At 37.9% G+C, this 119,653-nt stretch overlaps 5 protein-coding genes across 15 annotated transcripts; 2 read left to right on the top strand and 3 right to left on the bottom strand.

The window, feature by feature from the left end:
• Positions 1–11,763: 11,763 nt before the first annotated feature.
• On the bottom strand, positions 11,764–53,872 carry LOC117428167 (aryl hydrocarbon receptor nuclear translocator 2). Of its 4 annotated transcripts, none has more exons than XM_058995335.1 (20): positions 53,606–53,872; positions 50,605–50,719; positions 47,452–47,499; positions 45,794–45,838; positions 44,179–44,392; positions 43,488–43,701; positions 32,234–32,336; positions 31,191–31,256; positions 30,818–30,903; positions 26,022–26,098; positions 25,178–25,312; positions 25,024–25,098; positions 22,826–22,977; positions 18,339–18,414; positions 18,012–18,135; positions 17,361–17,463; positions 16,771–16,909; positions 16,504–16,669; positions 13,303–13,439; positions 11,764–13,086 (listed from the first exon to the last, which is right to left on the bottom strand). In XM_058995335.1, exons 1-20 carry the CDS (start codon positions 53,634–53,636, stop codon positions 12,988–12,990), a joined length of 2,205 nt encoding a protein of 734 aa, XP_058851318.1. In that variant the 5' UTR covers positions 53,637–53,872; the 3' UTR covers positions 11,764–12,987. The 4 variants fall into 4 exon arrangements, with proteins under 4 accessions (XP_058851318.1, XP_058851319.1, XP_058851320.1 ...); XM_058995336.1 differs by having other exon boundaries at positions 17,361–17,460; XM_058995337.1 differs by lacking the exon at positions 45,794–45,838.
• Positions 53,642–72,196, top strand: LOC117429154 (cortexin domain-containing 1 protein-like). Of its 3 annotated transcripts, none has more exons than XM_058995339.1 (2): positions 53,642–53,708; positions 69,859–72,196. In XM_058995339.1, the coding sequence occupies exon 2, from the start codon at positions 69,919–69,921 to the stop codon at positions 70,096–70,098; it is 180 nt and encodes a 59-aa protein (XP_058851322.1). In that variant the 5' UTR covers positions 53,642–53,708; positions 69,859–69,918; the 3' UTR covers positions 70,099–72,196. The 3 variants fall into 3 exon arrangements, with proteins under 3 accessions (XP_058851322.1, XP_058851323.1, XP_033904268.1); XM_058995340.1 differs by lacking the exon at positions 53,642–53,708 and adding an exon at positions 53,929–53,983; XM_034048377.3 differs by lacking the exon at positions 53,642–53,708 and adding an exon at positions 59,137–59,685.
• Positions 72,197–76,173: 3,977 nt separating this feature from the next.
• Positions 76,174–86,567, bottom strand: LOC117429856 (fumarylacetoacetase-like). The gene is made up of 14 exons (XM_034917249.2): positions 86,373–86,567; positions 85,573–85,683; positions 84,570–84,691; positions 84,333–84,382; positions 83,229–83,319; positions 82,684–82,781; positions 82,523–82,575; positions 82,242–82,341; positions 79,584–79,714; positions 78,720–78,795; positions 78,171–78,217; positions 77,730–77,831; positions 77,311–77,428; positions 76,174–76,751 (listed from the first exon to the last, which is right to left on the bottom strand). Exons 1-14 carry the CDS (start codon positions 86,538–86,540, stop codon positions 76,678–76,680), a joined length of 1,341 nt encoding a protein of 446 aa, XP_034773140.2. The 5' UTR covers positions 86,541–86,567; the 3' UTR covers positions 76,174–76,677.
• Positions 86,568–88,369: 1,802 nt separating this feature from the next.
• Positions 88,370–107,614, bottom strand: LOC117428157 (AN1-type zinc finger protein 6-like). Of its 6 annotated transcripts, none has more exons than XM_034046866.3 (6): positions 107,559–107,614; positions 93,319–93,485; positions 93,030–93,144; positions 91,990–92,093; positions 90,371–90,487; positions 88,370–90,178 (listed from the first exon to the last, which is right to left on the bottom strand). In XM_034046866.3, the coding sequence occupies exons 2-6, from the start codon at positions 93,467–93,469 to the stop codon at positions 90,030–90,032; spliced, it is 636 nt and encodes a 211-aa protein (XP_033902757.3). In that variant the 5' UTR covers positions 93,470–93,485; positions 107,559–107,614; the 3' UTR covers positions 88,370–90,029. The 6 variants fall into 6 exon arrangements, with proteins under 6 accessions (XP_033902757.3, XP_058851317.1, XP_033902758.3 ...); XM_058995334.1 differs by lacking the exon at positions 107,559–107,614 and adding an exon at positions 107,306–107,327; XM_034046867.3 differs by lacking the exon at positions 107,559–107,614 and adding an exon at positions 107,201–107,222.
• LOC117428158 (5-formyltetrahydrofolate cyclo-ligase-like) lies at positions 106,694–119,410 on the top strand. Its single transcript, XM_034046868.3, has 3 exons — positions 106,694–107,044; positions 108,250–108,511; positions 118,605–119,410. The coding sequence occupies exons 1-3, from the start codon at positions 106,934–106,936 to the stop codon at positions 118,826–118,828; spliced, it is 597 nt and encodes a 198-aa protein (XP_033902759.1). The 5' UTR covers positions 106,694–106,933; the 3' UTR covers positions 118,829–119,410.
• The last annotated feature ends 243 nt before the right edge of the window (positions 119,411–119,653 follow it).

Genomic DNA, 119,653 nt, shown 5'->3' with positions numbered 1-119,653 from the left:
CAAAAATAATTTATTTTAATTATTTAATATATATACAAATTATTATACAAATTATTTCCATTATTCTTTTAGCTTTCCTCTTCACATATTTTTTTAGAAAACAAAAAAAATCTCAACGCGTTTTGACAGCGTCTTTATCATGAGTAGACTTAATTTGATTAATTAATACGAACCTGAAAAATAGTGTGTAATTGTAAAACATGCCAGTCTCCGAATAATCCCTCTGATTCATGAGTAAAAAACATGTTTTGTGAGTGTCTTGATTATCCAATATAATACAGTACTGGATAATAATGTTTTTAATTAACAACTTAAAATAACAGTCTGTCATTTAAAAATCGACTTGTTTTGTCGACTGGTGTAAAAAGCTTGCATGACCACTGGGGACTTCTTCTATTATTAGGATCCAAAATGCAATTTATTTTCAATGCAACTTTAAATCCCATCTTTACAGGAGGGATGACCCTTTTAACTTTCAAACCCCTTTTGTGCAGCAAACATTTCTACAGCCGATCCCTTTATTTCAACTTGTGTTTGTCTTTGTTTGTTGATTTGTCTTATTTCTTTATTTTATCTGAAAAGCCCAAGATGATAAAAAGGCTATTCCATGTTTAATAGAGAGTGTGAGAGGTTTTCTTCTGTTTTTGTCTTATGTTGTAACTAATGCCAAGTGTAGCATTCCTTCCAGACTTAACTCACTTCATGTTGATCCCACACATTACACAGTAATATTTTAGCACATTCTCACCGGCATGCTTCCAAAATATGCCCTAAACCACATTTAACATAAGCAGCCTTCCACTTTTATGCCAAAAGTTGCTCCATCAAATTAAGGAGAAATTAGTTGTTTCCTGTTCAGAGGATGAATTATAACAATGATCAGCAGCATTGATTTACTTCTGTATTTGCATTTCATAGGAAAATGGATCTAATTAGTCTTGACTCTTCAATATACATAAATCAGTCTGTTTCTGGGTGGTGGCGGTTCTATCTTTCCCTTTCCACAAACTTTATTCAAAGCAAATACATAAAAAAAAAACAAGTCTAAGCATTGCCACTTGAGCCAATAACTCACAATCTTTGGATGCAGATTCTGAATAAAAATGAAAGCAATTTTATTTGAAAATAGTTTTAAGGGACTGCTTATCATCAAACATCATATTAGGAAACACACAACACAGGGTTTACTGTGGTTTGAAACTACAAACAATAAAAAATAAAATACAACTCACTTATTTCTCTTGATTATGTTAATATTACATCATAGGAGACACAATGAATGGAAGGGAGTTGAACAGCTGCTGGAAGAATTCAATAGCCCTTGATGAGAAATGAAGTGTCATCTTTCATATAACAAAAATAAATGAACCGCATCATTATGCACCAAGTTGTTCATGATTAGGTTATTCCAGAGAAAATGATTTCAATCACTTTCAGGTTGTATCATGTACTGTTTTCACCTGATTTCACTAACTTCTGTTCTCTGACTGTTGTGGTTTATTGTTCAATGGTCTATTGTATGTACAGGAGGTCAAGCAGGTTCATTTAAATTGCTCAAGATATGCTCGCCTCCAGTGCAAATTCCTGTGCAGTTAATATAGTGGGAACCACAAAGGAAACTAAACAGGGGAAATGAAAACCTGCAGCTGTTTTTTTTTTCGGTGGGAAAATATACATTTTTCCTATCGAGTGTCTTGTTTTTGTAAAGAAATTAAGTATGAGGGAGAACATTGTTATGGGGTTGGAACAAGAAAAACTTCTATCACCACATGTGTTATAAAGCTGACAAAATATATATGGGGACTATAGACTTTTGGAGGAGAAGCCAATGCCCGTATTTATTTGTTTCCTTCTTGTTTAAAATGCAGGTTTGTGTCCTGGCTGTGCGATTTCACAGTGCGATCGGAGGGACGTCCACTGACCTTCAGTCTCATGATCTGTTTTGGGGATTTCTCCAGCGAGGGAAAATTAATTGGGGTACATTACCAATAGAGAACAACAAGAGTAAAATAACTGGGCACTCTAACTTAGGGCTTTTTAAACTAGAAAAAAAAAACACCGGATATGACTTGAGAGAGCATGGCAGTATGTTTAAAAAAATGACAATGCATTCTCTTCATTAGAATGCCGGAATCACTTTACGGCTCCCTTGCCAGCATTTAGCGATACATAAAGAGCTGGTTATTCATTATTGCTCATGTTTACAGGATTATTCTGATCCTGTTTCTAAAGTCTTACGTTTCTTTGAACTATGCATGTGTAACCACAATACGTGTTATTGAGATCAGGTAGGTCCACAACACTAACTAACACAAGCATTGGCAAAGCTTGTGTGTAGGGTCTTTGTTGTTTGTCTGAATCATGTGATTTGTCATAGGGCTTTCCTAGTGGCCATGCTTGGAATTCTTTTTATACACTGACTTGGCTCCGTGGTTGTAGAATGGTATATTAGGAATGTTATACATTAGAGATTCCTGCTAGTTCTACAGTCATACAGTATCCATATAAACAATAGTCCACCCTCATTTCTCATTCTGTGTTGTGTCTATCCTGATGGACAAATGAAGAGCATTTCTGTGGGGTTATATTTCAGCTGTATTGCTCTCTGAATAGTGCACTTGTTTTATTGCTGCTACTTCTGCAAGTATGGGTTTGGACACCAGGCACCATTCAATCACGTTTTTGTATGCCTCTGATAATTTATGGGTTTGATTATTGTTACATTTTGTTTACAGTGAAAATGTAGTTAGCATTCCTTATTCTTAGCATCATTATTGTGATACTGACAATAATAATGCTAATAATGTAACTGTTTGTGCAAGTGGGCGTTATGAACCTATTAAGACTGCACAGTGTAGCCGTTCAGTTTCCTCAAGGGAGCCGAGTACAATAAATACACCCCCCTCATCTATGAATATTACAGATCTCTAACTTGTAATGTTTGGTATGTTACTTAAAACTTTGTTAACTATTGTGGGTTTGTGGTTGAAGTTAAATTTGCTGTGTTCTACATTCCAGAGGCTGCGAGAAGAACTGGAAAAGCAGTAGTGTTTCCTCACCTTGAATATGGGGTCCTGCTTTAAAGCAATAAAGCTACTAAAAAGTTTCCTGCTAAAACGTGACAGGCTATATTAGAATTCTTGGCTGACAGCCCAAGGTGTATTGCAGCATGCTGTGTGCGTTGAAATGGCTTTTGCTTACATAGCTAACCTGAAGTAGCTGCACTGTGCTGTACTGCTGTTTTGTGATAAATGAGCCCAGGGTTCTGCCCCCGCATACTGTAATGAGTTAGTCATTTCTTTGGAAATTGATTAAAGCCTTAGGGGTGTCAGAGCAAGGAGAGAGGCTTCCTAACATTTGAACCAGCATGGGGATCGGACAGTTATGCTTTGCTTTTGCAAACAAACTGGATCCCAAGGCTAGCAACCGGGGGTAACCATTCTGAAGTTTAAAAGAGCAGGAAGCAGAAGCCTCAGTAATTAAATATACATATGTGCGTGTATTATGTTATTTCACACAATGTTCAACCCTGTCTACATTCTTTTTTTTTAATAAAGAATAATCAAATACTTGGACCTGTTCACCATGTGTCCTGAAGAGCTGATAGCGCAGTAAGGCTTGCCTCAGGTATTTCAAACAAATACATGGCAATGGAGAGTGCTTTCTGTTTATTTGACCAATGTTCAAGTGAATAAAGAGTATCCTAGGATAAGAATAAAAGACATTATAATCAGCATGGCTTTTAAATGAAAACACTTTTGTTGTCTGAAAAACAAAATCACTATAACATAATAAAACTTAAACAATCTTGTGGGGTTTTGCCATACATTGAGTCTAAATATTGAAAGTTAAAAAGAAAACAGCACAGAGGTATGAAAATATTTGACTTATCAGCTGTAAAACGAAAGTATACCAGTAATAAAATATTTACAGAGAATTCAAAAACAGCAAAAGCTCTATATCTATCTGTGGTCCAGTGGTTAAAGAAAAGGGCTTGTAACCAGGAGATCCCCGGTTCAAATCCCACCTCAGCCACTGACTCATTATGTGACCCTGAGCAAGTCGCTTAACCTCCTTCTGCTCCGTCTTTCGGGTGAGACGTAATTGTAAGTTACTCTGCAGGCGATGCATAGTTCACACACCCATGTCTCTAAGATGCCTTGGATAAAGGTGTCTGCTAAATAAACAAATAATAATGAGAGTTGGGATCCAACAGGATAATCATCAACCACTAGAAATACTTAATGAAGAAAAAACAGAACTTTATTAATCATGTTCATCCCAGGAGGTTCTGAGGTACTTTTAAAGTGTTCTCTTTGTTTCCTGGTAGCATTTTTGCCACGGCAGTGGGGTACATTCCACAAACTGTGATGTCATCAGTGGGCTGTCCATCTGTGTTGAAATGTTTAGCAACAGGAGATGTGATGGTGTAAGCCCTAAAGCTTCTTAAATGTTCAACAAAAGCTAAACATCTCTGTTTCTCCAATAAAATAGAAACTGTATTTTCTATTTAATAAAATATATACTGAGAGCAAAGCAGGATAGATAAGACATTCTAATAAAGTCACAGCAGAACTAAAATGAGTACACATTCATCAGAATAATCCACGCTTAATCCCTGGATGATAAATTAGTGAGCACATTTGTGCTACTCAACACCAGTTACATCAGTTAGTATCGTTCATTGCTTGTTGAGTGAACACATTAACATGACTATTTTGTAAGCTAATGTTGTACATATGCTGTTTTAAAATATAAACACAGATTACACAATATGTCAGTGTGCCGCCCACTTACCAGGGTTATTTTAGAAACAGGAGACTAAATTATGTTTTCCCTGGGAAAATAAATATGCTTTTGCGTCAGTGCAAAGTTTTCACTTTTTTTTCCCTAAAGTAAAAACATTCTTTTAATGTTACAAAACTAGGAAGGAAGAAACTAATTAGTTCCAAACAAGGGACCTTAAATGAACAGTATGGGGTTGCTTATATTTTCTGGTACCAGTTGTTTTTCTTCTTTCAGAAAGTGGGCTTCCTTATAAAGAGACACAGTCAGAAAGACAAACATTGTCTAGGACAAAGAAGAAACATAACTTGTAAAAAAAAAAAAAAAAAAAGCACCTTATTTTATAGACTTCCCCAGTACATATCCTGTACCCTGAATGCAGTTATTTCACTGGTAATTTTCATTTTTCATAAATACGAAACCTCTTTCCCTGTGCTGGTGGCAGTGGTGCAGTATTTGCACTTGGAAGCTGACTGCACCTGTGAAGCACTCTGGAAGCTCCTTTAGATTGCAGTATTATTCAACCATAATGGTTGTAACTGGAGTGTATTGTATATTTGAGCTATTTTGTTTTAACTTTGTATGGCGCTCTGGGATGCCATGGTGTGAAGGGCGCTATATAAAAATACATTTGTATTGTATAGTAATTTGTATTAAAAACAGTAAGGATCACCATTTGTAAATTCAGCCATGCAGAGACTGCTCCTCCATATATGTATGGTAAAGCTTTCAATCAAACAATAGCTACTCTATTTTTCTGACACCTAGTGGCCTGTACAGTCTCTGGCTTGGTACACATGATATTGGAGTTGTCTTAGTCATGGGACATAGTCTTACCATACCTAAATAGATATTTTTATTATAATATAAAACATGAATAACCCAGTTATTATTCAGCAGTACTCTCTACCTGCGTCAATTGAAATCCCACCTTGGGTCTGTCTAGCAGTAATCTGACTGCTTTAAGCTCTCTATGCTTTTTATTAACTCGCCACTGTAGCACGGGAGCTCTGGGATAGACAGTTTCAACTGGAGCAAAAAAGACATTGACAATCAAATACAACTTTCTCACATTTTCAGAGGGGATGAAAATGATAATCAAATTATTGTCAGTACCAAACAGACTCTGGAATTCCTGGCACCGGCTACAAACTCGGATACATGCTTGTCATAGTTTTAGCAGAATAAATCTTTAAAGTGTGAAGTGTAAAGATACTGGTAACTATATAGCCTACAATCTATGTTTTAATATTTGCATTTTAGGTCAAATGACATTTAAGACATTTTGAAGCAGCACTGCTGAGCAGAAGGACAGCAAAAGGTTAAAACTGTATTGTCAGCCCAGTGTTATTACAATAGAGTGGCTTCCTATTTCTCAGATTCTCACAGAAGTCAGTGCATCATCTCTTACCTCAAATGAGACATTTCCTTTAGCTGACCTTTCTCCCCATGGGTCAGTAACTGATGTCACTGAATCAAGTATCCGGCTGTTCCATTGTGTGCAAGTCAGAAATTGTCCTGGAAGTCCTTTTATTACCATTTTCATTATTCCTTTCCTTAACGCAGCAGAACAATTCTAAGGTCATTTACCAGAAGCAATAAAAGAAGGATTTGCGTAGATGGGGAAATAAAAAAAAAACATGGGTCTCTACTCTCCTCATTACCTTGGAGCTAACAGTCACAAACCCTGGAATTCTGTGGGCACTGGTTTTACAAGGTTGATAAAACAAGCAAGCAGAGCAGGGGTAATGAAATAGTGGGCTAAGGAAGCTACACCACAGGCGTAGGCTGCTGATATTTGAAAAACACAAAGCACTTGACTTGTGGGCTTCGGTAAATGGTGTTACAACTCTAAACGTGGCAAGAAACACATCCTTGCTGTTATCCAAAAATAATAATGACGTCTCTTGAAAATATTAAAAGCTTTTTTGATTTAATTACTCTGTGCCTGCAGTTATTCACGCACAAACGCATTTCGTTAGCATTTCCAAGTGAATTGTCTCTATCAGTTTGACGGAATCATGGCAGAGATTTTAGTAGAGGCATGCATCAAAACCACACGCGTGCCTTTTACATGGAGAGGCAGAAGCCAAACAGAGACACGGCAGAAAGGTTGCTTAGAGTACAACACTCCAATGATCCAGAGTACAGATGCTGACAGCTGTGACCTTAGCTTAGTAAAGTGGTTTAAGGCAGTAGAAAGTGATAATTGATTATTCCGGTCAGGTGCCCATTCCCTTAACCTTTAACCACAGCCAAATAACCTCCTGACACCTCCATGCAAAACGGGCCACTGTGCTTGAGGGGGCACTTGAACCAGATGTTTGCTCCCATCTTTACTATAATTTACCAAACCAACAGCTAGTTTCACAGACCGCAATTAGCACTAATCTACATTAGGTAGTCCTAGATTAGTGCTAATCTGGGTCTGTGAAACCAGCCGTTAAAGTAAAAATCAGTTAATATCAGTGACTATACAGCAGGTACAGTTTTTATTGTTGTTGCATTGTGGCATTTCACTGCATCAGCCCGTTCCAAACACGTGCAACACATTTACTTTAAACTTGCTAATGTTGTTCTATCTTTGAGTTGCATAAATACCTGTGGTATAAATAAGCTATTACACAATAATCCAAGTACACCCCTCCAGCCATGTAAGCATTGTTGTAGAGTAAGACGATGTTAGAAGTATCCACATGTTCCACACAGACACATCGGTAGTCTTCAAGTGCTTCTGAGAACACGCACAGGATCTGAAGGATCTCAAAACCGCTTGGAAAGACAAACAGCTGTGTATCCCCTAACAAACTGCTGGACAGCCTCGTTCATTGTTTGCAGTGGTTACGTGATGCTTACACTGCAGTTCTGCTGAAAATGTACTAAAGACCCTATACATGCTAGGATTACGATGTTGAATGTTTGATGCTTCATTCTCCTGCTTTACAAAGAAATGGTGATTCCGCCTTTCAATGAAGAACACATTTGATTATTTTTATGAGCTTTGCTTCAGATGAGTGCAAGAACTGGGGACTGACCCACCAACTTTAATTCCACATGTAGTTGTCTAACAGAAATTAATTTTTAGTCACTACTTTTGGTGGATTTGATGTTTAATGCCAGGCTAACTAAATAACATTTGATGAATTCAATCAGTGATTGAATCTATAGTTATTCCACACAGTCGTCAAAGTATATTTATAATTGGGCTGGGCACGAATCGCTGTCAGTGCCAAGAAGGTATTCTTTTAAGGAAAGTTCCTTTAGATGGAGCATTTATAATGGGAAAAATCTGTTGTTCCCTTAGGAGGTGTTCCTATACATGGAGACTACTGTATTTGGCTATTCTGAAAATTACTTTAGTCATTTATTAAGTCCACATGCTCAGGGTCATCCTAGTTCTGGAGAACATTACTGTTGTGGAAGACAAAGGCTGCACAAAAGAACAGTAAGCTGTTCAGACTCTATGTTGCTTTGGCAGTTAAGTAAAAACAAAACAAACTGATATGTACAGAACTTGGAAATATAAAGAAATGTTCCTGGAAGTCTCATTAACTTTGGGACATTTTCATTCCATACTTGTGTGCGTCTGCATTCCAACAATACTGTAGTCTAATCACTTAAATATGTTATTCTCAGGCAAGACACTTTTCTTGTCAGTGAGATGTGAGGACTTGGTGGCATACAATAGCAAAGGTTTTGCCAGAAGGTCAAATTTGTTCTACAAGAAAAACAGAACTCTGCTCTTTTGCCAGGGTTTCAGAGATGCTGTATTTAAGAAGTTTTTGATGGTTACAGTAAAGCAATCACTTCTTTGGGCTTCAGTCCAATCTGACCTTTATTTAAAGGATGGGCTTAGGGGTCAATTTTATCCAGCTAGGAACTACCCCACTGTGGTAAGTTGCAGCTGGATATTTCTAGAGCATTTTACCAGCGTACCAGTGTGAGTAATAATGAGCGTCATTATAACCAACCAAATGGCAAAGTGGTTAGAAACAGAGCCTTCGGCCTGGCAAGAAATTATTGAATCAATTTCTGTCCAGGGATGACCCTAACCCAGATGTACTTAACAAAGGCCTGGAGATAGGCTGGCTGCATGTCCAAAGGATGGAATCCATTCGCTTGATTACAAAACAAATGATTGTGGCACGCCATATTTATTTTCCAGCCCCCAAATCCTAGTCTTGCTTTAAGATATCACATTATACATTATTTCAAATTATACAGACTCTATTCATACATACCCATACACCACGAAGGATCACTCAGTATGCTCTATTCATACATACCCACACACCACGAAGGATCACTCAGTATGCTCTATTCATACATACCCACACACCACGAAGGATCACTCAGTATGCTCTATTCATACATACCCACACACCACGAAGAATCACTCAGTATGCTCTATTCATACATACCCATACACCACGAAGGATCACTCAGTATGCTCTATTCATACATACCCATATACCACGAAGCATCACTCAGTATGCTCTATTCATACATACCCATACACCACGAAGGATCACTCAGTATGCTCTATTCATACATACCCATATACCACGAAGCATCACTCAGTATGCTCTATTCATACATACCCATACACCACGAAGGATCACTCAGTATGCTCTATTCATACATACCCATACACCACGAAGGATCACTCAGTATGCTCTATTCATACATACCCATACACCACGAAGAATCACTCAGTATGCTCTATTCATACATACCCATACACCACGAAGGATCACTCAGTATGCTCTATTCATACATACCCATACACCACGAAGGATCACTCAGTATGCTCTATTCATACATACCCATACACCACGAAGCATCACTCAGTATGCTCTATTCATACATACCCATACACCACGAAGGATCACTCAGTATGCTCTATTCATACATACCCATACACCACGAAGCATCACTCAGTATGCTCTATTCATACATACCCATACACCACGAAGGATCACTCAGTATGCTCTATTCATACATACCCATACACCACGAAGAATCACTCAGTATGCTCTATTCATACATACCCATACACCACGAAGGATCACTCAGTATGCTCTATTCATACATACCCATACACCACGAAGGATCACTCAGTATGCTCTATTCATACATACCCATACACCACGAAGGATCACTCAGTATGCTCTATTCATACATACCCATACACCACGAAGCATCACTCAGTATGCTCTATTCATACATACCCATACACCACGAAGGATCACTCAGTATGCTCTATTCATACATACCCATACACCACGAAGAATCACTCAGTATGCTCTATTCATACATACCCACACACCACGAAGGATCACTCAGTATGCTCTATTCATACATACCCACACACCACGAAGGATCACTCAGTATGCTCTATTCATACATACCCACACACCACGAAGCATCACTCAGTATGCTCTATTCATACATACCCATACACCACGAAGGATCACTCAGTATGCTCTATTCATACATACCCATATACCACGAAGCATCACTCAGTATGCTCTATTCATACATACCCACACACCACGAAGGATCACTCAGTATGCTCTATTCATACATACCCATATACCACGAAGAATCACTCAGTATGCTCTATTCATACATACCCACACACCACGAAGCATCACTCAGTATGCTCTATTCATACATACCCATATACCACGAAGCATCACTCAGTATGCTCTATTCATACATACCCATGTACCACGAAGGATCACTCAGTATGCTCTATTTATACATGCCCTGTATAGGCTCTGCATGTGCTTAATGAAACTGAAAATGATCTTAATCATTATTTCCCGATATCAGGAATCCCCTTGTCTGATGGGTACAGTGATGTACTGATACAAAGTGGGATCATTAATGTCTTATACAGTTGGTAGTTTAAAAGGCCAATTATACTTATACTTTTTCTTTTTAACAGGTTTAACCCAACAGCACTCACTATAACACACACCATAATTAACCCACACAGGGGATGCCCACAGACAGGGATACTGTGAGTGGTCATTTCTGTTTTACAACTGCAGATTAAAAGCAAGCTGTGCATCTTATTAACACATAGTAAAAAACAGCCAAGTTGGTATCATAAAATAGTTGTACTTTCATTCAACAAGAACAGTTAACAAAAGCCCAGATCTCTTCGTAGATTGACAGTGTCCTCATAAATCTAGTAACTAAATGTTCCAAAACATACCTAATTTTTATATCCTTTCTGTAATGGCAAGGACATCTGACTCTGTACCAAAAAGAAGTTGACTGACGTCTGCAACAGTAGCAGCTGGACCTCAATTGACATAAAATGGGCACATTGTCAGTCACTGTCCAGTGAGAGGCTCATGGGAACCTGAACTCAGCATGTTCTACATCCACCCTCTGTTTCCTGCTGGAAGCTGCAGTGTCGCTTGAACTGCCCAATCTGCCCTGCCCTAGCAAATGATAATATTAATAACAATGACTAATCATTTTCCTGTGTGTTCTTCTGTATAATTACACAGCATGGGTTCCTATAATATCGGTATTTCTTTCCAGTGGTATGAGCTTTAAGAGTGATAACCAATAGTATTAAAATTATTATTATTATTATTTATTTTTTTTCTTAGCAGACGCCCTTATCCAGGGCGACTTACAATCGTAAGCAAATACATTTCAAGTGTTACAATACAAGTAATACTCTTATTAGTGCAAGACAACTGGGCCAGATGTATCTTCTTTACACCAAAATGCTATTTGATCAATTTTTTGTTTGAGTAAAAAAAAAAAAAAAAACCTTTCACTAAACAGAAGTATTTTGTTTTTTACAATTGTGCAAATTGTGTTTGATGTAAAAAAAACTTGAACCCCCCCCCCCCCCCACTCACCCACCCCCCCTTTAACATTTTGAGGGGAACATTTTTTAAATGACCCAGTCATGAATCAGAAACACTTTATAATTAGAAATGAAACGTGTTACATTATGTACTGTTTAACCATTTGAACTTGACACATTTAACACAATAAGTATTTATTGACATAAGCACATTTGTTTATAAAGTTACACAAAAATACTGAATCACGTTACACTTTTACAATTCTAGACTCACTTGAAATATCAAATAACTAAAGATTAATAGTTAAATATTTACTCACATAGCACACTATTATATATATTATAGCTGCATGAAATGTATAGCAGTATATTAATAATAAAGACGTTGCATTATTTACAAAAGAAAAGAAAATTCCTACTAAATTTACTGATCGGTGTAAAACAAAGTGATCTCTCTTTCACACATTGTTACCTGTTATGCACACTTTCAAAGTACATCACTTGAGCTAGAAGTTATTGTACAAGCCATTCTCAGCATTTTCAATAAAAGCATAACAAAAACAGGACTGCAGCAAGAATTCTGCAACAGCCTAAATTACATGGGAATAAATTTTCAAAATATTGTGACTTCTACAAGTTTCATTCACTTGTATTAACATTATACAATTCCTCATCAGTCTGATATGTATGCAAAACTATGCATTATTATTATTATTTTTATTATTATTATTATTATTATTATTATTATTATTATTATTATTATTTATTTAATTTATTTTTTTTCAGGAATATTAAGTGAATGGGGATTTCTACATTGGTTCATTTTATGCAACTCATTACGGTAATACCTTCACACCGATGATATGTTAATGTAACACTGGTTCGCATCAATGCACATGTGCATTTTCTAAACAAACCATAGCAATTAAAGTAAGACAGACTGGCCTATTTGCTCAGAATACAAGTAAAATGAACTCTCAGTGACTCAGTTTCACTGAAACAAAAGGAAACCACACTATCAGTACCACTTCCTCCTGTAATTAAGATTAACTCAGTTGGGGTCTCTAACTCTAGTTATTAAAGAAATGTACTTAGATTTTTTTTCTCTCTTTCTTGTAATATTCTGATTTTCATCCTCAAGAGTGATATATGCTGTATATCTAGGCGTTCTCAAAATAAGCATGGATTAAATGATGCAACAGCAAACTCCTCCTTTGTTTCTGTTGCAAAGTCCCACACCTGTTACAGAGTACAATTAATGCATTTAGACAGTCTCAGTGTGCTGTAGGCCTTGAAGGTACTTAATGCTCAGAATGAATCAAACCAAGTTGGGAAAGGTCAAAGTTAGATTTCGTTCTCTCCATTTACTCAGAAAAAGGTGGAAACATGCCCAGGTCAGCAAAATCTTCAATGTTGTAATTGCCCGTACCCTGTGTGGGATCCCCAGGCATAGGCAACATATCCTGCAAAATACAATGCAATGATTTCAGATTAAACAGGAGATCAACTGCTCACAATTACAGGAAGTGCCAAAAAGGGAACTGTCAACTCCACTCTTGCCAAAGCCCCAAAATTCCAACCTCTGTGTACGGTATTTTCAGTTTCTGTTTGACGTACAGAAGACAGGCTGCGGAATCACAATGGTTTCATGGGTTCTGGTACGTTGGCTGGGTCCTTACCTGGAAGACCTCAGTCTGGCTTGGCTGCTGGTGTGCGTGCTGCTCACTGCCCTGCTGGTTGTGGTGCTGGCTCTGCCACTGAGACCACACCTCAGACGGTCTGCCTTGAAACTGCCCTCCACTCTGTCCACCTTCAGCTGGGAAAAGATTAAAGGGTCATGAAGCCCAAATACACAGTGCAGCACAAGAACATCCACTGGCAGTGTGCAGAACATTTCCAGTCTTAACTTTTCCCTTTAGCCAGATCACATCAGCAGGGCAGGGTTTGTTAAATTTACTTCACTTTCATGAAATATTTATTAGTACATGTTTCAGCCTACGCAACAGAACATCATGCTCACAAATGAATGTGAATGATGGTGCCTTTACTTCAAAGAGGTGAAGTAAAACACCTACACACAAAATAACAAGTTTTTTATTCACAAGAAGAAAAAAAAACACAAATTAAGCTGAACAGCATACTGGTGGATATTCCATCTTATCAATGATTTACAACAGAAAACATTCCAGCTCCAGCAACCTTTAAATCATTCCTCTGCTTTGCAGAGGTGGGGAGTTGAATACACTTAATAGCACAATATTATTGGCATAATGATTTATTACTTGTGCAGAGGTGGATTTTAACATTGCAAAGTATGTTAAAGTAAATCATGGTTTGATTAAAAATTATTACGTCAAAACCTCCACAAATACAGCAATTCCAACTTTATATGAATGGCAGCCGGTATTTCCATAGAAATCATAACTCCAGTAGTTATTAATATTAACACATATCCTGTGTAAAGCACACACCCTGCGTATAATGCACATGGCTGGGCAGCCTTGGGCAACACCCTTTGTATAACATGCAACTCCTGTATAACATTGTAAAATACTGTCTCCTGGTGTCAGTGAGTTGCCCACCACCCTCCCACAAACATGTATAATGCACATTATAATAGTATAATGCACACTGCTTGTATAGCTTCCAAAACACCATGGTACACAATATAGAATACTGATACCTACTGCACACCATATATACAACAAGCAACCTGCATATGCATAACACACAGTTATCACAATATCTGTATAAGGATGAATATTATTATACAATTACAACATTACAGCAAGTGGTTTAAAGATGTACTCATTTTGCATTCATTTCATGATTTTCAAGGGGAGTTTGAATTGAGCCAGGTTTCAACCAGATGAAGGGCGGGAGTCGGTGTGGAGGTAATGTAGTGGCACAAAGATAACAGAAACCTGCACAGCTGCTGCCAGTCCTTTTATAGGTCAGTAATGCCAGACGGAATTAAACACATCACATGTAACAATAAGCACACGACACACTTGCTTTTTAATGGCTCTCTGTAAAGCAATTCAAAAGCAATAACTATGTCAAATTGTTTAAAACAGTGTGTTTTGAAAGCGTGAAGACGCTGACAGATGTTCTGGTTCCATACTCAATCACGCGAGACAAGTATTCTGGTTCATGTCAAATCAGACATTTTATATATATATTAAGCAATACTCCATAATTCAGTTGAACCCGATTCAAAACCACACTGATCTGTTACATTCTTTAAAAGAATTTGCTTTGAATGGGATGAGCTACGGTGTTTCAAAAACAGGTGACAACTCTTTCAACATTTGCCAGCTTAAGGCTAAGTACACAAGCCATTACTTGAAACCTTATTTAACATTATCATTTTTAGGTCAAATAAAACTTTTTTTTTGGGTTCACAACCAGATGAGCCTCATCCATCATATGTCTACTCCTACATCTGAACCGCAGATGTTTTCAATCCCACAAAGCTGACGGGTCATAAAACGCTTGTGATTTATCACTTTGTAAACTTCAAAACATACTTGTGCTAGCTGATGGTAAATGAAACAGCATCTTTCTGTGGAGCCCGTGTGAAAATGCAAAGGTGTCGGCTCACCGCACGCTTTGGAATCGTTCTCTACACTCACACTGCTGCTTCATGGGACCAACGCAGTTATAATGAAGGAATCATGTGCATTTACACTCTCAGCACGAAGTGACTCTACCGAAAGACTTGCCATACAATAATGAATGACATAGTTCAAAATATACATGTTAGTATGTCAGATACGCTCACTGCTCTGCGGTCTTCTTTCCTGTACCTCTAGAGGGGTTTGCAGTTCTGAGTGGAGTTATCTTTCCTGGGCTTGTAAACATGCCTTTAAAATATCTTCAAACAAGAGTCCAGATTTCAATGTGACATAAAAGTTAAACAGACAAACGGGGCCATCATGTCTTTCCTTTTGCAAGCTGTAATGTCAGAGCTTTTTTACTGGCACTGAACAACTGAAATAGTTCTGGGAATACCCTAGATTTCACATGCAGTTTCGGTACTTTTTCTCCACTTTATATGCTCTATAGACAATTATTAGCTACCTTACAGTAAGTTACACTGCTGTGAGAAAGCAGTTCCGATCCTTGCATCTATGCAATTTTACAGCATATTACACAGTTCACAGTGAAGTCAATACAGTTAGTATCAGTTTGCAGGGGATTTCACACTGTATGGTGTGCAACACAGGAATAAGAAAACCTGACCCCTGGTGGACAGTCAGTATAAAGCACGCCTGTGTCCACTTTTAAATGAATGAAGACACATGAACCCTTAGCTCACGAGTCACTGACTTCAGTCTCCCCTTGCTGTGCAGAAACAGCAGGGCCACAACATTATAACACAAAAGGAGCACTTCAGTGCAGATTATTACATACAGAGGTTGAATGCAACATTCAGCATTTCATTTTTTAATAGCTTTAATTTTGAGTGAGAGCCAGATTTTCTTTTTTTGTTTTTTGCCAGAATATATATATATATATATATATATATATATATAACTGTTAGTGCTGGGACAAATATTCAAACAAATATTTTTTGACATGTATTCGAATACAACAATCAGATGTTAGTATTCACTACAAAATGACAAAAATACCTTGCACTTATTTAGTGTCTCACCAGAATTTGCAGTTTCAAAAAATGGGAAATGAAAAAAAGAGCTCTGTGTGATATGTGAGATTAATATATATGAAAAAAAAAACACAGAATACGATTTGTTGAGACTTTTGTTTCAAGGGGGCCCTAAATCACAGCAGACTAGTAGTAATAAATATTTCGCAACAGGAGAACAGAAAACCGATCAGAAAGCACGGCTGACGGTGATGACTGCGTGACTTACCGAAAGCAGCGCTGCGATTAGCTAGGCTCGAGTAGGCATTCCCGCTTGGGGAGGAGGTGGTGGGGCTGGACAAGGGGCTGTAAGAAGAGGGGTCTGCTGGGTAGCTGTGACTCGATCCAATGCCAAACGGAGATGACTGAGCCTTCCCGGACTGTGACGGGATTTGCTGGAAAAAAATGAATTGTACAACTCGAATTCTACCAGGATAGATACAGATATATCATATATTTTGTTTATTTATTTATTTATTTATTTTTTTTTTTTTACCTGTCCAGAAAAAGGAGGGCGATTCCCAGTCCAGGGAACCTGAGCTGGGTTCAGCTGTCGAGAAATCTGTGCCAAGTTCTGTCCAGCTGAAGATGCTGATTGAATATCATTGACTCCTGGTACATGTATTACAGAGGAACTGAAAGATATTACAGTATCTATTAACAATCCTCCAGGACCTTTTTTTTTTTTTTTTTTAAGAGACCATTTTCTTGTTTACACTGTGTAGTATTTTAATTTCCAGCCTAGACTGCATAGTCACATGAACTGTACAGTTTCATTAATGTGTTTTTTCTGTATGAAATACACATAATAATTATGAAATAATTTATTTTTATTGCTTAAGAATATTGTAAAAAAATCACAGTATTGGGCCAATTTCACAATTTCCGCGCAGCCCATGAAATCACGACTTACACAGGGTCTTAGAAATGAAGCAAGAAAAATCCTCCCACATTCTGTGTTCAGTTAAAACTTGCCTAAAAACTATTTCCTATTTATTTTTACATCCTGATTAGGGTAGACTTGGCAAGGGTGTTAGATTCACACATGTGGAGAACAAACGATACTTCAAACTCAAACCCGCATACCTGAAACTCTTCCCCGAGTGACCTGGCTGGAATGGGCTGCCTTGAGAATAAAGCTGCTGGGTCCCTCCAGCTGCAGACGAAGCCATCATTTTTTTGTCAGCTGCTGAAATAAATTGCATTTTTAATGAAACACACACCCCCTCTGTGAAGGTGCTTTTAATAATAAAAAAAGACAGACTCATCTGTTAAACAAAATGGAAAACTTTTATTGGTTATTAACTTGATTATATATTTAGTCTATTCACTGGAGCGAGAAAAACAAAGTATACTGAATAGAAACTGCTTCAACCTGTTACATAACCTGTACCATTAGTAAATGTGTAAACTGCAAACTATTTCACCACAGAGATTGAAGGAATGAGAATAGAGATCTCCAAATGTTATCCCTGATAAGGCTCTCTGAATACTAACCAGACCCAAGAATTACTTGCCAGTTGACCTGCATACATTTGTTGCTTTTCGCTTCTACACTAACTTTGAAAATCTCAGCTACAGTAAACAGCAGCAATATCTGCCTCCCTCTGTTTCTTCTTAGTAGTCAGCTGACTGATTGCAAAACAGATCTGCATTTTGGCATTAGAAAACACAATGCACTCCCCACAGCTGTTTTGTAGCCAACCGAGTTATATAAAAATAGTAAGTTTAACTTACTAGTTGCAATCCCGGTGTACATATCAGCAAAGCGAGGGTCCCTTTCCTGGGTGAACATGCTCTCTGCCTTGTCGATTGGTTTGCCTGCTTCATGGACACCAGCAGTAACATTAGGAACAGGCACCTGTTGCAATTAGTAAGGAAGCATGAGATGCTTTTGATAGGAGCATATCAAAGGTGATTGGTGTGGTTTAACCTTGACTGCTTTACCACTACGCAGTGGAATCTGATGCCACCGACAGCCGCGGAGACAGATGATTTTTTAAGAGGCCGATGAGAGAGATCATTTAAAGCTAGTTTTTACAGTTGAAGCTGTCAAAGTATTACCTGAGACAGGTCATATGATGGGAGACCATCTCTTTGATGAACTTCAAGCTCTGCTTGCTGCTGTTGCTGAAGCTGCCTAAAAACAAAGGGCATGGCATAAGATTGATTTAGAAAAAAAATAATAATAAAAAAAATAAAAAAAAATGGTAATGGCAACAGTGTTAGTGAAAAAAAAATAAAAAAAAATGACAATGTCCTAATTTATAGTCCCGTCTTGGATAACAGATTGAATACGGAATATTGCAGCCACGTGACCAAATATATCTTTTTGCACTATCTTTAAAACATAATATCCAGGTTGTTTTGTTCTAAACCTTTGCTTTATGCAGGCAGCGTGCTAGCTTTAAGGAACACTAAAACATGCCCAGTTCATGCCAGGCTCCCACATTTTTGTACATTGCGTGTTTTAAGAGAGACACATTGTGCCTTTGGTAAGAAGCACACACTGACCCCAGACCAACACTGCCTTAGCCCCTGTTCCCACTATTCCCAGAGCAGTGTTTTGTAAGTCATTATGTATTTCTTCAGCAACAGAAGTACCTCTTACTGACTCTTGTGCTCACATTAAAGAAAGTTCATTTTCATCAGCCTCTCAAAGAGACACGATTCTTTAATTAACAGACATAAACACCCCACAGGGCTTCCGTACAGCAATATATCTGATGGAAACTGATTGTCTCAAAACACAAAAGGCAAGTGGCAACGATAGAAAAGTTCCTGTGAAAATGTTAGACTGTATTGGTAACAATAATAACCAGACCTCTGCTTAGCACGTTCCTGCCACATCCTATAAAAATAAGTCTGTCAAATGACCAAGGTAAGTAACTATAATCAATCCAACCTACCAGCTCACAAGGACCACTTCAAAGAAAACTGTCACATCAAATAAAACAATTTGAACAGCAGCAATTACTCCAAAGCCCCATTCATGTCAAACGCTCACTAAAAATCTCCCAAACATACACAGAACCTATTACGCAGCCAAACCCAATGACAGGAACAAGTGCAGACAGGGTCACCCAGAACTGCTAGGAACGATATGAATGAAAACGAATGTTACCCAAGGTTTCCAAGGCCAATTGGATTACAATTTGCACTCAAACAAGGAATTCAAATTTCAAACCAAATCCAAATCTTCCTACTGAATCAAGCAGTAGGATTCCTTAAAATGCACCGGCAGGTTTTCCAGATCCGGCACAATTATATAAACTCAGAATGGCTATTTTAATATACCCCCTACCCTGTCAGCCAAGTCAATTACACCATTCAGGTGTAGTTCCTTCAGTACCCCTTTCACTGCTCCCCTTAGTTTAGATGAACATTATAGAGCTGTACTTTTCTCCATGTTGAGAGTCTTCAATGCGTTATTGCCTGGAAAGAGATAATCACTTTCAGCTGAAGTCATCAATGATTAGAGAGGCTGTGAAAATGGAACTGAAGCACCATAAGGTAGCAAATGCAAAAAAAGTGTTCAAAACCATTAAAGCCAAACAATTCATCATTACAGCTTGAAATGAGCTCAAAACAACTGAAACCGTGCAACAGATGCAGAAGGTTTATGAGGTTTCATAGTTGGAACATTACTGATATTTGAAAAAGGACACAAGTTCACAGCAGATTACACCATTGATCAAATTTGTATTTTGCTTTTGTCATGTTCAACAAAAAATGTTTTTATAGTGCTTCACTGATCCAAGTAAGAGGTTTTGTGTATTTTTTTATAGTCAAATACTAGCAGTCATGCAGAACTTGCTGCATTTAGTCTGAACAACTGATTAAACCAAGGTTTATACTACTGTATCTACAGCACACAGCCCGAGTGAATGCTCAGTTAAGAGCATCACAGTTCTTGCTCCTCAAGAAGCAATGCTAATTAGTTTAGTTTTTGTTTTTAAAGAAAGTTTTTGAAGTCCTCTTCTTGTCTATTTTAGTAATTGGTAGCAATTTTTGAGTTTTTCATTATTACAGTGTCAGTGCTTGAAATGACAACACAGGTAAATAGGGTGTACAATGGAATCAATAAAGCCTTTGGAAAGGTCAAAGACAAAACTGTTTGAGTGCCGTTACAGAACACCACATCACCACACAGCTGTGCTTGGTATTCATTACAACAGCATGTTACTATCTGCTTTTAGGACTAGTGAAAATAACAGTACCATGTAACCATTGTTCGATACACAGGTGCATAATCAGCATCAGCATAATCTACAATCCTGTGCTCTATATCACTGCTGCGCATACTTTTTATATGCTGCCCCCCCTCCCCTTACTTAGCATACATTTTGTTGCAACTTTTTTTAAACTTGGCGAGTCAACAATTACCTAACAGATACATCTGAAAAACATTATCGTTCAGCAATTAAATCTGAAAAAAATAAAACCTGGGTTTTCACTAAATAAATAATTATTTTGCCAGCTAAATCTGAAGCTCAATGAGCCCCCCGCCCACTGAAGCATTTGATTTGGCGTTGTGTGCTGCAGAGTTGCTCTTACACTCTGAGAGCCAATGTCTCCGCTTCCTCTGCATACTACAATGCCAAAAAAATTTACAGTTTTCAAAACTTTGAAGAATATGTTTAACATTTATGTATTACACACTGGGGCAGCAGTGTGGAGTAGTGGTTAGGGCTCTGGACTCTTGACCGGAGGGTCGTGGGTTCAATCCCAGGTGGGGGACACTGCTGCTATACCCTTGAGCAAGGTACTTCACCTAGATTGCTCCCGTAAAAACCCAACTGTATAAATGGGTAATTGTATGTAAAAATACTGTGATATCTTGTAACAATTGTAAGCCGCCTTGGATAAGGGCGTCTGCTAAGAAATAAATAATAATAATAATAATAATAATAATAATAATAATATCAGAACTTTTTTTTGTTAAATCGAGGAAAAAATACACGATTAACATTAAATTCAGGAAAAAACACTGTTAAAAACAGCTTTCAATGCAGTTTCATTGACACTTGCCACTTCAAACATAATTTCCCCCGGTTCTACAAGCCCTAGAGTGGTTGTCAATGGCTCATTTGAAAGGTAATAATTAGCTGTTCATATTTTATAAAAATGTTATTCCAGAGTCCTACAATATTTCTAACTAGCATGCAGTAAAACTGTTCAACAAAAAACTACTTTGCTATAGCAAACACCACACTGTAAACCAAATGAAACCTCCAGAACCGATCTGGACTTTGCCTTCCCTGATTGTTGTGCTGGTACTGTTTACACTGGTGTTCCACATGAAACAGGGTGCAAGTACCCATTGGTTTCTGAATTTCTAACATTGTAGAACTACCCTTGGACCTGTACAGATTATCAAGTCTCCACAGTAATACCCCATTCAAATGCATTTATTGTTTTAGGTGTTCATGATTTATTTATCCATTTTGAAATGTTCCTCCATGAAGCAATCCATCAAATCCGGAAAGGATCAGACAGCAGCTCCTGTGTGCGTGGAACACAGTGAACTGGTCATATCAGGAGGGTGTACCCAAGGGCAAGTTGTTTTTTAAACAAACCCACTTCAGAATTCAAAAAAGCTTTGTCAGCATCAATACATCAGAAAAAAAATACAGGAAGGAAATATCTATAATGTTTTGAAGGACTTCATTTTCACTGAATGAACTTTTGGCTTGACTTATTTTCCAAACAGAATCATCATTAGGAAGTTACCTCCCTCGTAGAGAACTTTCAAGACTCCATGACTAAGAGCAACAAAACCTGCTACTGCCCCATGCTGTCTCTGAGCCAGTACTTGCTGCTGTGTTCCAACTGAGGAATGCTGACATTGCAAAAACACCTGTGTTGAAATGTTATGCTGAAAGTAAACAGGTCATTTCAAGCCCCACTGTTCTTACTATTGGTTTCCAGGCACCGAAAGGACCTAAGTAAACTGAATACAGGAGAATCGAAGTCTAAAAAAAACACGTAGTCCTGCCAAGTATATATATGTTAAATACATACAAATATTATTTAACATTTTTTAACACCTTTAGAAATAAACTGAGCTTCTGACCAGTTTTAAAAGCAATCACCACAGAACCTGACTGGTATTAATTATATTACAATTTAAACAATGCTATTCCCAGCTTACTTTATAACTATGACTGTTAACCATAGAAAATTAGTAAAAGCAAAAATAAGGGTTCCTTTTTTTAAATGTGAATATTTACTCTGCCAGTCTCAGCAGTAAGCTACATGTTTCTGTGCTGAGGGATGCACAACATTATCATATAGATACATATATATAACAACTGGTGAGCAATTTTTTCAATGGACTCATCCAGTTGACATTATACAAAATACTGCATGGGGTAGGTAGTGTGTGCTAAATGATAACTGAATGCCCGCCCTTGGGGTGGGATGCTTGGATAAACAGTTTATGTAGCATCCCACCCCTCGGTTGGGCATTACATTCTCATATCACACTCTACCCCTATATATTCACTGTCTGATGGATTTTGAAATGGAGAAACATGGGAAACACGTACTTGACATTGGTGTTGGTGCATATGATGTATTCGATCTCATCCGAGTACGGGTTCTGAAAGGTGAAGCTGCTCGTCCTGATCAGCATCCACTCACGATTCTTTGTGCGGAAACGATACATCACAGAGAGCACCTGGCCTTTCAGTTTAACAACCTAGAAAGAAATCATCAATACACAGGGACAGCTTCAACTTACTACTGGGGTACCTGTGCAAAGCATTCAACTGCAGTGGCCAGAGACTATATTATATATAGAGTGACTATGCATATACTCCTTGGTGACATGCAACTACACATTACTGTACCGCAACCAATGAGAAGGAATACTTTGAAGAGGGTTACCAATGTTAACATCTATAACTTGGAATAATCAACAGACAGAATGTCATCATGCAGCAAGAGATCCTTCTAATTGTTGTTGTCCCCCCACACCACTGAGTATCATTATTTGTGCAGGGTGTACATGTGAAAGATTTAATTGCGATTTAAAACTAGACTGTGGTACTTAAAGCTATTCTTTCAGTGGGGCCTCTGTTCATTTCTGACGTCTGCTCAAGTGGAGAGGGCAGCAGCAGTCTGCAACACCTTGTCAATTTTTTTTTGATGTGAACATTCTTGTCATAGCATTCACGCCACTGTTAATTAAGTACAAACATCTAGATTTTCTGCTACACTAAATCAGACAAAAGTATTACTTGTTAAAAAGAAGAAAAAAAAAATCAAGTGATTTATTTTTATTTAAAATAAAGATGACTGACTCTGGGTCATAGCCTAAAATGTGCATAGATGCTAAACTAACTATTTATTTTTCTTTAATACTGGTTTGCTAATCGAAGGCTTGACATCCTTGTGTCAACAGTGTTGACCACCACACCCAGTAGCTAAACAAAAAAAAAAAGAAAAGAAAAAATGAGGACACGTTTACAAAGAAGAGCTTCCTATTAGGTATCTATAGACTCTGCTCTGGAAGCAGAGATACAGCTTGGTTTGTTATTCTTGGCCCAAAATGGGAATCATTCCCATCCGGCTTTCACTTTCTATCAACTAAATGTATCTTTCAAAGGAAGCAAAGCCCTTCCACGATGGGCAATAGCAAGAAAACACAGGGCCAGTTACTTCAATGCTTCTCCCTTCCTTCAAGCCCCGACCTGATAACAGCTAAGGAGGTGAAAGATGTTCTAGAAAGATGGTCATCATCCCTGTTATGTAATGAGGATACAGATCACTTTATTTCAAGCTGCTTTTTTTTTTTAAATCAGTGGTTCTATTCAGTGCAATGAGCTTTAAAAAAAAAAAAAAAACACAGAGGAATTTTCATTTTTATTAAGAAGCATTGCAGTTCATGTTTGGAAATGGAAAGGGGTTTGCATAAATATGTATTAATATTAGTCAGGTCTTGCACAATGTTATTGCACGTAGCTGATGAATAAAACATGGTCAAGTTGCCAATTGTTTTATTTAAATCTTAAAAGTGGTTTGGCTACCACTGACAATATGCCTCCAAAAATACACAAGTTCAATCACATATTATGTTGTTGTTTGTCTGTTTGTGCCAGGGTACGAATTGGTTTACAAAATAATTTGATTGCACTTAAAGTCAAAATAAACAAATCAATTTATTGTCAGTGATATAAGCATGCCTCTCTGGAAATGAGGAATTCCAGGAAGTACTGGGCTTCGCGTGGCACGACCATGTGGTCCTTTTCACTGGGAATGGGATGAATATGTGGCCCCAGAGAGATAGAAAATTGAGAATTTATTTTTTTCATTTTGGAGTTAGGAAATTATAATATTTTCCTAATAGAACAGTTTAAATTATGTTCTTTGGAAATATTAATTTTTATTTAAAAAAAAATAAGACACTAAAATTGGCTGCGACTGTCACAGAATACAATGTGGCAGGGATATAACAGCTATTTTCAATAGGTAGAGAAAGCTGCCATTGCTGATTTTGAATTGCATTCACCAGAGTGGATTTCATAGTACTGATGGTTTTATTTTGCTTTGAATAAACTAATGTTCTATTAATCAATAACACTGGGTTTGCTTTGGCTTTAAACCGCACATTAATATACAGATAACAATAATTTCAAAATCCAATGAAGTTTATTTTACTTCTGGTTAATTATTGGGCAACTTTCCTGCAAATGTTATTGTTCAAATGAATGTATCTTCATGTAAAACAATGGTACATGTGTACCTGTTGAAAGCTCTCCCTTAGATGGCTCTGATCTTCAGGATGGCAGAACTCCAATATGTCCTTTCCCAGCAGATCCTTGAGAAAGCAATCACAATATATTAATAAGTCAAATAAACAACAAAACTAAATCCTTAACTGGGTTTAACAAGCTAACCTGTGGTTGGTAGCCAATAACGTTGATGCAGCGCGGATCCACAAAAGTGATAATTCCATCCGAGCTGTGTCGAGAAAGGAACTCTGTAGGAACCGTCAACCCATTCATATCCATGGACACCGGGGAGCTGGTTACCTTCAAGCAAGACAACACACAGAAATATTAGGGCGAGATCACGAGTTCAAGAGAGAGTCTGGGCTACAGAAAGAGTGAGAATCGCAGAGGAACACTGGTGCGGGCTAGAGAACGAGTGACAAACGCTGAGGAACACTGGTGCGGGCTAGAGAAAGAGTGACAAACGCTGAGGAACACTGGTGCGGGCTAGAGAAAGAGTGAGAAACGCTGAGGAACACTGGTGCGGGCTAGAGAAAGAGTGAGAATCGCAGAGGAACACTGGTGCGGGCTAAAGAAAGAGTGAGAAACGCTGAGGAACACTGGTGCGGGCTAGAGAAAGAGTGAGAAACGCTGAGGAACACTGGTGCGGGCTAGAAAAAGAGTGAGAAACACTGAGGAACACTGGTGCGGGCTAGAGAAAGAGTGAGAATCGCAGAGGAACACTGGTGCGGGCTAGAGAAAGAGTGAGAAACACTGAAGAACACTGGTGCGGGCTAGAGAAAGAGTGAGGAACGCTGAGGAACAATGCACAACAAGTACATTCTCTTCTGACCATCAAGAGGGAACTACCCCCGTTTTTTTTTAATTTTTTTTTTATTAAATCTAATAATTAATACAAATAATGAATACAACCAGACCCTCCCCTGCTCTCATTTAATTAGCAAGCAGAATGTATTTCTACAGTACTGCCCCAATCGGTTCATCCCATGGGGAGCGAGCAGATGCATACCTGAAGTCTTCCAATTGCAACAAGGCAATATTTGCTGGTCTGTCCTGCTTCTGTATCTTCATCAGGAATGGTCATGCCTGAAAACAAGACGCAATGATCCAGAAGATCAGCATACTGCAGATTTACCAGCATAGACAATCTACTGAACTTCAATTACTAAGGTTATAAGCGGCAGGTAAAAAAGTTGGGGCACAATATTTACCCTTCAAAATATTAATGCTAATGAACAATTATGAAACACACAATTCATCACTAGAATATAAATATCAACGCAATTATAATGCAACAATAAAACATTTCCTATTTTTGTACTGGAATCTATTAAACAAAACGACCTGCCTAAATACAGCACAGACTGACAGACGCTACAGAATCAGCCTCACTAATTTAGCTTTTTTTTTTTCTTTAAAAAAAGGGAGACTGACAAGGTCCACTGACCTTTTCTATATTAAAACATTTTAAACACAAATTAACACGTCTCCGCTCTGGCTGCAGGGGAGACTTGTCTTTACAATTACAATAACATTTTTATTAGCACCCAGAGGTGACAATACCTCTTCCTGTCTAAAAAATAAAAAACAAAGATGATGAATCACTTCTTTGAAGATGCAGCGCATGTTTTACACAAGTCATAAAGGCTGATCTAACAACAAAGGTCTGAAAACCAGTGTAAAATGTGATCAGTCATGTAAACAGGGAAATAAAACCTTCCAAGCTGTCTGTGTGTTTCTGTTTACAGGAGAAGACTTTATTACCTTACAAGCTTACTGTAGAAATTTCCTGAGCTGCCCAAACCACCCTTATTTATCTGATTTATATCGAGATCTACTTTAAATTATCTCTCTCACAAAAAAGTTTTACCAAGATTACAGACTGTGTAATTTTCAATGTGTGTATAATGTACAATATGTATAACATATTACTTATGTGTTAATAGAACTGCTGTAAATGTCCCCGAAACATAAATAGAATGTGTTTTATTGAATAAACTCCCTGGTGTTCCACACATTGTTACAGACAGAAACTCACATGCATGGTTATATGTTAGATTTGTATAGCTATATATTCACAATTTAAATAGGGGATGTATTTAGGTAAACTGACCCTAATATACACAACCGTGGGTTCACTGTTCAGTATTTAAGAATATGAGCTCTCTTTTACCGTTAAATCTCAAATCACGCTATGCACAGTGGTTGCACATCATTTAGGTTTGGGTAACATTTGAAATGACATTACATTTTGCCCAGTTACCTGATGGGTAAATGAATGTATGCATTGCAGAGATGGAAATTCAAAAACAGCAAGAAATTCAAAAAAGACAAAGACATTCTGCGTGTGGTTTCTCTTGCTGCCCTGCAGCCAGTGGGTCAGGCGGCAAAGAAGTGTTGTGTTTTTTTTTTATTTTTTTTTATTGTAAATTCACAGCTGAAATAAGTGGACAGTTCTGATGAAAGACAAGTCAGTAGTTCAAGTTGTGATAACTACGGGTACCACCCTGAACAGGAAGGAAGGGAGCATCTTCTTGTTTCTCCAAACTATTAGATACACTGTATTATATTATTACACGCCAGCACTGCCTGATCTATAGAAACATTACCATAGCAGAAACAGCAGGAGCATGTTGTATGCATATACTGTTAGGGCATGTCACCACATACCTGTGTCTCGGGTCCTGTTCCAATGGAAAAAGGTGTGCACTATTCAGAAGCAATTTTCAGAATGCATCCGAATGATGCTCAACAACTCATATTATTCACAAGTACACCCGGAAATGAAATGCTGGTGTTCATCGGTGGTTATAAACATCGGGAAGTTAAACAGCAGTAAATACACCCGGCATTTAAGCAAAGAACAAAAAAGGGTCATTCAAAGTCGGGCCTACTTTACAGGAATTCAAAATTATTTTGTTTTAACTAATCCTGTTTTTTTTATGATTGATTGCTCAGATATTGTTTGTGATCCTATAGACAAAACTGACCTGTCTAGGCTTGCTGTGCTAGGCTTGCTCTCAGCTCCAATTTCTGCATTTTTTTGTTTGTTTATACAAGCACCTGATTGTGAAGTGTCTTGACAACAGCCTTATCCTAAAGAATGTGTTTTGCAATTATTCCTAAGAAGAAGAAGAATGTATTGTATTCAGCATACATAATAGCCAACATGGCTTCTAAATTAAGCTCAGTGTGCCACAGCAGGACTGCCGCAAAACAGCTGGTAAATGCTGAAATCGTATTATTTTCTTTGTACTGGTACTTTTTTTTAAAAATTAAAACAGAAATGTTAGCACATCATTTGCCCCTGGGCAGTGTCTAATTGCTTGTAATGAGCCCACTATTTCAGCTGTAACAGCTCCATTACCTTGTGATATATTTCTTGAGTTTATTACTTTCTGGGGGAAAAAAAATAAATAAAAAAGACAGCACAGGCTCTGTGATAATGTGCAGAATCAACTTTCTATGTTATAAAGTTAATTTATTTTATTACAAGTCTATTTAAGCCTTAATACCCAACACAGCTGGCATTACCTGCAAGAAAATGACATACTATTTCAGGGAAGGCACAGAGTGTAATGGTTTTATCTACGTGTACAGTTATACATACCTGAGCTTCTTACCCAAACACCATGGCTAATTAAGCACTTAGGGCTATAAAATTCACCTTGATGTATTGGTTATTGCAGCCAAGAACAATAATTGCAGAGCAAGCCTAGACACACCAGTTTTGTCTATAGGATCATCAACAATATCTGAGCAATCAATCATAAAAAAACAGGGTTAAAACAAAATAATTTTGAATTCCTGTAAAAGTAGGCCTAACCTTGAATGACCCTTTTTGTTCTTTGCTTGTTAAATTCTGTCCATTTACAGTTTTCCTAGTTAAAGTCAATGTTTCTATCATTTCACACTAAAATATGAAATACACCATCTCATTTCATAGAATCTAGAGTTAAAAATGCTTGTCAAAACATTTCAACTATAACCTTTGAATATTATTAATAATTGTATTATGTAGCTTTAGTATTGTATTATTTTGTACCTGTTCCAAGACCATATAAGATTGTCATAAGAAAAAGGACTGCACAGCCACCACTCACAAGGAAAATACTGCCTATGTAATTAATCAACAAGAGTCACAGGAGCTATTAAGATTATTTCAACACAATTCCATTCTTTGGTGATTTACAATAAAAACCATTATGTTCACATTTCATGTGAAGGATTCCCAGTAAGTTTCATATGAGTTAACTTAATAAACAACACAGGATTAAAAAAAAAAAAAAAAAAACACACACAACATTGTACATAAAAAAGACCATTTATTTTCAAACCTAAAAAGTAAAAGCAAAAAGCCCTTCATCTTGTGATTCATTTTAACACTCATTCATAAATGAGACCACTATCTTTGTGGGAAGAAAATGGTCCTTTTCCTAGTCCTCAACATTAAGATACACCAATAAAGCATTCAATTTGCCTGCATGCCATCTGTTCCACAATTTTGTTAGTACAGCACTTGAAGAAAGTGACTTTTATCAACATCTAAACAATACCCTATCAGCCCCCCGTCAATGAAACAGACTTCCTTATAGTGGATAACACCAAGCTAGCTGGAACAACTGCTTCCCTGTTCACACGTTCACCACTTACTGTCCAACATGTTTACAGAACATCAAGCTCTAAAAACGAAATCATGAAACAGGAATTCACAGAAGGAACAGATCAGAACGATTGCATGCAAACAGTCTCTTCACCACAGCGAAAACATTAAGCAAGAGGTCTACACATTGCACAAACATTCAAAATCCTTTGTATTTGGAAAACACAATTAAGAAAAGCATGCTAATTTGCAGTGCATTCCTATAAAAAGCACCAAACGTACAAAAGACCTCCGACAAAACTACTTGTAGATGAGGACCACACTTACAATCCAAAAATAGGAGGCTTTTAGTTGTCAGGCTGACAAGAAAGACAAGTCATATAAATATACACATACACAGGTCAGGTCTGGATCATACAGCTATCATCTTGCCAAACTGTAAACTTATGAATTACCTGCTCAACTAAAACGGATCCCTGCTGACATACATGTACTGTTTCTGATGCATCTACAAGTCTATTTTAAGAATACAAGATAACCAGCAAGGGGCATTATAGCCTCTGCTCCCAGGGTAAACCTTCTGAATTAATGCACTGTGAATGTGCATTCTGCGGCTCCTGTCACGTCAAATACCTGTATGGTTAACCTTGCAATTCTGCCGCTGTTCGGTGTTCTGTGCCTACCTTGTATCACTATATTAAAAAAAGAAACTGTTAACTGTTCATTTTCATTAATACTTAAATAAAATGACACAGTCAAAATCCCTTTCTTTTTATTTGTATGTCTGAAGACCTTATGATTGGGTGTTCAAAGTTATGGATAGTGGATTATTATCCCTAACATTTCATAAATTGACTTTATTGCAAAGAATGAATTAAGAGTCCATTAAATTGGAAACAAGTTACAGCATGCAATAATTTAACTTTAAAAAGGGAAAAAAAGAAGAGATGCCTCTAGCTATGATAGTCTTCTATGCCCTGGCCATTTCATATCTGCTTGAGCCAATATTCCATCGCCATCCCAAACCCTCAATGAACAGTCGGCTAGAATGTTTCTCTTTGGAAGTTGCACCAAATGAAATCTCTGATCTTGAAAGCCAGCGTACTCAAAATAAAATCAAAACATGCTTTTGTCCAACAGCATGTTTTTTAAGGTCCTCAAAACGGGCTACAAAATAGTGAATATGAAACCATTGTAACTACCTGCTGGTGGCCATGCTTTGATGTATCCTGTACAATGGACAACTGAATACTGTGGTTCTCCCTCTTTTGAAGGTCCTAAGCCATTTCTGTAAAGAGCACATGGATAAAAAAAATGATTCACCTTGTTTCATGACATAATGCATTTCACAAGAAATCACAATGGAATCATCCTTATGCTAATTCTATTTATTTATTTTACTTTCAGTGTAAGACACTGCAATAAAAAGACAGTCCTTTCGTAAAGTTTCTTCGTGCTGAGAGAGTATTTTAAATTAGTATTAAGGTTCACATTACAATAACATGCAAATCAGTTTGCCAGATGTGCAAAATAGAGGAACTACTGTAGGGAGGAATGAATTACAATAAATCGTACCTGTATCTCTTCCTCATATTGGACAGTCGATTCAAGGAGATGTGATCTAAAGGCGCACTGCCGCACCTAAACAAAACCAGTTATGATTGTTTATTGCTGATATAACATTCAGAAGCAGTAGCATTGCTATCACTCAAACTTTATCGCATTGGCCGGAGGGACCCTGAAGGTACATCAGCCACACGTATCCCTTGCCAACAGGTATCTATTAATTTAACAGTCTCTCCCAGTATATACAGTATTTTTTTTTTAACATTTCTTTTTTTTCAGTTATTTTGTTCCAAATTGCTACTGTCCTATAAATAGAAAACACCAGGAGGTGTACAAGTTGCTTCAGCACCAGTCATGATTAGCTTTACCAAACATGTCTGCCAAACAGATGGTTAAAAGAAATCTGGACTACAGTAAATAGCATTCTAATTTGATTACAGATCTACTAGTGTTTTCTGAAAGTAATGTCTTTAAATCACGAATCGCATGTCAAACTTTAAACCCATCTTTGAAAAATAAAACCAAGTGCAATGATCTCAGCAGATAAATCTCAATAAACAAAGACAAAAGAAAATGCTGTTCAAACAGTAACATCATTTCAGGGTGGATTTCAGCCAACTACAGTTACATGGTTTTTTTTATGCTTTCTCCCTCTCTCTATTTCCCCCCCAAAAGTGTTGAAAGGAAACAATGGGCAGCCATGCTTCTTTCCCTTATTTATGAAGACATCTGTCATAACAAAGTAAAGCTATTGGGCGAGGTGGATCAAAAAGACAACGAGCAGCATTCCAGCAATGAAAGCTGAACCTCACGCGATTAATGTTTGCACATGCAATCAGCGACTCATACTCAGGTAAATACAGTGGAGCAGTGGGTGGCGATAGACGCTGCTAACAAGCCAGTCTGTTAAAAATCGAAAATGAAAAGCAAGCAAACAACGTGTCAAGTGGGAGGCTGCAGCAGCACAGAAGATACTGTGTAACGTCCCATCGAGGAGGCTGAAGGTGAATCCTGAGAGATGGGTCCCCAGAACATACATGACATGCCTTTACCTCAATCTACAGATAAAGGAACGCCTTGACCCCATGCACATTCTCATAGAGGACTGCTGGCCTTCTTTCTTGACTGTACCCGTCTTCAGGTCCAGAATGCGTCCTGATGAGAAATGAAAGAGGACAATATATAAAAATCATATATTCGGATAAGTCAATCGTATTCGCTACAAATACCTTGCACTTATTTACCGTCTCACCAGAATTTGCGCAACAGTTTAAAAAAATGGCAAATGAAAAAGAGCTCTGTGTGATTATATATATATATATATATATTATATATATATATATATATATATATATATATATATATATATATATATATATATATATATATATATATATATATTTGTATATATATATATATATATATATATATATATATATATATATATATATATATATATATATATATATAAAACACAGAATTAACACAGCAGCTCTTGAGCCTCTATTTAAAAGTTTTAGAGAGCAAACAGATTATGTGCGCACACGCATAGTGATCTCTATGGAAGGTCACCTGGGACAAAAATGCATTGTGCTGCTTTAAAGCGAGCCAGAAAAAAGCAATCACGTCATTCTGAAATGCCTCGCTTAAACAATACCCAACTTCCTGAAAATGTTGAGTAGTGATTTTTATATAGACTGTATATCTTCTATATATTTTGTTGTGACTTTGTTATGTGGAATGTAATAAATGAGAACCAAAACGATGAGTTTTTTTTCCCCCTTCACTTTACAACGCCATTTTCAATTTTGTTTTATTTGGAGTGTTTAAAGTTACATTTCAGTTTTTGTTTGCTTGTTCACTACAAAAAGGCACAAGTAAACCGCATGTTATCACTTTATGAAAACATGTCAATGGCCACTGTTTACTGTGAAGAAACCGCATTGGCAAGAAATGAAAAAATAAAACTAAAAAAATACATTGTCAACTTTATGTACTATTTATTTCGGGAATAAACAAAAAAACTTTTAACTTGAACTGCTATTTGGCATTGTTTGTTTTGTAGTTAATTCACTGGGGTAAAGTAAGTTCTACACAATGTATTCTTTACTCCTGGGATATTTTTCTATTTTAACGTGTTACATATTGTAAGGTCTTGCTGTAAATAAAGGCACACACATAGGGGCCATGGCCACGCCCCCTGTCTCTGATGCTATGCTGTTTCTCCCTGCGTTCAGAGCAATATACAGACGTGCTATTTTATCATGTATACTTGCATGTCTTTGGTATGTCATAGAATAAAGCAAAGAAGCTGTGAAAAGAGATGAATTATTGCTTATTCTACAAAGATATTCTAAAATGGCCTGGACACATTTGTTGGTACCCCTTAGAAAAGATAATAAATAATTGGATTATAGTGATATTTCAAACTAATTAGTTTCTTTAATTAGTATCACACATTTCTCCAATCTTGTAATCAGTCATTCAGCCTATTTAAATGGAGAAAAGTAGTCACTGTGCTGTTTGGTATCATTGTGTGCACCACACTGAACATGGACCAGAGAAAGCAAAGGAGAGAGTTGTCTGAGGAGATCAGAAAGAAAATAATAGACAAGCATGGTAAAGGTAAAGGCTACAAGACCATCTCCAAGCAGCTTGATGTTCCTGTGACAACAGTTGCAAATATTATTAAGATGTTTAAGGTCCATGGAACTGTAGCCAACCTCCCTGGGCACAGCCGCAAGAGGAAAATCGACCCCAGATTGCACAGAAGGATAGTGCGAATGGTAGAAAAAGAACCAAGGATAACTGCCAAAGAGATACCAGCTGAACTCCAAGGTGAAGGTACGTCAGTTTCTGATCGCACCATCCGTCGCTTTTTGAGCGAAAGTGGGCTCCATGGAAGAAGACCCAGGAGGACTCCACTTTTGACAGAAAAACATAAAAAAGCCAGACTGGAATTTGCTAAAATGCATATTGACAAGCCACAATCCTTCTGGGAGAATGTCCTTTGGACAGATGAGTCAAAACTGGAGCTTTTTGGCAAGTCACATCAGCTCTATGTTCACAGATGAAAAAATTAAGCTTTCAAAGAAAAGAACACCATACCTACAGTGAAACATGGAGGAGGCTCAGTTATGTTTTGGGGCTGTTTTGCGGCGCCTGGCACAGGGTGCCTTGAATCTGTGCAGGGCACAATGAAATCTCAAGACTATCAAGGCATTCTGGAGCGAAACGTACTGCCCAGTGTCAGAAAGCTCTGTCTCAGTCGCAAGTCATGGGTCCTCCAACAGGATAATGACCCAAAACACACAACTAAAAGCACCCAAGAATGGATAAGAACAAAACATTGGACTATTCTGAAGTGGCCTTCTATGAGTCCTGATCTGAATCCTATCAAACATCTATGGAAAGAGCTGAAACTTGCAGTCTGGAGAAGGCACCCATCAAACCTGAGACAGCTGGAGCAGTTTGCTCAGGAAGAGTGGGCCAAACTACCTGTTAACAGGTGCAGAAGTCTCATTGAGAGCTACAGAAAACGTTTGATTGCAGTGATCGCCTCTAAAGGTTGTGCAACAAAATATTAGGTTAGCGGTCCCATCATTTTTGTCCATGCCATTTTCATTTGTTTTATTATTTACAATATTATGTTGAATAAAAAATCCAAAGCAAAGTCTGATTTCTATTAAATATGGAATAAACAATGGTGGATGCCAATTACTTTTGTCAGTTTCAAGTTATTTCAGAGAAAATTGTGCATCTTCGTTTTTTGTGGAGGGGTAACAACAAATTTGAGCACGTCTGTAATGGCTTTTATTACTTTTTGAAAAACAAATTCATATTTAAATTATGAGCTAATATCCGAACATGAAAATCCTGTGTTCGTCCCAGGACTAATATATATATATATATATATATATATATATATATATATATATATATAATCTCAATATCAATTTAAATTGCAAAGCCATGAGGCTATTCTTAGGTGATGACAGAATATACCACGGAAAACAAAAAAGTCATTCTGTTTAAAGATTACACAAGAAGATGGAATGAGCTGCATAACATTAGAATGATATCAGTCCATTGGGTACATCACACTCTGTTGGCGCAGAACATATTTTTACCATCACAACTCTTGCACCATTGTGTGAGAACCTCAAACAAATGAATGCATTAAATTAACTACGACGTAAAAGATGAATTCATTGATACCCAGTTTATATAAATTTACTTTCTTTAATATAATGGAATTCCACCAATAACTTGAAATAGCCTTTATTAAACAAAGATGTTCTAAATAAACAGGATCACATCTCATCATCAAGATAAACACCAAACACATACTTTATAGATTTGTTGATCAAAATGCTGCCAGATGTTTAAACAGAATTGTACTTATTTTTATCAGAGAAAATTCCAACAATGACATAACTTTCCACTGGAATGCATCTTAAATTTCTGTCCTTTTTTTTTTTTTTTTTTTTTTAAATACCTTCGACATGTGGAATCTATTCTTTTCTTAATCAAAAACTATTTATTAACTATAGGTTGATCGGAGTCAAACATGTACTAAATGCTATTTGTAGGCCATGAGAAATGCTTTAATATTCTGTATTTCAATGACATATAGCCATATACAGATTTGAAGCATTATGACACTTTTTACCATTTTACATTTATTAATATACATTTTTGTAAATAATGATGCAATACAAAGATGTTTATATAAATCATATCATAGGTACTGCCTTAATTATATACCATACTTAAGCATGTACAGTGGACTACACCGTGACCACATCAGCACATCAAGACTACAAGTACATATTATTATTATTATTATTATTATTATTATTATTATTATTTATTTATTAGCAGGCACCCTTATCCAGGGCAATTTACAATTGTTACAAGATATCACATTATTTTTACATACAACTACCCATTTATACAGTTGGGTTTTTACTGGAGCAATCTAGGTACCTTGCTCAAGGGTACAACAGCAGGGATTGAACCCACAACCCTCCGGTCAAAACTCCAGAGCCCTAACCACTACTCCACACTACTTAAGAACATAAGAAAGTTTACAAACAAGAGGAAGCCATTCAGCCCATCTTGCTCGTTTGGTTGTTAGTAGCTTACTGATCCCAGAATCTCATCAAGCAGCTTCTTGAAGGATCCCAGGGTGTCAGCTTCAACAACATTACTGGGGAGTTGGTTCCAGATTCCCACGATTCTCTGTGTAAATAGCTTCCCCTCATTGTCTAGATGAAGACATTTCTGAGTCAACAAACTCCTGGGTCTTTTTCATAGATTCCTTCTTCAATTTCAGTATCTCCCATATGGTATTTATAATGCACATCTTTATGTGCAGTACCTTACACTTTTCTCTACTAAAGGTCATTAGTTCAGAATTAAAGGAAACACTATTTTCTTAACCACTCTCTTGCTGTACACCAAGATCATCCTAAAAAAGACAATACAAAAACAGAAAGGCACTGTATCTTCTTCCAATTCAGATTTTCTGGCAGCACTTTTGACTTCTCAGAACACAGATTGTTCAGCCAGAATTATTCAGACAGGCGTTATCAGTGATAAGATGGACTAATTATACTTCTGTGGCTCAACAAGCACACAATAACGTTCTTAACCAAGAATTCAAAAGCCCTTCTGTTACAACACATGTATCTGTCGGTCCAAAGGGTGAAGAAACACGAGGCTGAGCAGGAGTCCCTGCACATCATGAGTAACAAACTGTTTCTGGCTTATTGTTAAAGATAGAAATTACAATCAACCTAAAAACCGTAGAACATAATTGGCTCCGACATTCACACTTGGACAAGTTAAATAGTGTGTGCCAGAATAAGATATACATGAATAAAATACATCTACAATGGATGCGTAAAACACAGAAGAAACGATACACTGTGTTGTTGTAAACACCTTGAACAGCACACCTTTAGCAGCACCCTGGTTGTTACACTGAAGCACAGGTTCAAGTAAATAAACCAGTTATTTTTCCGAGTGATTTTTGTCCAATCCTGTACATGGAAAACAGTCATATACTGCAGGTCTATTTATGTGTTATTTTTTATTCTTGCTACACTATGCGACTTGTTAAGACAAAACACTTGTCTGGATCAACAATCATGAGCAAAATATATTAAATAGTTTAGGCATGTCATGCCTGTCTGCAAAACAAATTAAAAGGCCATCAAACTATTTCTTCAAAAATACTAACAAAACAATTCACTACACGATCATGGTTTCAAGGAAATTATTTATTCATGAAAACTTTTTTCCCCAGCAGAGTTCACATGAGGTAAGCACCAAACCATTTTCTTAAACAAAACACCTCCGGGCAAAAAGGGAACAAAATGCCAAAATAAATTTCCAAAACCACAACAATGTTTGAAACCATTTGTGCAGGCATGGTGTTCTGTGCTCAGCTTTGAACAAGAACAACAAAAGACACAACAGGGATAGATTTCCTATCCAGGTACTGACCCAACCTTCATTAGGTTCTGAGATCTGATGAGATCAACAGTTATGCATGAGAGCGGAGGCAGGCAGGCCGGCCATGTGTTATAGGTTATACACAGTACTAACCATGACTTTAGCCAGGAAACTAAATCTCACTGAGGCAACATTAACTTTTACAATAACACTCCTACAGAAGCTACGTCATCAACTGGTTACATTGTACCCACTCACTGTATAAAACACTTTACAAATACAACGGAAGTTTAAACGAACATAATTTAAATTCCACTCGTCAGCCAAGGCCATTTCTCAATAACAGAATAATTTAGCATAGACTTGAATTCACTCACTACAAACAAACTCCCCAATATACAATTCTTATGTGATAAATCCCATGCCCAGGGGGGCTAAATAACTAATTATTCTAGATTTGAAGGTTAACTTCTTTGAGGTTGCAGAAAAAAAATCTCGCTCCTTCACTATTAAAAACAGAAAACCAGCAGAATAAACCCACTGAGAAGCGGCCTTCACTGTGTTGTAGAGCCCCCCCCCCCCCCCCCGGTCAATAGGTAAAGAGTTTGAAATCAGCTGAATGGATTAGTCTGGGACAGCATTTCTGTACAAGAACGGAGTAGAGCTCCTGTCAATTAGGTTTTGTAGTCTCCCCTTACCTGGTCTGTCAAAAGGAGGATTTGAAACAGTTTAAGGAGAGACTACCAATACAAGGTGCTTCTGCCTTTATGTACAGTAAAGGCAGATTTACAGAAAAACAACCACCCACCTCTGCCCTATCTTTTGTAGTGTCGTTATGTCACAATGGCTGCATGCTTCTGCAGGAGCATCAGCCTCAGGTCAGTGTCTTTTTATAACAAAACAGACCTGTTGAAAACATGATGCATTTTTAGCTGCCAGGTCAGAACGTTAAGGTTTGAAGGCAAATCACACTCAGGTGGTTTGTGAAGGGGCTGTGACACACCATCTCAAGGATTAGGGCTAGACAGATTTTGGACGGCACCAAAATTTTCCTTTTGGACCTTGACTTTTGAAAGCCAGCTCAAAGCAAAACAAAATATTATCCATACTAGATCTTTCTTGAGGACAAAGTTCCACAGAAAAACAGACAAGATGCATCACAACCTGCCTGGCTTTCTACCATTCTTTATTAACACTGCAAACCAAGCACTGCAGGTACAAGAGTCCACTCTGTCACTCTTTGGGGCACACCACACACATACCACTGAACACAGCTCACTACCTTTCCAGAAATCAGCATGAATGGGAACAATCCCAGAGCTGCTATATTTTCCATGTGTGTGAATAATTGTTCACTACAAGATGAGTAGCAGTTTCCTTTGTTTAGAGCACACTGGTTATTTTTCATTGTTTTAATGTCAAATGTATTACTTAAGAGTGCTGCGATTCCTTCTGCGCTCATCATAGTCTCCTCTGAAAGCTGTAAATGCACAGCATGAAAGGTTTGCTTTGGAAACACATGATCAAGAAGCCTGCAAAGCCTCAGCAGGATGCAGCAGGAAGAAAAATACACAACAGCACAACAAGAGCGATGTGGAAAAACCAAGCGTGAATACTTTTCAAATCATAAATTTTATGAAAACAAAAGGAAACGGATGAACATTAGTGAACGAGAGATCAAGCAGATGACAGTAAGTGATGCTGATCCAAGTAAAATTCAGCCTTCGAAAGGAAAGATTAAGTCTCAAAGTATTAATATGCTTGGCGAGTGTGTTATCCCATGTCTGTGTTCCACATGTGAAATTATATAGAAGGACTGCACCACAAAACAAGAAACTTGTTTTACCGAAAAAAAAAAAAAATGCCCATCACACTATAGCCCAGATTTTACTCCAGTATAGAGAATATCACCTAAGTGTTTAAAAAACAAAAACAAGGTTCATTTAAAAAGAAACAGAAAAGAAACAAATTACCTGGTTTAATTTCAAAGAAAATATTTTGATGCAGACCATGAACTGCCACAGATACAAACACAGAAGCCTGACTTGTGTAAGAATGCACTGCCTGCATTTCTATGAGCACAATAGGACAGGTATTTCCTAGACATGTTTTTCAGATGGGTAAGTCCTCACATGCATGCCTGAATTAAAGGGACAACCTGTTCACACACAGAGGACACTGTTATTAAAAGAATAACACATTAATACAAACATAACCAAGCCTACGGTCTGCAAGTCAGGGCTGAACAGGGATAGTCCATATTCACTGCAAAAGCCTGGATTTCACATGGCAACTATTTGGAGAGAGAGATTACCAAAATGAAATGTACTTTTCCAAGCGCTTGTCTTCCTCAATAAACAGCGTTGTGTTAAGAGGGTATACTCAGCGGCCCTGTTATTTAATAGTACATCAGTATTATATAATAGTACATACGGTTGTTTTTTTTTTTCTATTTACATAAAATAACAGAGATAGACAAGCAAAATATCAAATCTGTAAGCCTAGATGAACAAAAAAAAAAAAAAAAAACATTTAAATGGCTTGCAAAGTTGAGGATGACAGGCTATAATGCCAAAGCAGCAGCCGTGTGGCCTCAATGATTCATGTGTGCTTACTGTTAGCAAACAATAATGACACATACAAGAAATATTTCACAACAAATTAGCAAATGTACAAACAACTCCATTTCTAAAAGAAAAGTACAACCAAGTAAAGATTACCCGCAGTAACTTTAAGAAGATAATTCTGTATTTTAAAGTTTAGATTCCGACTCCTCTCAACATATTGAATTGGGGTCCGATCCCTCTGAATCTCAATGAAATGTCATGGTTGATGTCCACAGTATTAACTACAGTGTCTTAGTTAATAGAGACACAGAAATCTATCCCAGAACTTACTCTGTGCTTCACTAGACTGTCTAAAATAAAAATGTATAACAGTTTAACTTCATCTTCATCGTATGACAGAGTTTCAATATGATATTGCAAAGTCTCGCGGTTCAAAAAAGTAAACTGACAAAAATATTCAAATATATGCATATTCAAATACATGTATATTCAAATACAAGTATTTTTTTTTCCAAGGTAGTTTTTTTGATCTGCAGCTTATTAAAAAGATGAAAGGCTTAAAAACAGAGAGACGCATGTTTTCATCCCACGTAACACGTGCCTCCTTAATTGTACCCTCAGTAATAAATAAAAGCAGCTTTTAATTGTAGCAGATATGATGTCAGGACCCATACACCCCTAGGGGTTTGTGTTTCTATCATCAACACCACAGGGAGTATTAGAGTATTATACAGCGCACGCACTTCGACGGCTTAATAAACCACAGCTGACAGAACCAGAACGCTGTCCGAGCAATTATTTAAAAATATATTTCATGGTTTTTTTTTTTGGTCCGGATTTAACAAAAAACGTATTTTCTCCAACAGAAAACATAACTTGCAACTTCAAAGCAAACTGCTGTAGGCTAATATCCTATTATGCAGTGCACGGTACCAACCAAATACATTACACACGCATTGTAATGATGAATCATTAACTGTATTAATGCTGATACCTTTACAAGAGCTTGGGTATTTAGCAAGTGCAAGAACAGATATGTTTGGGTATGTCTGGCTTGTGTGCAGATGAAAAGGCCAATGGATTACTGCCCATAAAGAAGCAACTACACAAATTAGGCAGGAGAGAACATCAATATTGTTTTAATGACAGTTTGTCATCGCTATTTTAATAGAGGATTTTAGATATCACACATGTATAAATATTTGAACAGGACCATATTCAAGTACTGTAGCATAGATTAAATTGTAATAAAGTCATTGTGTTTTTTGTTTGTTAATTTCCTGATTTCCATTGCAATAGTTATATGGCACACTGGAAAAATACCAAGAGTCAATCTGTGTGACTCAACCACGGTATTATACCAGGCAAACAAGCTCATATTTTATTAGTTTTGCCGTTAAGTTTGACCCGATTTTAAGTGGTCAATTTACATCAAGGGTCTACTTTAAGGTTCTAAATACCAACTTTATTCAAATCATAAACATAATATTTCTTCAGACACAGTATAATATGATAATATTTTTGGGATATTAAATAAAAAGTAAATGTTTCTTTTAGCATAATATACAATTATAATTAAAAATGTTTCAACTATAGGTCCCTCAGCCTGGGAAAGAATACAGTCAAAGCACCTGTCATTGAAATAGGTTTCTTTTTAGTATTACCACATATGGCACTATGGAGTGTTTCATAGTTATGGAAGAAGATTCCTTCAAATTTAAGACGCACTTTTTAAACCATTTTTGTCTTCTCAAAAATATCCTGCGTCTTAAATCTAAGTACAGTACAGTGATTGGTGTATTAAAAATCGCCAACAAAAGACGTGACTACCTGAGTACACAAACAGCAAAGTGACTAACTGCAGAGAAAAGACGAGCCAAAACGTTACTGCCCGATCTTGAATCATCCATAACATACAGGCAGCCATTTTCAATGGAGCGTCATTAGCTTCCTGAGGAATTCGAAGAGGTTTTTACCATTTCAGCGTTTCTAACAAACAGTACCAGCTTGGACAGATCGGAAATGCTGATCAGACCCTCATATTTTTCAACATGTCAAGTAATACCACAGTTCACAAATTGAGAGAAAAACAGGTGTGAGTAATCATGACTGGAAATGAGAAGCAGCTCATAGCTGTAATGCTCTGTGTGATAGCAGACGGCCGCAAACTGCCTCCATATGCGTAATTGAGGTTGTATCTTTGCAAATGCAGATTTATTTGAGGTTTTATTTTTTCCTCAAATTGAGGGCGGTAAATTTGGGCTGCGTCTTAAATTCGATGGCGTCTTAGATTTGAAGGATTACGGTAGTTACATTTTTTAAATAAAACTTAATTTAACATTGTATTTGCTGGAAATACTACACCTGAGTGGTAGTTAAAAGCTGCACACAACCCAAAATGTACTTCTATACCATTATTTGTAAAAGATGTAAATAAATGGCAATATTTTCCTCGGTATCTAAGCAATCATACACTTCTATGACATGGAGCATAACATCTGTCAGACAGCATTATGCTACAACTCATCACAGTTTTCAAATAGTTCAGCACACTCGTAATTAGCGCAAACATCTTCCTTGAATATTATTTAAATGCTCATTTTGTTGCTAACATTTTCCTTTTCATTTGAGTTTAAATAACACTCCAGGGACATTACAGGGATACAGTGAACTCTAAACAAGAATCTACCCTGACATAAATAGCAAGAATACAGACAAGCTGATGAATTGGACAAATTGGGTTGATTAGTCCTAAGGGTGTAAAACAATTGATGAATACTTTGGGGAATGTGGCTCCTAAGAGCACACAATGAGTAATAGAATTGTTGACTAATGAGGAATTTGTTATTCTTAATAAATGTCACATATAGCACTGTGTTTCTGTTTTGCCCTGAAGCTTATTAACTACCGTTATACATATTTCTTTTTTATGACAGCATTTCCATTATAATTTTTTTTTTTTTTTTAAACTTTCAAAACAGGTTTTTAACAGCCAGGCAGTTTTCTTGGTCTAATGTTCAAGTTTAGAGCTCCACCTTGTGGCTGTAAGAGTAAACTGTCCCATCTACAACAGTAAAACCAATCTAGAATTAAACCTAAAAATGGACAGCTTATTTACAAAAGCAGAATACGGTATATAGAGAAGGTTATTAACTTCCTTTACCCCTATTTTGTTTACAACAACTAAAGCAAAAAAATCAATGCAGCAAAAAAATAATGCATCAAAGGGCTGGCAACAAAATGAAACAGCTGTGAGGGACAGTGCATGTTCCTGTACCTGTCATTGAGCTTTCGGACGTGCTCAGCTGCTCTCTCAGTTTATCCACGTCGTCTGGATGTACCTGCTCATACAGAGTGCTCCCGAACCACTCTGACTGCGGGTGATTGAGGACCGGAGTAACCGAGTCCGAAACGTAAATCACCCTACCGGTCTCCGCGGCAACGACAAAGAGAAACCCATCCGCTGCCTCCAGAATCAGATGCTTGAGTTCCTTAAATAAAAAATAAAAAAAACACCTTAAAATCCCAGCGTTACCAGCAGGTCCAATTTCTTCCCAATATTACACCTGGAATCATTTAAAAAAACGCAAAGATTCGATCTGGGGTTTGATTTTCAGGTATGTAGACAGCGGACACACACGGAAACTCTACAGCAGGACTGACCAAAACTGCAAATCAGGCTATACAGATACTTTTCATATTAGACACATAAACGGCTCCCTGTAGACCACACTCCCACACATCTCTGATATAACTGGCATCTATGGTCCTATGTTAATCATTAGCTTAAAACAGCGTAGGACCATGTAATTCCAAGAAAGGGCTATGAATGAAGACACTAGCACTTTGAAAGTGTCAATTAATGCAACACAGTTGTTTTACTGTTTTTTTTTTTGCCAGGTTTACTTTAAGGATGTTAGTAATCTTATCTTACAATATCTAGAATGAAGGCCTGCACGGTAACCAACCTGCTCTGTTAGAAATGAAGGTTTATAAGCTCCATCAGTAGACTTGTTCCCCGTCCCTCTCATGGATTTCATGTGAGACACGGCCATTCGCAGGATGGTAAGTTTATCTGGCTTCCGTGCCAGTGCACTGCAGGTAGGCACCATATCAGACAGCTCTGTGATATACTGTGTCATCTTATTACGACGACGTCTTTCAATTTCACTGTGATTTTCTCTGGAATTAAAAAAAAAAAAAAAAAACATGACTATATTAGCATACAGGCAATGACATTAAATCTCAGCTTATAAAGGCTCCAGACAGGGGAGTAAGTCATCTCTGCCAACTTCCTACCTAAAACAGAAAAAAACTGCCTTTTCTTAAATCTAATTATGTGGCTTATATTTAATTTTAAAATGCTTAAGACAGCCATATCCCTCATCTGAAACAGAAGAGCCAACGTTTTGCTGGACAGAGCCTCCCCTTTCAGAGGACACATTACACACTACGACAGTCACCTGTCCTACAGTTTTGCAGGATGCAAAAAGTCTGACCAACAAAGGCAGCCCAGGGCACTGCAACAGATGCAGACCAACACATAGGAGGGGGATGCCAGATAATGTTGCACATGCACAAGAATTTTCAGACTGAAGAGAATGTATTACAAATTCAAGATTCTAAAGTCCTGTAAGAGGGCGTCATGGTTAATGACTCGAAACCGGATTGACTGAGGCGATCTGTGAGGCTTATACTGAACCTTAGAGTCTTCCCCTTTAACCATTAATGTCAAACATTATGAAAAGATGTTTTGGCTTTTCTTTCCCAGTATCACATAAAGGCATACATCCCCTGCAGTACAGACAGAATCCACAAGGCCAACGCTGGATTTACCTGGACGAAAAAGGCTGCCTTGCCATGTTGAGACAGAGCTAAGTCTAAACAGGTACATTGTTTTTAAATTAGGTTTTTAATGAGCCTTTTTTGGAGACATAATGTTGCTACCTGTGTCCATGGCAGCACAGCATGTCTTCCAGTGAGTTCAGATGGGCTGGACCTCACTGAAAACCTGTGATTGGTAGAAACACTGGGAGAAAAAAACACTCTGTCTCCCAATATGCTACATGTGCATTCTCCTGCTGCGAATCAATTACGTTTTATCCAAAGTGTAACATTCTATCACTTGACTTTATGCTCTGGACAATACCTGGTCCCCTGGTAGTGTATTTGTATTACTACTTTAGATAACTGAAACAACTTTACAAAAGTATACCTGCAGGTTGATGACTGGTTTTCTAACTGCTAAATACCCAAGCTCTTGTATTTATTACTATCACAACACAGACAGGGAGTAGGGACAATCAAGGCACATCTTCCAGTTCTACAAGCACCAAAATATGTATTTGCACTTACCTTGACAGTATTATTTTTGTGTTACTTTTTCTAGAATTCAGACATGGGGTCGATTTTTTTTGTTTGCATTTCTTTCTTTCCTTTTCCTTTTTGAATACCTAGCCACTTTTCTGCAGTGCAGTGATCCTCTTCTAACCAGGAAACGAAAATTACCGACCCTCAAAGATGGTAGGCAAGAGCATATGTAATGTGGGCAACCCCTCTTTAACATGTACAGATTGGTCCTACCTTGCAAATCTTTCCTTATCACCAGGGACTTGATCATCATCATACCTATAAACAAAGAGAAGAGTCAATACAGACGTCCTCGCAGAACAAAAAATAAAATGCAAAGCAAAGCACTGTGGCAAGCATTTACACTGCAGCAGACACGGGCACAAAATGCATCTGCAGAGACACACAAGTTGTGCTTTATTGTAAACATTTACAATTGTTAAAAGCAATTAACTTGCACCGAGAGCATGCAGGCTTAGCATTCTGTACCTTTGTTTTTAGCAGTATATTTATATTTAAATAAGCGTTAGGCATTTTTAATTCTACCAAGCATGCATTTTATCGTACACACACATTTTTTCATTCTGCTGAATTTACAACAAGCTGTTATTTGTACAGCTCATTGCTAACTTGTATTGAAACATACTTTGAGTCGTTTTAATGGTGAAGTGGTCTTTGTATATAGCCTACTAAATGCACATTATAAATTAGACTGTATATTTAGATAAGCATTCTATTTGTCCAATAACTTATCTATTATATTAATGGTGGATAATTAACAGAAAAAAGCCAACAATGGAAAAGAGCAAAAAATTATTTAAAGTGGCTGTATAATTGCAAATAAGAGCTAGAATGGAGTGTTTAAAACATGGCCTTCTTCCCTACATCACTAAACATCATGAGTTCAAATCTCAGCTCTGGCCGTCAGGCTGGAGACCAAATTTAACCCAGGTGTCTTGATTCCAGAGACCATAAAATACACTGGAGTGGGGGGTGGAGGTGGGGGGGGTGCTTTCACCGGTGATAGTTTAGTGTTGCCCTCTGAGGGGAGGAAAACAATAACAAGTTATCACAGATGCTAAACTGTTCAGCTCACTGCATATGGGAGCAAGAACTGGCTAAATACTGCCAACCAAAGGTAAAAGATGTCAAAGATAAGGTACATGGCCACATACTGTATGCTAAGCGTTTGCTGCAGTAAACAGTTTGCAAACTAGTAAGGAATACTGCGAGTGCCCATAGGAAAAACATGACTGTTTATTTCTAGTTTGGACTAGAACATTTGACAAACTACAGCAGAATCTTAGTAAACCTGACCTGCAGCCTCTATTTTCAGAGTTCCATCTCTCTATCAGATGTCACTGCTGATCCCACACATACAGGGCTATATACGCAATGAATATTACTTAAGGTATATATGGTGTATGAAAACAAAAGAAATCAAATGACAAAAGGGGATACAGAGTCTTTAAACATGAATACCTACTGGTAGATAAAAGAAACAAAATGAGTAATGACGCATGTGCACAATTTAAATGATACAAAAAGGTTACCTAGTAAAATATGCACCACTACTAAACATAAGACAGCAGACATTCTGATGAGAAACTGTATAAAAGACATCATTAAAAAAGCAAACCAAAATGGTAAAAAAATAAGTACAATGGGACTTCTGGAATATCTCTATCCTTATACAGTGGACTGTACTATATATAAGTATGGTATAGCGTTCACTCAAGTTACAAGTACTCAGTAGGCATTTTATGTGTAGTGCAAATGTGCAAAGAAAGGTATTTTCTATGTGGTATGTATCTAGCATTCATGACTTACAGTCACTGAAAACTAAACATGCCTTCATTTTTTCTAAAAATGAAAACTGCATTTTCTCTCACCTTGAAAATTTGCTTGGTCCTTCTCCATCTTCATCCTCAAAGTCCATTCTGCCAAAGATAACAGATGAAGACCAGATTACAAGCGACACAGCGGAACAGCGTCTGGATATATGCTGCAGCTGTTTTCCTGTTTGTGTTTCTAAACACAGTATAGTGTGCAGAGATGGAAAGAAGACTGCTATTGCACTGCAGTTTCATCCATGTCAGGTTTTACTATGAGCTTGATTAGCCACAGTGTACAGGTAACCACCTCAGGTGTGTTATTAAAGGTATAGTAAAACCAGGAATGGACAATGCAATGGGAGTCTTAATTACATCCCTGGTGTGGCGAAGACAATCACAATGACTGCTTGGAATGAGGTGGTGAGCATAATGCTCTTCCAATGTAGTGTGTGGGATTCAAGTATTACCCCGGCTTCTTTTTTATTATTATTATTTATTTCTTAGCAGACGCCCTTATCCAGGGCGACTTACAATTGTTACAAGATATCACATTATTTTTACATACAATTACCCATTTATACAGTTGGGTTTTTACTGGAGCAATCTAGGTAAAGTACCTTGCTCAAGGGTACAGCAGCAGTGTCCCCCCACCAGGGATTGAACCCACGACCCTCCAGTCCACAGCCCAGAGCCCTAACCACTACTAAACTACTATACAAAACTAGAACATCCCAAGACACTAAGCATCACTTCATCGCTTCCAGCTAATCCTTTTTTATTTTTACCCATGTGTTCTGTACCCAATCACCCAATTAAAATGTTGCCTTAATGCTGGAACAGAAGTAGGTTATCAAGCTACTGAACTCTGGCAGTTTGGACTCAGCCAGTAAATCTCCACCTGGGCTTGTCAAGCTCTGTAGCACGAGGAGGTGTGAACTAAACCAAGCTACTTCCATTGGCACCTCCAGACATAACCAGGATTCAAACACGCAAGCCTCTGCTCATGTCACTCACTCTGCACTCATGCTGTGCCTCTACTGAGGACCTCGGCACACAGATGATATTTCTGGAACTTTGTATGCAAGCCAAAGGTACATTAAATATCTTTATAAAAAACATAAAAAAACCTGCATGAATAGACATTCATCCTTCATCCAGTCAATCCTTTCCTTAGACGGCAGCACAAACATTCTAGCTGGCATCTACTAAACAAGTCACTTTTTATTATAAGCGACTTAAATTGATGATTGTTTCAGGAAGCATCTTTAAAAACAAAAACATTTTGTGCAGGATCCATATTTATCTAAACTTTAGCACTTGAGAATATGTTCTTCTGCACACCTGTAAAGGACTGTACATGAATATGCATGTAGCATTGTACATGAATATGCATGTGGCACTGTACATGAATATGCATTTAGCACTGTACATGAATATGCATGTAGCGCTGTACATGAATATGCATTTAGCACTGTACATGAATATGCATGTAGCACTGTACATGAATATGCATATAGCGCTGTACATGAATATGCATGTAGCACTGTACATGAATATGCATGTGGCACTGTACATGAATATGCATTTAGCACTGTACATGAATATGCATGTAACACTGTACATGAATATGCATATAGCGCTGCACATGAATATGCATTTAGCACTAGTATCCCGCACATCCTGTGACACCAGCTGGACTTAACAGCTCAATACTTCAATACTAAATTCTCAGACTTTTTGCAGGTTTTCACAGCCTGTCGCAGTTGTTGTAACATCTCAATTGGATTCGTTTTTAGTGTTGCAGAGTCGATAATAAGTGTCCTTCATAGATAATGAATTGGCCAAAGAAATCTGCTACTTGTGCTTCGGGTTAATCTTCGTTAAATAAAATCTAACCATGAAAGCCATCTGTAAAATTGGATATTACATTCTTATGAACAATTGCACAGTTATGGGTAGCGGTACATCAGAATTGCAGGGTTTTATTTATGTATTTATTTTATTTTAAACTAGCTTATAGTGTGCACATTTATAACTGGGACTGGAAATGTATGCACTATATATTTGAAGATAAAAAGAATACAGAAACAGAACTTCCTTATTTAAAGTTTAATGGTATGCTGTAACGGGACCCTATCGATTCTGACATCTGTGTCCTCCTGTTAATGTCAAAAAAAAGACAGGGAGCCACACCTGTGAGGAGCTTCTCCAGGATTAAACATGTTTCAGGTTATAGATATTCTTTCATTCAGGGGAGCCCAGTCTATATACAGTAGTGTGTATCATTCCCTCAATGAACAGCACTTCATGCTGCCCTAGTGCATTATTTTATTATTATTATTAAACATTTTAGCACTAGCATGTCATTTCTGAGCCTAACAAGCATACATATTCTGAATGCCTGCTTTATTATGTCTGATTGTTCTAAGCACAATTTGTATTTTCCATCAAATGAAAGGTTTTGATCTACTGGATTTAGATGTGTAATACTAGGGAAAAAACATACTGTAAATTCAATTTAAAACAAGAATATGCCAAAACATTTCACAGGAAAACATTTTCACAGGGCAGCCTATTAAAGTAAAACACCTGACCGTGATTTCTGCCTGTCGTACCTGAGAGAGTCGTGACAAGCAGCTGTGTTGTTTGGGTTTAAATTAGCGGGTGGCAGACCACTTGCACCTGCACACATTAATTACCTGCATTAGCAAGCTGAAGTGAGAACGATATGGACCGACAGCGAGTGATTCATCAGTAATACTGTATTTCTATTATGTAAAAATGCTCTAGGATGACCCGAATGATGTGGAGTTATTTCGTTAGCAATCTGACTTTAGGGCCAATTCAAAAAGCTTAAAGTGTTTTTTTTTTTGTGTTTGTTTTTTAGATTGTTGCTGGCTTCAACCAAACATTATTCTATATTACTGTTAATGGCCCATTCCACGTTACACATGTTACAGCAACATTAAGGACGTTAAATCACTCCTTATGAGTTTTTAACATGTTTATCAAAAAAATGGTCCTTTAGGAAGCTTTTGGCTGTATAACTTTATAAATATATGTTACACCAAGTTTTCAGACTACATTACCATGCAGGGGGGTGGGCTCCAAACTGTAACCTACGTAGCGTGGAATGGACCTAATATTTTCTTTTCAAGGCCTTTAGCTGGAAAATGAAGGAACAGAAAGGAGCCTGTGTCGAGCCCTTACCCTCCTGAGCGGCGTTTCCCTCCACGGCCCGGCATGGACCCTGCCATCCTCACCTGCCCTGCTCCCACTGGTGCTCCTGGTAGCGTCACGGGGCCCGGAATATCAGAAGCCATCTCTGTATCGTGAACCAGACACAAAAGCAATTGCTGGATTACACATAAACTTCAGGAAAAGACTTCAAATTTACACCACACACAACGAATTCTCAGCCTTAAACATCCCTTGAATTGTTGCACTGGTATCCAGTTGCGGTACTGATATTACAGACCACATCTTATTTTCTCAAGAGGTCCAGTTCATCATTATTTTATCTAGCCAGGATCTGTCGGTTACCAGTCTTGAGCAAGGCGCTTTTGATCTGTATGTTTTTAATAAACCAGCCAACACAGATTGAAGTGCACTTCTATTTGCATTCAGCTCAGAAAATGTCATCTGTGATCTGTTTACCTTGTGGTCCATAAATCAGCCTCTGCTGCCTGCCTTGCATATTAATTATTTTATTTGCAGCACAATTACTGATGGATGTCGAGCGCACAGGAACCATTTTACAGAAAGACGCTTGGATTATTTATGAGTAAGGCTGTTTTCACAGTTATCACAGATTTCACAATTTTTGTGAAATGTGTCGTATAATAACTGCAGAGAAAAATGATCCATTTTGAATGTGACAACATTATGTTTAATGGTGAAATGTCTTATTTTTAGACCAAATACAGCCCATTGTATGAGTAACATAACCTCTGATATGCTTCCATTATCTGTCAAAAAAGATGCACCAGATATTCTTAAACACCTGAAATCAGGGATCAGCCTTTCCTCTTTTTAGCACAAACTGTACCAACATTATGGCAGCAGTTGTTAGAGCCACAAGCATCTTCTAGTTTAGTGAAATGAGTGATGACTTTATTATATATTTCATTTTTTTGTTAGACTTGTAAGCCTTGAGTGTTAAAGTTTAAAACATAATCAAATTGATTAAGCTTCAGCCTAAACTACTGAGCAATGGCTTTTTTTGACCGGGCATAAAGAATGTGTTTGATTGGGGCTGACCAATTTTTGTTCATTAAAGTATTTAAATTTTCAGTTAATAGATGTCTACTATTATGCAGACGCATCATTAATTGAATCAGCTTACTATTCTGCAATACAACAAAAGGGGTTCTAAGAGAGATGCTCAAGCATGTTCTTCAGCAGCTTTCAACCCACCAACAGAAGTGCTTCATTTCCCATTCGCTCGGCATTTTCAAGCACACTAAACAAATCTGTATGCAACAAAGGTATCAAATTATGCACACCCCTTCCACAAAAGTACTGAATTCGCCAGCAATATTCAGACATTAGTTTTTTCAGGTTTTAAAACTGTTCCAGATGGTTTCACTGAATATGAATGAACTTGCAGTAATCCAGGATTCCACCACCCACAAACATGCAACACCACAGTACATGCTACTTACAAGACTTACTAATACTACAAAAGCAGCACTTATATATTAATATCAACATATGTTTGCCATACTATTGTATTCTGTGTGTCTATAAACTGTTTCTTTTTTTTTGTATTATTGGGATACAGATTAGATTTCTGAAAATAATGCGCTCAACATGGAAGCACCCGCCCATAGATACAACTGTGCGCCCAAATTCATTTTGTTTTTAGTTACACTGACTTATATCATCCATTCAAATAAGTTTTCTTCAATGAAAACCTCTTTTAATTATACTGCATAATGATTAGAATAAATAAAGAACACTGACACCATACAAATAGGTAGGAATAACAGATTATGGTTACGCCCAGTATCACAGTTTACACATAGGGGCATCATTACACAGTTCCATGGAAATCATTTAAAAAAAAAAAAAAAAAAAAAAAGAAATTCTTCTGCAATATTCTGTAGACAGAAGGATCCAGTAAGTACACTACAATACGCAAGAGTTAAATAACAATATTTCACGCAGCTACTGGCACTTATAATACTGTGCTTTATTATACATTATGTTTCTACACACCAGGGTACTGTACTCCATTTAATAAAAAGGAACAATCAAATGACATTACAATGATATGATGTACACTAACACATACATACATACATACATATCGATAGATAGATAGATAGATAGATAGATAGATAGATAGAGATAGATACACACACACAAACAAAACAGGCTGAGTATTATGAATTGTGATTCAGTAGATAATGCGGTTTCACTCCAGTAGTCTCCAGTTTTGTGTTCCAACCAGGAACTCATTATTTGTTTTACGTCTGCATTGTTCACTACGACTAGTGCACACAAGACACAGCACAGTAAACAGGGTTGATCCGTGCATCGTTACTACGTTATAAAACAAATGAGACTGGATCCTTCAAAAACCGCACTGGTTTAGGGGTGCTTGTTGTAGATTCTTTACGTGCTATTATTATTATTACATTGTGTATGTTAACCGTGTCAGAATCTCTGTTCTTGGAATCAACAGGCTATATCAACATGCAAACAATGTGTAACAATTCTATCCATGCACGCTTAACTTACGCTTACTAAAAATCAACACGCACAGTCTAGGTGCAATTTGTATTCGTGTTGCTCAAAATCCAATTTAAAAAAAATACAAATAGGACCAGGAGATACGTAGGCTACACTACTCAGTAACGTATCCACGCACTCGTAAATCTGCATCTCCAATTAACTTTCGTCTCCGCATACAGCTGCAAAAAATTATGCAAAAATAAATAAATCCCAACGCATTTTTTTTAATTGAATAATTACAGAGGAAATTAAAGGACAATGCGTTTAATAAACCTTATTCTATTCAGCAGCACACACTACATACTCACAATCCCTGTGCTTGGGATGCTGTGATTGACAGACGTCAGATAAAAATGCTTTACAAACAAGTTTATTCTGTTTTCACAATTAAATAAACTTGTATGACATATTTACCTCAAGAGCAGTTAAATAAATAAATAAATAAATAGATAAAGAAATAAATAGTACTCACCCGAAGGATTCACAGCTGCGGGAGTTGCCATGTCGTCAGGTTGGGAAAAATAAAACGAAGAAAGAAAATGACGCACAATACCGACGCCTAGGAACAAGCCGAGGTGTGTTTTGGCACACAAGCACAGTAATGCTGCTCAGAAACCATATGAAAGTGTAAAAAAACCGCAAATCCGAGCAAACCTTTAAAGAAACAATGATATGTAAATAATTTCAGCTGCTATTCTGTGACAAATTCGGTACCTTTCAGAGAAAAAAATGCAAGATGTCTGAAAGGGTAACACCGCGAGACTTCAGCTGAATTAATTAAATGTAAAGTTTACTCTGAAAACAAATCTATCTGGTAACGCGTATAAAAGTTAAACGTAGGAAGATGGAGGTAGGCAGGCTGTGAGGGTTATTTATTTATTTATGTATTTATTTATTTATAAACCCGTACAGAAAGATCAAGACCGCTATTATACCCGGTGTATTGCAAATTTTGAAGAAACACAGTTTCAAGTTACAGAACAAAACACATAATATTTGAAGTATGTGTTTATAAAATAGAACATTAAATGTAGTGTCTAGTATCAATTGTGAAAAAAAAACTATAGTCGATAGTCTGTGGACCACTGCGGTTTGTAAGCAACACCAGAGCTAAATTACTATGTAACTTACGACTCTGTTTACCAGATTGCTTCTGTGTAGCAGTTTAGTGGACTGTATGCATATACCTAGTAGTGTTGTCGGTAAAGGGTCAGTTTTAGCTGTGTTATTTTTGTTATTTTTTTGTTTTTTGTTTGATTAACAAATGTTATTGAAATTGAAAAGACCAGGTTGAAAGCGTATTTAAATAACAATGTTTTGTTAACAAAAAAACTCAGAGCAACACCAAAACGTTGGTATGCATTTAAAAAAACACACACACAACTTGGGTGGCAGGGTAACAGTCGAATAATGTCTTCAGTAAGCTACAAGAGGAGAAAACTAGCGAAAGCCTAAAGGATTACACCATTTTAACACATCTCCAGTCTCAATGCCCCTGATTAATTTTAGTTAAGCATCCCTTTGAGTCTTCTGGCCCTTTGACACTAGTATTATTTTCAGTCTGTTAATAGGACTCAATATAGGTCAGCAGTGCGTAAATGAAAAGCTTCATCAGGTTTTGTTTCTTGCGTTAGGGAAACATTGAACTAATTAAAATTACCCCCAAATAAGTATTAATTGCTATTAATATACAGCACATATCTGCGATGATATTCCGTAAATGTAGCGGAAGGCTGTGTTCAACTTAATAACTGCTTATTTAACCTTCAGTTGCACCCTAACAATGCGTTTCTCTTCCTGTATGAAGTTGTAAAGCATGGTAGACAGCCACTGAAGGAGATGCTGAGTGGTGTTTCTGAGAGAAGCTTGCTGTTGGTAACCAATGTAAAGTAGCAGAAATCAATGAGGCACAGTACCTGCGTTATGGCCTGTCTTTAAATGTGTTAGTCAGTGTTTTCCTTTCATTATTCTTGTTTAATTACCACATTCAATGTTTTGAAAGGTATTTATGCCAGATAGACTCACTGAGATGCAACATCTAATTTCCACAAATGCCTTGCCCTCATTTAACTGAGTTTAGGCCAGTGAAGACTTATTTAGAATTACATTAGGCTGGAGAGATTGAATTTATCCAGGCCAGGATTCTTTTAGCAAAAAAAAAAAAAATCAAACAAACAAAACAAAACAATAATACATTTAGTTTAATTACACTTAGTCATTTACTGTAACTGACACCAGATTCGAAAGTCTAAAAAAAAAAAGAGATGGACTAACAGGTTATGAATAGTACCTTTATCAATATACAGTATATTAAATAAATCTCACGAGTACAGCAGACTCCATTTAAGTGGTTGTAAATGATACATATGTTAAAAGGTCTAATTAAAATTCCACATGTTATGTTGTGAACAAATAGGAAAGGCATTCATCTCTATAGGCGGATTTGAACTGATTTAAAAAAAATATATAGTTCACTGTAAAGAAATAGGAAGAATAAAATAATTTTCAGTCTGCACGGTCTAGGGACTGGGAAGAATGTTTTTATTTGATTTTTATTGCAGGACACAGTTCATTTCTTACAATACGCTATAACTGGTAGTACATAAACCGTTCTTTAATTCCAGGGGTTACCCTGACATATTTAACATGTATTTCTTGAAGAAGGCCTTACAGACGGGACTAATTAAGAATCACTGCAGAGCTAAAGGTTTTGCAATTTGCTGCAACACAGCCGTGCACCCAGGTGCAGAGCTGGGGGTCGGATTACATAAGCTGATGAAGAGCTCTTGAGGGTACAAGTAAGATGATTGTATATTAAGCATGCAGCATAGGAATTAAAAATACAGAGAACTGGTTAATAGCAACAACATAAGAAGAAAAGATATGCCCAAACGGCTACCAGAAAATCTGATGATGATTAAAATCATAAGGATGTAGAGTGTATAACAGAGCGCATGCATGATGTTTTATTTTGCATTTAAAAAATGGCTACACAGCGACACATATGAAAAAAACACACCACAAGTTAAACCACTGAAGTGATAGAACTCAATCGGCTTTGTATTCTATTGGTGATATAGTTTGTGTGTGGTCATTATGCAATCACAGCTGAGGTCTATTAGTCCTATTCAATCTGGAGTGGACACCGATCTTATCAGATATACTGTAGCTGTGAATGCATGCAAGGTTGGCAGACTTATGTGTTGTTCACAATATTGCCCCCGGTTTCACATTGGTCCAGCTCAGTCTGTTTTTTTGTTGTTTTTTTTTTTTCAGTATTTCCAATTGGAAACCATTGGGACATACTGCTTATCTCCAGAGCAAAGGTGCCACATTAATACAACTTTCTGTAATCACACCTCTTTAATATTTTCCTTTTACTGCCCAATGAAATTTAACTTCATGCTGCATATCCCTAAAACGTGGGTTGTTCCTTTAAAAAAAAATTCCGCCCTGTGGTTTTGTTTATGTCTCCCTGTAGTGTGTAGAGATATTATTGTAGCTTTGTGGTAATCAAGCAGATTATAGGAGATTACAGACCAGTTTTGCATCTATTGTCATATTTTGAAAAGTCTCTGTGTAACCAACCTTCAAGCACCCCTCCTCGCCTATTCTCTGTGCTTTATAAAAATAACTTTACCACCTACATTAATATAAACAGAAATGATTTAATTCACAAGTTGTATAACCGCCCCCTACCACCCCACACACACAGCCCAGGTTATTTATAATATATAGTATAAAAAAGTGCCTAGTTTGCTAAAAACCATCTTCTGGCAAATAAATCTTTAATGTCTACACATGGTTTATTACTAATCAAAATTCCTGATGCCCATAAAACATTATAATCAGAATGCACTTTAAATAATTGTGTTTACCAAGTTTTAATTAGATGTCGTATATGACTGTACTGCAGAAGTTCTGAATAATTTTTAAAGGCTTTTTCTCTGTCCTTGGAAGGAGAGTCTGAGTAATCAGTAATCCTATTCTAGCCTCTCAAATGTCATATTTAATCAATAGAAACCAATTCACTTTTGCTGCAAATGTATGTATTTGACAATAAAAAGAAACTTGAGCAAGCAGTGCTTATTTTAATTTTCATTTTATTGCCTATGGCCATTCATTTCCTCTTGAAACCTCAGATTTAGAAAGTGTAGTTAGACTATTTCAAATAGTGCTATAATGTACATTAGAATGTTACATTGATGTAACACAAGATAGCTGGACAGTTTGGCTGTACATTTTCCCGTTAATGGTCTTTCCTTTTACTGTTATTAAAACATTTTAGGGGATTCTCAAATAAATCTGTCCTGTGCCCACACATTTAAATGAAATATTTGTAAACCTTTCAAATTTCAAAAGAACATGTAAATACAGTAAGTAAGTAATTCATAATAGAGTTGAACTGAATAAGGAGTTTAATTGGGAAATCATTGTATGGTCTGTCAAGCATTTTGGAAACTTTGGTGTTCTGTTTGTGTTGTTGGTTTAATCAATTCGACTATTGTCATCAGTTGTCCGAACGATAAATAAGACTCTAATTACGCTATCTGTTTCTCCTGTTGCTGATCAGCCCCCTTCCCCTCCACTGTTTCCAGCTGGAATCAATCCAGGGGAGAATGGCCGGGCAGCCTTCCTGTCTCCTTGTCACCCTTCTGCTGCCAAGGGTGAGACCACGGGTCAAAAATATTTCGATAAAAAATGCTATATACTGTAGTCGGGTAGCAGCCCCTAGAAAATCCTTCATTTAATTGTAAGCGTTCTGATAAATGTTTTTTTTTTTTTTTCTAATGGAAATGCCTGGTTTTGTGGAGTATGACTTATATACAGCAGTAAAGCTAGAGTATGTTATTGTGAATCTATAGTAATTACATTACGAATCTTTTTTTTTTTAAATCATACTAAATCCTTTATGTTTTACTGCACAGTATACAGTATGCTATATAAACCATATCTACCCAGTATTTGAAATGCAAAGGAACTATTATGTAAAATAAAAAGTAAAGGTTGATTAGATAACAGTGAGCCAAGCCTGTCCCTTGTTTTGAGACAGATTAATCAGGCTGCAGGCAGCAGCTTCTTGTTATAGGCAGTCAAGGGCATAGATAACTGCTCTTCATCCTTTTCAATCAGATTCCCTGTTTGTGTATAGGCCAGATTAAAACATGTATGATTCCGAAAACTGACTGAGACACAGAACACAACGTAACACACAATATGGTTACCCTGTTCCAGGTCACCTTACCTCTAACCCTGCCTCATTTATCTTGCCTTTGATTTATTAAGGGCTCCAGTGGCTGGTCAAAGATGTGAAGCACCTAGCTCCTCTTAATCATCAGCTATTGAGAATGATGATTGGGGGGGGGGGGGGGAGTTAGCTGTTCTCCAAGTGGTCATTTTGTTTTCTAAGCCATACACCTAATCTCTTTTCCAGTGTTTACGGAGGAACCTGGCTATATATTTTCATAAATCTGTGCTCTTCAGTACGTTCTCTGTCGGTGTATGTTGTTGCTATACTGTTTAAGGTAGTTGTTTTAGTTTTCAGAAATCAGTTTTTTTCACACGGTGGTTCGAATATTTAACAGAACAATTTTAAGATAGGGATATTAATTGTTACAAATGTTTTTTTTTTTGTTTTGTTTAAAAACAAGATATTTATTTAATGAAATACGGTAATAAATATTTATATTTATTCCACCCAGTGAAGGCTAAACAAGCACACATCTGAGTTACAGGAGTTAATTTAAATGAATGACTTGACTTAAGGTCTCAAAAAGACAGAAGGAAATTGGATATTGATTAGGGGTAGTTATCTTTCAGTGTTTGGCGGTACTATATTCAAAATTGTTTTTTCAATGTTGTACAACCAAGAACCAGCCCATCAACAATTTTCTTTTAGACTGCTGCGTTAACGGGTGTATATCTCGTGTGTCGATGGTCAGTCATGTTAAACTATTAAGATGTTAACATAGCTAATAATTTATATTGGCTTTTTCAGAATACACAACAAGCTATTTGTTTTAATAGAATGCAGCTGGACCACAGGGATCTACCGAAGCCCCATACAGAAGTGCAACAACTGCAAACTCTGCATGGCATGCCAGGCTGTCAGGCAGTGCTTTGCAACACTTCAAAAGACAATCCCAACACAAGCCCATGCTCCCTGTCTACATGGATCACCAGAACAGTCAGCGTGAGGCAGGCACTGGGGTTCCAGCCGCCAGGAGCTACTCTGCTGCCTATGACAGCGCTACATTGAGAAGAAAGGAGACCTATTACTATCTGACTGATCTGGAAATTCCGCCTCCATTATTTCATGAGGGGAGCCCAGAGGAATGCTTACTTAGCAGACACAGTGAGATACCATGCACAGGTTCAGCAGGCAGCCAGCGATCACTGCAGCCAGAGAGGACAGAAGCCTGATACAGGGCTAGCTGCAGTCAGAGATACACAGAGGCAGTGCTGAACAGTGCTGAATGGAGCCCTCCAGCTGACAGAACCATGTGGGGTTTAAGGGAACTGACACTTTGGCTAAGCTGAGAAGGCATTGCAGTAAGTGACTATGTGATAATGCAGCAGCAGGCTCTGTTGTCTGAAGCTTACCTTGGAAACAGTAATAGTCTCAACAGAACAGGATGTGAAGACAGAAAGGCAGGTTGGCTTTTTTTTTTTTTTTTTTTTTTTACCTTTCCTAGCAGCAGAATGCAGAATGACTTTATTTTGCTGGCCTGTAAACGGAGAAAAACGGAATAGAAGTCCAGCTGGATTTAAGCAGGTGTTTCTTTCATCTGTTTTGTGTTGCAGGGGTCCAGTGATGCCTGCTGGTCCTGTGTGGAATTAATACCAAATAGGTTGCTTGGGTTTTTGTTTACATTTTCTATATCACTGTAGAATTTCAAGTATGTCTTGTGATGGGCTGTTTATTGTCTTTAAATTGTGAAGTGGCTTGTGTGCAGGTTTTCAAATACAAGGAGTTTTTTTGTATTCCTTAAGTCTTAATCATTCTCTCAAAAAGGCTTTAAAGAGTCTTGCAGGCATATTTTGAAACCTGTGTAAAAGGCATGCTGAGTAACGTAGTGTGAGAGAGGAATTAGCGTAAGCAACAATTAGCTGCTGAAGATTAGTAGGGATGCAGTTGCCTAGCGTGTGAGACTTAGAGGAGTTATCCTAATTATGCTCCAACTTTACTAGTGTAAAACAGTAGAAGTACTTGCATTAATGTAATTAATCTAGTCTTTTAAGAATTTTACCTGTATATTATCAAACCATTAATACAGTACATGTGAATAAAAGTGTATTTGTTGATGTATGTTGTTTTAAATGTATTGACAGGAGATTTCAGTGTGGTGTAGAAAGAATATCACATTCATAAGCAGTTATTCAGTTATATGTGGTGGTTCCCATAGCGGTCTGGCATAACACTGGAGATGTGTTGTAAATTGAAGATGGTGCAGACTGGATGCTGGAATGGTTTCCAGCATCCGAAGTTAATGATACAGGACTTTTGGACCTTTTTGGTTGATATGCTCTAAAAGTAACAGCTTCACCAAAGCTAACAGAAATAAGCATAAGTGTCCTATTTTCTGGGAATGGGAGTCTACCAAGTTACTTATCAGCAAGTCTAATCAGATTTTAAATTAATCTGGGCCAGCCTTAAAGTGTGAAGTTGTTGAGAGTGTGAATGGAAGGCTAATACTACACAGGGAACTCAAGAGACTGGGAGGTACATTGTGTCATAATCACCCTTTAATTAGTTTAAATGGAGCATTATCATTCAACCAGCTGCAAACAGTTTGGAGTCTTTAGCCTCCCTTTCTAAGCTACCTGGGTAAGACACTTTTATTGAAATACCTGTAGAGCAGCAGAGACTGTTTTTACTAAAGTAAATATTAAATAAATAAATGCATATTGTATGTGAATTATTGATCCAAATGTTAGCATACATTAAAGTCATTCTGATTTATATTAATGGAAAATAACATTTTGTGCTGTTTTATGCAGGTTATTTTGGTTGCGTTAAAAAAATGAATAGCTGTTTTGTCGCAAGTGACTTAATTCTTCTGCCAGTGTTTATGTTTAATGTTATCGCAGTAACTTACTGCAAGTAAGACACTTTGCAGAATAAATGATGATTGCAAAATAGGAAGTTCCTAAAAGGGTTTGAATTAGATTAGATGTGCTAGATCATTTTTACTACAGTTGAGTTTTTTTTGTTATTTCTCCTGACAGAGGTTTCCCTATTTTTTGAACAGGCCGGAGCAATGTATAAAACCACTGGTAACCTTGAAGAGAAAATAGCATTGGTGACCTTTAGCCCTGATCAGACAAAGTTATAATAAATAACATGTTCTCATTTGGGATGAGACCCCAAATAAATCCTGTTGGTGTTGGTAATAAATCAGCTGTGGCAGGAAAGAGGTTAATGGTTTTCTCTCAGAAGACCTCTGTAGTGATTTACATTCAGTAATTCATTGCATATTCAATAACAACAGTTGCCATTTGGATAGTAGGAAGATAGGACTTAAAAATATAACTTTCTATAGACAGTTCTACCTTATACTTGCCAGTAAGGTATTGATACTCATTTTTCAAAAGCTTGTTGTTGTGAGTGTGTTTGCAGTAGCGTAATTTTCCATAAAATTTATTTAATCCATGGCAACCCCCCATAGCCCCTCCCCTTTTTACCTTTTGTTCTATTTGCTCTAGAAAGCCACCCCAAACATGGGTTCTGTATAAATATCTGCGAATGATAATGGGTGCTGATGTCACTTTGCCGCTATGCATCTTTGAACAGCTGCTTCTGCGAAGGGCGAGTCTCTCTCTCTCTCTGGCTCTAGTTTGTTGCAGCAGTTTCTAAGGGTGACAAAAGTTAAAAGATGAAAGAGAATGAACTGTGCCATAAATATCGAGCATGGTTGAATTATATAGATAGGATGTGTTTGCTTGTTTATGATCCCTCGCTGCGCATGTATGTATGTCACACTTCACAATCTATGCATATATCTGGTGAGCCGCTTATCCAGCTGTCATGAAACTTGGTATTAACACTATTTAGTATACGGTATAGAGAGTATCAGATTCTGTTTCATAGGAGACATAAGAATCACAATGGGTCCCCTTTATATATTTTATTGTATGGAATGGATATTGCAGTTGAACGCATTGGTAATTATTCTTAACCTTAACCCTAAAAGTAAATAAAAGCATAGTGAGATCACATGCAAGCAGAGTTGATCACAGATTTGCATGGTAAAGCATTGTAAAAAACATGGTTTACAATGGTGAACACAAGGTACTGTATATGCATGGTAAAAGCATTGTACATTTTATGAGAGAGCTCTTAAATTTTATAGCGGTTTCAGCCATTCCAGCGTTTCAGCCATTCCAACTGCGGGTCGAAGCTTAATCACACTATAGCTTATGAGCTCTATTACCTGTGGGCAGATGTGGTGACCTTTGACAAACAAAATAGAAATAGCCTCCCCTCCAATGCAAATGAGAGACACGTCACTTGTGAAATCACATGTTTTTCTCTTTTATTGATGCGTTAGCCTGGCCGTTGTGTTGTCCACCTCTTCAAGGTCCTCCACTCCATCACGTCAGCACTGCCAATCCTCAATAGGGACTCCAGAGCAGTGTTGTAGTAGCCCCAGGCTCACTCCCCTCAGCCAGCTCGGATCAACGGCACGCTTTTTACCACTTTCCATCAGAGGCAACCATTCTTATGCATTATTTTTGTTACTCGTGTAGAAATGATGGACCCTTGTTACAGTGGGAGTTCTTTTTCTATTTGAAAGTATAGTAAGGTTGATAACGTTTTTTGGTGACTTTCCTTAGCTGTGACGTTAACAAGTGCAGTTCCCCAAGTTGGAAAGTGGACACACCCCAAGATCGTATAGTGAATTGTACTAGATGGGCTAAAAGAGGGACTCTTACAGCTATGGCCAAAAGTTTTGCATCACCCTATAGTAACTAATTTTGCTTCATAAAGTTGAATGAAACCTGCTGAATAATGTTACGTTAGCATATTGAATTACATATATGGCTGGGGTTAGTATCACGCCTCACTGCAATCACTGCTGAGCCTAAAAACGCTGGGGCACTCATCAGAAATCTCAAAATGTGAAACTGCACTGGCAGTAAATATGGGATCTGGACACAGTACACAGAAGAAGGGGTGCATACAATGGCAGGGGGAGATAACAGACCAAACTGCAGGCTAGTTCACTTAGTTATATGCAAAGCCTCACAGTTATTATTCTAGACATCTACGCTTGTGACATGTATATGCTCTGTACCATACTGTGCGGTGATGATTATTTTAAAAAGTTTTACACAGTCTTAAAATAAACCCCAAATGCATATGATCTGCAGATATTTAAAAAAAAAAGAGCTGTTGAGTTATATGATTTTAAATCACTCTGAAATAGAAAATGAATAGTGTTATCATCATTTTTGACACAGTGCATCGTAATATGTGAGGTCAGTGCACTTGGCTGCAGCGCTCCATTTTAACAACATTCTTGTGACTTCCAAGACATTAAGGAATCCCCTACAGGAGCCGTGAGCACATCGGAGAACTCCAATAAACAGAAAGTTTAACCTGCAAAGTGGCTTCCACTTGCGCTGAAGCGGGCTAACCTGACCTTCGAACTGTAATTAGGAGTTGTCTTGGCAGGGTAAGAATTACATTTATGGAGCTGTAGCTGTTTTTACCAAAAATAGCCCACGTCAGGCCAGCAGCAGCAGCAGCAGCTCCTCAGCCCTCTTTAATTTGTTTTGTGCTCTGCAGGGGCTGTGTGTTTTAAATTGATGATCTCACTCTCCAGACAGCTAACAGCCTCAAGTCATCAGCCAATTGACTTTCTCACTGTAACACCTTGTCCATGGCTGCCTACCAGACTGTGACCTTATTGCTTCCCATGCAAGTTCCAAACAGACTCAGTTTAAAGTTAGCATTCCTCTATTTATTTGTAATTTGCAGTTTGGCATATCATTTAATTGATCTACCAAGTAAGACATCAAACAGTGCTTGTGAATCTCTAAGGTTTATTTCTGTCTGTAAAAATATATAAAACACCAGTCCTGTTTAAATTATATAATTGACATGAGTATACTCTTGTGACAAATTTAAACTGGTTTTATTCATTGTGTAAGAGCATGAAGAAGGTGGGTGTTTGATAACTTGAGGGGCTGTACTGTGCTTTTGAATATCATAAGTTGTTGTGAAATTTCAATTTCCCAAGTGATAGCACTACAAAATGGTGTAAAGCATAAACAACTGACAATCTGCAGATTATTTTCTTACATCAGCAAGACATCAGCAAAATTTAGAGCTTAAAAAAAAGTCTTTTCTCAACAGTCTCCCCTTGATGAAGACAGGAGTAGAGTAAAATCTCATATTGCTTACTTCTGAAAATCCATTCATCTGTAATGGCAGGTTAGTGTCCAGCCTCAGAATGTGGGTCAAATCTCCTTGTTCACTTCAGTCCTGAAATTGGATATCCAGTACATTTACAGTATCATATATTCCAGGTTTCCTCTTCACTAATGATCATTGGCAAGAATCTACAGATAATTTCCGTAATTCATTTTCAGTCACTTGGAGTTTCCACAGCCATATTTTTGGCTGGAGGTTTTACTGGAAACAGTTCAATCCAAAAAGTATCCATCATTTTAATTAGCACTCCTTGGAATTAGCATACATTCCTGAATTCCTACTTGGCGGTCATGCATTCAGCTAAATAGCAATGAGCAATATAGAATCATGAGCAACCTCTGAGTACCTCCGGCACACCAGAGTGTAACCATCAACCTGCCCCCCGGGCACACTGTCCCTAGCAGAGGAAAGAAATCCAGCAATAAGAAAAAACACTTGGAACAAAGTAAATCTAAACAAGAAGAGTACATTAGATAACTCTTAACCATACCAAGTTACTATTTAGAGGCATTTACATCTAAGTTTGAATACCATGTTCATACATTTCAGCCATTATAGCAGAAGTTATTTTAAGCTTGCAGAAAGAGGGAGACAATGCGGTGTTATCCAAGGCAATGGCCAGAATAAACTTAAATGGTAATTTTGCAGTTTACCATGCTAATACCACACTTACACGATGTCTTTACTATGTTTTATAGTCTTTTATCAAACATATAAATTTTTCCATGCTTTTTTAACAGACTTTTACAAAGCTTTACAACACTTTACTATGCGTTTACCACAGTATGCAGTACCTAGTGATGTCACTGGTGAAAATTCTTGCTTTAGTTTAAAGTACTAAAATACAGTTTTTCTAAAACTGCGTAGGTCCAGTTTTCAAGTCTATTTTTTATTTTTTTACTTATGATGTTCACTTTCCATGCACAAAGCTGGAATGAACGGAGAGCATGGGAAAGGTTATTTTAAACGTGGGGCATTTTGTAAAGTTCAGCTGTGAAAAGGTTTAGGGCTTGAGCCAATTAACAGCTGTTGCTGGATCCAAATAACACTACTGTTCAACAGGCTGCAGGGACTTTGTATTGTACCAAACTGTCACACGGAGCCAGTACTGAGCACCAGATGAGAATGGGTATGTCTTTTAAATGGTGCACAATCATACATGAGTTCCTTCACTGCTTACAGCACTTACAGAGATAGCACATATTAACTTATATTAAATACACAGGTCACTCAGGTAAGATGAATCTATGTAACCTACAGTAAAATTATAATTATTATAATTTACTAGAGCTTAAATTATAATAAGCATTTATTAGAATAAGAAACCAATTAAGAGTGCAGCATTCTATGATATTTTGATATAACGTTGAGTTGCTTATTGTATTAAACTATGCACCTGGGTAAAACACTATGTAGATATTTTGTTAAATGGTTTTGACTTCTTGGTAGTTTTTACAAGTACTCTATATGTACACAGTATTGATGTATTGATTATTTCGTCTGATATAGATTCATCATTATTGCCCTGTGTAGAGACTTTGCTTTTTGATTGCCTGGTATCCCTTTGTGTGTAGGGGTTTAACCCCATCAGCAGACACTGTACACTACCCACCAGCCATCAAACACTCTGAAGGAAGAACAAATTGTTTTCATTCTGATTCAAAGATAAAAGGCATCCTATTCAAGCTTTCGGTTGACCGATCGTAGTGTCCTATTAAATTGCTAATGGCGTTGCCAAGGTTACAGTTCCCGAGAACGGGGGATGAGCAGAACAAGAAAGATGGGCTTGGAGAAGAGGAAATTGCTTATTAGTGTGATGTAAGGTAATACCAAAATTCTGACGCAAGTAAAGTACAAGCTCCCTGATTATTTAACACCAGATGCATGACAAAAGTGTTTCTCTCTTATTTAGGTTTGTGCTGTAGTAGTTCAGTCTCTTTCAATATGGGTAAGCTAATAAACAAACAAACAAACAAACAGAGAAATAAAAACAGCATTCATAAATCTGAACTCACTTTTGTATTTAAACAGTTCTTTTTTGTATAGCCCCTTTTGGTATTCCTTAAGCATTTCTCCACTAAAGAGGAAGAGTATTCTTCAATATCAGAATTCTAAATTTAGAGAACATTCACAAAAAGAGTCTTTAAATAGTGAAGGTATAACTTTGTGAATAGGGCCCAGTAATGCAATGCTACAGTAAAAGAAATAAAATTCACTGACAAACCATTTCAATTAGAAGTCTTTCCAAACATCCTTAGTTAGCACTCTGTGTAAGAAGAATAAGCTCGCTTGGTGTGGTTGGTCATGCAGTCATGCTTTCAGTGGACTTTCTTTCATCGCCGTTGAGTGAAACTGAAGGGTGTCTGAAACCGAGATTCAATGTCAAGTGGATTGTGGGCTTTGTTTGAACCCAGAGATTGTGTTATCTTGTGTGCTCCTCTCAAAGTACACATCTAGATTCCTGGTAACAGGGATAATGACATTGGCTTGGCTGTCATCTCAGCCCTGGGGGAATCCTTTATTATGAGGCAGCAGTGTAATATTTTAATATCCTCTCCTTACTCCCCTGGCGCCCTGGCACTCTCCAAACTGCATGATCGGGTAATAAACTTTTCAAAGCCCTAATTAACATGGAAGGATAATTTTACTGCTCTGAGTGACTGCGAAACAAGACCTTGATCTCATGGCCTCTTACCTAGTCAAATTAATTTAGCTAATAAAATGTACTGGTCCTAATCTGATGATCTGCTGTTCCTGGCACGCTGCAAGTGGGTTGTTTTGTTCTTTATTACGACAGTACAGCATAGTAGGCTCAGTCATAATAAGCTCAATAACAGCTTTGATAGGGTTTTTATTAGTATATATATATATATATATATATATATATATATATATATATATATAGTAAAATAATTTTCTAACTGGTTGTTTTGTGTGTTTGTTTTTGTATAGTATTTGATTTTATTATACTTACTGTACTAAAACTTAATATTTCATCTATTAAACCACCTGCTTTCTACTGTGCACCTTTTCTTACCTGTTTATATCCTTTGCAGCTTTCTGCAATCATTATGTTTCACCAGTGCTTCCTGACTCCCTATAGCACCTCCTGTTTGAAGAGTGAGGGGGTGCTCGTGAAACGGAACGCCCATTCCAATGCCTAAGTGGAATTTCTGTTGCAGATTTAGACTTTGCTAGGGAAAGTGATCTGGGGGAAAAGCCTACTAAAGCTGGAGAGCTAAGAAAAAAGACCAGATCGGTATGCAGTGCTGTTACTGTCGCCCCAATGCTCCACTGCTCAGTGTGTATGATTGCTTTTCAAGTGAGCCATTGTGGTTCTGTTTTTAAAATAAATTTTGCTTGCTGGGTAATGCACGGTATAAACGAGTAGGCTATATAAGTAAAATACCATATTTGATATAGTTATTTTACATAGACCCTGACATTTTAAGTTTGATTACATTGTAAAAACCATTCTCAATTCTCTTGCCATTGTGTCACATTTCATCTGCAACAGACGAAGGTCTTTAGAAAAATTTTCATGCCTGGCATTTTTTCTTTTGTTCAGTTTTAAAAGTGGCAATGCTGTTTCAGCACATGTGTCTTAATTACAGAGCCTGCGAAGAACAACATTGTTTTCAGCCCAGGTGACGCTGATTGTTTTTAAAGTACCAGGATGCAGCAGAGTGCTGGCTGGAACCACAGAGTGTCTGAAACAATAACGATTAGATAGAGAGCAAGAGTGGCAGCTAAGCAATGCCACCACTCTGCTGCTTGGCATCGCAATACATCAGCTAATGTAATTTAGGGATGTACAAGGCTGCTTTATTGGGCTTACTGCTTACAAGGTCCAGTATGTTGGACACTCTTTCTGAGAGATCACAGCTTATGCAGATGTTAGAGAAGCCAGCTTTATTAACATGCTCTGTTTGTTTGTTTTGTTTGTTTTTAATGAAAATGAGGAAAACTATATTGAGGAGTTTAAAACACCTTCTCTAAAACATCCTTTCAGTTGACATTTATTCACATTGACACATATAAAAAAAAGATTTAAATTCCGAACCTGCAGGGGATACTTAGTGGGAGAGCGTAATTGCTTACGCAGCCAGATAGACAATATACTGGAAACATCTCTTAAACAGGTACAAATAGGATATCTACAAACCATTTCATATTTATTAGAAGATAAAAAAAACTGTTTTGGCAGACTATTTGATCTTTCTTATTTTTTTTAAGATCAGGTGTTATACATTTAATTTGCCATTCATTCATAATGAATTATTAAGACATCTCCCTCTAGGACACAATCTCCTCCTCTCTGTCCTGGGTGACTTCTGCCTCCAGCTTTCTTGAAGACCTCCTAACTCTTTGTGTACTTCAACCTGTTCTTATGAGCATATCTTATTTAAAATGAATCTTATTAGCTCTGTAATTCCCTTTTCGTTGGTAGAACACTTTTCATTATTTGGGTGTATACACGTTATACTTCAGTTTGGAAAGACCACTCAATAGCTCCTACTGCTTTCTGGTAGCTAATAACTGGTGGACCAGCAACTCTGTTAGATTAGAGAGCAAATTGCACAGGATTTTTTAAATTTGCAGGCACCGTGAAACTGAACGAAAAGCTGACATTTCATTATTACTGTTGCATGAACCTGTAACGGAAGATGCATTAAATCACACCTGACTGTGCAGAAATAAGCATTTAAAGTTTTGAAGATGAAATTAAAGGTGGGAAAAGTAGACCTTCCAGAAAAGCTTTAGAAAATAAGCTTTAGAAACACACGTCAGAAAATTCTATCCCTAGAATCTACAGTACATAGAGATTATTAAGAGTCACCCAGGCACTCCTTTGCAATAATAATAAAAAAAAAAAACTGTGTTCTAGGAATCTGCAACTGTGTGTTCTAGAATTGGAACAAAATAAATCACTAATTATTACCATATCTGCAAATCTAAATAACACTGCCTCTCTGTTAATCCCAGGAGGGTTTTCCTACAGGGTGGATTGATTATGCCCCTTAATAACATCACTTAATAAAAAAATAATAATAATTAAAAATGGTCTGTGGAATATCAGGTCAGAGAGTTTTAGGGCAGATGATATTTAGATCCACCAAGTTTTAGATCATTAAAATAGACCCCATTACACTTCTCACAGCCTCACTTTGAAGGAGGTATGTTGTTGTTTTGGATGGAAGGAAGATGTTGCTGATGTAGAGTGTCGGCTGCATGCTGTGTATTATCAGCTTTTATCATACTGCATCTCAACCTTTGTCTCTTAGATTTATCAGCAGGATGGTAACAGTGGCAGCTAATAAGACCAATGAAGACAGAGCAAAGCGATGGAGGACACCACACCAGAGCCCGCCTTTGTCGATGTGGACAAAGGATTCACTTTAGCAGGACTGGTCTTTCTCTGCCTGTTCCTGATTGCCATGATCATCCGCTGTGCCAAAGTCATCATGGACCCCTACCGTGCCATCCCGACCTCCACGTGGGAGGAGCAGTACCTGGATGATTAGAGCGGCTGAGACATCACCATGGAAACGGTTCCATTGGGGATTTCTTTACTGAAACGTGGAACGCTGTAGCATGCTGCTGTTGGAAAAGACTGAGTGAGGCTTTGTTTTTTGTTTTTTTTATGAGGAAATGTGCCACAAAATTCCTCACATCAACCAAGAAATTCCTTCAATAGAATAAAAACTGTGCTTGAACCTTTTAATAAAACTTGGGGAAAGGGAGGCTACCACCTCCTAACACGCCGGGCTCAACACACCTGTCAACCAATCAGAGCTTCCCTGTTGCCGAGACTTCACTGTGGACAGACAATCGCGCACTAAGAAAGCCATCATTGGTGTCTGTCAGTAGGTATGGCTGCTTGTGCTGGCATTTAAACAGTTAAACATTTCATACATTAAGCATTGAGATAAACGTGTTCTCCGCCAGGGTCTTATTTCAATAATAGACATGTTAAAAAGCCATTCATATTTACTAAAGCGTAGGGAAATCTAATTTGTATACATTTTTTTCTAATTATTGGAACTAACAGTATAATTTACTGAGGGGTTCTGGAACAGTATGTTTACTGAACTAAACTAAATACAGAAAGTGTAGACATAGGTTTTCACTTGCTATTTTATGTGCTAACAAAGGAAAAGTGTCCTTTTTTAATATTACTGCTCGGATCGAGGCACATCACCACACAATCGACTTGCCGTACTACTGTAAAGACTCACCTTCTAAGGCAGAGATTGCATTTTCACAGTGGTTTAGCTAAGTGTGGTGCAAACCCTCTACTTGTTTGTCTGGTTACGTTAATGCCCCTAGTTTGATTAGATTCTTATTAATGTATTCTAAAATGCATGTGAACAAGTGCCTCAGCTACAACCACAAAGATTGTCTTGAGTATTTTTTTCATACTTTATAATGAATAGTGCACTGGAACAATAAAAATACAGTAAATAACCGCAGTAAATTTACGGTATGTCTGGTTGATGTAAAATAGTATAAAGCTAAAATTTAGCAAACTTATTGTAATATTCTTAATAAAGAAAATTGATGAATTGCATCTGCATATGTTCTATTCAGTTCAGATCAGTTAATGATCAGAGTGTGTGTGTGACAGTGTTGCACTTTATACTGTATTGGAAAATATTTATAATGACACCTTGAAACAGAAAATGTCAAACTGAAAGGCTGTTTGGACAAGTCCATGGTGGTTTATACATCTATAGACAAGCTATTTTGGACTCACCAGTGGATGGTGAAACAGCCTTCAATAATAATAATAATAATAACCTAACAAGGGAAAGAATTAATCATTTGGGTTAAAAAAAAGTAAGTGCAAACATAAGTATTGTTTTTTATATATCCACCAAAATGATTTTGAACATTACTACCACCCAGAGCCTTTATCTGCTGGTCTTATAATCATCTTATCATCCTCTATCAATGCCTTTAGCGCTTCTTCTTCATTCGTAGTTACATTTAGTTTCATTTCATTTCTAACTGCTTCAATATACATGTCTAACCATGTGTTTCTTCCCTCTGGAGGAGTCCAACGATGCTTTCTTTTCATTTGTATTCCATGTTCACGCACACATTCTGATTCTGTGTGTGTTTCATTATAAAAGTATTCTGCTAGCCTCATTCGTCTTTCCCATTCTTTGAATTATGTTATTAACTTATCCTTATTTATGTATCTTCTTGCCCCTTGCATAGTAATGCTTTCTGTGATACTGTTAATGGCAAGTGTTCATGCGTTGCCCAGCTGTATGTAAAAAGTCTACTGATTCCAGTTACCACTGTGGATATGTGTTAAAGTTCATCAGTGTTAAGTGATACTGGAGACCTTCCTTCATCTTGTAAATTAAGAATGTTAAAAATCTTCAATTAACCTGCTAGAAAGCTGGTGGCATGTCAGGTTTTTAAAGAAGGAAATATTATTGACCTTCTTGGCAAGTTCTTGAGTGAGTTGTGTTTTAATGAATGTTTCTTTAAAGCAGTAAATTGTGCTGTGAAGTATCATAAAATTTGCAGCTTGCAGCTGGACTTTTCATTTTCTAAACGTTCAGGATGATTTCTCTCCTTGTTTAAACCCCTTGTCGTGAAGAATGATTGCCATGGCTGGACTGAATCAGCTATTTGAGGATTTGGTTCCATGAGAAATGTCGCTTTCTATCAAAACTGGCTGTTGCTACAAATAATTTTTTGTGTGGGGAGCAGGGGGAAAAAAGCATTTCTACTGCATTGCTGTTGCAGAGGTTCATAAGTATTCTTCTACAGGAGTCCTGTTGTCAGACCTTCTCTGCAGGGAAGACCTGTTTTGGGTGGGACCGATAGCTCAGTCTCCATGCTCATCCATTGCTGAAAGATGGCAATATTATTCCTGTGTTGTATGTGTGTGTGTTTATAAAAAATACATCAAGGTAACTTTTACTCTACAACCATGAATTACTGTCAGGAGACTCAATAATGTCTTCATTCTGAACTGCTTTAAAAAGAGCTCAGATACTCTGCTACTTCTATTCCCAGTCTGGAACTAAACACCTCATCTTCCAATCTGATGGTCACTTATGCTAATCGCTTTGACATTTGATTGGTGATACATTAAGGATTATACATTAAACACACATACTGTTCTCTTCTTGGCAATGCGGTGGTTATGTGTGTAATGCAATTCAAAAGCTCCCCTCTATTAGGAAGCCAAAAAAAGTCAAAAACAAACACTTCAGGTTTTAGTGTTTCATGTGAACATGTCCCCCTGGCAACACCACCAAGTACACAAACTTGTAGGCTGCTTTTTACACCTGAGCTCTCATAAATAACAGGATGTTTTTCCGTTTAATAATGACTTCCCTTTGGAGTGGTTTTTTCCATATGATGAACACCACAGATATTCAGTTTTAAAGAAACCATGAGGCTACAGTACATGAAGCTCACTCCTTATAAAACAAAACCAGTTCTGTTTGCCATGTTCAGAACCAGTGTCCTCAGACCTCATTATTGCTTTTTCAATGCTAGGCGAGTATGTCACCTCACCATGGCGACCATGCTTTATATTATAATGTGGTAAGCCTTTAGCTACTGAATGCGGATTCAATAAAGCACCCCCTTTCTAAACGCTATTTTGGGAGTATTTGTTATTAGATTTCCTTTTAAGATGAACATTTAAAAAGAACAAACTATATACCTATGACAGAGAAAAATTACAAGACTTAGTTTAGACCATTTCATCAATCATTATTGCATCTGATCTGACTAATATCCCATATGACAAAAGCAGTGCAGCTAACTCAATTATGGTCAGGTTCAATATAAATGTAAGGGTGCAAATTAGGTCTCATCCACAATCATCTTTATATATATACTGTATATATATATATATATATATATATATATATATATATATATATATATATATATATATACAGTACTGTGCAAAAGTTTTAGGCAGGTGTGAAAAAATGCTGTAAAGTAAGAATGCTTTCAAAAATAGACATGTTAATAGATTATATTTATCAATTAACTAAATGCAAAGTGAGTGAACAGAAGAAAAATCTAAATCAAATCCATGTTTGGTGTGACCACCCTTTGCCTTCAAAACAGCATCAATTCTTCTAGGTACACTTGCACAAAGTCAGGGATTTTGTAGGCATATAGTCAGGTGTATGATTAAACAATTATACCAAACAGGTGCTAATGATCATCAATTCAATATGTAGGTTGAAACACAATCATTAACTGAAACAGAAACAGCTGTGTAGGAGGAATAAAACTGGGTGAGGAACAGCCAAACTCAGCTAACAAGGTGAGGTTGCTGAAGACAGTTTACTGTCAAAAGTCATACACCATGGCAAGACTGAGCACAGCAACAAGATACAAGGTAGTTATACTGCATCAGCAAGGTCTCTCCCAGGCAGAAATTTCAAGGCAGACAGGGGTTTCCAGATGTGCTGTCCAAGCTCTTTTGAAGAAGCACAAAGAAACGGGCAACGTTGAGGACCGTAGACGCAGTGGTCGGCCAAGGAAACTTACTGCAGCAGATGAAAGACACATCATGCTTACTTCCCTTCACAATCGGAAGATGTCCAGCAGTGCCATCAGCTCAGAATTGGCAGAAAACAGTGGGACCCTGGTACACCCATCTACCGTTCGGAGAAGTCTGGTCAGAAGTGGCCTTCATGGAAGACTTGCGGCCAAAAAGCCATACCTCCGACGTGGAAACAAGGCCAAGCGACTCAACTATGCACGAAAACACAGGAACTGGGGTGCAGAAAAATGGCAGCAGGTGCTCTGGACTGATGAGTCAAAATTTGAAATATTTGGCTGTAGCAGAAGGCAGTTTGTTCGCCGAAGGGCTGGAGAACGGTACACGAATGAGTGTCTGCAGGCAACAGTGAAGCATGGTGGAGGTTCCTTGCAAGTTTGGGGCTGCAGTTCTGCAAATGGAGTTGGGGATTTGGTCAGAATTAATGGTCTCCTCAATGCTGAGAAGTACAGGCAGATACTTATCCATCATGCAATACCATCAGGGAGGCATCTGATTGGCCCCAAATTTATTCTGCAGCATGACAACGACCCCAAACATACAGTGAAAGTCATTAAGAACTATCTTCAGTGTAAACAAGAACAAGGAGTCCTGGAAGTGATGGTATGGCCCCCACAGAGCCCTGATCTCAACATCATCGAGTCTGTCTGGGATTACATGAAGAGAGAGAAGCAACTGAGGCTACCTAAATCCACAGAAGAACTGTGGTTAGTTCTCCAAGATGTTTGGGCAAACCTATCTGCCGAGTTCCTTCAAAAACTGTGTGCAAGTGTACCTAGAAGAATTGATGCTGTTTTGAAGGCAAAGGGTGGTCACACCAAATATTGATTTGATGTAGATTTTTCTTCTGTTCACTCACTTTGCATTTTGTTAATTGATAAATATAAACTATTAACATGTCTATTTTTGAAAGCATTCTTACTTTACAGCATTTTTTCACACCTGCCTAAAACTTGCACAGTACTGTATATATATATTCTTACTTTGTTAACTAAATAATAACTTTTAAAACAGCAGTGTGCATTAAGCTGCTGCTTCACCCTTATAACCTACATATTTAATGTTGTAATGATTTAGTCTAATTTCCTAATTGCTTTAAGGGTTTAAATAAATGATTGCTCCAATGTGCCACCTTCCTTTAATTTATTGCCTGAGCTGCACTGTGTGTTTTCTAAGATTGCTTCAATTGATGTATTCTGGCAGGGCTCCACATCATCAGATTCATGTCAGACCAAAATGGGACATTTAAGATGTCTCTACAGTCCTCGGATAGCACACGGAAGATAAATGCAAGTCAGTGTAATGATTCGGTATCTCTTGTCAATCACTACACTCACTGCAGGAATCTGAATGGACACTGAAACTCACAGCTGCAGGTTATATATTGATTCATTACTTCATTGCAAAAGGCACGTCAGCAGAGATCCTTTGTGAAAGCGTTCCATTGTAAAAGCGCAGCAAAGGGTAATAAAGCAAAGTAAAAGCATGGTAAAGCATAGGTAAGCAGTGTAAAAGAACAGCGAGGTATGGAGAAGCATAGTAATAAACATGGTAAACTATGGGAAAAGCAGATATGCAATGCAGAAATACTGTGGTATGAGGGATTACTCCCATCACCCCTCCCCTCTAGGTCAGTCTGAGCCCCATTGGAACATAGTAAAAGAAGTCCTGTTGGCAGTTTTGTGTAGCAAAGACGTGCTGCAGAATAATAATCACAATCATAATTTAACTTAGCTTTGCTATGTGTTGAGTCCCCATTTAGAAAAAGGCGGTGAAACAACTGTATGGCAAAGCTAAGAGTTTCAAATCGTTTTATAGCAGGTCATTACAGTACTGTATAACAGTACAACTAAATAATAATAATAATAATAATAATAATAATCTATGTTAGGTTTTAGGCTTTGTGTCACCCACATCACAAAAGATGCTGTCAAAAGGATTGTGTGTTGATATTGTAATGCAGATCCAGTTTCTAAATACGATTTGGTTATGTTATTTGCTTCAAATCCACACTCACACCAACAAAGCACTGAAGCCAAAACAGAAGGAATGAATATGATGTGTTTATTCATTATGCAAAACAAAAGGGTTACAGTAACTAACCTATGAAAACAGTCAAATCAAAAACTTCATCTGATAAACAGAGTGGAGCGAATTGACACAACTAGAAATAATTCATTAACCCAATTATTTAAACGTGGAATGTAACTAGTGTGTCTGGGGCTTAGAACACAATGTGACATTTACTAAGCTGACATTATTTAGATTTTACAAATATACGATGTTAATACAGTACAGTAGATTAAAAAAAGGAATTAGAATGTGTAAGCCCTGAAGAATCATACAGTTACTATAAATAACTGGTAGATTTGTGTTACTGACACACTTCAATTAAAAGTCCTCTTGTAATTAAAATGTTAAACTTAATATAGATAACACTGCTTCTGGTAACCAAAATGTGTTTAAAACATGGACAACTCCAGTACGGTATGTGTTAAGGCATGATTAGGTGTTGTTAAGGCATGATTATTTTGAAGGGATGTTGCTCTTCTTATTGCAACGCTGGAAGAACTTTTCCTCTGCATTGGCCGAATCCTACACGGTAACCTTTACCCTGGCAGTAACCTAGAATACAGAAAATACAGCACAGCCTGGGTTAACTGCACAGCACATCTGTCAACAACAGATGTGTGTTTCATAAAGAACGCTGCTTTAGAGATCGGCTTTATAATTACTGTTATTAATAATGTTTTTTATTTTGCTGTAAACATTCAAACTGTGACAAACTGGCAGCCGTTTCTCTGGAGAGATGAGCTTGATACCTGCTGCAGACACTGCAGAACTGCCCGTCTCGGACAGCTCCAACCAGACAAAGATTTTTTCAAATAGTTTCCGATTACATCAGAAGACTAGCAGATTGAAACCTTGCCGTTGTATACAATACATTTATTCAGCACTGCATTTTGTTTTCTCCTGCCCTACAACATTAAAATGAAGAGGAGAATTGGTTTGGATTTACCAAGGGTTATATTACTATTTCGAGCAATACAACTAGAAATCTATTTTAGCTTTTGGATAAAGGCAATTCCAATTCAATATTTACTCCGATCTTTGCAAAGCTTGAACAGTAGCGGTTCAAATGAATGATCACGTACATCTGGTATGAATGGTTTCTAAAGCATACCTGTCATGATAACCTCATCCCCATCTTGCAGAAACTTGCGGGTCTGTCCGTCCCCAAGATCAATGGTTTTCGTTCCCTTCCATGACAGCTCTAACATTGAGCCAAAACTTTCTGCATCCTGAAAAAGACCCATTTCAATACTGTTTGCCAAATCTTGGCTAAACACCAAAACAAGTCAGAGGGTGTAAGGGTCTGTAAGATTATAGACTACCACTGAAGCTAGTATCTGACACTATCAATCTAACCAAAGTAGCAAGTGCCCAAATGCAGGGTGATTGTATGCCATCGTCTGGCCACATTCAGATCACCTGAGGAATCAGAGCATGGTCTGACTGATCGTCAATAGGAGAGACAAAGAGTCTTCTGTATGAACCTCAGCTACAATACTGCAAGACGAAATGCATGGCTAGGATACTCACAGGTCCACTGATTGTCCCAGAGGCCAGAAGATCACCGGGTCGGACATTACAGCCACTCACAGTGTGGTGTGCGAGCTGCTGTTTCATTGTCCAGTACATATACTGAGGAGAGAGCGAAACATGAGAACAGATGAATGATGATGACTCTTCAGTCAATATAAACTGAATATAATCTCCAGAATCTCTATGCTTCCCCAACTGCGCTCTGGATTCTGCTGATAAGCACTAAAACTAAGTGGGTTCAGAGAAATCAAATTAGCAGAATCCAGTCCGGTTTACTATTAAGGGCCTTTCTTTGCCAATATGCCATTGATCTCAGAGTGGAGATTAATCAACATCAATGTCCGATTAGGTTTTATTGTTGGCAAAACAGAAAGACCTATCACTTTTCAAGTCATTCTTTTTTTTTTTGATAAAGCATAAATGACAATGCACACTTACTTTGAAGTTTGACTTGCTTATTGTAGATGGTTCCTTCATCGTTTCTCCTATCAAACGCAATTAAAACAAGTGTTTACAATTCATAAAAAAAATGAAAAGCCAATGGATCGTAATGGCTTTAACTGGTATCAGTAACCCAATACAGCATGTTCTGACTGCAAACGTTGAATTTAATTTCAAACGTATGTCAAAGGTGCCTTTAAGGGTCTGGTATGTCAGCTTCAATTTTACTGAAATTTCCTCCATGATGTTTGCGGTTATTGCCATTCCTCAGGTATTAACAAGACATTGACAATGCAGTGGTTCTGTGCTATATAAAAGGAAGATGCCAGTTGCATCGTTATATAGATCGGTTTTTACCTAGATGTTTATCTACAAAGTGCAGTTTGAAAATGTGTGCTGTCAGACGGTTTCATACTTCAAATCTGGAAGACAATAGTGGACAATAGCAGCTTTTCAACAGCCTCTCTCACACTTAGCAAGCTTCCTCCTCCTACTTCATTAAGCATGCACGTCTCCGAGTTTATTGAGTAATTCAAATCCCAGTACCTTTCACAGAGACAAAGAGATTAATGTCAAAGGTGTAGGGATCATCATGGCAGAGATAGGGCAGAGGCTTGGGGTCCTACAAAAGCAAAGAGAGCAGCATGAAAGGCAGACGGAGGTAATGAGGATGGCACCTGTCCAGCAGGGTCCCGCACAACCTATTAATTCACTGGGCTTTGGAGATAGTCTGATAATGAACCTGAGTGGAACAGCTAATTATTTTCACAATTAAATTCAGAAAGCAATCAACTTTTTTGTTTTTAATGAAGCTACATATATTTTTCTTGAAAGACATTTTAGTTATTAAGAGTGACTGTCCACAATTACTTGGTGATGCTGTAATTATGTGAATGTTCATTGGATTGGCCTTTTTTTATATATATAAATTTTTTAGTCACCAATTGATTTTGACCCAATTTTTCTCCCAATTTGAAATACCCAATTGTATTATTTTAGGCTCAGCTAACCGCTACCACCCCAGCGCTGACTCGGGAGCGGCGAAGACGAACACACGCTGTCCTCCGAAACGTGTGCCGTCAGCCGACCGCTTCTTTACACTCGCCCGCCATGCATCCACCTCAGAGCCTGTAAATGTATTTTAAAATTCTTCACTTAAAGACAAAAACTACTGAGTGAGAGCTATGGGAGTTAAGAGAATACATGGAATCATTTAAAATATGCTTTAAGAATCGGAGTGGTTTAAATACAACAGATTCTTAATAAAATCTACCAATACCTTAAAGGTCAATTGTAGATCTCAACTGAAATGCATCTCATTTGAAATGTACAGTAAACAACCATGCATTTACTTGTTATGCTACCTGTTAAAGCAGATATACTTTTAAAGCAATGTTCTTCGAGGTTCACCTGGACTGAATTGGGTTGAGCAAAAGGCATGAGGGCCTCCATTGGCACGACCCACGGGGAGATGGTGGTTCCAAAGCTCTTTCCCAGGAAAGGTCCAAGTGGAACATATTCCCATTTCTGGATATCCCGAGCTGAAACACAACAAATGTAGCAGTTCAGGTTCTCTCAGAGGCTGCCGAGCTTTGTACTGTTGTCAATACAACACACTGCAACAATGCATTTCAGCACTGTCCTTGACAGAATCCCAAATCAGCCCAAACGTACCACACAGTAAAATACACAATTACAAGTGAGCTGTACAGCAGTAGCCAAAACCAGCTATTCACCTGGTCGCCCAAGTTCAGAATGGTCTTACCCAAGGATAAAATGTATGCTATGGTGCCACTATCCCCATCACCACTGTTTCTGTCACTTTTTAAAGGCTGCTATAATACAGCAGCACCATAATTCTAATTGAATCCTAGTCCAAAATGCAGTGCTAAAGCCAGGACATACCTTACATTTAAAATAAACCTGTCCCAATGCCCTTTACAGTCAAAAAAATGTGCTTCTTGTTTAAATTTTATCCAGACTGTAAAATGTATTCAGATTTCTTATTTTGCTCGTACCACTGACAGCGTTTGCTAAGCATTATTGGTTTTGATCTCAAACAATCTAATTACTAGGACTGTCATTTTCACACAGGCAGCTGTTTTTACTGAAACTGTGTAGAACCGGCTCATTACCTAAATATTTCAGTTTATATCCGTAAAATGTAAATTGTTTTTTTAAATTGAAAAAGTAACGTATCTCATGAGCCGTCAAGTCATCTTACAGTTTTCATATATTGAATCTGAAATGGCAAATCAGATGTCCTGGGGGGGGGGAAAAAAACACAACCACACACGCGCGAGTGTTTTTGGGGGTATTTATACTTTTTATACAGCCTTCTCTATTCATTTTTAAGTGTTCCTGTGCTCTGACATAATGCACAGTGGCAGGACTAATGAAGTGCAGCCGATTCAAAGCTGGTCACGAAAAACAAAGCTGTGCCATTTTTGCGCTATCGCACTGCGACAATCTCACCACAGGTAAACACAGGCCGTAGCTACCACCGTGCCACCTGACTTACAAATGAGAGCCCAGGAGGTCTGATTTACACACCAAGGTTCTCACTGGAGAACTTCTTGAATGTCATACATTGATGGATATGAAGGTGCTCTCAACTTCAGACTACATCATGAAATAAACAATTCTGTTGCATTCTTTTAAAAATATGACTATTTAACTAATGCATTTAGTAGAAAAACATACCGTATTAACAGATCTAAATAAGCACTAATCTTGTATTACCATGTAATGTGCAAGAAAAGAGCTCTTTGAAATCAACCAATAAGATTTCTATGTGATCCAAGTTAGTCATTTAGTTGGAAAATTCATTCAAGGATGTTGGGCTAAAAAGAACCACCTTGATTTATTTTGAGTTTATTTCTTGGTTGTCAAAAGCTCCATTCTACTGTCAGCGCAGACATTTGCTTTAAATAGAGAAACGCAAATTGACATTTTGCCTTTGTACCAAGAAGCATTTAGAAAATAAATAAAATAAAATAAATAATGATTGGGTTACTTTAAAACTTCGCCAACATTAAAGTTCATGACGAACAACAGCAGCAGTTATTTTCAACTGGGGTGTACGAAAGGAAAACCTACAGCAATGCAGGCGAATGAATTACAGTGCGCCGTGACAAAGTGCTGCTGTTACAAAGCCTCCCTTGAAATAAAACCAATAGTGTAAAGAGAAAGAAAAGAAATACAGCAGCACTGAGTTACTCTCTTAACAAGTGAGGAGTGAAACACCCACCTAGAGGCTCAGGTGCAGACTGACACTGACGATGCTTTATAGAATACGACCATGGGCTTCATGAACATCCACATTAACAGGTAGCTTTAAAGACCATCAGGGGTGGGGATTGTCGAATATAAATACCACAAGCTACTTGGAGATGCCTGATCAGCTGTCAATAATACAGCACAAATATAGTACTGTATGCTGGAGAGCAGCCAAATGTCATGTTTCCCGACACTAAACAAATAAAATGCCACACTTGCTGGGTCAGCTTTACATTAACACTCATTATCTGTATGACCTTTGAAAGCTGTTAATTCTCATGCCAATTGGTGCCAGCTATGGCAGTTTTCCAGGGTTGGCATCTGGCCACTAGGAAGAGCATCCAGCGGTCCTCAGAGTAAGATTCACTTGGCTCAGAATATCAGCTTATGAAAATCACTTTTAAAATGCTTGAAAAGGGCAAATCTCCAACGACTGGATTCTTAAAGCAATTTACTCCACATTGATTTTTTTCCCATGTATTTTCCAAAAGGAATACAAATACATCTTGCAACCTCTAACTCTAAATGTCGAGTGTCGTTTCTTCCTGGTTTGGCGACTGTATTGGATGAGATTTTCCATTCTCCAAAAAAAATGTGCTAATGACAAAGTAAATAGCTTTGAGAATATATAGTAGCTTGTAGTGTATATAGCAGAACATTGACCATATAGAAGGACATTGATAGAAGGAAATGTACACTTTACTGTAGAAGCATTCAAAACAAAAATGAAAATATAAGTTATGAAAAATTCATGTTCTTTATTAGTGACGTCAACAAAAATGTCCTCACCACTCCAGTCGTTCATTAGGACCATTCCAAAGATGTGTTCGTGAGCTTTGTGGATTGGGATTGGCTCTCCTAGTTTGTTGCCTGGACCTACAAAAAACGCCTAGGACAGAAGGCAACGTTAATCTGTCAATATCATTTCAACTTCCGGGGTGGAGTTAAGTCACAAACTCTGCCAGCGGCCCGAAGAAGCCAAGTTCACTAAAGAGCCAGCAGTTACCTTTTCACTCCCTGAATGTTTATTTTTATTATTATTCATTTTTCTAGTGGAAACATTAAGTTACCATTTCTAGTTCAATATCCAGCAGTTTGCAGCTACCATAAACAGGAGGCTTGGCTGTGAATGAAAAACAAAATGGAATATATTCAGTACAAACGTGACAAAAGAACGCTCAAGTAGAACACAGGCGGACTTGAAAACGTGTTTGAAATGCGAGATTCTTACTTTCATCTGGCCTGATCTGACCCATAGGCCTCCTGAGGGGAGTGCCTGACACAACCACTGAGGAGGCCCTTCCATGGTAACCAACCGGCAGATGCAACCTGCAACAAAACAACATTATTTATAAACTGATACAAATACTCTCACTGTTATACTCTGTAAAAGAGCTCACAGAAATAGATTCTCAAAAACCTTCCTGAGTGTCATGTTTTAAATGACCTTTGAAATATTTTCTTACCGTACCTCTAATTAGGATAACAACATTCTTGTTTTTGTTTTTCATACTAATTTTCGCTTTCACTCAGGTAAAGCCCATTTCGTCTTTCAGAAACACTAAAAGTTCACTTCCGGTGTTACAGGCAAAAGAACCCGGTTCATGTTTTAACACTTGTGTTCTATTCTGCCCAGAGTTAACTCAGGTAGGTCAGAGTCAGGAGGGGTCCTATAGCCTGTAACACAAGAAGCCTGGTTTTACTTTTGAGCAACACTACCCCTCTCAAAATGAAAAACTAAACCATCAATTAACAATCAGCTCCACTGCTCCTTACCAGTTTGGCATCAACGCATTTTCTTTTCCTCTGAACATGATTCCAACATTAGTAGCATGTTCCCGGGAAGAGTAGAAATCAGTGTAATCACCTAACAGGAGAGAGAAACATGTATTAAACTTGCCCTGATTTTCTAGATTACAAAGAACTAAAAGTATAGTGATCTAAATTACTGACTGATTACTTGTCATTCCCTAAACATTTAACAAATATCTAGTCTATTTACACTGCATACAGAAACTGGTTTGGTTATTTTCTGACAATGCTGTTGGGTAATATAAATACAGTAGATTCTGTATCACACCCAGTGAAATACAGTACAAGAATACAAGCTTTAGTCTGGTAGTGCATGCTGCCCTCATGTTTTCTTATCATAAGAATATGGAACCTGCTCAGAATCTGTGCACTGACAGCACTATCCAAATCCCACTGGGAGCATGTTAAAGAGAATTCTGCACCATAGATACTGATGGAAAAGAGTCTGAATAAAGGGGTTCTACTCTACACGTGCTGGTGAATGTGTGTTTAATAGGGCACTGTCTGTATTTGAGCAGGCTCTATGCAGAAGACACTGTGCTGACATGTTCACGACTCACATCTGGCTTGACTAGACCGGGCAGCAGCTTGCTCTGGGTTCAAGGGCCACTCCTCCTCCTATGTGGCGAATTCATTAAAATAGCATTGAGCCTATTAGTTGTCAGTAAGGTTTATCTAATTTGCAACGCTGCTGTAAAACATCCCGCATCAGAGCCTTGTATTTTCTACTGAATTCTAAAACTGTCGAAAGGATCCACTGGGTTGAATTTTGTCACGTTCAGAATGATGTACAACACACTCTTCTGATGCTCGTCTCTGTATGATCTCTACGAGTGGACAGTATCAGATACGCAGACACATCACACTACATTCAAGCACAATTCTGCTCTCAGAGACTGAAGGTCGATTGTGCACACACACTCATCTTCTTCACCTCAAGTGTGGGTAGTCCTTTCAGTTGAGAGTCGAGGATCAGTACAGAGAGTTCTGCAGCAGATATCCCAGCTAAAGAGCAGGGCAGCCATCACTCTCTGCTGTCAATCCAGGAAGCATTAAAGAGGCACTTACCAATTTCAGCTGGGAGATGCATCTCAGCTAAACTCTGATGTACAAATGCCCTGAAACAGAAAACAGGCCAGATGCAAGCTGTCAAATGCAAACCTAATGTGAGCGAGGTCCTGCTTTTCCTGCAACACCTGGATGCACAAGTCAACATTATTACACCAGGCAGGTACTATAACAGGAAGTGCCTGCCAGCATGTTTAGAGCTGTGTGCAATAGTAACAAGCAAGGAGGAAGGCACACCTGCTTCTCAGACCCACATCCTCTTGAAGAGTCGTCTCGTTTGCGGAGAGCAGTTTTTGAAGAACTGTTCTAGCCTCTTTCCAGGCTTCGTGACCCAGGCCCATGAAAGCATTAAGGGTTGGCTAAGAAACAAACAAAATATAAATGTAGGCACCCCACTGTATATATTAGGTTTACACTTGACTTACAGTTCCTTGCATTTTATGAGCATAGCCACAGGATGGAGTTGCTGCTTGCAAAATATTTTTTGTAGTACACCATTATTAACTGAAATTATAATCTGTATAGAAACACTGCTGCAAATAACATATATCTGCTAGACCATAGGGATGTGCAAAAAAAAAAAATCACATTTAGAATGCCTAACATGTACTAATGTGTTATTGCCATCTAATGGCCAAATATTGTAATTACACTTTCATGAAGTGATATCTTAGAAGGTTTGTCTTTCAGTCTGTTCCTTTATGCATTCGGACATCCCAGGAGCCGTGCGACCAAACTTTGCATGGCCTCCTCTTTCATCCAGGGGTTATGTCTGGATCCAAAATTTTGACCGCCGGGGGTACTTTATTTAGTGAACCAATTGCTGGATCACAGTAGCCATGTATCTCAAATTAAAGAAACGCACAAAACCAAAAAAAATAAGAACAACATTTTAAAAAAAAAAAAACATTTAAAAATGACAAAAAATTAAAAATAAAGTTAAAAAAAATGTAAAGGGGTCCGAGCGCATTGTGCGACAGCCAAGATCGGTAACTTATAGGAAACCATAAGGCTACCGTTCCCCAATTTGTCATGCATGAAATATTAAAATATCTAATTTCCCCGGGCAACGACGGGTACTTCAGCTAGTTTTTAATAAAACAAAAGCCATCCAGTGGCTAAGTTGTAGTTTATTTTCCTCTAACTTATAATGTCTGCCTGCCATTTAATAGTTGCCCTAGATTTACATATAAAAGAACAGACAGGATTTAGTTTCATACTATTACAAGATTTTAATTACCTGGTCAAAGACATCTTGGTGCTTGGAAAGCACTGGTCCACTGAAAAGAGGTTTGATTACACCGAGGTCCAATATCTGATCTCCTATGGCAACACCTATTCTGCGCCTAGGCTGAAACAAAGCATTCATACACAGGCATGGGAAAAGTGGAGGCTTTTGAGAAAGAGAAAGCATTCATATTCATGACCTGATTTTTTTTTTTTTTTTTTTTAATTTAAAAAGTCAAGGATTACTAAGAAAAAATGGCACTGGAAAAAGATTTGATTAATCTCCCGTAGGAGAATGTGACCTAGCAATAATGTATCTAAGGAATAATCGCATTTTTAAAAAGTGAAATGTTTTTAGGTACCTAATCAATAACTAATTGATCTACTTATGGATTATATTGTATTATAGTTTGTTTATAGTTGGATTATAGTTGTTTGTAAATGCTCATGGAGGAGGAAATCGTAGAGGCAAACACAGGACACTGCATATGTGATTGCGCCATGACCTACTTTAGTTTAAAAAAAAAACACACACACACGTGGACCATACACTTGAAAATCATAAAATACACATCATGCACTTCGCCGACCACGGTGCTCAATACTGCTTTAGACATCCATTTTATATACCAATTCATATTCGCTACCTGCAGACACTGACGGTAAACTTCACAACAACCAGATAGATACCGATTCGTTTGGAAAAATATTCCAACAATCCCTAAACACATGTTTTAACTATCCCAATACAGCTGCAACTGTTTCACGGTTTGCAGGGAATGGAGTAGAACACATCAAAAAGTCGATACTTACATTGTCCGGGGTAGAAAATATACCGTAAGGAAGATTATGAATGGGGAAATCGGAATTTTCTTCGACTTTAATGAAAGACATGTTGTAACAGCAGTAGCTTACAGGGAGAATTTTCAGCAAAAGCAGCACTAACACCAACCATTCCCATATGTTCGTAACTGCAACCATCCGACTGTCACCGCCTCTAACTACAAGCAAGGTACCCAATGAGAAGTGAGGCCTGCATCCCACCCCTCTCTCAGATCTCCTTGCAAAACAGAACTTGGTTACTAATTAGTGCCAGCTTTCTGCATGACTCAGCAACCTGGTGCTGCACATTTTTTAAATAAATTGTGCATATTATATATTTTCAAACTTTTTTTTGTATTTAAAACAGCAAACCTTATTGAAAACTAAACATTGACTTGATTGAATGTGAAACACCTCAAAATGTTTAAAAAAAAAAAAGTAAATGCTGTCAATGCACTTTTGTTTATCGTGTAATTAATTGGGCGAGATTTACACCAACATGCATTAAAACTATTGCCCTTTTTAGTTTACAAAAATAAAACAAAACTGTTAATGTTACAAAACCTGGTCAATCTGAGGAACCATGCCAGCTTTGTTGGCTAGAATCTTGTAGCTATAATTCAGGTTTTTACACCAGAATTCAATTACCACCACTTTCTTTCATTCACTCACTTTCTGGAGCCCTGTGCTGTATTACAGTTTGTTGTATACTGGTCTAATCACTAGAACATAGGAAGGAAATAAACCAGAACTGCTTGGTTTGCTTTAACATCCCAATAACCTTTGGATGAATTAAATGTTATTGCATAATTTGTAGAAGTGACGCAAGATAAGGAAATGATGCAGCAAGTCCTAGCTAGAGTGCAACACCTAAAATGTAAAAATGATATGCAAAGCTAATCCAGAGAACGTAATAAGAATGCTAGTTTCTCAGAACTCCAGGAAGTAGGAAAACTCCCTTTCTGTAATTGATTAGCTTAAACCTGGGGTAAGAGGTCCTGCATTCCTCCTGGCACAGCTGCTGTAGCTCAGTATCTGTGGTTGGGTGTGTTGTTATCCTTCTCCCAAGCATATCACAGAGGCACGTGATAGGATTGTGGTCTGGTAACAGCCTATATTTGGGCGACCCCTTTCAAAAACGATTTTGAATAGTAACCGAGATCTGAGGAAATGGCAAATCACATGCAAGAAAGATTAAACCTACAATGGCTGGTTCAGCATCTTCTTTGTTTCCATTGAACTTTACAGCCAAAAGCATCATCATCCAGTAAAAGGCATAATCCCTTACATCCAACCTAAAATTACATTCATGGTCTCCAGCTCCCTGCTCGTCTCCCACCCTCACATGTACGTCCAATACATCTAAACAGTTAAGAAAACAACCGTCTCACTTGTCAAACATCTTTAGGCTGCTGTCCAACCTGGCTAAGGCAGCAATCCCATTTGTATAGCTTTGGGCCTTATTAAAACCAGTTTCACAGTCTAACATTTTAAATTCCTTTTGCATTCTTAGTTTGTTGTAATGCTCCTTGCCTGGACTGCATGTTCACACACATTCATTCACAAAATGGATCAAACATGTATTATTTTCATATCAAAAGGCTGGAGAAATCCTCTATATACTCCATCAAAGAGGAGCACTGAAGCACTTCTGGAAGTTACACAGGATCCAATTGACAGGTCTTCACTCCCTGGAAGGAGTTCAAATGAAAATAAAACTGTTGGCATCGTTACTCAATAACTGAACAAGAATCTGTGACATTTGTCCAAGTATAAATACAAAAAAAAAAAATAATATCCAAAATGTAAAGCTGGCTAGAATAAAAATTTAACATTTGTTATATTTCATAGTTTATTTACTTATAGTAGTGCACTAAATACTCTCCTCTCCCTATATCTAATCATTCAAATACAAGACAAAGTAGTTCTAAATGATGATTATGAACAAACCCAACCTGATGTCTAAAATTACAGTTCGAGTCAATGAATAATTTTGCATTTTAATCCTTGTTTACATACATGGTTATTACTCAATCTCATTTTACAGTAATTACATTTTCTTCATTAACTTATGCCAGTTAATCAAAACACCAACCATTGTGTGATCCTGTCCATGTGCTTTCAAGATCACACATTTATTCATCATACCATAAGTGGTCAAACCTAGGCCTAAATCAAAGCAAGGTTTATGGCACTGCCATAGCTGTACTTTAGAATGAATATGGCACAGCCATAACTGATTTCATACAGGCCCCTAATTTAAACATGTTTGCTCCAAACTTGATCATTTATGAAAGGTTCCTTGTTTAAATTCTCTCCAGCAAATTGTAGTACCTGATTTAAGAAATTTCAGATTTAACTTTAAAAATCTACTGTATATAAATTTAGATAATACAAAATACAGTATTTGCCATCACACCCACACATCCTTTTCATGCATACAATTATATTGCTATCAAAGCTTTTAGGCATATATACATAAAAAAAATAGAAATTAAAGCAGAATAGTCTTATCTCCAACCCCAACCCATTTCCACCGAGCACAGAAATGAGTGAACAGCGCAAAAAACATGCATTATCTTTGCAGACAAAAGTGGAGGTGTTGAAAGCGGTGAATAATGCACACCATACAATATACATTTTTTTTTGCTGGCCCCTTAATTCATATTAATGAGAGTTGACTATTCCAGTAGAATTAAGAATGTCATTATTAAAAGAAAACATTAAAATAAAGTGCAAAATCAAAAGCTTCCCACAACCCCCCCGTCCCAAGTATGGACTTTAGTTTTGCACAAAGAAATTAAATTAATAAAAAAAAAGTATAAAAACAATTTGTTTTTAACTTTATTTAATCAAAGTTAAGACAGTGAATAAACTAACATAAATACAGCACAATTTCAGGTCATACTTCATTTGTGCACGCTCAGTTATATGAACTATATTTCCCAGGATGATATCGCAGCCAGCAATGAAGGGCATACAGGCTCTCCCCACCCTATCCCATTCAAAATGAAACACACACAAACTTTTACAGCATACTCTCCTAAAATTACTCAGACACATAAGTTGTGGGAGCAAATAAGCGAATATGCCAATATTTTTTTGTTGAAAGCCCATTTTGTTAATGAACAAAAGCAGCCATAAATGATTAGAATACATTCAATTATTGATACCAAAGTGTGCCTTAAAGGCACAATTCGAAAGAGAAATCGTGCTGCAGAGAAGGATAAGCTATATACAAAGGAAATAAACTTTCAAGGTTACAACATGCTTGTTTATACATACTGGAAAAGCACAGCCCTCCAGCATTTTTACCTAATTGTGTTATGTAAACTCTGCACTTAACTAAAATTAAGATGGCATAAAATGGCATTACTCCTAAAGTTTGCTTAGATTTATCCAACCACAACATCCAAAAGGAAATTAAATAAAATATAATAAAAAAATGCAAAGAATATTTTAAAAGTAAAATTTTCAAAATGCGATTCCTGGTGGCATGCATGATTTAAAGGTCTATGTAGGATACATTGCTCAGAATTCCCATTAAATGACTAAAAAAAAAAAAAAAAAAAAAACCCAACACACACAACAATAAACTTAAATCAACCTAAGTTGCAGATTGTTACAAAATCCCAATTGAGCCACTGTTCAAATTTTCTGGATCTTTTCTCCAACAACTACTGGGTTTTCTTTTCTGATTTTCTCAGCTGCATCAGCCTTGTAATCGAAAGTACAATTGTGAAGGTCGGAGTAACGATGGACGCCACAAAACAAATTCCCACATCTGCAATCAAAGCCTGTGAAGAAAACAAGAACATATAAAATTAGACAAACGCATATGAAATGAACTGATATAATGAAGTAGGTAACGACGAGGGTCAATATTTTTCCTTGGGGGAGGGTTCACTTACACAAACTTTAAAGCCAAATTCAATATATTGTGACCCAGCTAGCAGCTAGATGGCACTAGGTGAAGCTCTTGCACATACCAGTAAGTCCCACTTTCTTCCGGCACAAAAAGCAGCGATTCTTTTTCTGTTTGGCCTTTTCGGGCGACTTGTCCTGCCCTTCTGAAGAAGCCTGGTCAGACTCGTCTGAGGCTGAAGCTAAGGGACCAACCAAAACCTCCATTAGTAATACATTCAACTTTGTATATGCAAATGGAAAAAAAATACATATTACACATAATTAGGATTGTTAAATCCAAAACTGTTGAGGTACAATAGAAACAGAAGATTGTTTCTGGCTTAAAAAGAACCATGACCGTGGTTAGACGGGGATGTCTACCATGACCGAGGTTGGGGGGGCGGGGGATGTCTACCATGACCGAGGTTAGGGGGATGACTCACTACTGCAACAGTTTTCATTCAAGGGGTTTATACCACTTTGTTTTCATTTACCCATATAAAATAAGAAAGCACCGTAATAAAGTGAAAACGCATGGCCGTGTGAACTCTAAAGGATGACAGTTCAGAAAAATCTCCAATACCTGCTGTATTCAACAAATAACCATTTTCCTTCCAGGGAAACATACACCATAAACATGTTACTGAGCGCTTTGAAGGTATGAAAGGTTAAAACACTAACCTTTTGTCACCTTTGTCAGTTGTCTTATTTTCCTCCTAAACAAAGCAAAAGCTTTTTCAAATTTTTTTTTTTTTTTTTTTTGTGTATTTATTTTTTTTACTTTCAAGAAGCCTCTGTCTCAGATACAGACCGATCTAATAGATCAGGCAGTACAGTTTAGAGCTGGAAGGGGAAATACAGACATGCCTGTGGAATACATTTCTGACTCTGACTGTTTTAGGACAACGCTGTCAATTTAAGTGTTTTCTTTTTTTACATATAATATAATAATAAAATAATGTTTGGATATCACTTACCACGAATTCCATCTAATACTCGATCAGTATCAAACTTTCTTTTGGCTCTTCTTGTATTGTCCGCCACATGAATGAGATCGGCAAACTTATTTGCTGCACTACCACTAGAACCTAGCTCTGCCTCAGAGGTGTCTAAATCACACAGATCCATGGAGCACTCTTCCTTTCCACTGTCACCTTTCCTGCTCTCTGCACTGTCCTGTGAAGCTCTTCCTACTGGCTCATTGCCTGGCGCAGTCAAGAAACAATTTTACAGCAGGATTCCCCCCACAAACAGCCAATAGCTAGTAAAAACAACATTCAATGTGCTATCTGGTTCCTGGACAATGTGGGTTTATTCCACCCCAAAGGGGAGCCCAATCTGCTTTCTAGGGTGGTGCAAGGGTGCCATATTATTAAGGACAGACCGGTACTGTATCCGGTGCTGAGGAACTCTGTCTAGTAGACGAAGGTTCAGCGAAAGCCTTAATCCATGCAAGTTTCAAAAAAGTGAAAGGAAACATGTTGTGTAGGGTTTTTAAAGCTGAATGATTAAGTATGGACACTTTAAATAAGCATTCTCTCTTGGTAAACACTCCATTTAACTTTGTTTTGAGGACCTACCTATTTTGTCACATGTTTATTTATAAGACGAAGGTGTGTGGAATCTGTAGTAAAAGTAAGTTACCACAAGAGGGCAACATCCAGCAATGCCCAGGGTTACAAAAACAGTTTAAACAATGTACCTTGCAATTCTTCTGTTTTAGGCTCTACTTTGCACCCCGTTGCATCATCCTCTTCAGAATTTGTTTTGGATGTTTGTGACAACAGAGACTGGCTGTAGACAACACTGCAGGTAAACAGCAAGTATGAAGATTTATGAAATATATATATGTCAAAAAAGGAGATCCAAAACCAAGACATTTATTCTTAAAACAAACAAAAAAAAAACAACTTGGCAATAAATGTGTTGTCTAATTCTTTTTTGTTGTTGCTGTGATCAAGTACTAAAATATTCAAGTAGTAAATGGTTTGCATGTACTAAATATATACTTGATTTATCAATGTAAATCAAGTTCCCTTATCCACAGAGATGACACTTTAAGATTACAAAAACCTTGAATCTACAGAAGGAATAACTTGGGTGTAAAGCTGGTGTTGCATCAAGGTGGACATGCTCGCCGCATGTTTGTTTTCAACAGCTCACAAATTAAGAAATATCTGGCAGTCTAAAAAGTTGAAAACATGGCTCAATGAAAACCAAACCCCTGTGTCACAGACCCATCCCCCTGCAAGTGTCACAGATTTCTGGATTTGAACATGTAGAGGGGAACTGTAATGGAAATCTAATCATAAACATGTCTCCAGATACACTGCACTGAACAGCTGACTGGGGGGGCAGGTTGAACCACAATGCAGGAATTAACAAAAAAAGAGATTATATTTGGGAAAAAAAAAGAAAATGGGAGAACAAAATAATAAATAAATAAGGACAGACAATGAATTGCTTCTGTTTGACCCAGGAAGGTCTGGGAAGTTTCCAAGCTCAAATAAATATGTACAATGCACTAAACAGAATACTCCAAGCCAGAGGCTACAGTCAGTTAAAAAGAACTGAATCCCATTTACACAGAAGACAGATAATTGCTAATACATACTGTAGCTACATCAAAACAGAGACTTAAATACTTCTTTCAAATCAGAAACTGATGATTTTTAACATGTAGGATACAAAACAAACCTGTTCATATATTCATATGATTTGTTCACAAATATCATAACGTACCTGCTTTGTTCGGACGGTGCAGCTGCGTGGACTAACGCTGGTGGTGCATCTACAGTACTGGCTTCCGAGCACTGTGTTGGTGAAGAATCTCCTATACTACTGACACCAGTAGACGCTGTAGAAAAACAATCATGAATCCTTAATACCTGCCGCCATTACACAATACTTGTCAACACAAGTTTGATGAGTAATTACCAGAGAAATAAAAGTAATAAATACCGTCCACTAGTATTCAGATAGTCAGTGCTATACTGACTGTACTGTTCTGGACCGCTCGCCTTGTACTTACCAGGGGGGCTAACTCTTCCATTGCTGTTTTGTCTCTGCAGAAAGTCCTTATAACAAACCGAGCACATGCCATTCGTGCGTGGGTTCCCATAAAATCCACAGCCGGTGGTACAGAGCATAGGCCCTTGGCTTTGGTTAGTTTCTTGAGCCATATCCCACCTACAGATCCTGTCAACACAAAAAATGCAAAGAAAGAGTTTAGGCAAGACTAATTGACTTTCCAAAGAATTCGTTTTTCTACCCTGAGCACTTCTTTGCTCTCTCCAAAATAAAACATTGCTGCCCAGGAGCTGGCTGCTAGAGCTGCTGGTTTAAAGATAGGATGGCATGCCAAGACTACTGTTGCACAGACGAGAATTTATCTTGATCCTAGTTTGTCGGGCTAGATGACTTCCAGGTGGTTGTGTCATAAATATGCTCAGCAGCAGGTAAACAAAGAATATGCTTAAGAAACTTTAACCCTACGATTCCTCCTGATAACAAAGACTCTTGATTTCTGCAACACAAGGCGCCACACTGATGCAGTACTTACAGTAAAACTGGTCTAACACACAGGACAGCACAGTACCTTACAGTAACACTTCCAGGGGATACAGCCTGTCAGCACTACAAGACAAGAATCTCACCACAGGGACATTAACAGTGCCAAAAACCTTTATACTAGGAATCTTCTCGTTTGGATCCTTTTATTTACAACTATATTTAGGCGACATTCCAATATTTTGAATTACAATATACAGTAATTTGAAATGGACTACCTTAAGACTCCATGTCACTTTCTATATGTTAACAATGTGTGCCAGACAGCAGACGATGTTGAAACTAAAATGTTTTATTTCAGTTTCTAAATGTAAACTTACTGTACAGAGTGCACAATGAGAACCCCCTCTATTGTCATTTCCCTTCTCCTTCCCCTCCCCCTCTCAGACAGGACAATGTGATATGTTAGAGATTTAGTACCATTACTATACAGCTGTACACTTCAATCAACTGAAAAAACTTGACAGAAGAGAACTGTTCGCAACACTCAGCTGTGACATAAGAGTGGAAGCACGAACCTGGTGTGCATCTGTTTCGTTGCTTTTTATCCTGCAGTACTCTGAAGGGAATGGTGTGTTAGCAAAGGGGAAGTACAGTAAGTAATCTTCTGCATACACAGACATAGAGCAACTTGCTTCTTAACATGGCATTGTGCGACAATGTATAACTTTTGAACAATGCGCATTGATAAAATGCTGCAAGCTAGTCTGGAAAATTCACTTTTGAAATAAAGTTTCAACAGTACTGTAAAGTAGCAGGCAAACCGGACTCGGGCCACTGTTGAGCAGGTGTTCACAAGGAGTGGAGGGGGGGGGGGGGGGGGGGGGGGGGAGACTCACTGCTGAATAACTATCTTATTGTGTGCCTCTAACTCGGCCAGGGGTTAAAACAGCTGCGCTGGCATTCATTTCCTTCCGAGGCATGATTGTCAAAGAGACCGCAAGACTCATTTTAGAATATCTATGGGGTCACTTAAAATGTAAGTATGCAGAGTTCCGCAGGCATTATACTTGATAGTATAATTAGTAAAAGTATGATAGGAGGCAGACAGACACAAAATCCACAGTTATTGTTTTTGGCTAAAACAAAACAACCTTTTAGGCTATATTCTAGAAATCCTGCGGGCACCTGTCTTGTTCCTTAAAGTGCGGTTGGTCTCCGCATCTTTTTCTAGAACAGCTATGCTGTTGATCCTTTAAATATCACTATAGGACATAGAAAATTATTTTGGTGTGGACAATCATTGTATTCTCCTATAGCAAGAATATACATACAAGAATGTACAGTATTTTATTTGTTTCCCCTCTTAACTGTACATGTCAAGCAAGCACTTTAGACATGCTATACGATAAACTCTGTAATAAAATGTTGATGTTTAAAACTACAGATACACCTGTCAGTGTCTTGCAGAAGACTTCCTGGCACCCTGACAGATGTGAAGTGCTGCTGTGCTCCATCTCAACCCCCTCCGAGGACACAGCCATTTGCAATACATTTGATGGTTTTATCATGTACTATATTAACCGTTTTGCAAGTATGCATTGGCTTTTATAAACTTCTGATATGCTGAATAGCAGCATGTACTGTAGTGAGAATATTAAATACAATGACAAGGACTCAATTACTTTCATAGTGCGAGAATTGAGACAATAAAAACAGATTTATAACACCTTCGGCCTTGAGCCACGTTATTTAATGCCATCTGATGAAATCAACTGGCAAAGTTAAGAGACTTGTTTGTTTTGTGTTTATTTATTTATTTTTACATTCAGATCATTCATCTGCTCTTCCATTCGATCTCCTCCTACCGAAACTGCAAGCACGCTCCAGTGTTCACATGGCTTGCCCTGTGACAGGCTTTCACTGCATCTCACTTCTTACTGGGGACATACTGTACACTAAAGCACTTATCCCATGACCACAGCTTTTCAGTTTAGGTCTATATTCAATGCAGAAAATCCGATCTACAGGTTCTCAAAGCTTCACGGGTCTAAATTACATTGCAGAGAACAAAAATGAGAGAATTATTACTATGGGTTTACTGTTATGTATAAAACAAAAACAACTTGCACTAACACTTATAATTGATTACCAATGACAAATGTACACCAAGTCATATGCCAGGGTAAATATCCTTCCCTGCACTACACAGGCAGCTTAACTGTTTGACAAAGTTCTGTTTAAAATTATAACTGAAATATATGAAGATGTGAGAAAACATGCTGCAGTTGAAGAGAATTCTCACTAGTCTGACAGCAAAGATCTGAAGCACCACACTGTGACACCTAGTGCTGACTTAACAGTCCATCAATTAACAAACTGTCATGCAGGCAACTGAGGAATACAAAGTGTCTGGAAACCCACCTCAGAAACAGCTTTCACTACAATACAAATAAAAAGACCTACCTTTAAAAAGATGGAACCCTTGGGTTGTGACACCAGCCACAGTCTTTGTTTTGCATCTCTCAGAAGCAAGCTTCAGAGAAATTTAGGTACTCTCTTTTAAACTTTTGACACTGTTCCCAATGCAACCCAGTGCCAGATGTCCGCTCCACACAGTGATACATACGCATCCATCTGGCTTTGAGCTACTGTACAAAATATACAGTTGAGTATTGTGCAATGAGCATCAAAATGTATCAGTCCTCAAACACACTAGCAGTGTACTGCCAAGATCCCCATAGCGGCAATACAGTCTGCTGTACAATGCAGCACTTGATTTCTTAACAGTAGCTCTTGGCACTCTGTTGGAGCTACTGAAGTTTTATTCTTCCTGTCCAATTATCAGATAAATGCAAGCGACTGAAAGAAAAATGGGGGCCTGCTGAAATGTCACCTTTTACTATACACAGACATTCTGCATACTTGACAGGAAAATTACTTCTTGTAAGCCGAGCCATTTGTGACGCAATTAGCCACATGCTATACAGTATAACTGTGTTAACAGTGTATATCGAACAATATCTTCGCACTTCTGTACAGAGCTACGTAACTCGCAGTTACCACAGAAACTTCACGTGTAGCTGGTTAGGAGCTGCCACATCCTATAATACATCTGTAAATGTACCGGAAAATGAAAGACAGGCCTACAGTACAAAGTAGTTGACTTTCAATCACAATACAGCTATGTGTCATTTTCAGCATGACAACGGTTTACTAGTATTGCTCAATTGTGTACTACATTTTTTCAATTAAAATCAGTGAAAAGGTCTTAAGTCCAAATGTTCTACTGTACAACAGAAAATGAACACATGCATGTGTGGTTGATTTAGCTTCTATGAAGAGCAGGTGACTTCATTTGTGAAAATGTAACTAGTGCACACTAATAAAACAAAACATTCTCACCAAATCTCTCCAGCCTCTAGTGTATATATAGTGAAACAGCCCGATACTGTAGCGTTAGTGATGCGTTAATAGGCAGTGGGCCATCTTAAACCAAAGACTGTCTCAGACATTGCTAAAAAGTACAAGACAAAATCAAATCGGTGTCAACTAATTTTGTCAGTAGTGAAGTAGGAGTTTGTTTACTCAATACTGTGTGTTATTTGAACTTTCTAGGAACGTAAATATCTCACCTACCTTACAAATGTTTGCCTCAAGGTACAATCTGTGTGAACACAGAACAGTATTTCGAAAATAAAATTTTTTCAGGTGATATTTGGAAACTTTACATCCACCCTAAAGACCCCACAGACCCTTTAATACAGCAAAATAATGTTTTTTTCTTGTTGTAGACACACAATTAAAATAGTGTTCAACAGGATGATCTGACAGCCACCTAAAGGCAACTGTAGCATAAAACCAAAAACATGGCAAGGGTGAGAGAGTATAAAAGAGTGTATCAACCATTAAGATATCGTACTGGATGCATCTTCTCAACCTGCATGGGTGACGTATCGATAGGGTGAGAGAGTATAAAAGAGTGTATCAACCATTAAGATATCGTACTGGATGCATCTTCTCAACCTGCATGGGTGACGTATCGATTTACGTAAACAGACTAACATTACTTTTCGTCCAAGTTTGGTTTGTTACAGCAAGAATAGCACAAGGAGATATATTATCAACCCTTCCAATCTCAGTCAGAACAGCTGGTATGTATGTAGCAGTTTAAAAAAGGAAAGAAGATTACGCCTTTAAACGTCTCATTTTTAAATTTCCAGGTCCATAGTGAGACGAGAGATGTCAGATCAAGGTTATTAATGTCTTTTAACAGCCAAGGAACAGGTTTTTCAGCTTTGTGTCTCAAAACTGCTCCAATTGCCTCCCCATTGTACACAGTTTAATTAATTTCACTGGGAAACATGAAATGTGCTCACTAGAACAAACTGCACACAAAATGTCAAGATGTCTGACCTTTGGTCTGATGTACAGGCATTTCGAAAAAATAAATGTGGATGATATGGAGCTTTTTTTATTTGAATTTACCTATAACGGTCAGCACAGCCAATGTTTCCAGCAGTAGCTTTCCTTGCTACTGAACAACAAAATGCAGTTACTGAGTAGTAAGCTAAATATAGAAGGCACTGTTGCCTATTGTCGCAGAACACATCAAATGGATTGGAATTGACCTATTAGTGTGTATTCTTTTTTGCCTGTGGTTTTCTTGACAGCCACCTACATCGTACAGTACCTGCTGCTAAAAACAGACACTGAAGTATCTAGGTTACAGTATATACATATATGCCTTTGTTAGTCTTTCCAATCAAGTCAAAGCTACAGTAGCACCACCCTTGGGATCATGTTCATTTTTGGGAGTCAAGCAGCTACCTGCTGTACAACCTACTTAGCAAATTGTCCATAACTAAGCCTGCAAAGGTCACAAGTTAACAGCACATTAATATTCTCTATCTGTGAAACCGAGTGCAGACAGATACCTACAGTATTTACTTAGCAATGAGGTTTATAATAGGAATTTTTAAATGAGGAAACATCCACCAATATTGAATTTACCATGGCAACACATTTTAAAAGGAGACATGGTTTTGTTTCACAAACTAGCTTCCAAAACATTTGTAGTGAGCAAAAATTTGTCTAGTTCCTGCAGCCTGCACATTTATACTACAAGAGTCAATCATAATCTAATTTTGCCACCATAACACGTAATCATACATACTGTACTGGATAACAAAAAGAATAAGAAAATGCAACTTTAACCAGCAATTGGTTTTACAATGAAAACAGTATTATGTAACTTGTTATGAAAATCTGACAATTACATTCTACACACGTAACTGTATTATCCAAAGCTTTTAGGTTATGGTTTAGGTTTACAAAGCAAAGACTTGAGATGTCCACACACATTGTAAACCACATATCTTGACCAACATAAAGGTTTAAATAAAGATGTTGTCCCAGCTGGCTTTTTATAGCCCGGTTTCTGCAATCCTGTACACTCTGCAGGATGGAAGGAACTGGCACTGCTCATTCATGAAGTATCTTAAGATTGATCAACAAGAGTATTTTCATACTGCATGATGTTCTCCAGTCTTTGTGTTTACTACTGAGTTTACCACACAGCTAAAGCTGTTTGCGTTGTTTAACAAATGTCAGGTTCCTCAAACTCCTGTCTCCCGATTAAATAATATTATTAACTGAGGATAGTTCTGAAACCCAGGACTGGGTTTCTAATCTTGCGTTACAGTGCTGGGTATGCAACACTATAATTATGTGACAAACAGATTGTAGTGTACAGGGTGGTGGGTGGACGTGGGCAAAGAGCAGCAGTTCATTAGTATTGTAATGTTTTGCAGAAGAGCTCATAATTCAGAAACACACACGTTATGTGGTTGAATGTATGAATGAATGGACCATATACTGCACAAAAGTTAGAACAGATACAGCTGTCGTGTTCGTAAAACATTTCTGATGTCAGCGTTTTGAATACAAATCCCCACAGACTGCTAACTAAATGTTTTATCAGAAAGAATCCCCCACACACTTCCTATACAAACTCTTGTTTAAAATTCTAAATTGTAAATACAGTACACTATTATATAAAACAGACTTCCTCTTTGCAGGAATGTTTTCCATTCGTTGAAATTAATTACAACCCCCAGATCAGAAGCTGTAGCTAGTAACAACATTGATACTAGTTTTAGTTTAAAATGAAAGGGCTTATTTAGACTTACCCAATTATAAGATTTTCCATATTTGATCCCACGGGGAATATACACCCAAAAGCAAACTATAATATACATCTCATTACGAAGGACCGAAATAATTTTAAAAAAAAATAATAATCTATCTAGATCATACTGATTATCAATCGCCTAAGTGGTACAGTACTGCTGTGCTGAAAGAAACGAACTCAAAACTGTTTGAAATGGCAGCAGTTAGTTACTTACCCGGCCCCTCTGTATTCATTCTAGGCGATTAAAACGTAAAAATGTAAAGCCAGACCCAAGACAAGCCTAAATCCCTAAACATCATTTTATTTCCTGTCTAAAAACAGTGTCCTTTTGTTCTAACTCGCTGGATCATTTAACATTCTGCCAACCCCTTGAAAACAAAGACATTACTTATTTTAAAAGGTCTCTGCGTTGTACTGGCATGTTCCCACGACCATACGATTAAATTCGTAATTAAATATCGAACCTACCTACAAATTCTTCCCCAAATTTCCCCTTCTACTCCTCTTTGATTCTCTACCAAATTCAACTCGCTTACAAACCAAAAAACCCTTCAATCTAACTTACTATTAAAAAAACACGCCTCCACGTCTGTGGTTTGCCAACGTTGCTAAAAAAATCCGCCCATGTCGTTTGGGGTTGACGAACACACACGTCAACCATTGTTATGAACTTTTCATCTATCAGGTTAGGTTGAGGCAGCGTTTTTTTTTTTTTTTAAAGGACTTGGATTTGCAACATTTAAAGTTACAGTATGTTATTTATTATATTGGGAAGTTTTTTGTTTTTTTTTTAAACAAGGGATTAACCTTGTGAAAGAAATACGTGTTTGATGCCAGCGTTACACAATAGCCTGCTTTCACTGGTTATTTTCCAGCGACCCTTAATTCCATTAGAAGTATTAAAGTCACAATTCAGTTGAATAGATCATAGAAAAGCTAGCTTGTTATGGGGGTTTATGCTTGGGAAATGTTTGATCTGAAAGTTGAATATCACGGTTTCCCTCTATGGGTTTAACATTAGTACAGATGTATTAAAAGGAAACTTCCTCTCCCAAAGACTGGCAACAAAGTTCAGGGTCTACCGTTTATGACTTTTTAATGAAACATTCATCTAACCATTATAATAAGAGTAGACTTATTTTCTTTATTATTATTTATTCATCCTGTCTTTTCACTTGTTCGAGACAGGATGCAAAGCCGGTTTACACATATCTCGAAAGGATGTAAAGCCGATTTACACAAGCCTGTCCAACTGGTGCAGCCTAGTACTTGTGCAGTCATCTACAGATGTCCTCCCCAGTGTGTCTGATGGCAGAGTTATCATGCAGCACCTTCTAAGGCAATTCCGAGGAATTACATGAGATGGCAAACCAAACAGAAAACGAGGCAGGGTCATACTTAGAAGTGAAAAACATCCTAGGGCAGTGTCTGTGTTGACTGAACTACTAAAAAAAAAAAAAAAAAAAACAAGCAATAGGAAGTAATTTTGATAAAATCACAATGTTTAAAAACAAGACACACATGAGTTTGATTTTGTGTAAAAACTACGGTGAAAGAAACACACAACACTGTTTGAACTTAACTAAGCAAGCGTTACACTAACCGTGGTGTACCAGAAACAAAAACTACGTCGCTCAAACTAACGCCAACACATTAAGTTAAGATTCAACCCCTTACATAATTTTGCAAAGGAACGCTGACAATTTTTAAACTATAAAAACCCAATTTTGAGACACCTTTTTTCAAAGTTCCAAACGATCAATTAAATTGGTTCAAAAGCAATTAAACACTCTACTTACCCGCTATGTCTAAGGTAACGAACGTGGGCGACCTAACCTTACAAAACCACAAAGTGAAAATATGCCTTTCTCTCTCGCAACACCCACCCTAATCTGTCTGGTACTTTCTCCCCCCCCCTGTTAACCTTGTCGGCGACGTCATAAACAAGTGGGGGAGGAGAGCTGATTGGCCAGAACCTACGTTCCAATTACAAGTTACTATCAGCTATCGGTTTACTATTTGCGTTTTAATATAATATACTATTATTTTTACAAAAAAACACATACAATATTAAATGCTATATTAAGTGTCAGAGGACAGTGCAGTATATTAATACAAGTATTCTCACATTTTTAATATTGCGTAATGTTTTGATACGTGTAGCATCGTCAGTGTTCCGTGTTGAGTAAAATTTTTTAGGTGAAGTTTAAAGCAGTCTGTCCCCATTCTCATTTACCGGTAGTTTAAAAGCGTAAAACAAACCATAAAACGATGGTCACTGGCTATTGTTTAGCTTTGTGTTTTTACTAAAACGCTTTTTGTGTTGTGTTCTTAGCTATCCCGGGACCTGTCATACGTACATTGCATTTACTTACAGTGCAAGGTAAAATACACACATTAGAAATACTATTTTGACAACTAAATCTTATTATGGAAATGTTTAGTTAGCAGAAGAACACACTGCCCTGAAGTAATCTTCTAAAATGTACAGTAGGTACTGGAGAAGCTTGTGTGTTAAATAATAAAACTTGCATGTGTCTCTTTCCCAATTTAAATACATTTTTATCACACAAATGCTCCCAGCAAATGCCTGCATGTGTCTACTTTTTAAGTCTAAAGGTAAAGGCAACATTTCAGAGAGGAATCAAATAATTTTAACAGTAATCATTTAGACTTTACTGCTTCTTCCAGCAACACTTTCAGCTTAGGAAAGGGGAAGTTGGATACTGGAAATAATTATTTTAAAAGCTTGCTGTTTAATGTTAAATTACTGCAGTGATTGATTGTGAAATGACACTTCACAGTGTCCCTGAGTAACACACATCTCACACAGCACTTTGAGTGGCAAGAAAAACATTCAGAAAACAGCTGAACCCTTTAGCATGTGCGTGTCACAGCCACCATCACAGACCTAAATTCCTGTTACAAAACTGCGCTCGCTATTTTAAAGAATGAGGGTAAACACTTTGGCTGTAGCTATAGTACTTTTGAAAACAATAGTCTGTTCTTTATCATGCACATTGTGAATCGTTTCTGTCTCACAAAAGCGTGTCTCGTGTGTATAGTATAACAACAAGTCCAGAAAGTTATTTGGCCATCAAACACAACTGGCATCTACTGGCATTACAGTAGGTAGCCGTTTTACACAGGTCAAGAGAACACATTGTAAAAAGCAGAATCTGCAGACATTTGTTAAAAACTTTACACCAAACCCCAAAACCAAATCAATAGGGATGATTTATTACTATACATGGTCATATACTGTACTGTGGTCCATTATATATAGCCCCTGCAATAATTGACATTTATCCATTTATTTTTTCTTTACTTTGAATGAACAGAGTTAAATATTTCCAATCTAAACATAATGAACACCTTTTTGAACTATTCCACAAGGTGGCACCTTTTAAACTAACTACAAAGCCTATATTGACATTATATTTAACATCAGCAGTGTTGTCAAACCTTCTGGGTTTTCCAAAACTATTCCAGTTAATAGATTCAGTTAAACTGATATAGGGCCTAATTTACCTAATTAATTCAACTAAACTATTTCTAAAGTGAAAGACAAAACACAACCATAATCTGACAAAACGTTAGCAAGCACACAATAGAGTCAGCCCTATTATTCAGCTAAAATTTAATTCTGACTGTATTGCGTTTTTGCTGTGCTTTTATTGAACTAAGATTTACCGGTAATTATAATTTTAGGTTTACATCCTCGTAGGTTTCCTGCTGATTGTAATGGTACCCCATCTATTACCTCTATAAATTGCAGCCGAAGGTCCCCTTCCAGGTCTCAAAGCTGCTTGCATTTGTGTACACTGCATACTTTCAATGAAGTTCATTATCTTGTGTGCAACAACATAGAGTCAAGGCCTCAAAGTTGTTGTGAAAAGCAATACCAAGATAACAGATCACTGAAAATATGATCCTTTCTGGTAACACATTTCCAGTTACAGTGCTATTCTATCACAGTAGCAGCACCTGTGCTAGAATCTGGTCTATACAGAATATCAACTTGATTGTACTTGGTGGTGGCATTGGAATGACACGATGCAACCCATCCATGATCACCTTATCAGGTTCTGCCTGGGTGCAAGGTTTACTATGTATGTCACAGACTATAAAAGTCATCTTTAGCCATGGATTCTGTCTGTCTGTTTTTGTCCATCACTCTCTCACACCAAAAACATACACAACACACAACATTTTTCTTTATAAAAGCACAGTATTATTTACATTTAGTCTCTCTTTAATAAGCTTGTCAGGGGGTGGGGAGTTGGAATTGTCAAGTACTCTTTCAATTACAACTCCGCATGATAGCTACAGATATATTTTTCATTTAGCCCAGGATTATCTGAGGTACATGCTGCAGGTGTTATCAGTACAGCCAGCTCCAGATCACGTAGCAGGGAGACTTTGAGTTACTATTTTATATTACCAACAGTGCTATGAGGCTCAAATCAGAATGCACTTAGCTCATCTTCATCTTTCCACTGTTCCAAATGCCCTTCTATACTTTGGAGTTTAATGGAAGGGCTTCTTAATAAACTGAACTGGGGAAGGGTTATTATGGTTTTGGTTCAGGAGGTATCCTGGCTAGAATACTCTCTGTAAGAGGAGTGGTAACTGCTGTGCAAGGGGCACAGACAATTTCAGAATGCATTGCAGATTACCTGCATACGAACACTGCAAACTGGATCGATAACAATGGTGGTTGGGTAAGTTTGACTTTCTTTGATGCCCCTTGGTGTCTTACGCCAAAGAATAAATAAAAAATAAGCATATATATATCTATAGAGACATATACAACAATTAGTTTGCTGCTATGTCCTATCCTGTACTACACTTGTATACACGCTTCATTTCATACATGCATGTTTTTTTTCAGGCGTGAGGATTTCACCACATTCCTACTCCGGGCATATCACTTGGAATGAAGGCCATGTTTGCTGTCACTGGCATTTTTTGTTTAGTACTCTTCCTGAAAAATCTACAATAACTGGAAACACCAGATAGTTATTCAGCCTTCAATAGAACTACAATTACAAATCATATACATACACTTAATCCAAAAAAACAATCAAAAAACCCCCACTGGTGACTGATCCCCAGTGTTGGGGAGTAATGCATTACATGTCACATATCTCATCTGATTATATTCTTCAGTAATCTTGTAACTGTAATAGTTCCTTTTTTCAGACAAGTAACCAAATGTGATACTGCATTATTTTTATGTGAAAAACAACTTTAAAAAAAGGACTATGGCTAATGCATGAAATCAGAAAGCATGTCAAAACTGCAAGTCAAACCTCACATGTCACATGAACCTGCTTTATAAATCATCAGAGGAGAACAAGTGGGTTCAATAGCTGGATCTTCAAAGAATATTTCAAGCTGTAGTCTGACCAAACCGAAAAAAAAGAGAGATATCTGTAAAATGTTAACTGTGCCTGCAAAGTAACTACTTGTACTGAAACCAGTTCCAATTTTCTTTAAGTAACTTGTAACTGTGAAAGGTTCCAACATTGCTGATCACCTGTGCGTTTGTATTACATTTATGCAAAAAGCAAAAGTTTCTTAAACATAATGATCAGAAGTCGTCAGGTAGACAATTTCACTTACAAAGAGGAATATTGTATTTAGATTTATACAAAACGTATGTTTGGCCTTTTCACCCAAATTATTTCTCTTATTGTACTTCTTGCCAAAAAGGTTTTACAATTGGTTTCCTGGCCCCATTAGTAGCCTCATTCTTTGGGTTACAGTATATCCTGTGCACAGTTTAGCTTGGTTTTGCTGAAAAAGCAGGGTTTGTTGACAATGACACTGGGAGGGATTGGATAAGCTTTTAAACAAGGTAAAGTAAAATTGATATGATGAGTCTGTTTAATTGAAGAAACAGCTGATAATAATTTAAAAGATAGCAATGTTAACAGGAATGTTCAACCTTAAGAGGAAATCCTGTGTCTGAGGTGAGGATGTACTATAGATAGGTGGAGAGTAAACTATGAGTAGGTTTGTAAAATACCCAAACTCGGTTTCTTTTGTTTGTGGGGGATTGTGACTGGTACATGATTTAAATGGTTGATTTGGTTTGTACAGGTTTATTTTACACATAGGCTTTACTATGTTACAGTACTTACAGTACATAGGTTCACTTTTTTCTATTAGTGCCCAGGCCACACTATATATGGTATATGCACATGTATCACCCCAAACCAGTATAAGAAATGACAGTAATATAACTGACATAATCCTAATATCCCAATATGTTGATACTTACCATAGGATATAAACAGTTATATGTAACCGTTAAATTATATAGATAGATTACATATAGATCGACCTCTTGACCCTCAATAACTTGTAAAAAAGAATGTCCTTACCAAGTTATCATCATCACCGAAGAGACTTGTTGATTTCAATTTACAAAACAAAACTGAAAACGTGTTTAAGCCCCAAGTGCCTATCCTTTATGTAATCTGACCAATTATTTTCTGATTCAGAAAGTACACATCTTCCTAAAAATATTCTTTCCACATCTAAGACTAGAAAGCCCCGTGCTTCACAGAATTCACTGACTAATAATGTGCATATTGTTTCTAATTGTCCCATACTCGTGAATTGTTCTTAACCTATTGAGTTAAGAGGGACTTTAGTCCTCCTACTGTGTTTTTTTATTTTTAATAATTAACAACACGTTGACGTTTCGTAATCGCTAGTCATTTTTTCAATTACAAGGTCGGTTCTGCTCAGCCGCAGAAATATTTTTTAGCCAGTAACTGGAAGCCGAAGAACTTGAGGCGGATTCGATTTGTCTGCTCTGTCGTACAAACAGCAGCGAGGGGAACTCAAAGACTGAGCCCTGGCTTCGGACGGGCTGAGCGGGTTGTTCGCAGAAGAGCGCCGTGACAGAGAGGCTGAGCGCAGCAGCAGCATGGCAGCCCTCAGAGCCGCAAAACAAGCACTGCGAACAGAATTAAAGAAGAGGATATCTCAGCTGAGCGACCAAGAGAAACTCCGACAGTCTCATATCGTTACTCAGAAGGTAAAGATATAAAACGCAAAAATTAAGTGAAAACTGTTGTGTTGGAAAACCACAGGCCCAACATTTACACGCGTATGTATAACGTGCTTGTATTTATAGAGGGGGCAAGAAGCCAAGACAAACATGTTACATTTCGTTTTGCAAAAAGGTACAAACCTGACACTCGTATTGTCTGCTCAAACTGGTCAACTGCTTTGCAAATATGACCGGATATCGCAGGCAAAATAAAATAAAAATAAAAAAAATACATTGAACTACAACCTTTTTAATTGATGCTGTGAATTTGTAGTTGTAGATAACTGCGCATGTCCTCGTCCTTCCAGCAGGCGTGTGTTCAGACAAAAAAAAAAAAACTTCCAGGCGACTTAACTGCTATACATTATATTTGCATTATTAAAATAGCATTGCAGTATTAAATCATAATTTATCTTTGCTGCATTAGCACTACTGATTTTTTTGTACACTCCTATTTTGTGACGTTATAATATTTTTGCCACCACACTCATTTTCTTACCTGGCATCGTTTTCAAAGCTGTCTCCTATCCTGTCTCCCCGCTGCACGACCCCCACCTTGCAGCTAGCTGGGTAGTGCAACAATCCTGTGTACCAACTAATACCCAATCGCATCAAAACAAAAGCTGTCTCTCCTCTATAAACTGGGGAACAGAGTAGAACTTGACAAATTGTTCTAGCTGGTGAGCAAGTCTAGCATGGAGCAAATTGTGTGTCTGTGGTGTTCTGAGTTCATACACAACAGGCAGATAAGCTGTGTGTGTGTGTGTGTTTTAAACCTAGTGAGGAACAATTTTTCCATTGCGTATTTTCTTCAAGTAGAATAATATAGACTGCATTTCAAAATCCGGAAGTGCATGCTCCTTTGTGTAACAAGTCAGTCTAATAAAGTTCTAATTTAGAGCTAGAATTTAGCCATCGGCTGTCCGCTTGTATTCTGACTGGCCTAGACACTACACTTTTAATATAGCTTTTAAAGCAGCTCTGGGAAAGTATTTAAACTGAAACTTTAAAAAGTAATATATTATATATATGTATGTGTGTTTACCACATCAACACACCATATCATTGATGTGGTAAGCTTACTTTCTAATCACCCTAGCTGTCTATCTATCTATCTATCTATCTATCTATCTATCTATCTATCTATCTATCTATAAAATATCTCTTTATTTGACTCTTCTTTTTTGCAGCTCATCAAGCACCCGAAGTATCAGCGTTGTCAAAGGATCGCTGTCTTTTTAAGCATGCATGATGAGGTTCAGACTGAGGAGATCATTGAGGACATCTTCCAGAAAGGCAAAGTGTGTTTTATCCCCAAATACCAGAAAAAAAGCCACCACATGGACATGGTGAAGCTGACTGCAGCCAGCGAGATCCATGCTCTGCCCCTGACCTCCTGGAATATCCCCCAGCCCTCTGAGGAGGAGCACCGAGAGGAGGCCTTGGATACAGGTTGGTCCAGCCAGCTAGATTACGTTTGAAAAAAGTAGACACTAGGAAGATCTCTTTAAAAAATGAAAACTTCTGAGGGAGACAAAAAGGCTGAGTAATACTTTTAATGTTAGCTTGCAAGGTTCAGGGGGCGTGGAGCTGGGGGCCTCTAATTTTCTAATCTTTTAATTTTCTAATCTCCCGTTAATTAGCATCTATTTACTGTTTAAGACCTGATCACCTGCACCTTTTCTGTCTAGTGTTTCGTTTTAGTAGCAAACGCTCAGATGCCGTTGTTTCGTGCTTCACCGCTAATATCTAAACTTCGTTGTCTCGCTCACTGCAGGTCATTTCTCTGCACATCGCTGCCAAGATATTATCAATAATTTTCCTACCTGCTCAGGTGATCTTTCTTTTCATTCAGCTTCTCTTTTCGGCTTCAAGAGCTCCAACGTTACTCTTTCCTGTTCCACCCGGTCTCCACCTCAACATCAGAGCCGTCCTTCATTACTCAACTTGTCTGCAACTTTGTCAGAAAGTCTGGTCCTCCGTTAAACTTTCAAGCTCCTTCGACAAGACATCGACATTTCCGTTGTCTGCGATTGCCTTCCTTTAGCTCTTTTTAATTTCCACCACGAGGCCTTGTCTGCGGAATCTTTCTTTACTCCTCGCCTGCAATCAGACGCCCCTCCCCTGCTCCCACAGAGCCAGCACAATTACCGTTCCATCAGAAGATCCTGCCCTGAACCTCCATCAGCTACGTTCAACCTTTTAAAGACGTATCCAGCCCATTCTAAACTCAATTTCAACCAGTGGCGGCTTGTGACTTGACTGGTCACAACATGCTCTAACAACACTATTGTACTGTAACTTTTCCACCGACGCCTCACAGACCATGGTTACCATGGCAACGCCCTCATTGAGTGACTGCAGGGAGTGGTAAGTTGCTATGGTGACCAGGCAGCTTCATCAGGCTCTGCGTGCTCTGTTCCTCGGTACTGCAATCTTCCAGCTTCCTGTTGCTGCTCTTTCACAACTGGCGGAGACGAATTCAACGCGAACCATGACATCTAAATACTGCGTTAACTTATCTATATTCATGACTAACTGTCCTAAAACATGTCTAGAATATTTATTATTCAAATCTAAAGCAAATGTTGTTCTACATAGACAAGGATTTAATCGTAATAACTTAATAGATTCTACCCTGCTTCACTCAAGTCAATGGTTTAATTCCAATCATAACCTCTGGATGGCAGTATAATACCATAAGTTCTCTCTCTATATGTATTAAACCAGTTTGGTATCGCTGCGAAGCTCGGACACTACAACTTTTCTATCTATTCTCGCAGTTATCACTGTGAGGGATTCTCGGGAATTCCCCTCCTGCCTCATCTTTTGTCTATCTATATCAACTGACATTCTTCAATTTCAACTCTACCTGCCCCCCCCCCCCCCCCCCCCCCCACCGCCCTTCGAGGACACGGTCATGAAGCCACGCACTTGTCGGCTTTCTGAGATGCTCCGAATCTACCGTCACATTAACTTCCAGCTTCCCTGCACCAGGCTTCCATCCCAGTGACCTCTTCCTGTTCCCGGATTCGTGCTTCCTCATCTGGCTTCTCTCCTTAAAACCGACAAATTTCACCAAGGCACTTTATTCAACCTTCAAGTTACCATTTCAGCAACGTGAGCTGCCAGTCAGAAATGGAAACCATGTCCTACAACTATCATCATTTCAGTCAAGTGTCCTCCTACCCTGCGATTAGACAATACACTCAGACTGCTCCCGACCAAATCAATAAATTTTGCAATAGCCTCAGAGCAACGCATTCTTCATCCTCTCAGGTTCTACAGCGGCCTCAGCTCTATGCATTCTTCATCTCTGGCTTTATCTGAATCACTTTTCACTCAAAGACCAATATCCACCGCATACAGCAGATCTCTGTACTCTACAGCAGACCACCACACTACCGATGGCAGTCCACCGTTCACCATTACAGATCACTGCTTCAGCAGATCTCTGCGCTCTGCAGCAGACCACCACACTCTACCAATGGCAGTCCACCATTCACAATAACAGATCACTGCTTCAGCAGATCTCTCTTTCTACAGCAGACCACTGCTCATCATTGACAGCGCTTCATCGTTACTTCTTCAGATCTCTGCACCGTTTAGCAGATCCTGTGCTCTCTGTTAATTGCTCCTCACTGCAGCAGATCTCTGATTCCTTTTCAGATCTACTCACTATTATAGCATGCAAAGTTGCTTTAGTTTACAGTTTAAATCTGTACCTGCACTACTCCAGAGCTTCCAACGCTTCCGCTTTCCTCCAATATGCAGATCACGGCAGCATTCCACAATCAAGGCTAATGCTAATCCCCATCTAATCAAAATACAAGGTGCTTGACCTTCTCAGCAATCTATTCGGATGTCCTCACATCCTCTCAAATATTACAGCATTATTCCATACCAGCAGTTCGCCTGACCCTCCGTGGGATTCTTAAGAGCCTTCCCTTCTGCCTCACCTTCCCGCCTGTCTACATCAATGAACATTCTCTGTTTGCTCATTCTACTCTTCGGAAATGCCACTTCGCCCCATACAAGGATCTACCTATGGAGAGCATCTGCATCTGAGCCCTCTTCTGTCTTCTCAGGAGCTCAGAATCCACAGTTTCTTTTACTTCTAATTTTACTCCATCATTCAGTTGTGTACCTCCACGACGGATCCATTTCAGCGTGGTCACTTCATTCAGCGGTCAAGCAGAGTCCCCTATCTGCCCATTCTTTTCAACGTCAAGGTATCTCTCTGCATCTCAGCCTTCTTCAGTCTCCTCAGAACTCGCAGTTTCTTCTGCTTCTGATTTACTTCATCATTCGGCCGTACCTCTAAGATGGATCAATTTCAGCATGGTTAGTTCATTCAGTTGTCAAGTAGAGTCCCCTATCTTCCCTTCTTTTCAACATCAAGGTATCTCCCCAGCAAGAAACCTTAACCCCCCCGCCCCCTAGACCCTCAGTTCATTGATTCCTCTCGCTCCTATCATCTATCATCGCTGGTTTTCAACCCACCTCTCCACCCTCCAGAGCAAGCCTCCTTCCTCTACCCCCCCAAGGACCCGCAGTTAATTGATTCCGCTCGCTCCTATCATCACTCATCACTGGTTCTCAACCCACCTCTCCACCCTCCAGAGCAAGCCTCCCTCCTCTACTCTACCCCACTCCTCGGATCACTCGTCACTGGATCTCAACCTACCTCGCCTCCAGAGCACGCCTCCCCCACCCCACCCCCCAAATCATTCTGTAGGCACAGCCCCCTCTGCTGCAAGGGCCAACATCAATCACAGCAATGTGGGGGAATGTGGGGAGCTGGCCCTCTTCTGCAGTGGATTCTTTCATTCATTCATTCTCCTCTCATATAGTTGCAGCCCATTTTAAAATTGCTAGCATGCCCGGAGTGGGGGCTACCTGTCCGCCGGGGCCACCAGAGGTTTTCCCCTAATCGGCCTCAAGGGGTTTTTTCTTCTCCACCGAGCGGCAGGTATACACATAGTCACATCCTACTAACAATTACTAATCTCCCTCTGTTTGTTCTGTTTGTCCTTCTGGTCTTTTGTTTGTTATGCGTTGGCATGTGCTGTCTTTTGTTTGTCTCACGGTGTGGGAGTTTTCGTGAGGTGCCGGGGGTTCATCCTTTGGGGGGCAAGTGAGTCTCACTTCCCCGACCTCAGGGCTAGGCATCCCGCCTCCCTTACCTTCAGGGGGGTTCTCACCACGTGAGTCAGAGCGGACCCCCGGCCAAACTCTTTCCTGTCGCAGCTCCTGCGCTCATCTTATCTCACTCGAGGCTCTCTTCTATTCTGCCTCTCTTCAGGACGTGGTCACTCGTGCTGAGTCCTATACTAACCTCTATGCTTTGTCCTTATTTTCAGGTCCCAGGCAGAGTGACGTCTCGGCCAATCAGGGGTTTTACGAGCGCCCCTTACAGAAGCCTCAGGTGCTGGGTACCTCTCTCATCTCCTCTCGAGGGGTGGCTTTCCAAGTCATAACCCTCATATGTGTTTTCGGTCGCTGGGTCCTTTCGCCCCTGAGATGTGTCGGCATCGTCACCCTCAGTCAGTGACCATCTTTTCTATCCCGTTTCGGTTGCTGGGTCCTCTGCCCCTGGGATGTGCAGCATCGTTGCCCTCAGTCAGTGACCACATTCTGTCCTACTAACTGCTCCTTGCTGCTTCTTCTGCCTTATCCTTCACCCCAGCTCACGCCCAGTGAATTATATATCGTACTATTGCAATATCTTTTAAACAGTACATTTCTTTCTCCAAGGATTTCAGACAATGTTAAAACTCATTTGAATTTATTGGTAGAGGGCTATTTGCTGAAATGTGTGCCACCATTGCAGGCAATCCCTCTCGGACAAACAAAATAGCATATTAGGTAGACTTTTTAATTGGGATTTAAAAGGTAGCAGGCGGTAATGCTTTTGTTAGTTTGTTTGTCTTGTTTTTTTTTCTTTCTTTTTTGCATTGTCAACCTTTACTAGTTACTTAAATTATAAAGGTATCTCTGCTCATGGCAACAGCAACCAGCTGCCACAAAATTGAATTTGTTTTTCCAGTAACATTTCCATATGCTTCCCTTTCTGCATTTCTTGTGTTCTGAAATTTTATTGACATAAAACTACTGTCAAAAACAACCCAGTGGTGACACATTGTGGAGGGAAAGTAGAAATGCAGTAGTCTCTTTGTTGCTTCCAGCTACTGCACAGCATTAGGGGGCACTGTGTTGTTGGATTCGAGCCATACTTCTTAGGCAGCATTCACACTGGGTCCGTTTCAAATGGTGTGAACACATCCTTAGTGGAGATTATAAATCATTTTACACATTTAATTTTAAAAGGTATATCCTGAAAATGAGATATATTGCAGTGTAATTTACTGTATATTTCACCACTGAGCAGTGGCAACCACAAAAATCAAAAAAGAGGGGATGGGGAATTGAGCTGTACAGACTGTTTAAAAAGATGAACACTTAAGGGCAAACCCTATACGTGGTTGAAAAGATGCTGCCTTGATCCATTATTAAAGAGATGTCAAAAGGGCTACCTGGCTCTCCATCGTTTTCTACAACCAGGACAGCTGCCATAGACGTGATTTCCAAGGGGACGCTCTGCTTGTAATTATAGCTGGCCTAAGCTACAAGGAGGTGAATTGACTTGGCGCAGGGAGTCCATTCCTAAACTCCAACTGACACACATACTGCCTCCTTACATAACACTAATGCTGGATGGAATTGATTTTGCACATTTAAACCAGTACAGAATTTAAACCAAGAAGAAAAATCAATGGTTGCAGTTTGTCCATCTTTATTTCTTGCTACCAGAAGTTCTTTTTGCAACAACAATAACAAATACTTAATCTTCACCCCAGTGGTCATATCCTTGTACATGCCAGGGCTCGTGGGCACACTCTGCCTGTTAAGAAATGTTTATTACTCTAGGATAGTAATAAATGTTTGAATTCTTAGTTTCCTGTGGTCACTTAAGCACTCAGTTTTGGATGTTCAGACACTAATGTTAACATACATCCATAACTTTAAATGCTCAATCATAGACCCAGCAAGAAAGTGTAGTCTAGGACACAGATATGATTGTTGCAATACACTGTTAGAGGGTTTAGCTACTGAAAGAATTCCATAAATCTTGCCTCCCATGCATTTCTATCCACTATGTAGGGTTTGCATGTGCAGTTATCAAACATAATAGTGCTCACGGTACTGCTTACACTGTGCACTAATCTGCTCTAGATGGCACTGTATTACTATATATCCTTTTTTATTTTTTAAAGATTGTATGACTAAGCCCTTTCAACTGATGAAGTTAGGGAGTGCCAAAGCAATCTCCCCATTCACCAGCTCTAGCCATTGTTTTCTGGGTGACCTGCACACCAAGACACCGACATCTTACGTCCACCTGCCCAGCGATGACTCAAATTATATATCAATAGGTTCAATTAAGGTGTCCGAGTTGGTTCTAAAATCCTAGCAGTGTCCTTGAGGTGCTGTTCTTGAGACGTTACTTTTTAAAAATATATAATTACTTGCCTGATATGCAGAGCAAAGCTTGTGTCACAATGTATGCAGATAACACCGAAGCAAAAATTCCCTTTTTTTTCTCTTAAAATAATAAAACTAGCAAGAACTACTTGGAACATTAATTTTATTGCTCTCTCCTAAGTCATTTCTTTCTAATATTATCCCTGCAATATTTTTTTATGCTTCTAGAACTCCTCAGAGTTTTAAACCATCACTGATGAGACTCTGTTCAATTTTAACTCTTAAACTGGCTCTTTGTACAACAATTACAAACCTTCCAGCAGCTGTTGATTATAACGGCTCAAAACACATTTAGGTGAGGTATCCAAACTGAATATATAAACATCATTTACATCTTTATCATGTAATCAAAGAAACTACAAAATGATATATCGTCCATAATAGTAGCACAGTATTTCATATTGGATTTTTCAATTAGTCAGTTTTTTCATAAGTATATGGAAAACTACAGAGGTATGCAATTCAATATGTTAAACGTAACATTATTCAGCAGCTTTCTTTCAACTTTATGAAGCCAAATTAGTTCGTTCTGTAGGGTGATGCAAAACTTTTGGTCAGAGCTGTAGATGCCATGAAGCAGTTTCTTTTAAAAAGCCCCCTTATCTGAAAGTGATTAGCACTTTTTTTTGCAGTGTCATCTCGCAGAGGACAGAAGGGAAAGAAATCAGATGTGAAATTGATGCAGCTGAAGCCAGTGTAGGGAGACCGGGGTAGTGGCCCAAGCAGTGACAATGGTTAGCTTGGTCACAGATGGTGCTGTATCTGACTTTGAGAGCAATCCTTCTGCCGTTCAACTGTACTCTCATTTTCCATCCAAGTGAACACTTTACTTTTGTATGTATTTTTTTATAAATCTAGGTGGAACAGTATCATTAGATGTGTAATGAAGTGGTTGGAGCACAACCCGTTCCAGGAAGAATCACGTTTCTTAGTTCTTTTTCTGCTGACACTCCTGTCCCATCAAACATTTCTGTTTTTTTGTTTTTTTTATCTTCCCAGAACCAGATTTCCGTAGCAACAAAACATCTGCTCACTAGTGTTGATTGTGGTACAGCTACTGTGCCAGCGATTAATTAAGGAGCCGTCTTCTTAAAGAGAAATACAGATATTTTATCCTGCTGCTAAAATTGCAAAGGTCAAGAGTGATTTGTGGATTGATGAAAAATATTTCACACTGACGCAAGGCAGTAACATTGATGAGTGGTCTGTTAAATGCTGAGCTGTTCCTTGCCTGCCTGTGGGTGTTGCTGATGAGAGCATTTACCACACAACATTATTTAGTCTTGCAATAACAAAACCAAGCTGTATCTCATTGTTTAGGGTCAACAATAAAAATAGGAATCTGGTCACTTAAGCTTCAGTGCAGGAATGTGCACAAACTCGTCTACCCTGATCTAAAGCAGAAATGTATTCACTTTTATCAATGATCGAAAGTGTGAATTATGTGATTCCTCTTCACAGCCATATTATATGCAGCAAGCAGGATTCCTACTGTTACATATTTATTTGTAATATGCATATTAACTCTCAGAAGATTTTAGAAATACAGCTAAACCAGTTTGTATTTCTAAAGAAAGTGGTGCAGAAGTTTAGGTTCAATGAGCTGCTTATTTCGGCAGTGCAACACCAGGAATTGCCATTTAAACTCGATCACTGTCCTCGGGCTAAAGATGTGTGCCATGCAGTGCATTAATGTGAATGCAAAATTGTAAAAAAAAAAAGGAAAGGTCTTAGTTTGAAATAAAACACATATTAAAAGCAAAGCATCACTGGTTTTATGCCATCCTACAGGGAACATTATTTTTGGTGTTTTTTTTGTTTTTTTTAAAATAAATGCATTAATAGTTGCATGGAAGGGCTGCTGTGCTGCAAATGGAGGCATCAAGGCATTATTTGATTAACTAAAGTGAGGAATAGAGGAGAAAGGGAAGGATTGACACTGACAGGCATAGAGTGCATTAAATGGATCATTCTGCTCTAAACAGGATAGTGTCCTTTTTGTCGGTAAGGTTTTAAAGAAAGTGGCCCCTTGATGTTGCACTGTATGTAGAAACAAGCCCAGCATGAGTGCTTGGGAGCAGAAGAAAATCACAGCAAGCTTTTGACCTCACAATACCACTATATAGCCAAGCTCTGAACATCATCAAAGAAAGCCTGAGAAATGCAAGTTCTGCTATTTACTCCTAAGAGGGCATCCTTGCACAATACATTTAGAATACCTTGGAACAGAATACTTTGTTATAACAAGTAGAATGCTGTTCTTAAAATGATCATGACTAAGGTAACTTCGTCCATTGTAAAACAGCTTGTCAACTGCATGTCCATGCAAAAGAATGTTTAATGGGTTCTGGAAGTTTGACAATGTTACACACTGCTCCAACAATTATTATTATTATTATTATTATTATTTGTCTAATATTCTGGAAGCTCTAGTTCAAAGCTTGTAATTAGAGTGTCGAAATATTGAGTTTGTATAACCAAACAAATATCAGGCAGGGAACCCTCATTAAAATAATTGTGTTTTCTTTCCCTTCTCCTTGCAGATGCAACCATACGTGAGATGTTGTGATATATTGCAACTCCCTTCAGATTATGTGTTGAGTAGATAATATGGTTTTAATACAGAATCTTTGCTTCTACCCATGTACAGTATGACCAGCAAGCAGCTAACTGCCCTAGGTGTGTTACATGGTATCACATGGTACATGTGCTCATTCCCAGTACTTTATGCACACGTTTTTGCAGTGTCAATGAAAGGAATGTGAGTGTTTGGATAATTATCTAATTGGTTTCAGCACAATCTGCACTATTTTTCCCCACCCTTTTAATTAGAAAGTGTCTGTGTTTGATCTTTAACATTGTAAATAAGGTTGCTTACTTAGAAATGAGTGTTTTAAACTTGCATGACTGTTATTAAACTTGGGTCAGATTTATCTGGACAATTAAAAGCTATTACAGTCGACACAAATGAGGTCTCTTTACCTATATTGGTCTCAAATCAACATGTATGTGGCTTATATCAGTATAAAGCTGCCCAGACAGCTTGAATACATCATAAGGGAAGAATTCAAGTTTAAGATTAATAATAATACCACCAAACTGTTGATTTTTAAAAAATCAATACGTAATGTTTCTGTAGAGGTTTCTAAATTATTTAAAGGCTTGAAATGCATGTTTGAGACCACTTAGTCTTTAAAATATTAAACGCCTCTTTACACTGAAAGCAAATCAATAAGGGCACTCCTGAGAGAGGCAGGATAGCTGAGTTATATATATATATATATATATATATATATTTTTTTTTTTTGGGTGGGGTGGGGGATTTTATTTAATTTGATGAGGTTTGCATATATAGTTTCAATTTTGATTATCTTTAAACCATGAAAGGGTCAGGCATTATTGAAAATAAGAGTGCCCATCCTTCCAGAGCTGCCTTGAATCTCATTTCAGTTGACTGGGCTTAATCAAGATTAAACATGTCTAAATAGTGGATAATCACTTTGGTCTTTCACACTTGAAATTGAGTTGCAGGGATTGGAAGTGCAAAGTTAAAACATCATTAAAGTATGAATAATTATAAGACTAGTTCAAAGTGGCTTGTTGACCAGAAGGAGATACAGTAGCATATTGTTGCAGTTTACTTAACACAGTATCTAAATGTAATTTAAGAGAAAAATTTGGCTCCGAAGACAATGCACAGATATATTGTATGGGCAACATTTCCTCTATCTCTCCTTCACCTATGATTTCAGATGGGATTTTAAGGCAGCATAGATATGACTGGCCATGCCCCCAGGTATTGTGCATCCTTGCTGCCCAAGCAACTGCTCCATTCACTACTGTAAAGGAGTATTCAGTTCCAGAGATGATCATAGCCTCCCTGTGCAAGCTGTTTCATTCAGGCATTGGAGAGTATGTCCAGTAAAGCATTTTCAATGTGGGCTGATTGAGGGCAATTTTATTTTCTTAACCTTTTCTCCTTCTTTTGAACTCTGTACAGGAGGTCTTGATTTGATCCTCATGCCTGGCCTGGGATTTGACAAGCATGGGAACCGCCTGGGGCGTGGAAAGGGGTACTATGACACCTACCTGGGGCGCTGTATGAACCACCCCAAAGGGAAGCCATACACCATTGCTCTGGCTTTCAAGGAACAGATCTGCGATGCGATCCCAGTGGCCGACAATGACATCCAAGTTGATGAAATACTGTATGAATTCAAATAAACTGCCCACCAGGAAGAACAAAGCACGGTTCCAAGGATTCATCTGAAACCCAGCGGCGTCCCAGCCTCCTTTAATTGGCTCCTTTCCTTTACTTCAAATGTGCCTTGTCCAATTTAATAAGCCTGTTTTAAATGAAAAATACACACGTAACCATGGAGACCTTCGTGTTGAAGCGAAAACCTCAGATGACCTTAAATACAGGGCTTGTATACTATAATATTTATATATATATAATATGAATGTTAAGCTTACTGTTTTGAATATTATAATTAATGAAACTGTTGAAATGAAGACAATTGCTGCCCAGTTTAAACTGCTCTGTCTTGTTCAGTTTAATTTAACTGAGGTTTATCAGTGAAGGTAATCATTTTGAATTGTTAACTTTTACATTGAATTCGGTGTAGTTTTGCAGTGTGCAGTATATTAAGCCAAAGCTCTATCTGTCATCAGACTACAAGAAAAACATCATTTGGTAAAGCAAGGTTCTACTAGTTCAATTCTTTCACTAACGTTTTTTAACAAAGTCAAGGTCGCTAAAAAATGCAGATGAATGTTTTATGAGAATAAATATTTTTCATGACACTATTGAATTTCTGTCTTCCTTTTAATTTAATTTTTCTTGACGTGTGGTGCAAACTGTGTTGTACAAACACAGCAGTCCATTCACACAAACTGTCTGTCGTGTGCAAGTGGCCTGATTTGTGTCCACTTTTACAACAAGGAGAAGAACCTTTTTATAAAACTGGCTTGAGGTAAAAGCAGTTAAATTAATATTAAACCAGTTTTAAAACTGAAACATTTTCTTTCTCCTTGTTAAAGGAGGTA

The sequence above is a fragment of the Acipenser ruthenus genome, chromosome 21, assembly GCF_902713425.1.
Source record: "Acipenser ruthenus chromosome 21, fAciRut3.2 maternal haplotype, whole genome shotgun sequence".
Taxonomy (NCBI): domain Eukaryota; kingdom Metazoa; phylum Chordata; class Actinopteri; order Acipenseriformes; family Acipenseridae; genus Acipenser; species Acipenser ruthenus.
Note: the sequence above shows the minus strand (reverse complement) of the source record. Positions and strands in the feature narration are given on the sequence as shown.

Excerpts from the sequence above, each read along its gene's own strand:
- LOC117428167 (XM_058995335.1), bottom strand. The coding sequence starts at position 53,636 with ATGGCAACTCCCGCAGCTGTGAATCCTTCGG. Across the intron at positions 17,464-18,011 it reads GTACACCGGGATTGCAACTA|CAGCTGACAAAAAAATGATG; the intron begins GTAAGTTAAACT and ends AATTTATTTCAG. Across the intron at positions 16,670-16,770 it reads GCCCTCCTTTTTCTGGACAG|CAAATCCCGTCACAGTCCGG; the intron begins GTAAAAAAAAAA and ends ATTTTTTTCCAG.
- LOC117429154 (XM_058995339.1), top strand. The coding sequence starts at position 69,919 with ATGGAGGACACCACACCAGAGCCCGCCTTTGTCGATGTGGACAAAGGA.
- LOC117429856 (XM_034917249.2), bottom strand. The coding sequence starts at position 86,540 with ATGGTTGCAGTTACGAACATATGGGAATGGTTGGTGTTAGTGCTGCTT. Across the intron at positions 82,782-83,228 it reads AATGCGTTGATGCCAAACTG|GTTGCATCTGCCGGTTGGTT; the intron begins GTAAGGAGCAGT and ends GTTTTGTTGCAG. Across the intron at positions 78,218-78,719 it reads TCTCTTTGTCTCTGTGAAAG|GAGAAACGATGAAGGAACCA; the intron begins GTACTGGGATTT and ends TGCGTTTGATAG.
- LOC117428157 (XM_034046866.3), bottom strand. The coding sequence starts at position 93,469 with ATGGCTCAAGAAACTAACCAAAGCCAAGGGCCTATGCTCTGTACCACC. Across the intron at positions 90,488-91,989 it reads TAAAACAGAAGAATTGCAAG|CTTCAGCCTCAGACGAGTCT; the intron begins GTACATTGTTTA and ends TTGGTCCCTTAG. Across the intron at positions 90,179-90,370 it reads GAAGAAAGTGGGACTTACTG|GCTTTGATTGCAGATGTGGG; the intron begins GTATGTGCAAGA and ends TTTTCTTCACAG.
- LOC117428158 (XM_034046868.3), top strand. The coding sequence starts at position 106,934 with ATGGCAGCCCTCAGAGCCGCAAAACAAGCACTGCGAACAGAATTAAAG. Across the intron at positions 107,045-108,249 it reads CTCATATCGTTACTCAGAAG|CTCATCAAGCACCCGAAGTA; the intron begins GTAAAGATATAA and ends TCTTTTTTGCAG. Across the intron at positions 108,512-118,604 it reads AGAGGAGGCCTTGGATACAG|GAGGTCTTGATTTGATCCTC; the intron begins GTTGGTCCAGCC and ends AACTCTGTACAG.